Raw genomic sequence first — 143,012 nt, 5'->3', positions numbered from 1 at the left:
TAATCTTACCCGACAAGCAGAAAAGGTCAAAAGCTATGTATATATGACTATATAAGATGATGCTAAGCAAAGTGAACCCCAAGATAGGGACACAAGAGGTTTTATCTTTGTTGCTGTTGTTTTTAATGTATTTATAATGTACTATGTAATTTTTTTTTGTTTCTTTTGTATGTTCTTCCCCCATGGTATAACCCCTGTTTTCACTGTATTTGATTCCCGTGCCCTGAATCTTGTATATACATTTTTCTAATATGGGGAGGGGGAGGGAAATAACAAAATGCTGAAACAAGAATATAGGTTGACCCATTGTAACAATGAGATGTACAAGACACTATGTTGAAAACCAACTTTACAACTTCAGTGGGGGGAGGAGTTAGGGTGGTAGGGAGGGAAGGGATGGTAGTGTAAAAGCAAAGGAGGGGGTAACAATGCTCAATAGGAAATGTACTCATTACCTTACTTATATAACGGTAACCCCTCTGTATAGTATCTTTACAATTAAAAAATATATATTAAAAAAAATCTCCCGGGGAGAACCAATGGCCTTCAGGGTAACATGGAGGTGAGTCCTAACAGCCCCTGGAAACATCGCTGTCATCAATCCTTTCAGCTAAATCCTTGAAAGCCACTCTCCTCTAAAAGCTCAACATGCTTCTCTTTCCCCAGCTGAAAAAAAAAGCCTATAAAATGATATAGGAAGCTAATTACACATTACACTGCTGGAGTAGAGACAAAGCATAAAATTTCACCTTGTTGACAAATTGCAAGATGGCGTATTGTTAGGTATCTCTCCCAGGATGCATTGTGGTTCATTAGTTTGTGTGTGAGCCAGAACCAGGGCTTGAACTCAGAGCTTCACACTCATGTCACTCAAGGCTAGTGGTTTATCACTTGAGCCACAGCTCTACTTCCCAGCTTTTAGCTAGTTGTAGGTAAGAGTCTCGCAGACTTTTCTGCTCAGGGCTGGCTTTGAATCATGATCCTCAGATCTCATCTTCCTGAGTAGCTAAGATCATAGGCATGTGATTCACTGTTTTATGGGCCGTGAAACATTCAGGTTTGATTTTATTTTTAGTGAATTTTTCCAGATAATACTCATGAAAATTAACACATTGTCAAGTGTGTCGGTGTGGAATGCCTGGATGCCTGGCTTGGCCTACCTTCCATGAGCTAGCTATGGCTATAATACTCTACTTGTAAATGTTTTAAATGTTGAAATTTAAAAAATGTACCCTTCATGTCAAAAAGATAGATAATAACTACTTTCTTCCTTGCTGATATTGAAAACTTAAAATAAAATATGCAGCCTAGCATTTGTGGCTCACTCCTGTAATCCTAGCTACTCAGGAGGCTGAGATCTGAGGATCACAAGGTTCAAAGCTAGCTAAGGCAAGAATGTTGTGAGACTCTTATCTCCAATTAACCACTAAAAAGCTAGGAATGGAGCTATGACTCAAGTAGCAGAGCATCATCCTTGAGTGAAAAAGCTAAGGAACACCATCAGCCCCAATACTGGTGCACACACTTGTGCACACATACACACACACACACACTCACCCTTGACCTTGGACAGAGTCCAGTTAAATCCTGAGCTTATTGAATGCAAGCTCTATGATTTCCATCTAAGGCTACTCAGAGCATGGACCAGCAGATTCTCCTCACTTGTAAATAATATTGCAAATCCCTAAAATTCTTCTCATCCCTTGATTCACTAGTCTAATTCTTTGGAATTTATTCTGCAGAAATTATGCAAGAGGAAGAGAAAACCAAAGGTATGCATTCTCATGGAGAAAATCAGAGCTAATCCACCCACCACCACCACCAAGAAAAAGGAAGACCATTCAAATAAATTCTTTTCCCTCCCTCCCTCCCTCCCTCCCTCCCTCCCTTCCTTCTTTCCTTCCTTCCTTCCTTCCTTCCTTCCTTCCTTCCTTCCTTCCTTCCTTCCTTCCTTCCTTCCTTCCTTCTTCCTTTCTTTCCTCTTTTTTTGTGCTGGTGCTGGAGCCCACCTGAGCCACAACTCCACTTCTGGTTCTGTGTGTGTGTGTGTGTGTGTGTGTGTGTGTGTGTCTAATTGGAAAAAAAGAGTCTCATGGACTTTTCTGCCCAGGCTGACTTTGAACTGTGATCTTCAGATCTCAGTTTCCTGAGTAGCTAGGATTACAGGCTTGACCACCAGTGCCCAGCCTGGTTAAAAATAAATCCTGATGTAACAGCAGCATGAAATACATTAAATGCGATGATTTGGAAATGTATGCCATAAATAGTAAACTAATAGGATGTCACAGATAAAAGCAGAGGGCTCAATGGTGGATGTCCCCAGAGTTACTCTTCTGTACAATATGCAACATATGGGCAAAGACTGACAAGGAACTTAAAATGAAAATAGTTGGCATGGGTGGAAGAGTGGGTGTGTTTTTTTCATTTACTGTTGTCTTTATACTGTTTTACAATAAATAAAACTCACCAGAATGATATATGAAGCTATTATATGGAATAGAAAAGACATTCAGCCCTCCTGGTCCCCCAATATCTCAGAATTCATTGAATGATATTGCCAAGCTGAGTCCTGTTGTAATTATGACATAGGACTGTATGTGTGTGTTCCTGGGGTTTTGGAGTACTTGGAATGATTTTAGTCCTTGCACATAGCTTCCAAGCTTAGTTGGCTGCAGAGATACATAAGAGTCATTAAGATAGGCCAGGCATTAGAGGCTCATACCTGTAATCTTAGCTACTAAGGAAGGAGATCTGAGTACTGCAGTTCAAAGCCAACCTAGGCAGAAAAGTTCACAAGACTCAAAAACAACCACAAAAACAGAAGTGGAAAGTGCTCAATTGGTAAGAGTATGGCAGGAAGTTAGCCTTGAACAATAAAGCTCAGAGAACATCCAGGTCCTGAGTTCAAGCCCCAGGACAAGCACAAAAGCAGAAGGAGAAGGATGTTAAGAGTGATTGGTTGCGGGGCACTGGTGTAATCCTAGCTCTTCAGCAGGCTGAGATCTGAGGATCATGTGATTTGAACCCAGCCTGAGCAGGAAAGTCCCCGAGACTCTTAGTTCCAGCTAACCAACAAAAAGCCAGAAGTGAAGCTGTGGCTCAAGTGGTAGAATGCCAGCCTTGATCAAAAAAGCTGAGTAACAGAGCCTAAGTTCCTGTACAGGCACACACAGAAAAAGCAGAACACTGCTCTGTTCTGACTATCCTGGTGGCAGAAAAAGGATAATAAATAGGCAAAAGAAAGCACAGTACTTGAAAGAGACTTTCATTGTGAACAGAAAGAGGCTTTTTTTATTATTATTATCAGAAATGACAGGGCACTCCTAAAGAGAGAAAGTGGATCGTGGGACTGTTCTGGAAATCCAACTGCCTGAACAAGATCAGTATGGCGAGAGGCACAAAGTGGACGGCTTGGATAAAGACTAGCTGCCCCGAATCAGATTTACTCCTGTCCTTTGCTGGGCCATGGGCAGGAAAAGCTGTAGGAGTGAACTCTTGGTGCTGCCCACAGTGCTACCTAAATGGACAGGCCCTCAGGGTCCATAGAAGGGTTGTCATTAATCATAAATTCAGGATACTCTTTACATTTGAAAGGTCTCAGATTCAAGGTGGGCTGGTCCCTTTCTCATGTATATCTAGCTATCTACTCTTGTCTTCTCACAGGTTCCATAATTCTGAGAGGAAAATAAGGAGCCAATGGCTAACAGCCTTCCGTTTTCCTATTCATAAAGCGAGATGGCTGGATTCGAACTTTGACACCCCTCAAGGAGCCTGCCAGAGCCCATGGTCTGTGAATGTAAATGTTGTCTGAATCTCCTAAATATAATTTCTTACAGATATATCCCTTCCTAGGCCAGAGGGGACATAGTGCCAAGCCACACCATGCTGAGAACTTCTAGCTGTCTTGCATTTCTGTAGCCCCCTTGAAAATTTATAAAACATATACCCAAGCTGGGCACTGGCGGCTCCAACTTGTAATCCTAGCTACTCAGGAGGCTTAAATCTGAGGATCATGGTTCAAAGCCAACCCCAGACAGGAAAGTCCATTGAGACCCTTGTCTCCAATTAACTACCAGAGAACCGGAAGTGGAGCTGTGGCTCAAAGTGAAAGAGTGCTACCCTTGAGCAGAAAAGCTTAGAGTCAGCACCAAGCCCTCAGTTCAAGCCTCGTGACCATCAGAATAATTTTTTTAATCCAAATACATTTTCAGCCATTGCCATTCCAACCACTGGAAGGAACTGTTAGTCTTATTCCAGTGGAAAACAAAAGATAATGCCAGTTAAATGGGACAAAGTTCAAATCCAGACTTTCAACTCCAAAGTGAACCTTCCATTTATTATAATCAAGTCTCAGGAATTAGGGCAACCCAGGAAAATTTCTGGAGAGGCCAAACTATGACTTGGGAGACTTGCAATCATGTTCAAAAAAGGAGAGGTTGAGCCCTAGTTACTTAGGAGGCTGAGTTCTGAGGATTGTGGTTTGAAGCCAGGCTAAGCAGGAATGTCTATGAAACTCTAATCTCCAATTAACTACCAAAAAAGCCAGAAGTGGAGCTGCAGCTCAAGTGGTAGAGCATTAGCCTTGAGCACAAAAGCTCAGGGATAGTAACCAGGCCCTGACTTCAAGCCTCAGAAGTGGTACAAGAAAGATAGAAAGAAAAAGAGAGAAAGAGAGAGAGAGAAAGAAAGAAAGAAAGAAAGAAAGAAAGAAAGAAAGAAAGAAAGAAAGAAAGAAAGAAAGAAAGAAAGAAAGAAAAAGAAAGAAAGAAAGAAAGAAAGAAATCAGGAAGGAAGGAAGGAAGGAAAGAAGGAAAGGAAGGAAAGAAGAAAGAAAGGAAGGAAGAAAGAAAGAAAGAAAGAAGGAAAGAAGGAAAGGAAGGAAAGAAGAAAGAAAGAAAGAAAGAAAAGAAAGGAAGGAAGGAAAGAAAGGAAGGAAGGAAAGAAAAGAAAAGAGTAGGGACACTGAGCCAAGGAGAGCCCAGAGACCAAGGTAGGCTGTCAGGGTGGGGCCCAGGCATCTTCAATACCAAGCTAACCTCAAGTCTGGGTTCCTAAGGGTTCCAGACTTTTGAAAACCCAAGACAGAGTCCACATTGAGTGGCTGATGAGTTCACAGTGGCCTCCTGTGGATGGAAAAATTGAACGGGCTTTTTTAAAGCTTCAGACTTTTCTTTTTTCACATTTAATTGAGCAGCCCTATTCTCTTCCGTCAGCTGCCTCATTGTCCCTTTGTTCGAAAGAGGAAATTAAAGTCGAGAAAAAGAGAGTAGCTCTGGTCTGGGTCTGCCAATGTGTTTCCCATTAGTCCTTAGAAAGGTCATTAAAAAGCACTTTCAGCTCCCGTAGGGCCATTTACATTTGAAGCAAAGTTAATTTTACTTCCCTGTCTGGTAAGGTCTTCATTTCTATCTCTGTCTGAGTTATACCTTTATATTTGGGGCTAGTCCCTTATTTGTTGTTACCCAGAAGGTTTTGATGAACTCACAATAAACATTGACAGGTAAAGATATCTAGGGCAGAATGCAAAGGGAAAATAACATGCTGACAGCATGTACTACTGAACCACATTAGGTGCTTCCACTGTCCCGTGGGAAGGGGGCTAGCCTTCTGGGGATACAAAGCCTTTTCATAGAATAATTCAAGGTTCAGCTGAGCACCAGCAGCCAAGGAGGCTGAGGTCTGAGAATCACGGTTCAAATCCAGCCCAGGCAGGAAAGTCCATGCGACTCATCTCCAATGCACCAGCAAAAAAAAAACCTCAGAGCAGAGATACAGCTCAAAAGGTAGAGTGCCAGCCTTAAGGGGGAAAGCCAAGCAAGAAAGTAAGACCTGATTTCTAGCCCAGTACACACACACACACACACACACACACACACACACACACACACACACACACACACACACACACACAGAGGAAAATAATTTAAGCTTCCAGAATGGTGGGCTCCCAATCTTACTGATCTCCTTGCTCTAAAGATTTCCAGGAGCCTGTGGCTATAGCAATGTCTACCTGGGTGGACAGCCTTTTATTTGATCAGGCAAAACAGCTTTGGGCTCCTTAGTCACAACTCCTCCCCTTGGACTTGGTTCTGTCAGTGTGTTTTCAAAATTGTCCATGAAAGAGTTTTGTTTTCTTCACAAAAGAGCATTCACAGCTGGAACAACAGAATACTGCTGACAGCTCTTTAAAGATTGATTTTTTTCCCCCTTATCTCTGCTGAAACTATATATATATATATATATATATATATAAAGCTAGGAATTGAAGATTCCACTAGCCTAGAGGATCTTCAGGAAGATTCTAAAGCCACCTTTGAAAGACAAAATTATTATTTTTTAAAAATCTGGTGAAGGCAATCAAGAGATGAGAAGGGCAGACATTACTATTTTATTTTGTACTTTGGTATTGTTTGAATTGTAATAGAAGAAAAGTGTTAAGTTATAAATACATTTTTAATCTCCTTTCTCCTTTTGAGAAGATTGGATCCATTTTTTTCCCTATATGTATGTAATGGTCCTGAGGCTTGAACTCAGGGACTAGACCTTGTCCCTGAGTTTTGTTGTTGTTCTTTTTGTTGTTTTTGTTGTTGTTTTGCTCAAGGCTAGAGCTCCACCACTTGAGCCACAGCTCTACTTCTGGCTTTTTACTAGTAAAGGGCAATAAATGCTCAATAAATGCTAATAAATGCGCAAGCCCTGAATTCTAGCTCAAGTACCAGCACACACACACAGACACACACACACACACACACACACACACTTTCTTCCCATTATATAATGGCATTTTATCTCCTCGGTTGTTGCTTTTATAACTAAGATTATTTTTCTCTCATTGCAGAAGTTTTTTTTCCTCCTACCAGTCTCCAGCCCTGGCATTCTCAGGGGAGAGATCAGTGTGGTCCACAGACTCCATTCCTGGATTTGGAGGCTAATAGCTCTGATCTCCAAGGCATAGGGCAGGAGAAGAGAATGCAGGTGACACTAACTCTGCAAAAGAAACAAAGCCTTCTGAGATCAAGTCCAACCCCACAGAGCTGGTGTACAGAAGAAACAATCACACAGCTGAGACACTGAGTCAGAGCCTGGCCCCCAAATTATTGTCATGAAGCTCATTGGACCTGATCAAATCCTCTTCCCGCATAGGTAACACTTCCAAGACAGTAGTCAACTCAGAATCCATCCTACCACTCCAATTTCTGACATGAACAAAGAATTCATCTCTGTATAAAAAAAGATGTCTAAGTAAAGAGCATTCCCCAAAGTGACTCAGGCTTAGCCTCTAAACTCCCCAGAGATGAAACTATCCCTTGTATGTGGGGAGCATGTCAACATTCTAGAGTTACTTTCATGGATTTAATCTCAGTCCTATTAAGAAGACCCAAATCCTCTTAGCTAGGCTTCCAAGAACCTCTGTGATTGATAGCTTTCTATATGAGTTACTTAGAAATTGTCCAGATGACCAGGTACTGATGGATCACACCTGCAATCCTAGCTACTCAGGAGGCTGAGATCGAGGGTCATGGTTCAAAGTCAGCTGGGACAAGAAAGTTCAAGAGACTTATCTCCAACTGACCACCAAAAAGCCAAAAGTGGAGCTGTAATTCAAGTGGTAAAGAACCAGCCTTGAGATAAAAAGTAGAGGGACTTAGGTCCTGAGTTCAAGTCCCAGTACTCACACACACACACACACACACACACACACACACACACACACACAAAATCAAAATAAAGTAGCTACACATAGGAATCAGTCATAGTTACATCTCCGGTCTGACAAGGAATAGGAGCTGTATTTAACAACAAAGAGGAAAGTATTTCTATTCCTCACCTTGATGACTGCAGCGGTCACACAACTGTTAATCCTCCCCACTACTTCTTTTTTGTTATTATTATTATTATTAATAATATTATTGTTATGGCAACTACTATTACCCTCATCATTATCATCATTGTTGTTATTATTATTATTTGTCAGTCATGGGGCTTGAACTCAGGGCTTGGGTGCTGTCCCTGAGCTCTTTTTTGCCCAAGGCCAGCACTCTACCACTTTGAGCCGCAGCACCCCTTCTGATTTTCTGGTAGTTAATTGGAGATAAGAGTCTCACAGACTTTTCTGCTTGGGCTGGCTTCGAACCACAATTTTCAGAGCTCAGCCTTCTGAGTAGCTAGGATTACAGGTGTGAGCCACTAGCTCCTGGCCCCACTCCTCTACTGCTTGCCATGGATGCTATGTTTTACAAAAATGCTTTCCCCTTACTTCTGGTTGTCAGAGACTGACATGATTCAGGCAGCAGCTTGGGAGGACATAACTAAAAAGGGAGCTACTCAGAATGAAAGAAGATACTCTTGAACCTTTTGTCTCTGAAGCATCATGCCCTTGTTGTAAAGTAGAGTGTAGAAAAAGGCCCCACACTCTATGGTCACTAGTAGCTGCTGTTTCCAGAGCTAAAAGCCTGGTAACTTTCTTTCTTGAAGACCCTCAGGTCCAGAGCTAGAAGTGAGGATATGGTTTTGGCTAAGCTATTACTGAGCCTTCATTCTCTTGTAACGGCTGCCCTACTTAAAACTTTAGACCTTTAAGGCAGCCTTAGCCAGATTGTGTGCACAAGTCAGCCAGTGCTCCTCTGGGGCACAGTTAATGGCCTTGATGGCACAAGGGAGGAAGGGAAGGAAGGAAGGAGACTGCTTGTTATTTACCTATTATAACTTACAGCAAGTACAGGACAAACCCAGGATCTCTCAGACCAGGCTTATCCAACTGCAGTAAAATTAGAATATTATGCTTGAGAATTTTTTTTTTTACTGTTTTGGTATGTTAATAAATATTTACTCCCACTAGATCTAATAGATTAAATAAAATAATCCTAAATCATCATAAATCCCCCCAGCAAATGCTACTGCATCTTACTCCAAGAACTAGCACAAGGCCAGGTTAGTTTGGGTGTTATAGAGAGTGAATTTATAATTGTTCTTTAGATTAAGCAGAAGACCTTCTGAGTAAGGGAATATGGCAGAGACTACTGGTATTAAAACTGGGTTTTTAGGCCCCAAGCCCCAAATCTAAAAGTCCCACCTTAGGACTAGCCACTCAGTTCCATATGCCAAATATGAGCAAGACATAAGACAGAGAAAGATTTATTACAAGGTTGCCATGGGAAGACAACACCTCAGTATTCATCAGCCATTTTCAGAGGTATAGACATTGGCTTCAGGTTAAATAGGGAGCTCTCTGGGCAGGATATGAGAAAGGTATGCACAGTTAAAACAGTCCCCAGTCAAAGGCATGGCCAGGTTGAGCATTAGCTCAGTCTTTGGAGGAGTTCCACACAAACTGTCACGGTTTCTCCTTGAGGGGAAGAATACTTTTATCTTTTGCCACAGATGAAGAGATGCCTTAGTCTGTCTGACGCACAGTTTGCTGTTTGTCACAAGATGATTACCTTTCCTGAAGGCTGAGGTGATTGTAAAGTACCCACAGTCTGTTATGGGGCCCAATGTTGCCATACCAAACTTAGCAAAAGAGGCTATATCCTGATAGCATTTAAAAGGCCAGCCAAATATCCTGCTTATACAGCCAGAAAGAGAGTGTAGCAAGAGTGTTTGCATTAATCATGGCAGCCTTCATGCAAATGAAGGACTGTTTTTATATCACTCACAAGACAATGTCGTTCGCGCAAATGAAGGACTGTGTTCACATCAACCATAGAATAGTGTCCTTCATGCAAATGAAAGATTATGTATACCAGTGAGTTACAGGCCTTCTCCTGAGCACCAAGGACAGTGCTTCCCCACTGACCTGGGTGAAAATGATTATAGGATCATCTAGAGTTCACACAAGCTTGTGATGGCAAAAAGTCTAGAGCAAGCGGAAACAGTAGTGACTGGAACAGTGTCTTCTGGAACTAGAACTGTGCTTTTGCTGCAAACAACTGTAGTTGCTATGTTGCTTCTTCAAGGTGTCCATTGAGTGTTTAAATCAGCCAGACTGGCATGAGGGTAACATAGCCGGTTAGTTTACTGAGAGTCCTTCATTCACAGCAGCTTGAGTACCAGGGAGAGATCTAACACCTGTCAATTAATGTGTCAAATTGCCCAACTCCCAACATCTTGGCTTATTTAAAGGAAAAAGAACATTTAAAAGAGGTGCTTACAGCCAGGCACTGGTGACTCCCACCTGTAATCCTAGCTACTCAGGAGGCTGAGATCTAAGGACTGCAATTCCAAGCCTGCCCAAGAAAAGAAAGCCCATAAAACCCAATTAACCAGCAAAAAGCTAGTCATGGGGCTGTGGTTTAAGTGGTAGAGTGCCAGCCTTGAACAAAAAAAACTTCAGGAACAGCACCCAGGCCTTGAATTCAAACCCCAGACCTGGCATACACATACTAAAAAAGAAACCAAACTTCTCATCCCCACAGCCCTGACCCATATTATCTTGCTTTGCCATATTAATTCTTACCTTGTCCATCCTCCATAGCTTACCTAGGAATTCAGTTTTCGTACTGGGTCTCCCCTCTCCCAGGAATGTAAACTTGACAATGCAGGGGGTTGGTGTCCCACATCTGAGTGCCTGAAATAATATAGTGTTCAATGCCTCACTGCTTAGTAAGTGCCCTCTACAAATAAAATATAAATCTGGGTGCCTATGGCTCACAACTCTTTCTAGCTACCCAGGAGGCTAAGGTCTGAGGATCCCAGTTCAAAGCCAGCCTGCGCAGGAAAGTTCATAAGACTTTAATTAATCAGCAGAAAACTGGGAGGTGGAGCTGTGGCTCAAAAGTGGTAGAGCACTAACTTTGAGTGAACATGCTCAGGCCTCGAGTTATAATTTTCTTTAGATTAAGCAGAAGACCTTCTGGGTAAAGGGATATGGCAGAGAATAGTGGTATTGAAACTGGGTTTTTAGGCCCCAAGCCCCAAATCTAGGAGTCCCACATTAGGTCAGCTTATAAATCTCTAATGATCTTTTCACCCATTCCAAATTCAGAAAGGAGAGAAGTCTTTGATCTTTGTCAGATATAAAGGGCTTTGACCCCTGGGCCTTGGCAGGGCATTTATACTGGCCCCATAACCTTGGCTGTCTAATGGTTCATAGAGATTAGAAAGTAAATGGCAGGTGTTTTGTGAAGGTTCTTCAAGTGTTAACTTGGTATAAAAACCATGGTCTCACAAACTTGGTAGAGCAAAAATTAGCAAGACCTTATCTCAAAGAACAAGTTGGGCATAGTGCTTCACATCTCTAATCTCAACTACAAGAGGACAGAGGTAAGAAGATTGAGGTCTGAAGCCAGAAAAGGCAACACATGAGACTTTGTCTGAAAAAAAATCCAATCTAATGGAAAAGGGACTGAGGGTATGGCTCAAGTGGTAGAGCACTTACATAGCAAAATGTGAGGCTCTGAGTTCAAATCTCATTCCTGCCTCCTTCCCAAAACACATAATCCACTTTCCACTTCAGAAAAAATCGAGAGTCCCTACCTAGCAAGTCAACAGATTCCAAGTTCGGCTGGAATGATACAAAATGAGATGGACACATCTTCTTTGTGCCAAAAGCAAGAAAGTCTTCACAGACAACATGATGTAAGTATACAGAAGGTAGCCTCAAGGAGATCCTATTGGACACTGGTGTGGGGGGGGAGGGAGGCGGGGTGTGGAGGGGACGGGACACAACTGGTCATCAAAAACAAGGACTCAAGCAGAGTTAGAATCAACTACTGCCTGGCAACAGTAGCTCACGCCTGTAATTCTAGCTGTTCAGGAGGCTTAGATCTGTGATCACAGTTCAAAGACAGTCTGGGTAGAAAGTTCATTAAAGTTCCAAGTATCCACCCAAAAGCCACAAGTGGAGGTATGGCTCAAGCTGTAGAGCACCAGCCTTGAGAACAAGAGCTAAGGAGCATGAAGCCCTGAGTTCAAGCCCCAGGATAGGCACAGCATACCCCCAAACAAGTGTGAACTCCTGGTTCTTTATTTCTTCCTCCCAAGTTGCATGTTCCCTTAATTATCCTTCACTTTGCTAGAATTTCCACGTGCAGCAAGAGAGATCATTTTCTTTGTAATTTATAACTTTTCCCCCCACAGGAGAGGAAAAAGGCTAACTAAAATTTACTCTTAGAAGCCAGACACTGGTAGCTCATGCCTACAATCCTAGCTACTCAAGAGACTGAGATCTGAGGATCTCAGTTCGAAACCAGCCCAGCAGGAAAGTCAATGAGACTCCTATCTCCAGTTACCCACTAGAAAACCAGAAGTGGAGCTATGGCTCAAATTGGTAGAGCGCTAGCCTTGAGTGAAAAAGAGCTGAGGGGCAGCGGTCCAGCCCCGAGTTCAAGCCCCACAACCAACAAAATAAACTAAAATAAAAATTGCTCTTAGAAGATAAAGTTCAGAGGTCAGAAGAGAGCAAGGGAAAAGGACAATGTATTCTTTGGTGCTAGTTTCCATAAGCTTGAAAGAAAAAAAAAAGCAGATTCTGGAGTCTTGTAAACAGAATCTGTTTCCTTCTGTTTTCTGTCTGGAGCATGGCATTTGTCCTAACTACATTTACAAGACTCATTTGTTAATTGTTGAGAAGCAGTTGACCCATAACGAAATGGAAGATGATCATTTGTATATTTTCAAATTAGCATTAACGTTCCCAGAACAAGTTTGAGTCTTTACAGTACAGAACAGACTATGCTTTATAGAGTGAATTCAGGGGAAGTTAAGAATGCTAATACACTGGATTTGTTCCATCATCTTGAACCTGAAATGTAACACTATTTTCAGCATTGCATTGGAGGGTGGGGGAAGAAGTCATCAAATCATTAGAAAATATGGACATAACTGGCTTATTACTACATTTTACCCAGGAAATTATAATATACCATCCAGTCTGTCCATCTGTCTGTCTGTCTGTTTGTCTGTCATCTATATATCATCTATCTATCTTGTCCATTTCCCTCTAGGCTGAGGAAAGCAGCCTAAACAAATTGCTGCCTGTCCAAAGTGTTCACTTAATGGGGGGTTAGAACCAAGAAAAACCATATCTATTGAATTCCAAAGCCCTAACCATCACCTACATGCCTGCACTTACAATAGTCGGATGAGTCAGGGGCCCGATCCCATTTCAGGCTCCCAAACACCAGATCTCTAGAGTCTCTTCAGCTGGAGTAAATACCTCACCCCTCCCACATGGGCCGCATGATCCCCACGTGTCCCTGAGTAGTGCCCCATTTCCAACCTTCAACCAGGCTACCATCACCTCCCTCTGGCCAATCAGTTCAGCTAAGATATTTGAAAGTCCTCCAAGTTGACATGTCCTCTGACAACTATCTCTCACCAATGCAAGAGCCTACCTCAGTGCTTATACCAACAGTACCCATAGGGACTTAATCAAATATCACCCGTACCGTGTGTGTGTGTGTGTGTGTGTGTGTGTGTGTGTGTGTGTGTGTGTGTGTGTGTGTGTGTGTGTGTGTGTGTGTATACCAGTCATGGGACTTGAACTCAGACCCTGGGTTTTGTCCCTGAGCTTTTTAGCTCAAGACTAGTGCTCTATTGCTTGAGCCACAGCTCCACTTCTGTTTTTTAGTTTGTTTGTTTTATGGTTTTTTGTGGCTAATTGGACTTTCCTACCAGGGCTGGCTTTGAACCATGATCCTCAGATCTCAGCTTCCTGAGTAGCTAAGATTACGGGTATGAGACACTGGTGCCTGGCTCCTATTGGGGGGAGGGGTCTGATCTTCATATTTTCCTCATTACTAGACCAAGGTAGATACATATCTCTGAAACCCCAGTGCTTAGCATCCTTCCTGGTCCTTATGGGTAAATATTCAGAGCACTTGTTGAGAAATCAATGAATGTAATATTCGCTGATGAATAAATAAATGTTCTGATTCACCCTTCAAAATACTTTCCCCACACAGCCAAATGATGCACATAATTATATTCAATATTAGAATAGGATATTTTTCTTCTTGGCTTTAAGAATGCATGTTTTATTAAAGGGAAAAGGTTCTGAGGGAAGCAGAGCCCGAAGGCTCTTCTGCTAGTTTAGACCTCAGTGTAAATGATGTCCTTAGGGGACATATCTGAAGATATTAGGAGAAATGATCACTAGAGATGCCCAACCAGAGTGGGAGGAAGAAGATGGAGAGGTAAGTCAAAAGACCAGAGAGGCTTTTTGTTTTACCTCTTCTGCTATAGCTTTTCCACGGAGCAGCTCAGGTTGCCATAGCAACAGCAGCAGCAATTTGTGGTCCCTCTTTCCAGCATCCTACTTACTGGCGAGGAAAAGCTATAAGTCTCAGGCTCCTATCCTAGCAGGTCATTCTGCTCTTGAGAAAAAAAGCCAGGCTGAGCCTCCAAGAGCCAACAGCAGAGATGAACCAACCAACAGGGTGGCAAAGGAAAGGATTTCAGGCTGCTAGAGAAGGGTGGGAGGGACACCACTTCCAGGGGGTGAAGGCTAACGCGTGGGCTGGAGTGACACGGGAATAAAGAGGAAGCTGCCACCATTGGCAAATAATCACAGCTGGGGCAGAGTGCTTAGAGCTGATTACCTAGAGATCCTCCAGCTTAATTGATTTTTATACAACCTCCTGACTGCAAAATTGGGAGGCTGGAACCATAAAGGCAATTTTCAAAGGACAGCTGCTTGCTCAAGTGGACACCCCACCCCGAATTGTTTATCAGGGTTTCTAATGACTTATTCTTCTCAACTGAGCCAGAAAATAGCTTTCTAAACAAGCAATGGGAAGGATGCCAGATGTGTGTGACTAGATGATGTGAGAGAGTGCCGCGTCAGTGTGTAATTATTACTCTTCCTAATCACATCAGCAGTTTTATTGTGAGAGGTGTCCAATTCTACAGCAAGAGTATGATCTAGATAGGAAGAAGTCACCATCAGCTTTGTAGGTTTTGTTTTCTATCCATTTTTAAGTCTTGGGCATAACTCAAATCAATAGTAATTGTCTTGCAAGGAAGGTTTAAAGAAAGAAGAGAAATTGGGGGTAAATGTCGATAAGTTATTGATAAAGCTATTAATCCATTTCATTGCTGAAGACATAAATTGTGAATTCAAGCCAGGTACACCAAGTGGCTCATATCTGTCATCCTAACTACTCACAAGGCTGAGATTTGAGACTAGTGATTGGAAGCCAGCTTGGGCAGACAAATCTGTGAGACTCTTTTATCCAGCAAAAGGGTGAAAGTGAAGGTGTGGCTCAAGTAGTAGAAAACTGGCCTTAAAAAAAAAAGGCTAAGCATAATGTGGCCTGAGTTCAAGCTCCAGTATCAGCACAAAACACAAAGCAAACAAGCAAGAAAGAAAGCTGGGCACTGGTGGCTCACACCTGTAATCGTAGCTCATCTCAGGAGGCTGAGATCTGAGGGCAATGGTTCAAAACTGAGCAAGAAAGTCCACAGGACTCTCATCTCCAATGAATCACCAAAAAGCCAGATGTGTAGCTATGGTTCAAGTGGTAGAACACTAGTTTTGAGCAAAAAAGCTCAGGGACAGTGCCTAGCCCCTGAGATCAAGGCCCCGGACTGGCACAAAAAAGGAAGGAAGAGAGGGAGGGAGGAAAGAAGGAAGGAAGGAAAGAAGAAAGGAAGGAAGGGAGGGAGGGAGGGAGGGAGGGAGAGAGAGAGGGAGGGAGGGAAAGAGAGAAAAAGAAAGAAATATATCTTTATATAGAACTCTCTCTCTCTCTCTCTCTCTCTCTCTCTCTCTCTCTCTCTCTATATATATATATATATATATATATATATATATAGATCAGTGCTCAGAGCTCATCAAGGTTTTCTTTTAGGAAGGATTAATTTTTTTAATAGCACCAAAAGGAAACTTATACAAACAATTTATAGAGTCGACCACGGTTCATTAAAGAACAAAAGAACAGAAACATGTAATTTCATGGTGACTCCCACCAAACACAGCCTCTCTGGTTTCCAGCAATATGCCAAATCAATGACTTAGCAACCCTGCTGTTGGCATTTACCCTGTGTCTTCCTCACATCTGCTGCTGCTCCAAGGATGATACATTTAATAAATATGTTTATAAGCCGTAATTTGCTTCTGGCACTATTTTTTGCTTCTTTTTTACACCAAACTTTCATTCATGGGGAGGAAACATGCCTCGGTGTTAAATGACCTTTCTTACAAAGCTCTTAGGACATTTAACCGAGCCCAAGAGTGACCCACGGCATTGAAATTAAGTCTAAGGTTAGTATTGGACTGAAAGTCAGAAATGAACCATCAAACTAAGGCAATGTGAGAGCCACCTCTAAGAATTCCTGTGAGGCTTCTAGGAAAGCCCAAAGCAGAAAATCAGACGCTCATACTCATCTCTTGACCACCGTATGACAAAATGTAGTATTGCATAGCATTGCTATATGTATTAACACGGAAAATCAAATAGAGTTCATTTTATTTTGGTGGATGAATATTTTATGTGGGAAAACCCCCCAACAACCAGGCAGATGGAAAGGCCAAATAATTACCAAACAATCAAAGGCTTGTTTGATGAATATATTACAACAAAAAAATCCATTCTCTAAAATTAAGTGGATCTTCTTTGTATAAAAATGCTCATCACCATGCACCAGTGGCTCTTAGCTGTAATTCTAGCTACTCAGGAGGCTAAGATCTGAGAATCATGGTTCAAATCCAGCCCAGACAGGAAAGTCTGTGAAATTCTTTTTTAAAATATTTTATTATAAAGATGCTGCCGTGAAACTTTCATCTGCAAAAGGCCAGAAGTGGAGCTGTGGCTCAAGTGGTAGAGCATTATTAGCCTTATACAGAAAAGCTCAGAGATAGCATCCTAAATCCTGAGTTCAAGCCCCAGTACTGGGACTACAAAATAAATTTTAAAATCATTTATTTCATCTTCATCTCACTTTATTAAATTGCTGTGTATATACTTTATGTATGGACTTACATATGCTTTATAATATTGATAACATACAAATAAAATAGTATGTGTTTTATCATTTATTGACAAACCCATACAGATTGGAAAAGCATGCTGGTAAGTTTGATCTCTAATAAGGTATGCAACTAAAATAACTGGGATACTGTTGCTTTAAATAAGTAAAAATATTAGCTGGTTAAATAAAATTATACAAGGTCCTTACATTTGCAAAAATTCCCACTGCAAATGGTTCTTTAATAGTTATAAGTGAAGTAAGCCAAGCCCAAAGAAACATAGGTCCCATGATTTCCCTTATTTGCAATATCTAGTATATGTATGAGTCAAGCAGAAAAGGTCAGATAAGATGATGTTAGGAAAATGAACCCTAAGATACATATTTTAAATGTTTTTTTTTCTTTCATGCATTTGTTTCTAACGCCATTATAAGATTATTTCTTTGTTGCTTTGTATGTCCCTCCCCCACAGTATAAACCCTGCTTTCACTGTATTTGATGTTGGTATAATTTATGGAGGGGAAGGGGAAAAACAAGTCGTTTAAATAAGGATACAGGTGGACCTGTTGCAACAATGAGAAGTACAAGTTGTCATGTCGAAAACGAACTTTACAACTTGGTGGGGGGGATTGGGTGGGGGGGAGGGAGGATGGGAAGGGATGGGAAGGGTAAACAAAGGAGGAGGCTACAATGCTTGATAAGAAATGTACTCACTATCTTGCCCATGTAATTGTAACCCCTCTGTACAGTATTTTCACAATAAAAAAATAGTTATTTCAGGGCTGGGAAGGTGGCTAAGTGGTAGAGCTCTTGCCTTGCATGCTCGAGGCCCTGGGTTCGATTCCTCAGTACCACATTAACAAAAATAAGAAAAAGAAGTAGTTTTGCTGGGTGCTGGTGGCTCACATCTGTAATCCTAGCTACTCAGGAGGCTGAGATCTGAGGATTGTTGTTCAAAGCCAGTCTGGGCAGGAAAGTTCATGAGACTCTTATCTCCAGTTAACCACCAGAAAACCAGAAGTGGTGCTGTGGCTCAAGTGGTAGAGCGCTAGCCTTGAGCTGAAGAGCTGAGGGACAGGGCCCAGGCCCAGAGATCAGGCCCCACGACCAGACCCTCCCCCCCCAAAAAAAGTTATTTCAGCATTATCCTAATGGCAAAATCCTTTGTTAAAGTTTTTCTAGGACTGGTCTAATCCCAGGATGACTCATCCACAAAGGCCACAGCCCAGTTGGGGCAAAAGTATTCCTATGTAAGAGGGGATACATTTGACTGCTTTCTATTGCCAAGGGAAATTGATGAAAGTCAGCTTGGAATTATTGATGTTGAATTTACATAAAAAAGTGAAGCTGTGGCTTGAGTGGTAGAGTACTAGCCTTGAGCAAAAAAGAAAAAGAAAAAAAGCTCAGGGACAATGCCCAGGTCCTCAGATTTCCACCTCCTGAGTAGTTAGGATTACAAGCATAAGCCACCAGGGCCACCATATACATCCCCATTTCTAAACACCATGATCCACCAAAGGGAGCCAGGAGAAGCAGCTACAGCCAAGGCTGAGACACGGGAAGTCTGGCATTCATTTAGAACATCTTGTACCAGAAAACAAGGAAGTACTCCAAGAAGAATGAAATCATCTCAAAATAACACAGAAGCCAACTTGAAGGGCTTCCACTAGTCAAATCTGGGATAATTTGAACCTCAAAGTAATAATGAGAGGGCTGGGAATGTGGTTTACTAGTAAAGTGCTTGCCTAGCATGCATGAAGCCCTGGGTTCAATTCCTCAGTACCACATACACAGAAAACGCTGGAAGTGGCACTGTGACTCAAGTGGTAGAGCACTTGCCTTGAGCAAAAGAAGCTCAAGGACAGTGCCCAGGCCATGAGTTCAAGCCCCAGGACTAACAAAAATAAAAAATTAATAATCATAGTAATGCAACCCATGAATAAAAAAGGAAACTATTTTGGAAAGCAGGATAGGTAGATAGTTCTAATGTACCATCTTACAAATACATTTAATTACAAAGAGAAAGCACCAATCACAGTGTAGAATACCTGCCTAGCAAGTACAAAGCTTTTGCAGAGAGAGAGAGAGGAGGAGAGAGAGAGAGAGAGAGAGAGAGAGAGAGAGAGAGAGAGAGAGAATGAGAATCTCCAAAAGTAGAGTGCCCCAGTGGAGGAGTCCAGCAGGCACTACCTTAATCAAGTCATCTGCCAATAGGGAAGTCCTAGAATGACTCAGCATTAGGTACCATTGGATTAGATGCAATCAAAACACGTATCTTCTCTTCCAGTGCTCATAACAAAAATGCCTAGCCCCAAACTAATCATGAAGAATTATAAGCTAGGTGCCAGTGGCTCACATCTGTAAATCCTAGCTACTCAGCAGGCTGAGATCTGAGGATCACAGTTCAGGAAAGTCTATGAGACTCTTATCCCTAATTACCCACCAGAAAACCAGAAGTGGAGCTATAGCTCAAAGTAGTAGAGGGCTAGCTTTGAGCAAAAGAGCTCAAGGACAGGGCTCAGGCCTTGAGTTCCAGTCCCAAACTGAAGAAAAAAAAGAAAGGAAAGAAAGAAAAGAAAGGAAGGAAGGAAGGAAGGAAGGAAGGAAGGAAGGAAGGAAGGAAGGAAGGAAGGAAGGAAGGAAGGAAGGAAGGGAAAGAAAGAGAGGGAAGGAGGGAGGGAGGGAAGGAGGGAGGGAGGGAGGGAGGGAGGAAGGAAGGAAGGAAGGAAGGAAGGAAGGAAGGAAGGAAGGAAAGAAAGAAAGAAAGAGAAAGAAAGAAAGAAAAGAAAGGGAAGGAGGGAGGGAAGGAGGGAGGAAGGAAGGGAAAGAGAGAGGAAGGAAGGAAGGAGGGAAAGAGAAAGAGAGAGAGAAAGAAAGAAGGAATGAAGAAAGAGAAGGAGAGAGAGAAAAGAAAAGGAGGGATGGGGGGAAAAAGGAAGAAAGGAAGGAAGGAAGGCGGTAGGAAGGAAGGAAAGAAAGAGGAGGCATATTGAATACAAATAAACTGAAAGGTATTCTTTAACCCAATTCTCTTGTAACGATTACTGCCTCCAAAAGATTGTGCAATCTCAGGATGGACCGTGGAACAGATCCAGATGGTAGGATACTGAAGAAACTTGACAGTGAACACCACGTTCGAGTGGAGTCTTTATTACTCTCAAGGGTGCTGCAGACGTGTATGGAGACCCTAAGATGGATGGTGCCTGGGGATGAACAGATCTCAATGCCAGTATCCTGGCATTGAGTATCCTGGATGAGTGTATATTATGTTTCCCACACGTGCATGAGAAATTTTAGGAGATGTGGTGTGAGCCACATTCCAATAACTTGCTCAAAATAATCATGAAAAAAAGGGAGCTCTGTGTACCAGACTTGCAACTGGCTTTGGACTGGGAGATTTCCTTTAAACAAAGGATGCTTCTTCAAGTTTTGATTGTTTGCCATTTTTAATAGTTTCTGAGTTAGTCTTCCAGTGATTTGAAAGGAGTAAATTTAAGGAAAAAAGATACACACTGCCAGAAAGCTGGTGGGCAATTTGAAGCCAGCTAGGGCTGCAAAGCCTGTGAGACTCTTATCTCCAATTAGTTTCCAGAAAAAGAGAGAAAAAGCCAGAAGTAAACTCAACTAGTAGAGTGCCATTCTTCCGTGAAAAAGCTAACAGACAGCAATGGCAGGCCCCGAGTTCAACACCAGTGCCAGCACACACACACACACACACACACACACACACACACACACACACACACACACGTGCGTAAGTTGCTCTTTTTTTCATTTTGATAATTTTTTTTTTTTTGCATGATCAGATGCACATAAGCATGAGGCCTTTATGATACTCTCCTAAAAGTATCCTCCTTTGGTCTCACTGTGTGTGAACGTCTAGAGTCCTGTATAATTTATCATGTCCCCTTGTATTTTTAAATATAAATTCTTATTTCCACCTTTCTTATGTAGAAGTCAAGGAGAGCACTCTGTTCTGAACCACCGTTTCTCCTGTTCTGGAGAGCACTCCACATTAGCACATGGGCACCTTGTATCTTTGTCTTTATTTTTTTTTATAGTAATAGCTCCTCAAGCCTTTACTTTTGTAGGTTATTATATGTGTGTGTGTGTGGGGGGGGGGTACAAGGAAGGGAGGCCAGGGGAGTCCTGGTCCTTGAACTTACGGCCTAGGTGCTGTCCTTGAGCGTTTCTGCTCAAGGCTAGCACTCTACCAGTAGGCCCAAACCTCTACTTCCAGCTTTTTACTGGTTCGTCGGAGATCAGAGTTTCAAGGATTTGACTGCGTGGATGGCCTTGACTCTCAGTTCTTAAATCTACATGGCTACGATTAGAGGCATGAGCCTCAGAGCCTTTCCCAAACTTAATGTTGACAAAAATGTTGCCACTGGACTTCAAACACTCAAAACATAAAAAGTGTTGGAACAAAAAACACATTCCTGTCCAGATCTTTTGGCTCATACCTTATTCCCAGCACCTAGTAAATGCTCAACAAATGCGTGCTTGAAAAGAATAAAGGATCAATAATACGGCTACTGCATTCATATTAAAATATGTCACCTGCCCAATACTGGTGGTTCACATCTGTAATCCTAGCTACTCAAGAGGCTAAGGTCTAAAGATCGTGGTTCAAAGTCAGCCAGGGCAGAAGAGTCCATGAGAATCCTATCTCCAATTAATCACCAAAAAAAAAAAAAAAAAAGCCAGAAGTGGGAGTGTGGTTCATAGGGTAGAGCACTAGCCTTGAGAAGAAAAAGCCAATCTGGAGCACCAAGGCCCTGATATCAAGCCCCAGGACCAGCACCCACACACAAAAAGATGCAAAAGTTCTTTTAGGAGATGCCCTATCTCTAGGTAGAGTTATCAGAAGATGGTTTACTAAAAATACCAGGAGGACACCTGCATTCAAAGCTGTGGTGGGAGCGTTAGGTAAGAGTAGGTAGAACACATCACTGGTGAATTCATGGAAAACTGTGAGGATGGAAGCTCTTCAGGAAAGCTGCTTGGCCTGAAAATAATTGAGTTCTTTCCTGTTCTCACAAATATATCTGCATGCTGTTAGGTTAGACTAATAAAGTCCTTCTAAACTACCCGTGGACACATATACAATTTTTTTTTTTGTGCCAATCCTGGGGCTTGAACTCAGGATCTGAGACTGTCCCTGAGCTTTGTTTTTTTTTGCCTGAGGTCAGCTCTCTACCACTTGAGCCACAGCGCCACTTCCAGCTTTTTCTGAGTAGTTTGTTGGAGATAAGAGTCTCATGGAGCTGGGCACCTGTGGCTCACGCCTGTAATCCTAGCTACTCAGGAGGCTGAGATCTGAGGATCACAGTTCAAAGCCAGTCTGGGCAAAAAAGTCTGTAAAACTCTTATCTCCAATTAACCATGAGAAAACCAGAAGTGGTGCTGTGGCTCAAGTGGTAGAGCACTCATCTTGAGATGAAGAGCTGAAGGACAGCATCCAGGCCCAGAGTTCAAGCCTCATGACTGACAAAAAAAAAAAAAAAGTCTCATGGACTTTGCAGCTCAGGCTGACTTGAAGTCATGACCTTCAGATCTCAGCCTCTTGAGGTGTGAGCCACCAGCGCCAGCTTATTTTGTTTTTAATTTTGATTCAAAATTAAAGACATTAGCTGGACTTAAAGATTGGTAATTAAGAATGTCAAAGCCATCCCCATTTGAGGAGCAGAATATGGAAAAGAAATGATGTGGGCTGGGAAGGTGGCTCAGTGGTAGAGCGCTTGCCTTGCGTGCATGAGGCCCTGGGTTCAATTCCTCAGCACCACATAAGCAAAAAGAAAAAAGCCGGAAGTGGTGCTGTGGCTCAAGTGGTAGAGTGCTAGCCTTGAGCTGAAAAGCTGAGGGACAGTGCCCAGGCCCAGAGTTCAAGCCCTTCAACCGGACCAAAAAAAAAGAAAAAGAAAAAGAAAAGAAATGATGTGAAAAGAACAAAAAGAGGGTAGAATACCATGGCCTCACATGACAGAACAGAGGAGCAGGGTGAACATTCTTCCCCAAGCTCCACGACTCCAAATGCTATTGCATTGAGGATTCAATTCCCAGCAAATGAATTGGGGAACATATCCATTCAGGCCATAATATGTTCCAATTTCCATCCATGACCTTAGCATTATACATATTACATATAAATATATAATATATGCAATATAGTAAATACATACATATAATATATAATAATTAAATCTGTTATATTAATATGCTTTGTTAATATATGTTACTATAGCAATATATTATATGAATATATCATATATAGTATATATACAGATATGAGCATGTATATATATTTCTAAGAGAAAGAGTAAGCTCTGGTATCTTTTCTCATATGGGCACTAATCTCGTTTGTTACTTCACCATCTCATATTTAAGTACTACCATATTGGTGCTGGGGTCTCCATATATGAATTGAGGGGTAAGGACACAAGCATTCAGTCTGTAACACTTGTATATATGCAGAAGGGTTTACATCATGTGCCTTTTACATTTGAAAATAAATCAGTGCCCAGACCCTGAGTGCAAGCCCCAAAACTGGTACCAAAAACAAGTGACTTGGTGTAATCCCAGCTACTCAAGAGGCTGAGATCTGAGGATAGCAGTTCAAAGCCAGCCCAGGCAGGAAAGTCTGTGAGCCTTTGATCTCCAATCAACTACTAGAAAACGAAGTGGTGCTGTGGCTGTGGTAGAGCTCTAGACTTGAACACAAGAGCTCAGGGGCAGTATCCGAGCCCTGAGTTCAAGCCCCACAACCAACAGCAACAAAATAAAGGGACTTGGAAGGCAGCTATATAGAAATTGGATTTGAAAGCTTTAGAATAGAGAGATTGGGTAAGGAAAATACCAGAGACAAAAGTTGAAAGATAGAAAGGAAGCAAGAAAACACAGACTCAAGAAACCTGCACGTTAGGGCAATTTTGGTCCCACTAGTGCTCCAGTTTTCGCCTAGAATAAAGAAGAAGGACACAGGGAAGAAAGCTAGGTTTCCTGTCTGCTGGTTTCTTTTTTTTTTTTTTTTCTGTCTGCTGGTTTCTTGTTTGTGACTTCACTTCTCTGTCAAATCTCTGAGCATCTGAAAAATTAAAGCTGCTACTCCATGACAGGCTGTTTAACAAATACTTTAAAAAGAAAAAAAAAACCTCAAGAATTGTTTCAAATTGTTCCTGGTGCAACTAACATCCTGCTACTATTTCTGTGTGGGTTCCATCTTTTAATGTGTTCCCCTTTCAAAAGACATCAGAGAGACGTCTCGGAAATTCCTCTGCCAGGCTTCACTTGATGAATTCTTTTTCTTTTTCTTTTTTTCCCCTCTCTGCTCAGAGATCTAGAGAAATCTGGCAAGGCCAATTCACCATACTCCAGTGCTGTGACCCACATTGGTTTTGCTGCATTTAATTGACAGGGAGCTGGGTAGCCTCCGGCTGACTATCCATCTAAGGTTCTGGGGTGAGGGCACCTCTTTTAGATGAGGGATGTTTTTGCCTGCAGTAAAACATTGACATCAGCTGTTGCTTTCTTCTAAGTTGATAGAACTGGTCTGAGATCCAGGTTTTTTGTTGTTGTTGTTGTTAGATTTCAAACAATTCTCCCAATGGTATTATCTCTGTGTCTTAATATAGTCAGTTAAATGTGTAGATTTCTTCTCCAGATAAACTTGGCAGTCTCTGTCTCCCTTCTGATAACTAACTGGAAGCAAAGTAGATTTCCCTCCATGCTTTAGCCCCAACGTAGCAGTCAAGAAATCCTCAATTCAAAGATTCATTTCCAAGTCTCCTTAGTCCATGTTTTTTCCCCTCCTAGTTCTAGGGCTTGAACTCAGTGCTTCGAATTCTTCTTCAGCTCATTTGCTCATGACTGAGACGCTACTACTTGAGCCATGCCTCCAAGTCCAGCATTTTGCTGGTTAATTTGAGATAGACTCTCAAATTTTTCCACCCAAGCTGACCTTGAACCACAGTCCTCCAGGTCTCAGCCTCCTGAGTAGCTAAGATTACAAGCATGAACCACTGACATCCCTGGCTTATTTTCATCATGTGCCATTGTATTTGTACAACTTTACTGTAGTACTATTATAGTCTGGGCATTTATAATATTGCAGGCTCAGGACACTTATTAGACCATTTAAGCCACACATGAGTACCCAGTAAAATAAGTAACATTATTATCCAATTTTATGACTATTCAAGAAAGAGAGCCTACTAAATGGAGCAATTAAACCCCATGTTTGTCTTACTCGACATAGGCATAACAGTATTACATCAGTAATCTCTGAGACATAGAGCCACTGAATCTGAATCTCAATCATTTTAACTATTGCGATCTCATTGGATCTATTCTTTCTCAGAAGTTAATCATCGATATTACTGTATTTTATCCTTCAGATGAAGAACTCTCAGCCCTAAGAATCGGAATGAATAGCCTGAAGTAGAGTTGTCAGGAGGAAGAAGGGAAGACAGGAAGAGGAGGGGACACAGGACTTCCAGTTAAATTTAAACTTCACATAATGAATCATAGTTGGGATATGCTTATACCAAAACAATTATTTGGTGGTTATCCATTTCAGATTAGTTATTCAATTTTGGATAAGTAACAAATGTTTTTTTAGTAATTCTGTCTTCCAATAAACTCATGTGTGTGTGTGTGTGTGTGTGTGTGTGTGTGTATGTGTGTGTGTGCGTGTGTGCACACGCACGTATGTGTGTGCCAGGTTTGGGATTTGAACTTAGTGCCTACAGGTAGTCCCTTAGTTCTTTTTCTCAAAGGGAGCACTCTACCACTTGAGTCACAGTTCTACTTTTAGCTTTTGGTGGTTAATTGGCGATAAGAGTCTCATGGACTTTCCTGCCTGGGCTGGCTTCAAACTGTAGTCCTCAGCCTCTTGAGTAGAGTTAGCTAGGATTACAGGCATGAGCCATCAGTGTCTCACTTATAATAGACTCAAAGGATCTGACTCTCCTAGAGCAGTCATATATTCATGGAAATTAATATTTGTTCTTTTTGTTTGTTTTGCTTTGGTTTGGTTATTTTTTTTCTTTCTTGTTTTGTTGTTGGCTCCTACTGTGAGCCTCAGATCTTGGCCTCCTAAGCAGCTAGGATTATGTAAAGGCATGAGCAACTAGCACTTGGCTAAATTTATTTTTACTATGATTATTGTACTATAGGTACGTTAACCTTATCAACCATGCATGTTTGTGTCATAGACCTCAACAAAATCCTCAGTTGAGATCCTCCTCTGGGTCTTACCCAAGGCCAAGGTACTGTAGACTGAGGGTCCTGCTGGTCACTGTGTCATGGGCCCACTAAATGGGTGCCTATGAAATGCTGCAGTGACAGGATCAAGTCACAGGGGTTGGGGAGCTGTGGGAGGGTCATGCTCTGCATGCAGTCTCTGAGGGGCTGGTGGGGCCTGAGGGCTGGGCCCAGAGCACAGGACATTCAGGGTCTTCCTGTTCATGCTGCCTCCCACCTTCTTCCCAGCCTAGAGTCAGGATGGACATTTTTTCCTTTATTTGTCCTTGAGATTTCAATAGATATCATTTTATATGATCAGAGGCATTATGTGTTTGGGTTCCTATATGGGTTTTTGGGGGGAGGAGGTGTTTTGTTTTTTGGTTTTTTTTGGCTGGTCCTGGGGCTTGAACTCAGGGCCTGGGTACTGTCTCTGATGTCCTAAGTTCTTTTGTTCATGGCTAGCACTCTGCTTGAGCACAACTCCACTTCTGGCTTTATTTATTTATTTATTTATTGTAGGTCATGGGGCTTGAACTCTGGGCCTGGGTGTTGTCTGAGCTCTTCAGCTCAAGGCAAGCACTCTACCACATGAGCCACAGTACCACTTCGGTTTTCTGGTGGTTAATTGGAGGTAAGAGTCTTAGCCTGCCTGGGCTGGCTTGGAACCGTGATCCTCAGATCTCAGCCTCCTGAGTAGTCAGGATTACATGTATGAGCCACCAGCACCCAGCTACTTATTTTTTAAAACGATTAACTGGAGATAAGAGTTTCATGGACTTTTCTTCCTAGGCTGGCTTTGAATCATGTTCCTCAGATATCAGTTTCTTGAGTGGCCAGAATTCTAGGCATGAGCCCAGAATCCAGCTTGATCTGGAACTTTCATCTTCAGAATTTATTCCCTGTCCCTCAGGGTCTGGACTTGTCTTAAACAAAAGCCAGAGTGATTACCACACATCTATACATTGGAACCACACCCCCTTCCCTGGGGTACACAGCATCGGGGCTTCTGGCTACAGGGTTGAAGAAGAGGCAGAGGAAATACAGGGAAGATGGGGAAAAATAAATATATTAACATATTCTCCTGCCACCACATAATGTGAGTCATGCTTTGCAAACCAAATGTTTAGATATTATGGTTTCTGCATTTCACACACTGCTGTCTACAACTGTACAATTATAATTATTATAATCATCCTACACATTGGGACCAGACCACTCTCCCAAAGGCAAGCTTATTCGATTACTTTGTCGCTCAACTCCTGCTGTCTCCAGAGAACTAGCTTAGCCTTCTTGGCTTTACCCTTGAGAATGTCCACAATGGCCATGCTGTCTCCAACTCCATCTTCCACCACAATCCCAACCCCACCCTACCTACCATGCCTTCCTGGCTCCTCAGTGACTCTTCCAAAATTGCATCACTGTTGAATTCATAGCCCACCATTCCTCTTCAGCTCCCTCAGCCCACTCCTCCTCCAGCCACCCTACTGCTGTCCTTTCCATTTGCTGAGAAAGTTTCCCTTGGAAACTAGAAAGACAGCCTACATACTGGGAGAAGCTCTTTACCAGCAATATATTAGACAGAAGCTTAATATCCAAAATTTACAAGGAGCTCAAGAAATGAACCCCTCCCAGACCTAATAAACCAAATCACTGAATGGGCAAAGGAGCTAAAGAGAGACTTTTCAGAAAAAGAGTAAGAATGGCAAAGAAACACATAAGGAAATGCTCATTATCCCTGGCCATAAGGAAATGCAAATCAAAACAACCCCAAGATTCCATCTCACCCCAGTTAGATTGGCCAACATTGTGGATTTGAACAACAACAAATGTTGGTGGGAATGTAGGGGAAAAGGAACCCTACTGCACTGCTGGTGGGAATGTAAACGAATACAACTCTGGACAACTGTCTGGAGGTTCCTCAAAAAACTAAACATGGCTCTTACTTTCGACCCAGCTATACCATTCCTGGGCATCTACCTTGAACACCATGAGCCAGTATACAATAAAGACACTTGCACATCCATGTTCATTGCTGCACTATTCACAATAGCCAAGTTGTGGAAACAGTCCAGATGCTCTACAATAGATGACTGGATCCCAAATAATGTGGTACCTATGAACAATGGAATTTTATACAGCCATTAGAAAGAATAAAATAATGTCATTTGCAGGGAAATAGATGGCTCTAGAACAAATCATGTTAAGTGATGTAAGCTAAGCTCAGAGAGACAAATGGCACATGTTTTCTCTCATATGCAGAAGCCAGATCTAAATACACCAGGATAAATTATAGAGGACTCTTGGCATTTACACACACTGATGCCAAAGGAGAATACAATGTCTATGTGCTCTGATCACACAAAATAATAGTTATCAAAATGAACTCTAGAAAATGGAAACAGGAGGGTTTTCTTGCTGTTTTTCTTTTCTTTTCTTTTTCTTCTGTTTGTTCATTTATCTGTCTTTGGGGAGGGCAAGGAGGAGCCCAGAAATGGAGGGGCAAAGGATGAACAAATGCAGTAGTGGTACTCACAGGACACCACTATGCTGAAAATGAACTATACAACTAGTGGGTGAGGATGGGAGGGAAAACTGGGAGAGAATGAGGGAAGGGGTGACATGGTCCAGAAGGAAATGTACTCTTTACCTAACTTCTATAGCTTATGTAACTATTAGCCCTTTGTACATCAGCTTTATAATAATAATAATAAAATTAAGAATTTTTCTCTTGGACACATGAAAAATCAAAACCACATTACTGACTGAGCACAGGTTCACTCCTGTGCTCAAGTTTCATGGTGTGGTATTAGAGTTGTACCACCTGGGAGATAAAGTAAGAAAGTAGTTTATTAAGTATAGTTTGTCTGGTAGAAAAATAAAAGAGCCATTGAGATATAAAAGGCTGAAGTCTGATGTAATGATGGACATCTTTAACTTGAGCATTCAGGAGGCTGCAGCAGGAGGGTACCATCAGCACCCAGCTTAAAGCTCCTTCCCTTCCCTTCCCTTCCCTTCCCTTCCCCTCCTGAGCCCAGGCAGGAAAGTGCATGAGACTCTTACCTCCAATTAACCAGCAAAACAAAAAGGCAGACGTACAGTTGTAGCTCAAGTGGTAGAACACCAGCCTTGAATGAAAAAGGTCTGGGACAACACCTAGGTCCTGAGTTCAAGCCCCAGTATACACACACACACACACACACAAAGAGTGACTCAGGAATACAATGGAAGGGTACAGAAGAGTTTGGGAGAGGACTTACTAGTGGTGTCATCAGAGACCTGGACAATGTTAACTGGATTTCTTGTTCCTCTAGGATCTTGTCCATTCTTATTCTATGTTGGTTAGAATTTGGAAACGCCCCCTCCCACCCTAAGAGCCCCACTCACGGGCCCATCTGTCAGGTTACTTTGACTCTACAGGGAGATCACTGTACATCCACCACTACTAGAGGGAGACAGAGAGCAAGCACCAAACAGCAAGTGCTACTGAAAATACTATCACTGCCCAGAACTGCTAGAGGCCAACTGTTCCTCACAGTCTCAAGCCTGCAAAGCAAATCTGAACTTCTGGCTCATTCCTCTAGCTTGTTCCTGTAAGTCCTTCTTTGGTGAGATCAATTTACTCATCTACAAGAGTCAATCAAGCCCTAGGGGCTCACACCTATGATCCTAGCTACTCAGGATCTGAGGATCTCTGTTTGAAGCCAGCCCAGGCAGAAAAATCTGTGAGACTCATCTCCAATTAATCACCAAAAAATCCAGAAGAGGAGCAATGGCTCAAGCGATAGAGTGCTAGCCTTGAGCAAAAAAGCTCAGGTATAGAGCCCAGGCCCTGAGTTCACCTGTGGGATCCTTTACTGGGAGAGCCAAACCTTGACTACTATCCCAAAAATAGAATGGAAAAGTCAGAGGACTCCCAAGTATGGTAGAGATTTAATTTAGATAGAGCATACAGAAGAAGAATCAGAACCAACAGCAAGCAGACAGAGCTAGATGTGACCCAGAAGCTAAATGAGAGAAAATGATTCTCCACCACATCAGATCATTAACGTCACCACCCCTTAGCATCTCTTCCCACACATGCACATTACTTCTAGGCCACTGCCCATGAAATCCTAGAACCTGATTCTCAGACCAGTGCATGAGAGTAATGGTGGCTATGGGGAGACCAAGGAAAACTTGGGTGTGGCGTTCGGGTATTGTGTCTGTTGGTGAAGACCCTGTCCTCAATGTCTTTTCTTCACATTGCCTCCGTGTGTGTGTGTGTGTGTGTGTGTGTGTGTGTGTGTGTGTGTGTGTATGTATGCACACTGGAACTGAGACTTGAACTCAGAGACTAGGTGCTCTCTCTGAGCTTTTTTGCTCAATACTAGTGGTCTACCTCTTGAGCCACATCTCCACTTTGGGCTTTTTGCTGGTTAATTGAAGATGAGTCTCTTAGATTTATCTGTTTGTGGCTGGCTTTGAAATGAGTTCCTCAGATCTCCCTCTTGAGTAGCTAGGATTATAGGCGTGAACCACTAGTACTTGACTCACATTGCCTTCTTGGTATGGGTCACTGGGTGGATCTGGCATGTCCATGTGATCTGTCTTGAGGTGTCACTGTATTTGGGGCAGTTTGTCTTCCACTTCCTTCTCAACTCATTCAGTCCATTCTCCTGCTCCTTTCCATGGAGCTGGTATGCTTAGGTTCAGGATGATAACACACAGTATCTGTCATTATGTTCCAAATTCCATGTCCAGCCCTTTAGATAAATCAGCTACTCTTTGCTCTCTGCAGGACTTTTTTCCCTGTGGGACTAGGGATTGAACCCAGGGTCTTGCACAGGTGAGTGAGTAAGTTCTCCCGTTTCAATGATCAATCTGAAGTTTAGGGGACCTTAGGTCATTAGCCTTAGGGCTCTGGCATCTGATCTTCAGTTTCAGCTCTGGCGCTGTAAGACCTCTCTAACTTCCGGCACCAAGGCAGGCATAGTGAGATTCATTCATCCACTTGACAAGTATTAATTGAGCAATGGAGACCATCTGAATTAGTCTAAGCATTAGGAAAACAAACAAGGTGGCTATTTGTAAGAAGTTAACATTGAGGAGGCTAAAAAAAAAAAAAGACAAGAAACAGGCAACCCAGCGCATGAAAAGACACAGCGGGTAGAGTTCATGTAATGATTTCAATACAAGCAGCTATGCTAGCTAGAGAAGAACTGGGCACAGGTATGGCTGAGCTGTGGGGTGAATCTGGAGTGGACTGGTGAGTACAGATGCACCTTCATATGAACTGAAACCTGCAGGAGGAGAAGAAAGCCACCATGTGCAGATGTGGAAAAGAATTCCAGGCGGGAACCAAGGCCTGCTCCAGAAACAAAAACAAGAGGCTAGGCCAGGTATCAGTGGCTCACACCTGTCATCCTAGCTATTCAGGAGGCTGAGATATGAACATCACGATTCAAAGCTCAGCCCAGGTAGGAAAGTCTGTGAGACTTCTCTCCAATGAACCAGCAAAAAGCCAGATGTAGAGCTGTGACTCAAGTGGTTAGAATGCTATTCTTGAAAAAAAAAGAGCTCAAGGACTTTGCCCAGGCTCTGAATTCAAGCCCCAGTAACAGCACAAAAAGAAAAAGAAGAAAAAAAGAAAAGGAGGCTTTCATGGCTGGGACCCCAGGCTAAGAAGGAGCTTGTGCTGGGAAGTTTTACTTGGAGTGCAATACTGAGCCAGAGGTGCCCTCTTCTCCAGCCAAGCCACAGCACTCAGCAATGTGTTCAAGGCTGGTGTTAATGGCCACCGAGTAAGAGGTCTGCTGTAAAAAGGAGTGAACAAAGTGCAGAAAGCGCACTCTGGATTGAATGGAGATCCTGATATTGAGCTGGAAACTCAGAGTTTTTTTGCCTTTGGTTTTCTCTGAGCACTGTGAGATCTGGTTGAGACTCTCTAGAGACACTACAGAACTGAGAAGGGCAGATCAAAGCCTTTTGTCATTAGGTCATCGCTGTGTGTGTGTGTGTGTGTGTGTGTGTGTGTGTGCATGTGGATGCAGGTGCATGCATGCATGCACATGCTCGTGCACATATTTGTGCATGCATGAAGCACAACAGCTTTCTCGCTTGGCTGAATGTATGCACGATCCTCTTCAGCGCATGAAGGACAAACCATGTGAGCGCACTCAGGAGGGGGCCGTATCCCTGTGGATTATAGTCTTTGTTTCTTAGTGACAGATTCCAAGAAGTCACACTTGCTGCTTCAAGGGATCCAGGTAGGAGCCTGAAAGAACTTGGCAAAGAATCCCACCAGGCTTTCCCACGCCTCTGGACCGTAGCTTACCTGTGTCTACCCAACATGGTGAGGCCACCCAGGCCTCACTCCACACCACTATAGGTCAGGCCTTCGGATGGAAATGCATTCCTCAGTTCCTCCATAGGAAGCAAGACCATGCTAAAGAGCCAGCTGGCACATTTGTATCTCATCAAGAGTGTTACCAGATGATCCAGAAGGTGCTTCTATCCGTCTAGGTGTTACGCAGAGAGCCCTTCCAGGAGGTCAAAGAGGTGACATTTTGTCCTCAAGGTACAAAGCGTGACTTGGGGTAATTGTTCACCCCTTGTCCCCACTCTTCTCCCATACCACTGTGAGACATAGGTGTGGGGACAGACAGATGGCATAGCTTCAAAAGCAGACCTGTTTCTGTGTGTGTGTGTGTGTGTGTGTGTGTGTGTGTGTGTGTGTGTGTGTGTGTGTGTGTGTGTGCTGGTACTCGAACTCGAACTCAGGGACCTGAACTCTCCCTTGACTTTTTCTTTTGCTCAAGGCTGGTGCTCTACCACTTGAGCCACACCTCCACGTCTGGCTTTTTGCTGATGCATTGGAAATAAGAATCTCTCTGATGTGCCTGCCCAGGCTGGCTTGGAATCGCAATTCTCAGATCTCGGCCTCCTGAGTAGCCAGGATTATAGGTGAGAACCACTAGCGCCTAGCCCTGACCTGCTTTTGAATTTTAGGGTGACCCCAGTGGGGCTACTCAACCTCTACGGGCCTCAGTGAGTCAGACTCGTGCTGAGAAATGACAATGTACGAAGCCCCAGACCTTCCCCCTTCTATAGTTGGCATGAACTGGGCACCATCTCTCCTTCCCAGACTACTACTCCACCAGCACAAGCCCATGCCCTTGCCTTTCTGAGGGTGCTGGCCAGCACAGGAGACAGACACAGAGTAGGATGATGCTAACACCCAATAAGCACAATTTCATGTCTTTGGATGACATGGGTGATGCATCAAGCAAGCCCCAGAGTGAAGAGTTCTTCATTCAAGGATGATCTCATGCCATATTAGCACCCAAATACAGGGAGTACAAATGGGCTGAGCACAAGGCCACCATGCCGCCTTCCCTGTTTCCTGTCCTTGTTGCTCCTTCTAATGGAGAGGCTAAGCTAGGCTCCAGTGGCTCATGCCTGTAATCCTAGCTACTCAAGAGGCTGAGATCTGAGGGTCGTGATTCAAAGCCAGCTCAGGCAGGAAAGTCTGTGAGACGCTTAGTTCCAATTAACCACTACAAAACTGGAAGCGGTGCTGTGGCTCAAGTGGTAGAGCACCCAGCCTTGAGCAAAAAATGCTAAGGAAGAGTACCTGGGCCCTGTGTTCAAGCCTCAGTATTGACACACACACATACAAGAAGGAAGGAGGAGGAGGAAGAAGAAGAGGAGGAGGAGGGGGAAGAGGCTAACTAGGGAAAAACACATCAAGGCTGGAAGTGAGTGCATTAGCCACAGTGAACTTTAACTAACTTGTGGAGACAAATCGGAAATTCATTTGCTCAGAAAATGAAGTCTATTCTGACGGTTCTGTGGCCCGAGCACCATCACACTGCTGTTAATAAATGCGCGGAGGCAAGCTTCTCTGCAACAGGCCGCAACCCGAGTGTGCGCACACGCTGCTCTGCTCTTCCCTTTGCTCTCCTCGCTGGAAAGCGCTTATCACCTCTTCTGCACCTGGAAACAGCCTATTCATCTTTGAAGGCCAAGCTCCGACGTTATCAGTGTTAAAGCTTTCCAAAAGCTTCATCCAGCTGTCCAGCCATCCATCCACATCACAGTCAACCACGGCTGCTGCGTTCCGTTTTCGGAAGGAGGTTGGGCACAGTTTATCCACAGATTGCCTGACAGTTTCCTCTACTGCCACAGGAAGTCATCAGCAGGAAGACAAGAGCCCTGCCTTAGTTATATTTGCGTGTGTGTGCACACACATATGTGCATGCACGCTGCTCCTGGGGCTTGAACTCAGGGCCTAAGCACTGTCCCTGGGCTTTTTTGCTCAAGGCTAGCAATCTACCACTTGAGCCACAGCTCTACATCCAGCTTTTTTTTTTTAGTGGTTAATTGGAGATCAGAGTATCTCAGACTTTTTTCCTCCAGCTTGTTTCAAACCATGATCTTCAGATCAGCCTGAGTAGCTGGGATTACAGGTGAGAGCCACCAGCACCCGGACTACATTTATATTCTTATTTTTCTTTTTGGTAGTACTGGAGTTGGAACTCAGGGTATTGTGTTTGCTAGGCTGGCACTCTACCACTTGAGTTATGCCTCCAGCCCTGCTTTGGAGATGGAGTGTCATGAACTTTTCTGCCCAGGCTGGCTTTGAACCCCGATCCTCTAGATCTCAGCCTTCTGAGTAGCTAGGATTACAGGTATAAACCACACTCATGTTGCCTACTTTTGGGGCCACACACTGAATCTGGTGTACATGTATTCTCAGCAGTGATGGTGGAGTCGAATTCACCAACTTCTTGGAAGAACCACTGTTTTCCCCTCTATTAAAAAAAAAGTGTCAGAGAGCAGGGCACTGTGGCTCACGCCTGTAATCCTAGCTACTCAGGAGGCTGAGATCTGAGGATCACAGTTTGAAGCCAGCCTGGGCAGGAAAGTCCGTGAGATTCTTATTTCCGACTAATCACCAGATAATCAGATGTGGCGCTGTGGCTCAAAGTGGTAGAGCACTAGCCTTGAGTGAAAAAGCTCAGGGACAGTGTCCAGGCCTTGAGTTCAAGCACCATGATTGACCAAAAAAAAAAAGTGTCAAGGACATCCACAGAGAAAATCCATGTTCAGATTCAATGATACATCACATGTAAAATGTTATCTTATACACGACGTGTAACTAAGTCACTAGCTGTGGATTAAACTCACCTATTTAGTAAATCAAAATCTTTCTCAGTGCAACAAAACAGGCAGAGATCTTGATCTATGAAGTTTCTGTCTCAGGGGGAGACTAGAGCTAAGAGCTAATAAACAAGCAATTATTCCAGAAAATAGTAGAGATGAAGAATGAAGAAAATCAAAGTACTAAAGAAGGTTACTTAAGTAAGCGGAGTGGTGAGCAGGCTCTCAGAGGAGGCATTGTGTACACAAATATTCAACCCACATGACCGGCACTAACCTTGCAAAGATCTGAGCAAACAACATTCAAGCCTCTATAATATCAAGCGCAAAGGCCCTGAGGCCGATATAAGATGGAAGTAATCAAGAGGGGAAAAAAAAATGAGGTCTGTGTGACGGAAGGGTTTTGACTTAAAGGAAGAATGGAAGAGATGTGATGACAAAGATAGAGTAGACATCATGAGGAGACCTAATAGGCTATGGGAAAGAACCCACATTTTATTCAAAGTGCAAAGAGTTCAAAGCTAGCCTAGGCAGAAAAGTCTATTAGTCAGAACAAAGCTTGGAGAGAAATGTGGCTCAAAGGATAGAGTGCAACTAAACAAGTTAACTGAACATGAGTTCCTGAGTTCAAGGCCAGTATTGCCGAAGTAGGAAGAAAAACAAGAGCCATGTGTCTAATCTTGGCTGCTCAGGAAGCTGAGCTCTGGGGCCTACAGGAGAGCTGGGATGAGAAGACCAAGCTAGGCCGACACTGTATCGTTGCTGGCCCAGACAAGCCCCTCCCCTCTCAGGGGGTCAGTGGCATCTTAGTGGGCGCTCTGACCTCTAGCCCTCCCAGCAGTAAAAAACGCCTATTCCAATCCCAAACAGGTGGAATCAGAGGAGCACTAATGGAGAATCAAGACTCTGATTACTGCTCAGCAAGAATGAGATCACCCTTGCGACAGTGTCAGTGAGCAAAGAAAACCTCCCATCGCCACCCATCAGGGATGAGCAGCCTCCAGCCCTCTCCCTCTCCTCTTTGGATGTAGGAGTGGTGGACTTCTATCTCCTTCTGGCAAAAAGCAGGGAGAATGTCTGTGATATCCTATTATGCTCATCGTTTGATTGATTTAAAACAAAATAAGCTGATGAACTTCAATTTATATGATGCCATGATGGTAATTCAGGTTCAGTTCTCACTGATGTGTTAATGTAGCAGGCCAATGAACACAACACATCATGAAATCTCCTTTCCATACACTTGTGGAACAGTAAAAAATAGAAACAAAAAGCACAAGGCCCTCTCCTGGATCAAAGCTTGTGATTCATGTCTTTAAGACTGCAGTTCCACAGTAGGACCAGCTCCATGAAGAGCAATTGCAGCATGACAATGTGACTTACACGTGCTAAATGTAATGTAATTAAGACTGATGTCAATCATTGTAATGATAGATACTTAGTCATGAATTCAGCCCACCTGTGGCTGGGTAACCTGATCCGTTGTAATAGGATCTTCCAGACTTGGTCCAAAATTCTTTGGCAGTTAACGTTGTCATGTGATTATTAGTGAAAACATTGTTGTGTTTTGCTCTGGAAAATGTAGTGACAAATCAGGTGATTAAAAACAATATTATGTTGAGTGTCTGTTGCTCACAGCTGTAATCCTAGCCACTTAGGAAGCTGACATCTGAGGATCAAGGTTCAAAGCCAGCCTGGGTAGGAAAAGTCTGTGAGACTATCTCCAATGAACCACCAAAAAGCTGGAAGTGTTAGATCAGTAGCCTTGAGTGGAAAAGCTAAGCAAGAGCTCAAGGTCCTGAGTTCAAGCCCCAGTACCAGCATACACATGTGCATGCCTGTGTGCGCTCTCTCTCTCTCTCTCTCTCTCTCTCTCTCTCTCTCACACACACACACACACACACACACACAGCAGATCTGCTATGCTAGTAATAGTCCTCTGAGTCAGTTTGACTCCTGGGTCCCTCTCTGAGTTTGGTATCTGCCTTTCCAGGCTTCAGCCTTGCTATTGGTGTTGGAGGGTAGCTGGAGGCAGAAGGGGGCTGTTTACAGCATCCTAGTGGAACTCACCCCCATTCTGTCTAGTTATTGTTGAACAACAACAGCCAGAGCTACAAATTGTGAGCACCTAAATTTGGCCTAACTCAGAAACCCCACCCTGGGAAGCCTGGAAGCTCAGCCTGATCTCCGGCAAAGCTCTAAGTCTAGCGGGATGAGCAGGGCATGTATGTTTACCTTCTCTTCTCCATTTCCCTAGGTCAACCATCCTTTTCTCGTCTAGATTTCTCTAAATCCCTCCTCAGCTATAGCTAAATAAGGCCTGTCTTTAGACATAGAACCCTTGTATCCAAAGTATGGAGATGCTAAGGGCTTCATCAGATGATTTATCTCTGCTAACAACCAATAACAGTAAATTATAGAAGTGCACGTCCAATCTAAAAATGTTCATGTAGGGGCTGGAGGTTTAACTCAGCGGAAGAGCGCCTGCCTGGCGAGCGCAAAGCCCTGAGTTCGGTCCTCAGCTCTGGAAAAAAACAAAAAAAGCTATAAAAATGTTCGTGTCTCCAGGAGTCTAGGATGAGATTTGCAGGGATTCTAGCAAACAAGTAGGGAAATGTATTTGGCAAACAGGACCAGAGACGAGGATAGGATCCAGTCTATAATCACACGAAGCTTCCGCCCTTGCCAGACTCTCTGGATAATAGTGTCCTGGGTCTTGAATTGTAGGCCAAGGTTCAAATCAGGTCAGTGACAACTTTGAATGGAGAACAGTCTGCCACTTATGATCTCTGCTTGTGGATGGACAGAATGGAGGATGAGTCCTTCCCTTTGGTTCTCAGTATGCGAATACCATTCAATGAGCAGTAAGGAACCACAAGGAATTGGAAGATGGTTAGCACATGATAAAAACTTGGTACAAAGAATAGAAAGGACAGGATTCGACATGCATTGCCCAAAATTGGGGAAATCAAACCGATGAGCCCAAAATGATGACAATTTATTTGTACCAACTTGGTTTTCAGGCATGGCAAATGACTATTTTTTTTGCCACAGTTCATAGTGTATTGAATTAATAATTATAGTTTTGCTCTGGTGTTAAAGAATTGTATGTTCAATTATTGAGAATAAATTCCAACCTCTCTGTTTATCTGAAAGGGCCTCATGAAGTAAAAATCCAAACAATTTATAGATGTCGGAAGCTGAGAGGCAAGGCAGGTAGAAGAAAACAGGTACCGTGAGCAGCCCATACTTAGGACAGGCCCAAGAATCCTGTGGAGACATTCTACCATTGCCTCCTCACAGCCCAGAAAGGAAGCAGGGCCCTTTGGCACATTGCTAACTTCACTTTTGTGACATCTCTTCTTCTTCCAAGTTCAAGCTGCTACTTATTTTTAAATCTAGGGCATACATACAGAAGTCTTGGGGAGACAAGAAATGCTTCCCACACCATCTCCAATGCCCTAGCAAGACCTTGTGGCACTCCAGCCACCAGGCTGTCCTTCAGGTAGACTGACAGAAATCTTGGCCCAATCATGGCAAGGCACTGGCTTTGAGGTATGCTTCCTGACTAAACACTCAGCCACGATGGCTCGCCAATCTGACCACTGTGTGGTAGAATATAGAATTCCATGACTCCTGTCAGAGCCCCCCCAAAAACAGATACCTATATACTGACTACAGGATCCACGGTGGAGACCCCCGTGCCTGCCCGTTGCATGTTCCTGCAAGAATTCTTCCTTTCTCTATCATCTCCTCTCACATTTCAATACTGGACAACACAAAAATCAGACCTTCAAAAGATGGGTGCCTGTGGCATCACACCTATGATCCTATACTCCTATACAGGAGGCTGAGACATGAGCATCAGAGTTCAAAGGCAGATGGGTAGTTAAGTCCATAAAATTCATCTCCAGTTAATGCCCCCTCCAAAAAAAAAAAAAAAACCCAAAGTAGAGCTGTGGTTTAAATGGTAGTTAACCTGAACGCACAAGTATCCAGGTCCCGAGTTCAAGCCTCAGAATCGCCCCCCCACCCACACACACAATTAGTCCTTTACTTTTTCTGTATTTATTAGATGTGTTTAGGTAAGCAGCCAGTATCTTGCTAAAAAACGAAATTTCCCTTTCATTGTTAATCCTATCAGAGTGCATGCTATTCTCAGAAGAACCAGAAGGTGGCAGTCATCCCAAGGAATTGCCAGTTGCCAGCCTGCCTTTTTCCAGCAGCTGTTAAGGTCATGGAATAACCCATGCAGCACAGAAGGAAGGGCTCCAGTGCTTCAGTCAGACCAGCCTCTGCTTGACCCCAGCTCCCAAGTTCCTATGTGTCTCTTTCTGGGTTTAAGCAAGTCCACTGTTACAGCGTCTTCATATATAATAAGTTGCATAAAATGGGAGTTACTACTATAATTAGGTCTATGTTAGCTGCTAAAACCAATAGAGTTCTGCAAGAGAAACAAAAGTATAACCCTCTCCCTTTTCACACTTAATTGATGTTCAACCAACATTGGGGTGGGGAGAAGAGAGGAAGGAGCACTTTGGATACAATCCAGTGAAAGAGAATTAAAATATTATCTCTGTTGATGATGAAAAAGGTCTTTATTCTTCAGACAAGGGCTCTGAGCCAGATCTAAAAGGCTCTCCATATGGATACTTCATTTTCATTCTATAGTGAATTCATACTCATTTATTTTGCAAATATTTAACTCCATTATCATGTGCTAATAAGCTCGGTGCTCTGGAAGTCATCTCTTTAAAACATATTTTCTAACCCCACTGATATGCAAACACATTCTAATTCTAGTTCTCACTTGCCTTATTCAGACTGCTCTCTCTCCCTTTCCTCCCCCTCTTGTCCCCCCTTCTATTTATCTTATTTAAATAATGAACGTTTATCCCTCACAGTTCTTCACACTGAGAATGAAGACAAGATCAAGACGCAGGCAGATGTGTCAGGTGAGGATTCTCGGACTGGCTTATGGATAACTGTCTTCTTCAGGCAGAGAGAGCAAAAGGAGAGAAAGAGGAAGCTTTCTCTTCTCATGAGAGCACTTAACTGCATCTTGGGGGCTTCATGCTCATGGCCTAGTGACCTCCCATTTCCAAATGTCATTCCCTTGGGCCTTTGGGTTTCAATGCACGGATTGGAAGAGGATACACACTCAAGTTCCTGCTTTCAGGAAACTGACCTCCTTGTCACTGCATAGAAAACCCTCCCACCACCACACCTAACTCCCCACAACCAACCTGCTACACACAGACCCCCAGCAGGGCGTGGGCCCACACTCCTCCATTCCTAGCTGTGCTGTTCTCTCTGTCTAGACCATGCTTTGTCCTTGGTCACCTGGATTATTCTAATCCTTTGTGACTGAGCTCTCTGACATCTCCTCCATCTTGGTGGTTTTAACTCTGCCTTCAGTTTAAGTCCCAGCAACTTCATTTGCATGTTATATATACCCTTGCAGGAATACTTCCTTCTTTCTTGACCTGTTATTTTTTGTAATCTGCTAAATGGGTACATTTGCACTAAGGGTCATGTAAGACAAAAGCATCTCCTTTAAATCCTGGCCACAGAGCTACTACTTCTAAGTTACTATTCCTGGTTCTAGGAACATTCCAAAGTAATTTTTATGTATCACCTTTTAATACTCACAACATGATGCTTTTTGAAAAGTAGACTTAGAGCCCAGTAATACTTTTAGAATCCTTAAACTTCTAACAACCAAGTAGTCTTGAACCTAGATGCTCCCAAGAAAAGGCGTGGTATACATGCACAGGTCAGAGGCTTGTTCAAGCACCCTGACCAGCTACTCATCTACAGGCAACATGATTTGCTTCCAAGGGATAGCTGGGTTGTAATGTGAAGTCCAATCAGCTCTAAGCATCATAAAACAGGACTTGGGCCATTAAAAAAGGCAGAGTCCTCCAAGGTACCTGGCTTCACCCCCAATTCTGAGTGAGGGAATTGTTTAAGCAAAAAGGAGAGGGGAAGGACCGGGAGAGGAGAAAGGAAAGGGAGAGAAGGCTAAGAATTTGATTCAGGTGGTAGAACACTTACTTCCAAAAAAAAAGGGGGGGGGGCGGAATAATCTCGCTATCTACCTAATCCCCTCCACAGATAATTTTGTCCATACTGGAATGAAGCAGCTTTATTACAAAAATTCATGAAAATAGAAAATAATATTACATTTACAGGACACTGAAGACTTCCTAAATGTAACATTTAAAGTGATTTCTAAAACAAAATAGTGATCCTTACAAATATACTTAGTATTTTATTTTCAGAAAAATGTAGTTTACACCAAAACATTTCTCACTAGTTAGATCACAATTTTATACTCAATTAACTTATATCTAAATAGAGTTCTTTCCAACATGACTTAATTTTATTAAAGAGTAAAACACTTTATTTTCAGTAGAAAAAAATTTATATGTGAAAGTCAAAAAGTCTCAGAAAAAGTGGAATCAACCGCCATATCTTTTCTTGAGTTCCTCAACAGAATTATCCTTCAATCCTGATTTGTCTATGTGATTGAATAATACATGTGCAACTGAAAAAGAAAAAAAACTCCATTTTAATTTCATATTTTAAAAAACTAAGCAAATGTAAAATAAAAGGAGCAATAAGAGCAATAATTACAATGATTTATAAATTATAATGTATATTTGAAAATCCAATCTAAGAAAAAAGGTGTATAACACCCAATGTTCTTCTCAGAATGCTTTTCTCTAGAAGCATAAATTTCCCTAGGTCCTCAATGACATTAATAATGCAGACTAAACTAAACTCATTCTGTATTTTGCTAAAGATTTTGCTCTGTACATCAAGCATACTTTCATTTACTTAATATTTTTATTTCAATTAACTTTTTTTTTTGCCAGTCCTGGGGCTTGAACTCAGGGCCTGAGCACTCTATCTCTTGAGCCACAGTACCACTTCTGGCTTTTTTTTTTTTTTTTTTTTTGGGTCCAGTCGTAGGGCCTGAACTCTGGGCCTGGTCGCTGTCCCTCAGCTCTTCAGCTCAAGGCTAGCGCTTGAGCCACAACCACTTCCGGCTTTTTTCTTTTTGCTTATGTGGTGCTGAGGAATCGAACCCAGGGCCTCATGCATGCAAGGCAAGCACTCTACCACTGAGCCACCTTCCCAGCCCTTCTGGCTTTTTCTGTGTATGTGGTACTGAGGAATTGAACCCAGGACTTCATGCATGCCAGGCAAGCACTCTACCACTAAGCCACATTCCCAGTCCTTCAATTAACTAATTTTTAAACTTAGTTTTATTTTTAAACTTCATATTGCTACTGCCTCAGAATTTCTGGCACAGAGTATTCCCTGAATCTGAAATGCTCCTTCATCTAACTGATTTCCTGCAGTTGGAGAATGCAGCTGAAATCGAACACACTCAAGAAAAGTGCCTCTCGGAATGGATGAGACATCTTCCTATACATATGCACTTGTGACAGGGACTCTCTTAACATGCTCCGGGACAAAGAACTCAATCACTATACTACTTTTTGCATTTCCAACATGCCATCCCACGCCACAGAATTAGAATACGTGGGTTTAAGTCCTGCGTATGGCTTCCTAGCTATGTGACTATGGTCAAATTCCTTCACTTCTTTGTGCCTCAACTTACTCCTTTGTAAAAGGAGAACCATAATAGTACCCACACTTGATAATTCTGCCAGAATTAAACATAACTTTAATTGTTCTCAATCTAATTATACTTCTTTGATTAAACTGTAGTTAATTTATATTTAATTATATATTCTATGTATAGTAAATAATCAATAAATGTCTTTGGACATTCATTGACTAATAATATATAAGAAGAAATAGATTAGGAGATACTTTAAAACTTACTCTTTTTCTCAGGTTCTGACATAAACATCACTGCCATATCAAACCGTTTTAATTCAGAGAGCCTTTGTAAGATTTCAAAGATGAGTGATGGCTTTTCTTTCCTGGAATAAGGCAGATATAAAAACAAATTATGAGGTAAAAGTAGCTCATTTGGTTCTATTTACTAATACAGCTATTCCTAAAGTCTTCACTTTTCCCCTGGATACTCTCTATATTCTTTTTTTGGGCATTTTTAAAAAATTTTTTATTGCTATTATAAAGGTGATTTACAGAGGGGTTACAGTTACACAAGTCAGGTAACGAGTACATTTTGGGGGGGACAATGTTCCCCCTTCCCTCATTCTCTCCTAGGCTTTCCCTCTTGTCCCCATCCACAAACTGTATAGTTTATTTTCAACATAGTGTCCAGTGAGTACCACTGTTGCATTTGTTCACCCTTTGTCTTTCCACTGATGTGTCCCCCTTACCCCTCCAACTAATTGGCAGTTTTGTGAGGGCAGGACTTGTGCTTTTGAAGGCCCAACACAGCTGTACTCCATGGCCGAATGACTATTCTAGATACTCAAATTAAGCAATCCACCAAGTCAACTGGAGAGGTGAATAAGTCTTCCATGACAGCTTAGCAGTGCAACTAGTGCTGCCCTAACACTGGTCATCCACATCTTACTTTTCTCTACAGGAAAAAAAGAATCATCAAGAAGCTCCTTTTCTTCTTGCTTAAACTTTCCTCTTTTACTGTTTGTACTTGTCATCTCTTTAAAACTTCTACAACAGTAAAATTTACTAGAAAGCTAATTTTCTATGTATACCAGTATTAACATTTAAATCAAAAAACTCATTTTTCAAATACAAGAATAAAACAATTCAACTTACTCAATGTAAAAGTCATGTAGAATTTTAATGATTTGGTTGAATACATCTGGATCTAGATTTTTCTGAAACAACTTGGGATACAAGGATGGTTCAATTTGCTTTGGAAAAAGACAGAAAATTAAGTTGTGACACTATTCACATTTCACAAAACATACTAAGTACATTTTAGAAAAATATATTTCTTCCAATATAATGTTATAAAAGAATGTAACTTAAATGAATTGTAAGATCATCCCTCTGTTCTAGCTAGAAAGAAAACTCATGAACAGAAGAGACAGACACAGGAAACTTGAGAGAGCCCTCAATAACTGTTAACGAAGGATTTTAAAAAGTAGCATTACATGAGATGATACATTTGAATTGTTTACAATTATAAGGTAGCCCTACTATCATTAAGCCTGAAAAGGCTATGCTAGTCTATATGCTAAGTTTCATATGATTTGATTCTTTTTTTTTGGCGGGGGAGGGGGGGGGAGGGTCCAGTCATGGGCCTGAACTCTGGGTGTGGGCGCTGTCCCTCAGCAGTTCAGCTCAAGGCAAGTGCTCTACCACTTGAGCCACAGCGCCACTTCCAGCTTTTTTTTTCTGCTTATGTGGTGCTGAGGAATTGAACCCAGGGCCTCATGCATGCAAGGCAAACACTCTACTACTGAGCCACTTTCCCAGCCCTGATTTGTTTCTTTTTCTTTTGTTTTATTAAAAAAAAATTTTTTGTGTGAGAATACCATACAGAGGAGTTACAATTACATGGGAAAGATAATGAGTACATTTCTTATCAAGCATTGTTGCCTCCTCTTTGTTTCCCCTTCCCATCCCTTCCCATCTCCCCACCTCCCCGCACCCGATCCTCCCCCCCCACCCCATCAAAGTTGTAAAGTTCGAATCATTTAACTAGGGATACAGGTGGACCCATTGCAACGAGATATACAAGTCGTTATGTCAAAAAACAAACTTTACAACTTGTTTCTTCATTTTTTGGGGGGGAGGGCGGTCCAGTCATGGGGCCTGAACTCTGGGCCTGGGCGCTGTCCCTCAGCTCTTCAGCTCAAGGCTAGCCACAGCACCATGTCCCACTTTTTTCTTTTTGCTCATGTGGTGCTGAGGAATCGAACCCAGGGCCTCATGCATGCAAGGCAAGTGCTCTACCACTGAGCCACCTTCCCAGCAAGTAAAAGTTCATTCTCAAGAAAATAATTGCCTAAAGTATTGCAAGCATGTCTTGGCACACAGAAGATATCAATGTATTTTAGCTTCCTTTCCACATCTCAAAGCATGAAGGATTAAGCTTAAACTACAAAATATAGAATTAGATTGTAAATGACTATAGAATCTTGCTTTTAACACAAAAGCTACTTAGAAAACATCAAGGTTTCTGGTGGCAAAATTTTTAAAGCATGTTTCAAGCCAGGGAGAAAAGCATTTTCTATAATCAATCATATCATAAGAGCAAATACTAGTAAAACTATTATTATATAGTGGCCAAGAGAAACTGAAATTTTATTTCCAAAAGAGCTATTAGCTCCTTCTCTTTTACCTTTAAATACTGGTACAACATTTCTGGGGAGCTTTTCAGTTGTCTGAAGTCGGATTCCAGCTGGAATGAGTTAGCAGGAACTGGACGGAGAACAGCTGTAAGACACTGAGTGGGTGTTTGCTCCACCTTTATAGAAATCTTCTCACTGAAAGAATGACACACGTCCTGTTTCAAATTCACACGAGGCCTGAAATAGCTCAGAGACATCAACAAGTTAGAAACCACCATCAATGTCACAGTTCAATACAGAAAACAGCAGGAAAGATTGTACATTCTAGCTTTACTAATCGTATGTGATCTATTTGATCTATTTGTATTCTAAAGCTAATAAGTTCTTTTTACATTTTGGCTAAGGAATGACCATTGTCATTTGTTGCATGACTAGCATGGTCATGCTTTAGGCACATCAGCTCTACCTACTTCATGACAGAGTCACACTTGCAACTCAGCCTCTCAGAAACCTGAATTATCAGTTTCAAGATACTTCAGGAAGGAAGAAATGCTTCCTCTTTACAAAACCAAAATACAACTTGCTTTTGAGCATTTTATCATAGTCTATATCATACCATCTTAAACAAAACTACTACTAGAGTACAAAGTTTTGTTTTCTTTGTCAATCCTGGGGCTTGAACTCAGGTGTCTGGGCAGTGTCCCTGAGCTCTTTAGCTCAAGGATAGCACTCTACCAACTTCGAGCCACAGTACCACTTCTGGTTTTCTGGTGGTTAAATGGAGATAAAGAGTCTCAGAGACTTTCCTGCCAGGGCTGGCTTTGAATCATGATCCTCCTCTTGAGTAACTAGGATTACAGGTATAAGCCACCAGTGCTCAGCTTAGAGCAAAAAGGTTTAAAAAAAACTTTTTATAGGTTTGTTGAGTGGCACCTTAAGGCTATATATGATTACATATATCAATAACTAAAAACAAGCCTAATTAATCTGTTTCTTCTATTTTTCATCACTAAGGAAGCACACACAACTATTTTCTTTTTATTAAACACAATTTAAAGAGTGCTCAACAGTCTTCAGTATTAATGGACAGAATATAGAATGGATAGGGCTGGGAAGGTGGCTCAGTGGTAGAGCGCTTGCCTTGCATGCATGAGGCCCTGGGTTAGATTCCTCAGCACCACATAAGCAAAAAAGAAAAAAGCCGGAAGTGGCGCTGTGGCTCAAGTGGTAGAGCACTAGCCTTGAGCTTTAGAGCTGGGGGACAGCGCCCACACCCAGAGTTCAGGCCCCATGACCGGACCACCCCCCCAAAAAAAAAGAATATAGAATGGATAAAGACTACATTTTTTTTCTATGTTTGCTGGTCCTAGGCCCTTAACTCAGGATTTGGGTGCTGTCACTTAGTTTTTTTGCTCAAGACTGATGCTCTATCATATGAGCACATTTCTATTTCCAGCTTTTCTTCTGGTTAACTGGAGATGAGAGTCTCAAAGACTTTTTTGCTCAGGCTGGCTTCCAACCTCAATCCTTAGATCTCAGCTTTCTAAGTAGTTAGGATCATAGGCATGAGCCCCCAACACTTAATTTTAGAGTCCACATGTTTATGAAGCTTCCTTTAAAAAATTTAAATATTGCTTAATTATTAAATAGTAAACCATACTGAAGTTCTAAAAAAGAAAATGAACAAAACCATTTGATTAAGACACTTTTTATCATCTCTACATCATCTTGGAATTGTCTTAGAGTAGACAAATAGTGATTACTTAAGCAAAATCACTCTTACAGTAAGAATGCAGGAAAGAAAAACTAGAACCTGCAGATAAGCAGTTTAAAAAAATCACAGTGGGCCAGGTACCGGTGGCTCACGTCTATAATCCTAGCGACTGAGGAGGCTGAGATCTGAGAATCATGGTTCAAAGCCAGCCTGGGCAAGAAAGTCCGTGAGACTATTATCTCCAATTAACCACTCAGAAAACCAGAAGTGGCGCTATGGCTCAAGTGGTAGAGTGCTCGCCTTGAGCTGAAATGCTGAAGGACAGCACCCTAGCCCAGAGTTCAAGCCCCATGACTGACAAAAAAAAAAAAAAAAATCAGAGTGGCTAAAACCAACAAGCTGAGCACCAGTGGCTCAAACCTATAACCCTAGCTACTCAAGAGGCTGAGATCTGAGGATCACAATTCAAAGTCAGCCTGGACAGGAAATTCCATAAGACTCGTACCTGCAATTAACCAGCAAAAAGCCAGAACTAGAGCTGTGGCTCAAGTGGTAGAGCACTAGCCTTGAGCACAAAAGCTCAGGGACAGCATTCAGGCCCTGAGTTCAAGCCCCAGGATAAGCATAAAAATAAACTAAGAAAAATATAAATGGTAAGTACAGATCAGAATTCTTCTCAGTAGTATAAATTTATAGTGGAATGTTGTCATTCTGGATAATGATGAACTAATAGTGCTTCTACTCACTGTGGGGCTGACATATCGCTGATTTCTTCTATCTTCAGTACTTTGGCCCTTGGGGTGTCACTGGTGGGCAAGCAGTCCTCAGGGCTTGAGCTCTTCTTACCCACGGAGCCTGAGGCTGCTCCTGCATTCGTTACATGGACAGGATGACTATCCATACCTGTACTGCTCTCTTGCACATCAACAGTCTCGATCAAATTACCAGTTTCTTCAATAAGAACCTTCTTGAGTGGTCTCTAAAACAATTAAAATCAACAAATTAATGGTTTCCTATCTTAGGATCACAAGTTAAAAGACAGCCATAGTCTCACAACTAATATCCCAGTTGTAAGTAAATTCAATTTGGTGGCCAGATTAAGGAACAATACTGAGAATAGAAAGAACAAAAAGCCATGCACCTCTCCTAACCAGATCTAAGTGGAGTGAGAGGGATTTGCACACAGAAGTAACTACAAGGCACTACAAGCCAATGATAGTTTTACGAGGTAAAAGCACAGAATACAAGCCAGGTGCCAGGAGCTCACGCCTGTAGTCCTAGCTACTAAGGAGGTTGAGATCTGAGGATTGCCATTCAAAGCCAGCCCAAGCAGGATGTCTGTTAAGATTCTTATCTACAGTTAACTACCAAAAAAGCCAGAAGTGGAGCTGCGGTTCAAGTGGTAGTTTTGAGCATGAAAATTCAGGGACAGCACCCAGGCCTTGAATTTAAGTCCCAACACACACACACACACACACACACACACACACACACACACACACACACACACACACACACACACACACACACACACACACACACACAAGAAAGAAGGAAAGAAGCACAGGAAAGATAAAAGAAAAAAGCAGCAGAGCATGTCCAGACTGCACAGGAAGGATGTGGCCTAGCCTGTGGGCAGGCAGCAGCCTGGCAGGGTAGGCACAGGGGGATTGTGGTACAGAGAAAGCATGGAGGGCTTTACTTACAGCTGATCTAAGGTGAGGTGCTTTATCAATGGGTTTTACAACATTTTGCCTTTGTGTGGAATCGAGAAAGACATCATCCCAGTGTCCTTTTTCAATTAATTCCTCGAAAAAAAATTCTCAAGTTAATTATACAATCATTAATGTGTATATGTTTTGGAAACTAGGACATTTCAGAAAAAAAAAAATTCCTTACCTTTTTAAGTTTGGAAAGCTCAGTCACTGCTTGCTTATTTCCAGGTTCCAGAAGTAAAACCATTTCAAAATCTACCATGAGTTAAAAAAAAATAGTAAAAAGAATAGTAAAACACTTCATGAAGTTCAAGACCTGAAACCCCTAACTACTAGTAATCCTATTTTTATTTCAAAATTTTTACTCAGGGAGGGCACTGGTGACTCATGCTTGCAATCCTAGTTACTCAGGAGGCTGAGATCTGAGATCATTGTTTGAAGCCAGCCCGGGTAAGTGAACTCTGTGAGACTCTTATCTCCAATAAATTTCCAAAAAAGCTGGAGCTTTTGAGCTGTGGCTCAAGAGGTAGAGTGCTAGCCTTGAGTAAAAAAGCTCAGGGACAGCAACAAGGCCCACCACACACACACGAGTTTACTCAGGACACTGAGATCCAGGTGAGCAGTGCACACACACACACACACACACACACACACACACACAGTTTACTCAGGACACTGAGATCCAGGTGAGCAGTACAGGAACAGAAGAGGCACAAAAATCTTATACATGTTGCAACACAGATGGGCTTTGCAAAAAGCTGAGTGTTAGGCTAACTATATGTAAAAGGGCAAGTGACTGTTAAGATTCCACTTATATGGGGTATTTAAAATAGTTAAATTCATAGCCAAAGTAGCGGGGAAGTGTCAAATGTGCAGAGTTTTAAAATAGGATGCTAACAATGCTCTGGAGATGGACAGTGATGATGACTGATTGTCCAACACTAAACACTTCTAAACTCATACACTTATGCTTAAAATAGTATATATAACAACACATCTTTCCACAATTCAAAGTAAAACCACCACCAACAAACCCTCACTATGGCTAAAGTCAGGTTTAGAAAGAAAGATTCAAACGTGTATTTCACTAAAGAAGAAAGCCTAAAATCAATTGTGCTAAATATTAGATTAAAAAGTCAGAAAAAAGGTGAGCATAATCAAAGTACATTACACAAATAGATGACAATATCATAATGAAACTTTCTACACTGTACAGTTAACATGTGCCAATAAAAACTATAAACTATGGGGAGTTGGGGCTGGGAAGGTGGCTCAGAGGTAGAGCACTTGCCTTGCATGCCTGAGGCCCTGGGTTCCATTCCTCAGCACCACATAAGCAAAAAGGAAAAAGCCGGAAGTGGTGCTGTGGCTCAAGTGGTAGAGTGCTAGCTAGCCTTGAGCTGAAGAGCTGAGGGACAGCGCCCAGGCCCAGAGTTCAGGCCCCATGGCCAGACTCCCCCCCCCCAAAAAAAAACGTATGGGGGCATGGGGAAGGGACAGAAAAATAAAGGGCAGAAGTAAATGAAACAGAAATCAAACAGACCAGAACCTCACCAGTTCTCTGAAACGAGTGAAATGAAGCCCTAGGAGACAAGACAGAGACATCACTACAGCCCCCACGGTCCCCTGCTTCCTAGCTGCCAATTACTCCCTTGGTCTTTCATTCTTGCTTTCTTGCTTTTCCTTCTCATCTGCAATTCAGATTTTCCACTAATTTCTACTGGCAATGAGCCAAAGTTCAAAATGATCAGGTACACTATGGGAGTGCAGTCCTTCCAACCCATCCATGTTAGACTTTGGAAAGAAAGTTCTGTATCCCTGAACTGTGGGAGAGCTGCATACGTACATCTCTGCTTCCACATCTGGGCCACCAGAAGACACTATGACAAAGGGTTACCTTGTTTGGCCTCATTCAGCTTTCCCAAAAATGTTCTCGCAGTTCCTCTTCTGGCGAAAGCTTTAGAATATGAGCCATCTAACGTAATAGCTTGTGTGCAGTCTCTTTCAGCTTCTTCATATCTATGGAACACGGCAAAATTACTGACTGAAAAAAAACATAGCTGACAGAAAAACTCCAGACAAACTGAGCTGCTAATTTAAAACACATGTATATAACTCCAATTACAAACTCCCAAATCAGCAGTTCAGAGTGAAGAGTATTTTTTTTAACTTTTTCTTTCTCACTAAATCTTCAGACCATCTGCAGAGGAGGATGATGATGAGGTAAAGTCAGGAAAAGGTCTGCTGGAGGATGGGATTCATGATGGTAAAACGTGAGGAGAGCAGATGAGAGGACCTCACAGCAGCGCATGTCCCTGACCCTCCACGTCTAACAGTCTAATGTCACTTCCTAGCAAAACTTCACTAACACTCAGTGTATTCCCCATTTAAAGAAACATTACCCCCACAAAATTAAGAACTCCTTATGATCTGAGAGTCTATCAACTGATAGACTGATGGCATGAATACTACTCAGCTGTGCATAGAGCAATGAATTAAGACTGAATGAGTGCTGTTCTATGATAACAAAGAGCTAAGAACAGCCAAGCATACACTCAAGGGTTTTGATACAGTCCTTGCCTTGTATGGTTTGATTACCAGCACTGCTGAATGAATCCATGACTAAGTAACAAGAACAACATAAAACCTTTAGAGTCTTCCATTAATTATACAACACTAGCAAGCCATGTACAGTGGATCATGCCTTATCCTTTCCACTTAGAGAGATAGGATTATGGTTTAAGGCCAAGTTGAGCACTGCTCACCCTCCCCCCAAAAAGTCAAGCCCTATCTGAAGTAACATGAAGCAACTCTTTGTAGTCTATACTTATGCTGTCATCTATACAGGAGGCATAAGTAGGAGGATGGATGGTCCACGACTTAGGCAAAAAAATGTGAGACAGAATAACTAAAGTAAAAAGGGACAGAGGTGTGGCTCAAGTGCTAGAGAGCTCTCCCAATAAGCATAAGGCCTTGAGTTCAAACCCCAGTCAGTACCGCCCCCCAAAAAAGAACATTAATGAATTATTAATTTATTATGAGTGATAGCGATTTGACAGTTATGAGATATCCTTTACTTTAGGGATGAAATAACTTTGATTTGCTTTTTAACAGCTCAGGGAGAGGAAAGACAAGTAAAATTAGATGAAGGATATCTAGATCTAGTGTACTACATTCATCAAAGTTTGAAAACTTACATAAGAATATTTAAAAGGGAAAAAAAAAAGGAATCTCCTGTGGTTATACTCTTTCTGATGCCTTAATGAATGGCATCCTACCCACAAGAGAGACTTCATATGAACAAAATCAGAATTTCTAAGAACTTAAATTTCTTTAATTTCTGATTTCTTTAATTCACTTGCAGTAGGACAGAAGACTGTTCTACCAACACATTTTCCATGTGCCTCACTTTCATTCCTCACTTTTCAGGATAGTCACTCCTTTGCAGAGCATGGAGTCAGAGGCTTGCCTGACTCTGGCTGTCTCTGTGCTCTAGGGAACAGACCTATGGACCCCAGCTTTCTACTCCCACCCATGTTTCTAGATCTACACTACCACACTTAACCCCATTTCTCACCTCAGTACTATTTCTCTTCAGAGGACAATTAAGTCTCAGCTTTTTAAATCACTTATCCATGAACATACTGCCCCAGCTTGGCTCAGACTCTCTATAGTTCTGTATGCCCATATTCCATGTCCCTCATAGCATTATCTTGAGTATTTTAAAGAGTGTTGGTCTCCTTTTCTGTGTCTCCCTCCAAACTTAAACTTCTTAAAGAAATGTGTTTCTGTATTTTTCCAGCTCTGGGGCTTGAACTCAGGGCCTCCTGGTACTCAAGGCTAGTGCTCTACCACTTGAGCCACAGCACTACTTCCAGCTTTTTTTGAACAGTTTATTGGAAACAAGTCTCATGAACTTTTGTGCCCAGACTGGTTTTGAACCTTAGTCCTCAGATCCAGCCTAAGTAGCTAGGATTACAGGTGTGAGCCACTAGCACCCAGCTATAAAAAATGTTTTTGTCTACAGTATGGACTTTGTATGGGGATTATTTAAGCTAAGGCAATTTTCAGAGGATCCCACTGTTTCCTGCAGAACAGCACTTGGGTGCTGACTGACCATCTGTGACCTGTGACTTCCCAGATGATAAGGGAAGACACAATTAGTTGCTGATTTTAAATTGCATTTTCTAATCTTGCTGTTATTGCTGTATTTACTCAAAATGAATCAACTTAACTATTTGATTATTTTTCTTGGGGAGTAGAGGCAGAAAGACATTGTTCAACAAGAAATGTGCTCATTACCTGACTTATAGAATTGAAACCCCTCTGTACATCACCTTTATAATCACAATTAAGAGGGGGAAAAAATAAAAATGGGAAAACGACAAAAGGGGCAGTATCAAGATGCATTGTATTTATAAACTGATGTGAATGGTACTCCATTGTACAACTATCTAAAATAATAAATGATAATTAAAAAAATAACTATGCTGGGTGCTAGTGGCTCACACTTATAATGCTAGTTAGTCATGTGGCTGGTAACTGAGAATCACAGTTCAAAGCTAGCCTGAGCAAAAATGTCCATGAGATTATTATCTCCAATTAACTAATTAACTCCCCAAAAGTCAGAAATGAAGTTGTGTGTCTCATGTAGTAGAGCACTAGCCTTGAGCACAAAAGCTCAGGAACAGCGCCCAGGCCCTGAGTTCAAGCCCTAGGACTGGAGAGTGTGCACGCACGCACGCACACGTGTGCAACCACACACACACACACACACACACACACACACACACACAAATAATTATCTTAATTCAACGATTCATAAGACTATGGGTATGGAAACTAAATGGGTCAGCTTTAGACTATGAAAATAGAAAAATATTAAGAATTAATATTTCCTGAATACATACTATGCTTCAAGTACACATTCCCTTCTGCAGAGTATTTTTTCCCTCCCATTTAACTTTAATGCTCAAGAATAAATCAATTAAATTTTATTTTCTGGTTAATATGTCAATTTATAGTAAATTTTCATCTTGCAAAGCATTAAAAAAATAACCAATATTTACTTCTGAATCTTCAAATAGGCCATTGCTCTGTTAGCAGGAAGGAGAGCATTAGCACCATCTGCTGCTATCCCTCGGGTGTAGCATTCAATGGCTCTCTCATATTTCCCCTCCTTGAAAAAGGCATTTCCCTAGCATTTTGAAGACAAGTATGAAGAGTTAAAACATATACATTCAAATCTTAAGAAACATATCAAAGATAAATATATCAGTAATTACAGTATAAACAGATGTTTGGCTATGAGAGAGAAAAAGAGAGAGATGTTTGCATTATATGTTTGTTATTAAGTGGGTTTTCTGGTGTTCTTGAAACTAAATCTTGCTATGTAGACTAGGCTAATCTTACTAGACCCTCCTGCATTTACCTCCCAAGTGCTGAGATTCTATAAGCATGCACTACTACCACATACAGCCCACAGTATATTTTAATTGTTAAAAATCTAGTTAATAACATGGACTTTAGAATCTATAAGTTAGTTATTAAAGATATTCTTTTTCATTACTGGAAAGGTTTAAAATACATACTGTTATATTACTCTGCAACAATCATCATCATTCCATTATTTAAATATACAAAGTTTAAAGTTCAAAGCATATTTTTTTAGATGCCCAATGTTATGCTGTCTTTATGTTCATTAATAACTCATCAAAAGTGGACTGAAGTGTGGTTTGGGGGTAGAGCACTCAATTTTTGTGAAAGAATAAAAGTCCTCGAATAGTACAGCTCACTCTTCAGTAACATTAATATGCCTAAATATACAACAAATTATACTGTATAGAAATGTTATATTTATTCATAATCATTCACATAATATATCCCAAGTCCCTCCTTAAAATTTAATAGGAATCCTTTATAGGTCCATGAAATTAAATCTCTCCTCATGATTTATAAAGGAATTTTAACCAAAATTGGTTTCATATGAATTAATAAGTATATCATAAGAATGAATTATATTTCTATTGGTTATAACTATTTTAAATACTGCTATACTATTTTAAATCTACATAGTTTCCCCAAATTTGAATGCTTCTATTACTGTATATAATTATAATTTTTTTAAATTATAATTAATATATATTAAGTCATTAATTACTCAATGTTTGAATCAATAGACACCACAGGGTTTAATGTATTCAATTTCTAGTTCCCACTCAGAAATTTTATTATAACATCAGAGGAGACAAAAACTCAACTAATATACCAGAAACTAAGAGTAAGCACTCTGCAAAGCATGTTTATTTCAAGTCAGAATCCTTTTGGATTACCAGGTCTTTCTCTGAAATGGCCTGCTGCTTGTGCTGCTGTTCTTCAATTTGTTTTTTCTCTCCTTCAGTTGATTTGATCAGTGTAGCATCTTCCTTTGGATGTGAGTTTTCTTTGGCTGTTAAAGCCTAGGACATAAAATATTCAGCTAAAATAAAACAAGCAATGCAAGATACATACATATTTTTCTTCAACATGTGTATCACTCAAACATATTAGAATTTCTGCCACATTCAAAGAACTGGAATAGTCTTTCTACTGATTGAAGTAAAATGCTATACATGTAGGTGAATGATGTGCTTCTTGTTTCAATTAAAATAAGAAACATCCAGTACAGGCAGTTGTTCATTAATGTATTTAATAAATACCTGTTGAATTTCTGTACAGGCCAGGCATTATTCTAGAAGCCTTGAATAGTTTAATTAAGATCATATCACAAATCTCTCAATTTAATATTCAGTCATTAACATAGGACAATATAATTACCATGAAGATAATTACCAATAGTTTTTATGTGTGGTAAGTAATGGGAATAGTTAAAAGCAGATTAGCCAGGTGCCAATGGCTCACGCCTGCACTCCCAGCTATTCAGGAGGCTGAGATCTGAGAAGATCATAGTTCAAATCCAGCCAGGGCAAAAAAAGCCAGTGAGACTTTTATCTCCAATTAACTACAAAAAAAAATCAGCTAGGCCAGGAACTGGTGGCTCACACCTAGCTACTCGGGAGGCTGAGAACTGAGAATCACGGTTCTGGAAGTGGCGGTGTGGCTCAAATGGTAGAGTGCTAGCCTTGAGCTGAAGAGCTGAGGGACAATGCCCAGGCCCAGAGTTCAGGCCCCACAATAGACAAAAAAAATTACATTACATTAAATTAAAAAATCGGCTAGTCTTGAGCACAAAAAGCACCCAGGCCAGTCCTATGACCAGCACCAAAAAAAGGGAAGATTTTCTCCCAATCATAGTCCCTTTTTTTTTCTCTCAATGTCTTCAAGATGGCAAAACAATTACAGCTTATAAAAAGCGAAAGGAATATACAAATGTTCAACATCATTGGGCAACTAATTTTATATTACAGAATAGTATTATTCCTAGTAAGAAACAGATTACAAAGTAGGAGCAATTTTAACAGTACAGAATTAAAACATATGCAAATAGCACAAAACAAAAACAAAAAAGTCAAATAAATAATGAAAAAGTCATCCTTTATTTGAGAAAAGCAAAGAAGCAATAATTCTAAAGATCTCTGCCAACTCCTAAGTGATGATCATTTAAGTACTGCATTCCGCTAGCTTTCAAATCATTTGGTAAAACTGTCTTGTACAAAGAAAATTAAAAAGATTCTACATCAAGAAACCTATAATTCAGAATCTATACAAAAGCTTCATTTCATCAAATACAGGTCATATATGTACTTAAAGTAGCTGTAGTTTACCTGATTGATTTTCCTGAGTTCATTTGTAGCTTCAAAGTTATTTGGCTCCAACTCTAACACTTTTTCATAATCTAAGTATAAGAAAAGATAAAGAATTTTTTTTAAAGGCTAGCATTTTTAAAACCTGCAAAAAAGTAGTAATACATAATCAACTATTCTACAATAAAATGAAGGAATACCTAAGAAATACTAACATTAGAAACTGTACGTTATTTATTCTCACCCAGGACAGTCAAAATCCTACCAAAATTCTGTAATAAATATCTTCCATCAGCTCTAAGGGTATGTGCTATTATAGATGTTTATACCATTAAACCAAATGTATTTGAAGTTAGCTTTCTCCATATTTTATAATTTGTACTACATAAATCCACAACTCTTTTTCCAGCTTTTCAGTGGTCAATTGGAGATAAGTTTCACAGACTTTCTTGCCCAGTCTGACTTTGAACCATGATGCTCAGATCTTAGCTTCTTGAATAGCTCGGAGTACAGGCATGGGCCATTGGCCATAAATCCATTTTTATGTAGTAACAGAAGGCTTGTAATTTACAATAAATGAAAACATGCTAAGAACAGTATATAATTAGGCATGGTGGCATATGCTTGTATGTAATCCCAACTACTGGGAGGTAACAGTAGAATAACTGTTACCTGAGACCAGCCATTGGTAAAAACCATGAGACCCTGTATGAAAAATAATTAAAGCAAAAGCAAAAAAGGCTAACATGGCTCAAGTGTCAGAGCACCCACCAATGCAAGTGTAAGGCCTAGAGTCCATACCTCAATATGATCAAGTGAAAAGCTTCACATGTACATCTACCTTATTTTTTTTAATTTTTCTGAACTTCAAAAGGTTTTACAATGGGGTTACCATCTAACATGTCCACCGAAGTGTCCAGTGCTTCCTGATCAGTCACCTAGCCCATCATTCTCTCCCACCCAGTCTGCTCCTTCCCCAGTCTCATTTCACATTTCCACTTTATCACCTATGTACTTGGAGTATTCTTGCCCCACCTTTTGCTTCACAACACCCAAAAAGATGGCTGATGAAGCCATCTCTATATTACAGATGAGAGACTTAAAACTAGAGAATATGCCAGTCACAAGGTGTGATGGTACAGAATGGAATGAAAAGTCGAATCAAAGTCTGACTCACAGCAAATAATGCATTCTTCCCTAAAATAACATCTTAAACTGCAAAAAAATGAGCCTTGTTCAAACACTTTATAGGAAGCTCTCTGAAAGTAGTTTGTTGTACTTATTTAGTATTCTTTGTATACTATTAAACTACTAAAGAAATTTTTAGATACCAATGACCTGAAAAGTATTAATACCTTTTTTGGCATCTTCTAATTTTTGCAAAGCAAATCGAGCAGCACCTCGTCTGGCATAAGCTTTCGTATAACTTCTATTTAAAGCGATGGCCAAATTACAATCAGATTCTGCAACAGCAAATCTGTAATTAAAATGAATAAAAATCAATCAAAACTTTAAAATGTGTTTCTAAAATTCCTAAAAGTGGCATTTGATTCCAAATTAATAGCATGTTTATGACTTCCCTTTGTTTAAATAAGCCTACTAAACCCAGTCTCTCACTAGCTGCCAGTGGTTCAGACCTGTAATCCTAGCTAGTCAGGAGGCTGAGATCTGAGGATCACAGTTTGAACCCAGCCTGGACAGGAAAGTTGTGAGACTCTTATCTCCAATTAACTACCAAAAAAGCCAGAAGTGGAGCTGTGGTTCAAGTGGTAGAGTGTTAACCTAAAGCAAAAAGCTCAGAGACAGGGTCAATGCCCTGAGTTCAAGCCTCAGGACTAGCACAAAAAACAATAATAATAAAATAAAATAAAAGCAGTCTTTCGGGAACATTCCCTTTAATGCAACAAGAGGGCCCAGAACCATTGCCTTCTTTCAGAGTCATACTAGAGGTCCTCCTGAGTGCACTGCCAAAAGACAGAAATATAAGGTTAAAAAAAAGTAGAAGCAAAATTGACATTATTTTCAGATCATATGATGAGATCATCATAGAAAACTCAAAACAATATACCAACAGTGCTAAAAAATAATGAACGTTTTATCAAGGTGATTCCTTTCTTACAGACCAACAAAATCATCATTGATAGGACAGTCACATAAGACAGCATCTCAGAAAATTGTAAGACTATCTGCGAAGAACTTAAAGGACTTAAGTGAAGATAATTTCACATTCATTAATTATCTCCAAACTTATCTATAAGTCTAATGTTATTTTAATCAAAATCCCAATAGGATATTTGAAGGACTTTGAAGAGAAAGTGCTACAATGTATAATACTGAGCAAAAGTCCAAAAATACATTGGCCAGTCCTAAAGAATGAGGTAGAACATGCCCTATAGGATTATCAAGGCTTGCAACTCTAATACCACAGTAAGCAGGAATAGTATGGACTGGATGGGAAGTGTAAGGAACAGAAATGATCCATGCACACTCAATATACAACAACTGCAATGTGACAGGGTCCTGGGGAACACATAGCTATCCCAACAACAGGGATGCAAAAGTATGAATATGTATGTTGAACAACACGAAACTGGAACCCTACCTTCACTTATATAAAAAGATTCCAATGTGAAAAGTGAAACTTAACTTTTTTTTTGTCATTCATGGTGCCTGAACTCAGAGCCTGAGCTCTATCCCTGAGCTTTTTCACTCAAGGTTAATGCTCTACCACTTTGAGCCACAGCATCACTTCCAATTTTCTGGTGGTTAATTGGAGATAATAGTCTCATAGACTTTCCTGCCTGGGCTGGCTTTGAACCATGATCCTCAGATCTCAGTTGCCTGAGTAGCTAGGATTATAGGCCTGAGCCATCGGCACCCAGCAAGAATGATTTTTTTTTTTAAACAAACCAGGTTTAATTTTTAAGGGCTCATCTTCTAAAACTAAATAAAGAAATATATATATATATATATATATATATATATATATATATATATATATTTGCACACACACACACATATTTTTTTTTTTTTTGGTCGGTCATGGGGCCTGAATTCTGGGCCTGGGCACTGCCCCTCAGCTCTTCAGCTCAAAGCTAGCGCTCTACCACTTGAGCCACAGCACCACTTCCGGCTTTTTCTGCTTATGTGGTGCTGAGATATTGAGAATTTTTGTTCAGGAACATTTATTCTGTTTTATGGAAAGAAGTGTTACCTGATTCTAGAATTGACAACAGAGCCAATAAAAAAAAAAAAAAAAAAAACTGCAAAACAAAAAATAACCAAGTCTCTGTTCTTTATAGAACTTCAAGATAAAAGAAAAGAGAAGATACAAATTGGCAGTACGTAGTTTTCAGAGCTGTGTCAAAGTATCACTATCCAGAATAAAAGACTTTGTGTTTTTATTGTTCTGAAGGCAGAAAGGGTTTGCTTTTTTGGTTTTTGGTTTTTGAAACAAAGTCTCATTATCAAGGCTGCTCTTGAACTCTTAATCCTCCTGCCTCAGCCTCCCAAGTGCTGTCCAGATCAGAATAAAAATCAAGAGAAAACCAGTCTAACAGAAAAGTAGACAAAATGCAAATCAGGCTTTTCACAGAAAAAAAAAGTGTTGAATAAACATATAAAAGGATGCTTAATCTCATCCAGTTGAAAAAAATATGAAGACACAATGAACTACCATTTTACATCCATTAGATCAAAAACAATTACAAAGCCAAATTAAACCTGTGTTAATAAGGTTACTGAACAGGCGTTCTTAAACTATACAAAGTATACAACTACTTTTGTAAAAATAAGTCAGTCATGCTTTACCATCCAACAGTAAGAAATGTTCATAGCATCAATGTTTACAATAAAAACCAAGGTGGGCACCAGCAGTTTATATCTACAATCCTAGCTACTCAGAAGGCTGAGATCTGAGGACTATGATCAAAGCTTTTTGTAGTTTATCTTTCTGTTCATCATGGAATCTCCAAGGCCACACTTTTGCATGTGCTAATCAAACCTTCTTTGAGCCACACTCCAACCTACTATGACACACTTAAAACACTCAAAATTATTGAGGGATACACACAAATTAAATCTTTTTTATCAAGAGAAAAGAAAAATAACAATTCAAGATAGTAGTTAACAGAGTCAAATAGCAGTAATAACAAAATAATAGTAATACTCTAACTCTGAAGTTGGGAAGTGAATTTATTTCAAATTAATCTCTATAACTTACATATAAGGCACATATAATACAGATATCAAGGATTATATATGTAAATAATTCCCTAATTTTCAGTATATCATTTTTTTTCAGAGACCTCAAATGTTATTTAAATAAGACAAAATTCAGCAAGACAATTCATGGCTCCAAATCATTAAAACAATTATCTTCTTTCTTAATGTTTACTTTTAAAACATATGATAGGCCAGGTACTTGCATATGTTAAACATGTTAAAGAGTCGCCAGACGCTAGTGGCTCATGCCTGTAATCCTAGTTACTCAGGAGACTGAACTTTGAGGATAATGGTTTGAAGCCAGCTCAGGAAGGAAAGTCTGAGAGGCTCTTATGTCCAATTAGCTACCAGAAAACCAGCAAGTGGCACTGTGGATCAAAGTGGTAAAGCACTGTGTGAAAGAGCTTAGTGGGACAGCACCCAGGTCATGAGTTTTAGTCCCACAACCAAGAAAAAAGCAAAAACCAAAACCCAAAAAAAGTCACTATAACTTCAAAGTAAATACTGGACCATATCTTAAATTCATCATAATGAAAGAAGACAAGTGGTTTTTTCAAGAAACATAGGGAAATTCATTTCTAAAACCATACCAAATAATATTTTTTCTTCTATGGATTGACTAAAGAACTTCACTACCTGATTTTAAAGAAGACAGGCTAGGGCAACATGGTTTAAGCAAGAAAATATATTCAATGAGTTAAATAAAATTACTCAATAAAAGGGAGTAAGATATAGAATTTATAGAGCTGGGTGCTAGTGGCTCATATCAAGCTAGTCAGGAGGCTGAGATCTAAGGATCATGCGTTAAAGCCAGTCCAGGCACACTCTCTCCATTTAACCACACACACACACACACACACACACACACACACACACACACACACACACACACACACACACACACACACACACACACACACACACACACACACACACACACAAAAAAGTGAAGCTGTGGCTAGCCTTGTGTGCTACCCTTGAGCACAAAAAGCTCAGGGACAGTTCTTAGGTCCTAAATTCAAGCTCCAGAGCCAGCTCCAATTTTTTTTTTAAATACAATACATTTTAAGTCTCTTCCACACTTTTTACAAAAGAATTTTTGAAAACTGGTGTCCACATACACACAAGGCCATTCTCACACATTATAGAAAGTCCTTACTTTTTCAGCCTAAAGTATGCCGATGCTCTGTTTGTTGGCAGCATAGGATTATATGGGTCAGCATCCATGCCTTTGGTGTAACATTCAATTGCTTCATCATATTTCCCTTGTTTGAAGTACTTATTTCCCTGAAAGAAAACAGATGAGTTAAAGTGGTCTTTTTTGTTTTGTTTTTTGTTGTTGTTGTTTTTAAGTGCTACATAGTTACCATATAGGTACAACCCAAAAGCCCTGGCAGAAAAATGAATAAAATACCTAGTATTAGACTTTTATTGGCAATACCAACTCATAGAAATGTAACAAGAGAAAGGCAACTAGATGAATTCAATCTGAAGAGTCCCACCTTTTTGCAAAGCAAAATAACTTTTCTATAGAAATGAGCTTATCATCCAGAGAAATGCTGAGTACTCTAAAAGTAATCAAAGATGGTCTATGATAAATACATTTGCTGAGAATCACCCAGTAATTCAAGTTGCTTCAATCTACTACTAAAGCAACAGAAAAACTCCCGGGATAGCCCAGGCACTTGACATGACTAACAACTCATGCCACCAGTGAGAAGCCTCTCATTATTAATCTCATTTTATACCTGAGAAAACTGAAGCACAGGTAGCTAAAGAACTTGTCAGAGTTGAATGAGGTAGTTAATCTGGATCTAGAGTCCAGATTCCTAGTCACTGTGCTCTAACAAGAAAACAGCCAGTAACAGTTTCAAGTTTGAGTATCCTCTATTATGTAAGAAAAGTTTTAAAATTCACGCAATTTTCTATGTATTCTGCTTACCTTAAAGAAACTAAGTTAACCTAAAAATTACCTTTTCTTTCAGAGCAAGGGCCTTCTGTGAATCGACACGAATCCCATCTTCTTCTGATTCTGATTCCTGAGACATGGAATCATGAGTACTGTCTTCTTTATCCAGCTCATCAAGAATACTGTCCTAAAATATAAGCAAAAGAAATCTGCTCATAGCTGCATAACCAGTAAGAAAAAAATACTAGACTCAATAGAATTTATAGTGTTCAAGTCTGAGGACCAAAGGTCTGTAAAAGCAATCCAAATAACCTCTTAATGTTAAGATTATACACAGAGAAAAAAAGTGTTGTTATTTAGAAAACCAAGATGTAAACCTCTTAAACACTGAAATGGAACTCATAAAGTCAACAGATTTTAAAGATCACCACTAAGTCACAAACTAACAGTAATAAAAGTATTACCATTTGACATGAAATATAGCACTCTGTTGGCGGAGAAAGGGTTTTTGGAAGAAAACATACAAAAAATATTTTTCTTTTTCATTTTAAAGTAGAAACAACTCTAGAGCACAATTAACATCTGATTCTAACAACCCATGATGTAAGCAAGGATATTTTTATTCACTTGAAACTGGAACACTAGTTAGTTAACTTACTCAAAGTCATTCAGCAAGTAACTATAACTCAGCTGAGTCTCCCAAAGAAAAAGTTAATACATATTTACTTCATGATAACAGTTTCACAGATCCTATCAGGATTATTCAAAAGTATATTTTATCATCTATGATCAATGACTTCTAGTAAAATACTTATAATTTTTAACTTTCAATTGGTAGAATAGAAGCACATAATTATTGGGTAAAATGATATCTCAAAATATATAACAAAATGTAATGATCAAATCATGACAACTGGCATATGTTACCCTAGACATTAAAATTCACTAAAGCTAATATAGACACAAACGTTAATCATTATATAAATAAAATCCTGTTTGCAACTAGTATTACCTAATAAAAAACACATCTTTAATAAATTAAAAAACAAGCCAGGTGCTGGTGCCTTATGCTTATAATCCTAGCTACTCAAGAGGTTGAGATCTGAGGATCATGGTTCAAACCCAGCCCAGGCAGAAAAGTTTCATAGAGACTTTATCTCCAATTAAGTACCAGAAACCTGGAAGTGGAGCTGTGGCTCAAAGTAGAAGAGCACTAACCCTTGAACGAGAGAGCTCAGGGACAGTGCCCAGGCCTTGAGTTCAAGCCCCATGACCAACCAAAAAAAGAAAAGAAAAGAAAAAGAGAGTGAAAAAAAAAGAAAGCTAGAATAAGATGGGACAATTGGTTCCCTTTCACATGTTGATGAGACAAGTTTTTCCTTTATTCTTTTCTCTGGAAGAATGGTTCAAGTGGTAGAGTGCCAGCCTTGAGTAAAAAGTCAAGCAAGAAAGCCCAAGGCTCTGAGTTCAAGCCCTAGTTCCAGTACAAAAAATAAATTTCCTAGATAAACAACAAAATAGTACATTGTTAGATGAAAACAGGATCTTGTTTATATAATGATTAAACTCTAGGTCTAAATGAGCTTTATGGCATAGTGACTTAAGATATCATAGTATTATTTGGAGTGGTAGATGAGCCACTTACTGGAAAGATTACAGGAGAAAAAAAAACCTTGTATAGTTAAATATAAAGCCTGTGGGGCTGGGAAGGTAGCTCAGTGGTAGAGTGCTTGCCTCCCATACAGGAGACCCTGAGTTCGATTCCGCAGCACCACATAAGCAAAAAAAGCCAGAAGTGGCACTGTGGCTCAAGTGGTAGAGAACTAGCCTCGAGCTGAAGAGCTGAGGGACAGCGCCCAGGCCCAGAGTTCAGGCCCCATGACAGACCAAAAAAAAAAAAAAAAAGAGCCTTGTAATTAAATGTTTATTACACATTTACGCATGCGCGCGCACACACGCGCGCGCGCGCACACACACACGCACGCACACGCACGCGCACACACACACACACACACACACACACACACACACACACACACACACACACACACACACACACACACACACACACACACACACACACACACACACACACACACACACAGTCTGTAAGGGAAGATACAGAGCCAGGAGTGGGAGCACACATCTATAATTCCAGGGCTCATGAGGTAGAGATAGGAGGACTATGTGCTCAAACCCAGCTCCTGCTATGTCTTAAAAACAAAACCCAAACACAAAGCTCTGAGTTGAAACTCGAGGCAAAGAAAAGGAAAAAAGAGAGACAAGACACAGGACATAAGAACCCTAGTATTTTTCTTTAATTCATGACTATTAGCTAAATCCAAGAATTTCATTCCAGTATTAAGAAGCACATGACACTATTAGCTTACCACATCAAGTTTTGCCCATGCCTCATAGTCGTAAGATTTTATCCTGTTTTTTGTGTTTTCTTGTTTGGTTTTCTTGGAAGACTCTTTAGCTTTACTTTTCTTCTTTTTCCTAAAATTCCCATTTCGAATAGGAGGTAAATTCTAGGCAGAGAGAAAAAAAAGATTGAATACTGTGTTGTTGTTGTTTTTAAATAATTAACAATGTTAAGAACTGTTGCCAATTGAATTTGAAAGTGACTCAAAGAATCAATTTATCAGCTTCACCAGCAATGGGTGCTGGTGTCTCATGCCTGTGATCCTAGTTACTAAGAAGGCTGAAATTTGAAGATCTTGGCTCAAAGCAAGCTCAGGCAGAAAAGTCTGTGGAACTCTTATCTCTTATTAGTCAGCAAAAAGCAAAAGTGGAGCTGTGGCTCAAGTGGTTGAGTGCCAGCCTTGAGTTAAAAAGCTAAGGGACAGCCCCCAGCCCTCAAGTTCAAACCCAAGACCAACACCAAAAAAAAAAAAAAAAAAAAAAAAAAGTAATTATGCTTGAAAAGTTTCATTCCTTTATTTAGGTTGGATACTATCCATGCACAAAAAAAAAAATATCACCTGGAAATCTGAATTATCCTTTTAATTTACAATCCTAAATTCAAACTTCAAAAGCAACTTAAATCTTTAGTTAGAACAATGAACAAGCAGTATTTCAAAGGCAAACTGAAGTGTTCCCACATCACTACATACAATACTAAAAAAAGTTAATGAAAGTGAACTATGTAATTCATGAGTGGAGATGGGAGGAAGGGAGGGAATGGGAGAGAATGGGGGAACAGATGATGTATGTATACCTGATGTATGTAAAGCTAACCCCACTGTATATCACCTCTAAAACAACAAACTTAAAAGAACAAAAAAAACCAAAAACTTTAGCCATATTTAAATATCCTGACTTATGAAAAACATTTATGCCAATACTGTTATGTTATATATCCTTAAATACATAACACACATATGTATACACACATCCTTTGGTATTTTATAATGCTAAGACTTAAAATGTTTTACTATACTGAATGGAGTTACTACAAATTCTGCATATTTAAAAGATGTACAATTTCTAAAACTGTTAACAGTGAAGTAAAATCATTTCAATTTTAGTATTTTCACAAAACATTTTAAAAAGCTATGCTCTGGGCACAGCTATAATCCTAGCTACTCGTGAGGGTGAAATCTGAGGATCAATGCCAGCAAAGCACCAAAAAAAAAGTTGAAAGTGGAGCTATCAGTCATTTGGTAGAGAAAAACAGCAGCCGAGATAGTGGTGGGCCCTAAGTTCAATCCCCAGGACTGGCCTAAACAAATAAAAAATAAATAAAGTCAGGCTTTGTTGTAAAATAAGACAGTTTTGCTGTATCTAAATTAGGATTTCTCAATTTACCTCTTCAGGAACACCACTCTGCCTTCTTAATTCCATGTCCTTTTGTTTAATGTCTTTTTCCCAGTGTTCTAAATCCCTCATAAAGTCTTGTAATTCTTCTGCATTTTGTTTCACTTGTAGTTGTAATTCAATTGCTTTATTTGAAGTCATTATTGCCTTCAAAGTTTTGGTCAATCCTTGATAAGAAATAAATGAGATAACAGTTGTTCCTCAACTTACAATGGTGTGGCAGCCCCCTCAACCCCTTGCAAATTGAAGACAGTTAAATAAAAAATGAACTTTATGGGCTAGAGTTATGGCTCATGGAGTGGAGTATCTGCGTGGCAAGCACAAGACCCTTTGTTCACATCTTAGTACAAGACCCTATGTTCACATCTTAGTACTATCAAACAAACAAAAAACCAAAACACTTCTGCAGGCATGGTGGCAGCAGAAGTAGGATCGCCACTGAAGATCAGTCTGGAATACACAGCAGACCCTGTCTCAAAAACAAGCATTTAATACACCTGCCAATCACAGCCTAAAAAGACACTACATAGAATATAAATTGTTTCCTCTTGTGATACATGGTAGAAAAGACTTGCTGCTCATGGTCACTGCCCAGCATTATGAGACTTTTATACCACATAATATCCACCCAGAAAATGACCAAAATTCAAAGGAGTTTCCATTGAATGCATATTTCTTTCTCACCACCAGAAAGGAGATCATTAAGTCAGGGACAGACTGTCTACATTTGGTTTATTTTTCTGAAACTTACTTAACAACTTGTATCACTTTATAAAGGGCCAAAATATATGGACAGGAGACTATGTTGATGCTAAACAAAGTATCAATGTAATATTTTTAAATGAGTAATTTGCTAACTAACAAATCTGATCTCCTCAAAAGCCAGTATGAAAGGCAAGGTGTGGGGGGGATTACAGAAATTAGGTAGTAATGGCAGACTGGCTGCTTGTTTTCTAGTTTGTAAGTATATTCCAACTTCCTTTTTTCTTTCTTTTTTCTTTTTTGGTGCTGATATTGGGGCTTGAACAAAGAGCCTGTCTCTTGGCTTTTTTTTTTGCCCAAGACTGGCACTCTACCATTTGAGCCACAGCTCCATTTTCACCTCTTACGTGGTTACCTGGAGATAAGAGTCTCACAGACTTTCCTGCCTGACCTTCAAACTGCAATATTCAGATCTCAGCCTCCTAAGAGGCTAAGATGACAGGTGTGAGCCACTAGTACTCAGTCCAATTCCTTTCTTTACTCCTCTTTTTCTACCACATATTGAACTTGTACTTGACAGACACCATGGCAAAAATTTTATAGAGGCAAAAACAAAAAAGACAAGACCTCCTGTCTACTGTGATGAAAACAAGATTAAGTACTTAGTGATAGAGAACTATGTCAAATCAGATTTCTCAACCTTGGGACTATGGACATTTGAGCTGGAAGATTCCTCGTGTTAGCAACAGCCTTATTATCCTCTATAGGCTAATGGCTAGTACCATCCCTTTGCACTAGATGTTGTGATAAACCAAACTGTTCACAGGGCCAGATGGCCCATGAAAGGCAAAGTAGCCACATTGAGCCCTATAGATACTGACCACAAAGGAGAGGTATAAATCAGGTGGTAGGTGACAGGGTTAAGGAAGGAGCTCCCTGAAGTACTGAAATTTCAGCCAGGTTTTAACAAGGCCCAGACAAACTGGGTGTTAGTGGCTCATGCCTGGACTCCTAGCTAGTCAGGAGGCTGAGATCTGAGGATCACAAAGTTCAAAGCCAGTCTCAGCAGGAAACTTTGCTCAGCAGGAGACTCTCATCTCCATGTAACCACCAGAAAACAGGAAGTGGTACTGTGGCTCAAAGTGGTAGAGCATTATCCTGGAGCAAAAATTCAGGGACAGCACCCCACACCCAATTTCCAAAAAAAGAGGCCAAACAAATGACTTACAGAAGCAGAATGGGAAACTATGAGGGAGAAGAAAGAGGGAAGGTAGATATGGGACCAACTTTGAAATGTCAGGCCCTGAGTTCTGATCTATATTCTAATGTGAAGATCTTGAAAATGGTAAAATAAAAAAGATGTGATGCTTGACCAGATTGAAAATTCTAGGTGTAAAGAAAATTCTAGGTGTAGCCAGGCTCCGGTGGCTCACTCCTGTAATCCTAGCAACTCAGGAGGCTGAGATCTGAGGATCGAGGTTCAAAGCCAGCCTGGGCAGGAAAGTCTGTGAAACTCTTTTTTTGTCCGGTCGTGGGGCCTGAACTCTGGGCCTGGGCATTATCCCTCAGCTCTTCAGCTCAAGGCTAGCACTCTACCACTTCAGCCACAGCGTCACTTCTGGCTTTTTTCTTTTTGCTTATGTGGTGTTGAGGAATCGAACCCAGGGCCTCATGCATGCAAGGCAAGCGCTCTACCACTGAGCCACCTTCCCAGCCCTCTGTGAAACTCTTATCTCCAATAAACCACCAGAAAACCAGAACTGGCGCTGTAGCTCAAGTGGTAGAGAGCTAGCTTTGAGCTGAAGAGCTGAGGGACAGCACCCAGGCCCAGAGTTCGAGTCCCACGACTGACAAAGAAAAAAAAAAGAAAGACTCAAGTGATGTCCTAGATTTCTGTCTTGGGAGCCTGGTAAGATTGGTAATACTGGGCTGGGAAGGTAGCTCAGTGGTAGAGTGCTTGCCTTGTAGGCATAAGGCCCTGGGTTCCTTTCCTCAGCACCACATAACGAGAAAAAAGCCAGAAGTGGCACTGTGGCTCAAATGGTAGAGCTCTAACCTTGAGCTGAAGAGCTGAGGGACAGTGCTCAGGCTCAGAGTTCAAGGCCTACAACCAACAAAAAAAAAGGGGGGGGGGCTGGGAAGGTGGCTCAGTGGTAGAGCGCTTGCCTTGCATGCATGAGGCCCTGAGTTTGATTCCTCAGCACCACATAAGCAAAAAGAAAAAAGCTGGAAGTGGCTCTGTGGCTCAAGTGGTAGAGCGCTAGCCTTGAGCTGAAGAGCTGAGGGACAGGACCCAGGCCCAGAGTTCAGGCCCCAGGACCGGACCAAAAAAAAAAAAGATTGGTAATACCATTTTGATTCAGAAGATGCAACTTATAAAGGAAAAGAGGTTTCAGTTAGAGGGGTGACAAATAGAAAGCAGGATTAATTCAGTTGGCAGAATCTGAGTACTTAAGGAACACACCAGGGGGAGATACCTAGAAGGTAGCTCTAAAGGACTAAGGATAAATGAGTGTCACCAGCATAAAGATAGAAGCTAGAGTCATGATTTGAACATGCTTAGCCTCAATAATGACTGGGGGTTTGGAAGAGCCTGAAAAACATTAATATTTAAGGAACAGGAAAACAGGCCACCATCAGAAAACCTAGGCAGCAGCACATAAGAGCTAGGAGGAAACTAAAGAGTATGTTCAAGGAAGACCAGAGGCAATATGTTTTATCAAAACGGGACAGATTAGCAGTGCCAACATGAAGGGCATGGGTAGGTAAAGAAAACACATTGTAGCCAAGCACTGGCCTGTAATCCTAGTTACTCAGGAGGCTGAGATCTGAGGATTGTTTGAAGCCAGCCCAGGGGGGAATGTCTGTGAGACTCTTATCTCTCTCCAATTAACCACCAAAAAGCCAGAAGTGGGGTTGGCTCAAGTGGTACGGTACTAGGTTTAGAGGAAGGGGGGGGGGGGGGCGCTTGAGATAGCACCTAGGCCCTGAATTCAAACCCCAGGCCTGGCATAATTTTTTTTTTTTTTTAAAGCACACCGCATTTAGCTGTATAAAGATGATTCAAACCTGGTGCCAGCGGCATTCGCCTGTAATCCTAGCTCCTCGAGGAGCTGAGAACTGAGGATCTGGGTCCCAAGCCAGCCCGGGGTAGACCAATCCGACACTCGTATCTCCAGTTAACCAAGATTATTATTCACTGCTGCCTGGCCGCTGGTGGCTCAGACCTAACATCTTAGGTACTCAGGAGGCTCAGATCCGGAGGGTCGGGGTTCAAAGCCAACCCGGTGGGCATTCAGCTCGATTTCATCCCCCCCCCCCCCCGCCCCACCCCACGAGAAAAATCAGCAGAGACCTAGGATGGACTCGTGTGCCTCGATCCGTGGTCAGACTAGCTCATCAAGAGGAGTGGAGGTTCCAACCCCAGGTCTCCCCCCCCACACACACACACCGGCTACCAGACACACGGGGTGCTCGGGGGAGGGGGCAACATCAGGGTCACATCCGGAGACCTAGGAGAACTTGGGGCCCGCGGAGGCGCAGAGGGGGGCGGGCCCCTCGCGGTGCTGGGGGGGGTGGGACGGAGGCTCCGCCGTCACGACCCCCCTCCTCAGGGGGTGGGGGACGCCCCCTCCTCACCCCCCCCACCTACCCCTCCCCACATCCCCACCTCAGGCCAGGCCCAAGGTCTCGGCCCGGGGGCGCGCGCCGACTCCTCCCCAGGGATGCGCTCCAGGGACGCCGCTACCCAGGACACCGAGCCTGCGCAGTCCGCCCCAGTCCTCTCCGCCTCACCCTGACCCTCGGTGCGACCTCCCCCCTCCTCTTCCCGCTAGGAGACCCCCCCTCCCCCAAAAATGGGCCCCTGCAGCGGGTGACAACGGCAGCGTCCACCCACCTGCCCCGGGCCGGCGCTGTCTTCCCCGCTCAGCGCCTCAGAGCCGCGGCGACTCACGCCGGCCCTTCCCACAAGGCCCTGCGCGCCGCGCGCCCCGCCCCCGGGAGCCTGACCGGAGCATGCGCAGAAGGTCAGGCTGGGGGAGGCCTGCTGCTCTGGTTGGCTACAGCTGGAGGGGGCGGGGCTGAGAGTGTCAAAAGCGAAATCGGAGGCTGGGTCGGCTTCAGTGTCACTCAGCCGAACACCCCCCCCCCCCCCCCAAACTGAAGTCACCCCGAGCTAGTAGGAGCCGCCCGGCAATAAACCTGGGGGTATTTGCTTGAATTCTCAGCACTTTTGTCCTTACTACTTGTATTGCTTTTGTCTTGATAAATGATCATTGTATCAGAAGGACGCTGTTTCTCTATGATCTGGACCATGTTGTGGGCTGTCTTTTTTTCCCCTCTGTAACTACTTGTCTGTCTGCCTTCCCTGCAGCGTATGTATCTCTGAATCTAATGTGTGTCAGTATTAAGATCTGATGTGTGTGTGTATACCTGGGCTTGAACTCAGGGCTCTTCGCTCTCATTTGTTGTCCCCCCCCCCCCAAGCTGGCTGTCTTTTTACCACTTGAGCCATACTTCTACACTTCCCGTCCAGCATTTTGCTAGTTAATTCGATATACGAACCTCAAAGACATTTCTACCCAGGCTAGCTTCGAACCCCATCCTTCAGATTCCAGCCTCCTGAGTAGCTAAAATTATAGGCATGGACCACCAGTGTCTAGCTCCAAGGACTTATTTTGGCTTATCTAAAAGAAAAAATGAATATGAAGCTTTTAACACTTTAGGCTTCCACTTTCTTTGTGAGCAACACGTTCATTACCCTAACAACTGTAAAATAAATCGAATATAACTTTACAGTCCACAAACACAAACAGCCAAATTTCAAATTAGATCAATTTTATAATCTCAAATATTATCCCCAACACTGAGATCAATGATTCCCAAGCTTGAATGAAGTTTGGGGTCAGGGAGGGTGATAGATGTAAGTATGTACATAATTACAAACAAGCCGATTTGTGAATCGTGTCTTAGATGTTCTGATTTAATTAGTCTGAAGTGCAGCCTCAGTATCAATTTTTTTAATTTTTACTTTTTAGTATTTATTTTTTAATGATAGGCTGGAAACCACCAACCCAGGAGCTGGTCCATGAAAAGTCACCTCAAGAGTGCTCTGTCACAAAGTCATGTCATTACTTCCTCTACCCCAAATGAATTTTAAGGTCCTAGTAATCAAATCCTTAAGTGCATCACCAAAATATTTATTAATGAAATATTTTTGTTAGTGTTATGGGGAAATCAAACTGCTTTTAAGAGATCCTAATGTAGTTTAAAATTAATAATAGATGAGTTTAAAACAATATTGATTTATTGATGGTCTTATAATTGTCTATAATTGATGGCATATAATTGGTCTATAATTGTTTTTATTAATATTAGCAGAGCTGACTGATATGAGCTAAAACAGGGTCAATTGTTCATAGACCTAGAGAGAGTAAAATCTCCCCACTCTCTTTCCTCTATTTTTCTCCCCTCCCCATATATTATCAGAAGATAACAGTGAATATAGGACCAAAGAGCAAAAAAGAGTTAAATAAATGTTTTAACAGCCACTTCTATCTAATCCGGGGGCTCTGATTTTCCCTGTTAAGACAATCTTCTTCCTTGTGAGCTGAAATGCAGCCATCTTCTCTGCTAGAGACCTCTACACATCTATGGGCAAGTGTCATAAAATAGGCTTCAATAAAGTGAGTACATCATGCCTTTCTTAGATGTCTGTTTTATTCACTTCTTAATTTTTACCAAAAATAAACTCCAATTCTCTCCTTTGAACTCATTGTTAATATCTGTATAGTGATTTTCAAGGACACAGTCTTTTTGTGGTTTATATGCTGACATTGTAATCATTAGAGGGAACAAATATGAGTATCTGTTGCAAGAGTAAATTGATACAATGAATCATTGTGAAAGCTGTTGATTTCATGTCTAAACAACCATGGAGTTCTTTCCCTGCAGTTAAGTATAAAATGTTCTGGCAGTTAATAGGAATCTCAGCAAAGTTAGTAAGTATCTTTAGGATGAAAATTTACTTCCTTTTACACAGATACTGTGTTCTAGTACAGATACTATAACAGAGATATGTGACAGAAAGCCCAAGGTAAAAGCTTAAACATGAAAAAGTATTTCTATCCTGTGTATGTCTAAACATAAACAATCCAGAACAATCCTAATATGAGGCTCTGGGGACTACTACTGTTTGACCATCTCCAGCAATGATTTCATTCATGGTACAATATAGACACTCAAGCTCCAGCAGCAATTGTGTCTGAAATTAAGTCAGCAAGGAAGAGAAAGAGAGGAAACAATGGTACTTCAGGTCCCTTTAGAATGCTTTATTTTGAGGTTAGAGAATGTTAGCCAATGATTGAAAGCATTAGGTACCAAATTCAAGTCCTGGTCTCAGACCAAAAAAAATATTTTTCCATCTTATTTACCATTGGCTTGGATTTAGGCACATGATCATTCATCATGACAAAGGAAGTTGGGGCTTTTTATTCTTGGCAGTCATGTACCTATCTAAAAACAGAATACAATGAATTAAGGAAGGAAATGAGGAGAGTAAATATCAAGGAGCAACAGCAGCCTCTGTCTTAGGCCTTAAATACTCTCGAGTTCTAGAGGGATGGTTAGTTTGATTGATTGATTGGGACAAGTCTCATTATGTAGCCCACACTGGTCTCAAACTCTCAATCCTCCTCCTTCCACCACAAGAGTGTGGGAATTGCAGGCCTATGGCACCATGCCCAGTGTAAGCATTAAGTATTCTTTTAAAACAAACTAAAAGCCCAATATATTGGCAAAGCCTAAAATTCCAGCACTCCTGAGGCTGAGGATTGTGAGTTTGAAACCAGCTGGGGATACATAGCAAGGCCCTGCCCCCCACCACACACACACACAAAAAAACACATAATAACCCAGATGCTGGTGGCTCACACCTGTAATCATAGCTATTCAAGGAGGCTGAGACCTGAGGATCTCAGTTCAAAGCAAGCTCAGGCAGACAAATCTGAAAAATTCTTATCTCCAGTTAATCAGCAAAAAGCCAAAAGTGGAACTGTGGCTCACATAGTAGAGCCCCAGTTTGATTTTTTTTAAGTGAGTTCTGGGAGCCCTTGGTTCGTTGTAATCCTAGTTAATTAGGAGGATCTGAGGATTATGGTTTGAAGCCAGTCCTGGCAGAAAGTCTGTGAGACCCTTATTTCCAATTAGTGACAGAAAAAGCTGGAAGTGGAGCTTTGGCTCATGGTAGAATACCAGCCTTGAGGAAAAGGAGCTCAGGGAGGGCACCTAGGCCCTGAGTTCAAGCCTCAAGTCCAGCAAAAATAAATAAATAAAAAAGACAATCAAGAATACGAAGTCCTGAGTTCTAGCTCTAGTACCAACACACAGACACACAGAAACAGACACAGGCACACACACACACACACACACACACACACACACACAACCCCACACATACAGCACAATACATGAACAGCTAGATATCAAAATCCAAGCTCAGGACTGGGAAGGTGGCTCAGTGGTAGAGTGCTTGCCTTGCATGCACGAGGCCCTGGGTTCCATTCCTCAGCACCACATAAGCAAAAAAAAAAAAAAGAAGCCGGAAGTGGCGCTGTGGCTCAAGTGGTAGAGCACTAGCCTTGAGCTGAAGAGTTAGGGACAGTGCCCAGACCCAGAGTTCAGGCCCCACGACAGGACCAAAAATAAATAAATAAATAAATAAATAAAATAAAATAAATCCAAGCTCACTACAGCAAGCAAGAAAAGGGTAGAATTTTGTAAATCTGATTTTATTACTTACTAAGAACATAACTTGATCTGAGTGAGTCTCAGATATCTAAATCAAATTTAAATAAAGGTAATCATACCAACTACATGAGAAATGGTAAGAATATATCAAATATCCTGCAAAGCTGAAGCCATAGTGACTCTCCTCTCCTATATCTAGCTCTATCTTCCACTTGTCCACCAGAAGGCTTCAGAAGAGTTCTGTCAGAAGCACAAGTCCTGGGCATCATTAGATAATGGTTAAGTCTGCTCACAGGGAAAGTGAATTGCTTCCTTCTACAAAATGAAATCTATAAGCTAGTGGCTCAGGCCTGTAATCCGGGCTACTCAAGAGGCTGAGATATAAGGGTCACATTTTGAAGCCAACCTGGGGAAGAAAAGTCCATAAGACTCTTACCTCCAATGAACCACCAAAAATGGAAATGGAAGTGTGGCTCTGTAGTAGAATGCTAGCCTTGAGCAAATAAGCTAAGGGACAGCACCCAGTCCCTGAGTTCAAACCCCAGTATCAGAAAAATAAAAATAAATAAATCTACATAGTATGTGAGACAAATAAAGATGATGAAAGCAGCTATCATAGTATCTACATTGATTATCCCACAGTGGTATTATTGTCCCCATCTTCCTGATGAGGATGCTGATCTGAATCAGTAATTTTCCCTATCAGTCAGCCACCCTTGCTAGACCCTTGGGGAATCTGACCTCAGAGTCTGAACCTTGATCCTTATATCCAAGTGATACTCTGTGGTTTTGTTGTTGTTTTTGGTGCCAGTCCAAGGGCTTGAACTCAGGGCCTAGGCACCGTCCCTGAGCTTTTGTGCTCAAAGCTAGCACTCTACCACTTGGGTTATAGTTCTACTTCCAGATTTGGGGTGGTTCATTGGAGATAAGAGTTTTGTGGACTTTCCTGCCTGGGCTGGATTCAAACTGTGATCCTCAGATCTCAGCCTCTTGAGTAGCTAGGATTTCAGGCATTGAGCCCCCTGTGTCCAGCGGGCCTCCTATCTATCCTACTGGATTGGGAATACCTCTGAGAAAGAGCAGGACAAGGCCCTACTTCATTCCTCTGTACTCTTTTTTTTTCTAATTAAATATTTTAATTTTTATTATAAAGGTGATATTCTGAGAGGTTACAGTTATATAAGTCAGGACAATTCCACCCCTTCCTTCGCTCTCTCCCAGTTTTCCCTCCTATCCCTGCTCACAGGTTGTATAGTTCATTTTTTTTCAGGTCCTGGGGCTTGAATTCAGGGCCTAGGCACTGTCCTTGAGCTTCTTTTGCTCAAAGCTAGGGCTCTACCCCTGGAGCCACAGTGCCACTTCCAGCTTTTTCTGTTTATGTGGTACTGAGGAATTGAACCCAGGGCTTCATGCATGCTAGGCAAGCACTCTACCACTAAGCCACATGCCCAGCCTGTATAGTTCATTTTCAATGTAGTGCCTAGTGAGTGTGAGTACCACTGCTGCATTTGTGCACCCTTTGTCCCTTCATTTCTCCTCCCAAAGACAGATCAACAAAAGAGAAAAACAAACAAAAATAACCCTCTTGGTCCCATTTCCTGCAGTTCATCTTGATAAGTATTATACTATATGACCAGAGGTACCCTCCTCTGTACTCTGCAACTTGCCCATTCTCACACTGCGCTTGGCAGCTTGCGAGCATGGTGGCCCAAATGGTCTGTGCATAGGTGAGAAGTCAGTTTCCTTTCACCATCGTCTCCTCCCTCTGTTTGGTCAACCTGTGCTAGGCACAATAGCTGCACCCAGGGGCTCTTTCTGCTCCTCATGGGTGTGACTAAGGAGACTGTTTCACAGGATGGGGGCCACCCAATCTCTATTCGTTTCCCCATAAATCTCCACTGCTCTTTCCAGGCCTCACGGTGACAGGCATACACAGAATTCTCTCCCTGTCTCTGTAGAGAAATTTGGTGACTCATTTGGGGACCTTACCCAGATACTACAAAATCTCCAAGCCATTCTGAAAAAGCTTCCAACCCTACTCCAGGGCCAAGGCAGAGACACCACCTGTCAGAAAGAAGAGACACATTTGCAGGGTTTTCAGGTAACTTTAATTGGAAACATGACCTCCATGATGCAAGCCTGGCTCTGTGGGGGAGCCCCTGGCCTCCGAATGCAGCACGGAGGGTGAGTTAGGGATCTCTGACCTCCCTAGCATTATTCAAACTATGAATCTGAATAAGCCTTCATATAACTGTGGATGACATCAAACTAGAAATTCCTTTCTCCTCAATACCAAATCTTCCTCATATAAGATTTTTTTTCTCCAAATACAAACAAAACTATTTGGAATCAAAACACAAATTTGTGAGTGTACCAAACGTCTCTCTCTCTCTCTCTCTCTCTCTCTCTCTCTATATATATATATATATATATATATATACACACACACACACACACACACACACACACACACACATATACACACACACACACACACACACACACACACACACACATATATATGTATATATATACACATATGTGTGTGTGTGTGTATGGCACATATATAAGCAGATAGTGAGTTGGTTATAAAAGCACTCAAGCTTAGCTGGGTGCCAGGCATTCATGGGCACCCATCTCTATAATCATAGCTACTCAGAAGGCTGAGATCTGAGGACTAGATCACAGTTTGAAGCCAGCCTAGGGGAACACATTCATGAGATTTCATCTCCAATTAGCCAGCAAAAAAAACCCCAAAAACCAGAAGTTGAAGTATGGCTCAAGTATGATGGTAGAGCATCAGCCTTGAGTGAAAAAGCTGAGTGAGCATGTGAGGGCCTGAGATCAAGCCCCAGGACCAGCACACACACACACACACACACACACACACACACACACACACACACACACACACACACACTCAAGCTTGGAGGAAGCCATAGGCCCCAGCCCATTCAGTATTCAAGCCTTTACCCTGCTCGGCCCATGTCAGATTTTCCCAGCCTCTATGCTGAGAAGATTCAAATTCTAGAAAAGACCAGCCCAACAGAGGACTGAATTGCATGCCCCTTCTACCTAAGCTGTATCCAATCACAGCCATTATAGTCATCTGGAATTTTGATCAGTCGATCTTCACCTTCACAGTAATATTATCGTCAGGTTTACCCTCTCGCCCATCCAAAAAGAGAAAAGGAGGCAACCCCTGCCCTTCCGATCAAAGACGAGGCCAGCGGTGCACATGTGGCACCACCTTCTCCCTCCAGCAGTCCGTTTCTTAGGCTATCTTCCTTAAAATAAAGAGTTGACCACTTCTCTACATTTTCCTAATTGGTATCTTTCCCTTCTGGACTAGGGGGGGTCCCTTTTTGTAGATTTAGAATGTGGGGTTCTTGGGATCCTCTCTCCCCTCTTGGGTCCAAAGCAAGCAGCACTTCAGTTTCGAATGAGCCCTCTTGTCCTCTTCCGGCTTGAAGTTCTATTGGGTAGAAGACACTACATAGGCTGTGGCGATGTACTTCCTGCCATTCCCGTAGGTGGTCTTGTCCCAGGTGTAGGTCTGGATGGCCAAGGGGTATCCACCTAGGCTTAACTGGCACCTGTGGAGGAAGATCCTAAGTCAGAGGCTCCCACTGTCTTGCCCCTCCTCTGTCTGCACCAAGGGAAGGCTCCAGGCAGATTCTGAGAAGGTCCAGCCTCCAAGATGAAAGCTCCCGCAGAATCAGAGATAGCCTTCACCATCCACACCTGATCCACCATCCCCTTAAAGAACAGAGCTTCTCACACAGGGAAGTGGCGCTGTAGCTCAAGTGGTAGAGCACTAGCCTTGAGCTGAAGAGCTGAAGGACAGCGCTCAGGTCCAGAGTTCAAGCCCCACAACTGACAAAAAAAAAAGAACTTCTCACACAGGAGGCTGAGATGGGAGGATCACAGTTAGAAGCTGGCCCAGGCAGGAAAAGTCCATGAAACTCTTATCTCCAATTAACTATTAGCCAGCCTAAAGTAGAACTGTGGCTCCAGTGGTAGAGTGCCAGCCTTGAGCGGGAAAAAGCTAAGCAAAGCACACAGATCCTGAGGTCAAACCCCAGGACTGGCACCAAAAATTAAAAAAAAATTTAACAAGAACAGAATTGCTCATCTTTTCTAGAGTAATAATCCAAACTCCTAGATCCTAGAGCAGAAGTCCTCAGGAAGTCTATGTTTGCTTCCTGTTTCAAAAGTCAAAGGGTCAAAAGTTCCCAAGTGATGGAGAGCAGAAGAACCAGTTGTTACCTCCTGTTCTCTCTGAGGCTCTAGGTTTTGTCCCACCACACACAGAGCCAAATTGAGAGGATGAGAGCCCCAGGACAACTCCATCTTTAACATCCTTATATATTAAGTTACCACATAAAACTTCAGTTAGAGTGGGTGCTGGTGGCTCATGCCTGGAATCCTAGCTACTCAGGAAGCCAAGATCTGAGAAGCACAATTCAAGACCAGGTTGGAAACTCTGAGAGACTCTTATCTCCAATTAGCCAGAAAAAAGTAGGAAGTAGAGAGTGGAGTGCAAGCCTTAAAAAAAAAGAAGGCAGATGGGGCTGGGAAGGTGGCTCAGTGGTAGGGTGCTTGCCTTGCATGCCTGAGCCCTGGGTTCGATTCCTCAGCACCACAGAAGCAAAAAGAAAAAAGCTGGAAGTGGCGCTGTGGCTCAAGTGGTAGAGTGCTAGCCTTGAGCTGAAGAGCTGAGGGACAGCGCCCAGGCCCAGAGTTTAGGCCCCGTGACCGGACCCCCCAAAAAAACAAAAAAACAAACTTCATTTGGGGGCTAAGACAATGGAAGATGATTCTACTGCTAGGATGAAATTTAGTGATCACTAAATGAATCCTAATAACCTCATTATCCAAGAGATCAAACTGAGGCCCAAACCTAGTAAGTTATCCAAGCCTTCTCAGCCATGGTGTGAAGACTCTAGTCCTCCCGATCTTACCCCAGCCAAAGAGTGTGAGGCCCAGCCACTGCCCCAGTACCCTGGCTGGATCAGTACTTACGTTTTGCCTGGTCTAGCGATGAAGCACAGGGAGTAGAGGGCAAACTCGAACTCGGGGCTGCTGCCGATGAAAGCCGAGCCCACTTCCTTGTAGTAGCCATCCCAATTGAACTGCATTGCCAACACATCAGGATAGGAATCCCACTACAGAGGGAAAAGTAGCAGAGGGAGACTGCTCAGGCCACTGACAAAGAGGTCGCAGTCAGGGGCCGTATGAGCTGCCCAGGGTCATAGGGATGTGACCATTTCCTGCGGCCTTCGCACATGGAAGAGAAAGTTTATTGTCCTCAAATAGTATCTCGATGCAGGGTGCCAGAGAATTCTTATAAAATAGAGAAAGCTAGGTACTGGTGGCTCACACCTGTGTTCCTAGCTACTCAGAAGGCTGAGATCTGGGGGTCAACATCCGAAGCCAGCAGGACAGAAAAGTCAGTGAGACTCTTGTTGCCAATTAACCACTAGGAAACTGGAAGTGGTGCTATGATTCAAAGTAGAGCACTAGTCTTGAGCAAAAGAGCTCAAGGACAGTGCCCAGGGCCCGAGTTCAAATCCCAGAACCAAGACACACACACACACACACACACACACACACACACACACGTGCGCGCGCGCGCGCGCGTGTGTGTGTGTGTGTGTGTATTTGTATATATGTATGGAGTTTAGCTCTTACAAGTCAGCTGAAACTTCATCTACATCTTCTTTCTTTCTCATTCCTTCTCTCTTTCCTTCTCTCTTTCTTCCTTTCCTTCCTTCCTTCCTTCCTTCTTTCCTTCCTTCCTTCCTTCCTCCCTCCCTCCCTCCCTCCCTCCCTCCCATACTTCCTTTTTTGTGCCAGTCCTGGGGTTTGAACTCAGGGCCTGAATGCTGTCTCTGAGCTTTTTTTGCGCAAGGCTAGTGATCTATCACTTGAGCAGCAGCTCAAATTCTGGATGTTTGGTGGATAACTGGAGATAAGAGCCCTGTGGACTTTCCTGCCTCAACTGGCTTCAAAACACAAATCCTCAGATCTGAGCCTCTGCTAGGATTACAGCTGGGTGTGAGGCACCAACACTCAGCTTCCTCCAGCTACATCCTAAGAGCAGTGGTGTAGAAGGTGCCTGCAACTCTCTGGCTTTCCACTCTGAGAATCCTCTTCTGCCCTTGGCCTGCTGTCTGGGCATGAACCCTTTGTCTCCTGTCCCCTGCACTTTCTAAAGTTCACTGCTTGGAAGATATTCCATCTCCTGGCTGATTAAACCACCTCCAGCAAATGAGGTCACCAGATTCCCAGTTTCCATTGGGCTGCTGTTACACACCAGGGTGAGAAGCAAGGACAACCATTCAGAGTAGAGTGACTGTGGGAAGTGAGGCACCACAAGGCTTGCTTTCTAGCCCAGGGACTCACCGGCCCATCATAGATGTGGCTGTAGTAGTCAACCAAACCCTCCTTCTCCTGCAGGTAGAAGCGGATCCAATTATGGAAGCCAGTGACTTTGCCCTTTTTGACTTCACCTATAATGAAATAAAAAGGAAAAAAAGAAAAGAGCAAGGTGATTGACACTTCCTTCCCTGCCCTGTCATCTTTCTACTACCCTAACCCCAGGAGTTCTCTCTGTCTCTCTCTGTCTCTCTGTCTCTTTGTCTCTGTCTCTGTCTCTGTCTCTCTCTCTCTCCCCTCAGTTTCTAGACTGTCCATGGGATTAGCCACGTGTCTGCCTAGAACCCTTCATATTCTCAATCTTTCCTTTCAGCTCAGGTCCAAGGAACAATCCTTCCTCCTGGCTGATGCTAAGGACCTCACCACCATATTTTCTTCTCCATGATTTCTCCAGGAACAAGCCAGGATTGGTGGGAGCCTGTGGGACAGGTCTCTTTGAAAAGAAGCAGAAAATGGCTCCGAGACAGATCAATGATGCCCCAAACACTCACTCATCCTAGATGTAAGCCCCTGGGAAACTCCGTATCTGGTCTCTTTTCCCCCTCTGAGATACTCTAAGAGACGCCATAGTGATGGCTGGTCACATCCCACCCTTCTAGCCCAGGGGGGGTGAATAAGACCTGTGGCCAGCTGGCTGGGTTCATGACTCATCAATGCTCAGAGCAAAGCCAAACCTCGTCACCCCTCCCATTCTTTCTTTCCAAGCAGAATGATCCCACCTGAAAAGACATGTTCGAAGCCACTGGAGTCTCCCTCTTCACTGCCTCTGGAATACAGTCCAAACCACATGTGCTTCAAGTCTTCAACAAACTCTTGTTCAGAGCTGTAGCGATCTGTGGAGAAGAGCATAAAGGATTCTGGGAAAGGGTTCTGGGACAGGGCCTGGAAAACAGGGAAGTGCTACCTGTACCAGTACAACTAGAGAAACAGAAGTCCAATCAACAAGTCTGATCCGCTGTCTACTCCACATTGGGTGCCAGGGCCAGGTTTGAAGGCTGCAGAGTGGGCAGGGAAAAATAAGGGCAGGATTTCTGTCTCTACAATTAGACTTCAGGAAAAGAGACAATATCAACAGGGAACCACAAAATGAATAACATCATTTCATTTCATCTAAATGCGAAGAGCTGGATGCCTGTAACCTATGCCGGTCATCCTAGCTGCTCAGGAGGTTGAGATCTGAGGATCGTGGTTCAATACTAGTCCAGGTAGGAAAGTTCTTGAGACTCCTAACTCCAATTAAACGTCAAAAAGCTTGAGGTAGAACTCTAGTTCAAGTGATAGAGTGCCAGCCTTGAGAAAAAAAATCCAAGTGAAAATGCAAGGCCAAAGAGTTCACAAGAAAAAAATAAGTGGGAAGAAGACAATAGAACAAAGTTAAGTCATAATGACTGCAAATGGAGATCGAAGTTCAGTTAATATGTGTTTTTGTTTGTTTTGGTCAGTTGTGGGGCTTGAACTCGGAGCCTGGCCTCTTTGTCCTCAAGGTGAGTATGCTACCACTTGAGCCATAGCATCACTTCCATTTTTTGAGTGAAATTAAAGAGAAGAGTCTCTCTGGGACTTTTCTGCCCAGGCTGGCTTTGAACCTCGGTCCTCAGATCTTAGCCCTCTGGAGTAGCTAGGATTACAGGTGTGAGCTGCCAGTGCCCAGCCTGAGTTGCTATGTTTTGAATGTGTCTCCCCACTACCAAAGCCTAGTTGAGTTAGGAACTTAATACACTACATATCAGAACTAAAAGGTGGACCCTTTAAGAAGTAGTTAGGCTGTAAGACTCTGCTGCCATGAATAAATGAATGAATGAAGGCTATTTTGTGAGTATGGGTCCCTTATCAAGAGGGTGATCTCCATTTAAGGGATGTGCTCAGCACCCTTTTACCTTTCTCTTTCTCTCCCTCTGCACTTCTGCCTTCCAGTGTGGAAGGACAGGGCATGAAGGCTCTCACCAGATGCTCTCAATTTTTTTTCTTTTTTCTTTTCTTTCGTCCTGGGGCTTGAACTCAGGACCTCATGATCATACTTGGCCTTTTCTGCTCAAGGCTGGCATTCTACCACTGGAGTCGCACCTCTACTTCCAGCTTTTGGTAGTTAATTTTAGTAGAGGTCTCAAGGATTTTCCTTCCCAGGCTAGTTTTGAACTGGAACCCTCAGATCTCAGCCCCCTGAGTAGCTAGGATTACAGGCATGAGTCATCAGTGCCCTGCCAGATGTTAACTCTCAACCTTAAACTTCCCATTCTCTAGAACTACAAACCAATATGTTTGTGTATGTGATAAATTGTTCCCTTTACTTTCTGTTATAGCAGCATAGAACAAACTAAGACACACACTCTTCGCAAAAGGAAGATCAGAAAGGAATGTTCCAAAGGATAGCACTAATCACAGATTTCAAGGATAATGAGCTCTCTCCAAGAGATCTGGGGGCTGAATGCTTCTATGTCTGAAGCATAGAGAGTGGGGAAAAGTGCTTGGTAGGATATCTGAAGGTAGTGGGCTGCAGGTCCTGCATGCCATGGCGAGAAGTGGTAGTTTGTGGCGGCACATGCTTACAACCCCGGCATTTGGGAAACTGAGGCAGGAGAACTGAGAATCAAGACCATTCTGTGCTTTCTAGTGAGACTTTGTGTCAAAATGTAAAAGAAGGGCTGGGAATTTGGCTTAGTGGAAGAGTGCTTGCCTAGCATGCATGGGGTCCTGGATTCAATTCCTCAGTACTACATAAGCAAAAAAAAAAAATAGTAATAAAATTGTTTTAATGTAAAAGAACAAAGAAAAAAGGAGGAGGGATACAAAGAGACGATACAGGAGGAGAAAAGAAGATGAAGAAAGGAGAGGAAGGGAGAAAAGGAGTTAAAAAAGGAGGAGGAAAAAGAAGAAGGGATGGAGGCGAGAAGGGGGAAGAGGAAGAAGAGGTGGAGGAGAAGGTTAAGGAGCAGGAGGAAGGGTGAGAAAGAGGGAAAAGGAGAGTGAAAAGGATGAGGAAGAAGAGACAGAAGAGAAGAAGATGAAAAGGGAGAAGGAAGGAAGAGAAAGAAAAAGAAAGAGGAGAATGAAAAGGAGGAAGAGAAGAGAAAGGAGAAGGAGAAGAGGAGGAGAAAGAGAAAAAGGAGGAAGGATAGTGGAGGAGAGAAGGAGGAAAAGCAGGAGGAGGAGAATGAGAAGGTAGAGGAAGAAGAGATGGAAGAGAAGAAGATGAAGAAGGAGGAGAAAGAGAAAAAGAAGGAGAATGAGAAGGAAGAGGGGAAAGAAAACAGAGGAGGAGGAGAAAGGACAAGGAGGAGGAGGAGGAGGAGGAGGAGGAGGAGGAGGAGGAGGAGGAGGAGGAGGAGGAACAAGAGGAAATTATTTGGCAGCTTGGTAGCTGAGGAAGATCCAGGATACATTTTCAAGGTGGGAGGGGCTAACTGGTGAAGGAGATGGTATAGAGAACATGAAGTCACATCTGACTCTGGCTTTTGGCCTGAGAAATGGAATGGGTTGCGGTGATGTGTATGAGATGGGAAGACACAGGGAGGAGCAGGGCTGGGGGGAGACGTGAGAACTGGGTGTTCTCTTTACACTAAGTTTTATGTAGGTACAGATTAGAGAGCCACGTGATGTTCAAAAGGCCTTCGGGGCCCACGGGAAGGGTCAAGGCCCAGGCTTTCAATCATGAAGCCGTCCAATTCTGACCGTTCACTTCCCAGAACTGTGTGGGGAGGATCCAAAAGAGATACCAGGAATACTCTTCTCCTTTCAAGGATTAAAACACAGTTGGAAAACAAGATGGAATCAACATGCTATAACAGAATGAGTTCTCAAGGTAAATAGTTACCCTAACTAGCATTTAAATAGTTGCCAGGATTTCTACCGGGTCCTTTACAAATATTAATTCCAACCCCCCCCCCCCCGGCTCCAGTTTATTTCACAGATAAGAATCAAAGGAGAAAAACAACTTGATCAGGGTTTTAGTGCAATTTCTGTAATTTAACAAAACACCCGAGACCAAATCATTTATAAAGAATAGAAGTTAGTCAGGCTCATAATACTAGAGTTTGGGAAATTGAGGTGCAGGTATGTGGTGAGGGTCTTCTAATGGTGACATGGTATCTCCCAGCAAGACAGAGCAAGCATGTCAGAGAGCTTGTTTTTATAACCAAGCTACTCCTTCGACCATCCATTCATCTAGGAATGGATTCATCTCTCAAGGGAGCTCACCTCCAAATCTCAATCTCACATTCAATGTTAGGGCTCAAATTTCCAGCACATTAAATGTGGATAAATCCATCCAAGCCACACCACCATGATTGCACCATGAGTAAATCACAGAACCGTGTATCAAATCAAGTCTCGTTGACCCGTGGTTAATTTGGGCCATACCACAATCTCTCAAGAGGTACCAAAGCCAACAGAAGCTGAGCCATTGAAACTTTTCTAAGTGTGAGAAGACATGAGCTAGAACTTTGGAGGACAAGTGGGATCTGGACAGGGAAAGAGGGGAGAAGGCGAGCAACCTGGCCTGGAGAGCCCCTTTGTGACCTAGTTCAGGTCTAGCCTGGCTGGGCTTCAGTTTCTCTCACTAAACGTGAAGGGCTTCAGTTCCTTCCATTCATGTATTAGCATAGAGCAGACACCAGGGGGCGCTGTAGGATTGCATCACTACATAGGCTCCTCGGACCACTGGTTTCACCTAAAACAATCAGTGTTACCATCTCAGCCTAGGCAGTTGATGAAAGGCATTATTAGTTCCACGGATCCCACCATCAGTTGATGGGAGACCGGGACAGACCCACCCCTGAGACAAAGCCCAGCTGCCCCAGAGTTCAGGAAAGGAATCTGGAGGAAGGACAACTAACAACCAGAGCCCTGAGCCAAGGAATCTCAAAGCCAAGACCTTTTTTGGTCTGATTGGAATGGCTCTGTATCTTGAGACATTCCAGCCAGAGCTCTTCTGGGTAGAAGCATCTTCTGAACCTTTGTTGGATTTTCTCATGCTATTGCTTTGCAAACACGTGCAACTGGCCACGCCCTTTCATTGCAGGAGAGAGACAGAGACAGAGAGAGAGAGAGAGAGAGAGAGAGAGAGAGAGAGAGAGAGAGGTGGCAGGGATCTGCCTGAACTGTAGTAACTCTGGACAGAGGAGTGACTGAAAGGTGCCCTGGGGTGGGACAGGGGACAGATGCAAAGGATCCTGAGATGGACACAGATGGTAGAGGACCCACAGATGGCTAACAACCAAAAGATGAAATTATTTCCAAGCCAGTAGACAGAGAACCCTCAGATCCTGATGGGGTTCCTGATTTCTCTACGCCTTGTCTGTGATCCTTCTCAGATGTCTCTGCGTGGTCCCTACCACCCCCTCACCCACTCTTCCAGCCACCCTACTAGCAGGGCCTGACTCTCCCATAGCCCATGCACTATGTCCCCATGGCCTCCCAGGGCCTGGGGTCAGCTTACTCACTCTGGTGATGGAGGAAGCCGTAGAGTTCTTTCATGACGGCCGTCTTCATGACCTCTCTGAGGAAGACAGCCTGCTCCTCCAGCTGCTGGGCGCTGAAGTGTTCTCCATGGCCAGTGGCTCTCTGGTAGTTGTTGAGCAAGTTGATGAATGCCGCATAGGTGGGCTTGGAGAACAGCTGTTCATTGACATAGGTGAAGAGCCTGGGGCAGATGGATGGAGACTCACTGAGAATCCTCCACAAGTAGCAGAAAGCCCTTCCAGAAACTTCTGTACAGGTTAGGTGCTTCCCAAGAGGGGTGGATTCAGAAGCAGAGAGGACTCCGAGTGCTTTTTTTTTTATTTTGGTTCTAGAAGTGGGGCTTGAACTCCGGTCAGTGAGTGCTTGCTCAAGGCTGATACTCTACCACTTGAGTTACATCTCCATTTTCAGCCTTTTGCTAGTTCATTGGCGATAAGACTCTTGGGGATTTTTTTCTGCCCAAGATGGCTTTGAACTTTGATCCTCAGATCTCAATCTCATGAATAACTAGGATTACAGGTATGAGCCACCATACCCAGTTGCTCCTAAAAGTCACACATGAGGTCCCTCTTGGAAGATCAATATTATCTCTGCCACAGAATCCCCTCCCAACTAAGGTCACCAACAGCCCTTCGAGGTGCCTTCACCTCTGGCCACCCCTTTATCCTGCCTGGCCTGAGATGCAAATAGCTAAGGTATCAAAGGAAGCAAGGAGGCACAAAGGAGAACTCACGGCTCTGGGCAGTGATCCACTTGGTCTCCTGTCTCGGCTGGGGTGATGCGGTTTTGGCTATTGAGGATGATGTCTTCCTTCCGGGCCTTGTTGGTGTCTACCTTGTAGATCTTCTCAGAGATGCTCCGAAGCTCTTCTTTGGTAATGGTGTCACTACTGTAGGAGAAACCCTCTGGGACAAATTGGGGAGTGGGGGAAAGGTGGTCAGAGCCAGAAGGAATGCGGTGGGATGGGCAATCGCGTCTACCCCCTTGTGAGCTCTTTCTGGAAGCCAGATCAGAAAGAGGGACTTGGTAGTTGAAGGACAGGGGCTCAACGGATGCTGAACATCAGCACAGGTAATTCCATGATGGCCACAGAAAGTCCACCCTCATCCCTTCCCTCGAAGGAGTGCAGTCTAGGTTTCAGAATGCCCTGGAGGGCACGTTCAGGCAGAGTGGCAAGCCAGCTCCCAGCTTCTCAACCGTGTGGGGTGGAGGCCCTGGCTACCACCTTTTACAGAGTCTCAGCCCAGGCTGTGGCTGCTGACCAGCAAGGCACCACATCTGGAGAACCACTTCTCTAGAAAATCCCTCACATCTCTGGGCATCTCCATAGGGGATGGACTGACCGTGGTCACCACACAAGCTCTCAAAGTCTTCGCAGCAGTTCCCAAATTCCTGGCAGCGGTCATTGCAGTGGCAAGGGTGGTGTTTGTCAAAGGCTTCTCGGCAGCGGCCCTGGCAGGAGTTGGGTGCTAAGTACAGGTCTGCCAAGAACAAAGGGGAGGTGTGAGACCAGGTCCCTGTGACCACCAGGGGGCGCGCCAGACTTCCACAGGCCCTGCTTGCCACAGACCCTGCTTGCATCCCTGGGCCCAGCTCCCTGCCCTTCCTACTAGAGGTCTCCAGGGAAGGGAAACAAACAAATCCCATTCCTGCACACCCTGCAGTCAGGAAGTTCCTTCTGAGGTCTGACTTTACTTTCTGGTCTGTTGTTTTCATAATCTTCCCACTCTAAAAATAAAGTTCTTCCACTTCCCTCCCCAGGCCTCAGGCGCTCTTTCCTGTTCACTGGCCTCCCCTTAGCTGCTTGAGCCCCAGTCTCTAGCCTGGGCCTGCTGCTGCTGAAGATAAAGTGACCCTCCCATCTCCCCCCACCCCCATCTGGGGAGCAGGCTCACAGCTGGCAGGGGCTTCTTCCAGCTCCAGGTGTATATCGGGTTCTGTGGGGTCCTCTTCAGCTGTAAGTAGAGAAACAAAGTCACCAATCATCTCCAAGACTTCTCTTCCCATTTTCTCCTAGTCCTCTGCTCCCCAACTTCAGGAACAAGAAATTAACAGATACAGGGTACAGAGGACAAGTTCTAGATGCTAAAGAATAAAAACTGGACATGTAAGCTATTTCTGATGGATTTCAAATTACTGAGATTTTATTTTTCAAAATATGAAAATAATTCTCCCCCCCCCCGCCCCAGCCCCCGCAGTGGATCATTTGGATACCCAGGGGAAGCTGGGCATGGTAGCTTACACCCCTAACCCTAATTGTTCAGGAAGCTTAGGTGGGAAGGATTGTAGCTGGAGGCCAGCTCAGGAAAAAAGCTTGCAAGACCCCATCTCAATCAATAAAAAGCTGAATGTGGTGGTGTGCATCCAACCACATGGAAAGTATAAATAGGAGGATTGTAGTCCAGGCCTACCCAAGCCAAAACAAAGGCCCTATTCAAAAAATAACTGAAACCCAAGAGCCAGAAGTATGGCTCAGGTGTCAGAGAAGCTACTTAGTAAGCACAAGACCCCTGAGTTCTGACCCCAGTACTGCCACAAAAAGGGGTAATGGTGATGCTTTCTGAAAGCTCTGGTTGTCTATGACAGTAGTCTTGATGTTCTCCAAACAACAAAGCCCTGACCTAAGACCATCTATTATAACTCCTGTAACTTCTCAGTCAGGGGGAAATTCCTAGGCCTTACCAAATAAGAACTGTATCCTGGCTGGGTGCCAGTAGCTCATACCTAATCCTAGCTACTCAAGAAGCTGTGATCTTGAGGATACTAGTTTGAAGCCAGCCAGGGCTGGAAAGTCCATGAGACACTTACCTTCAATTGACCACCAAAAACCCTGGAAGTGGAGATGTGGGTCGAATGGTAGAGCACTAACCTTGAGCAAAAAAGCTCAAGGACAGTGCTCTGGTCCTGAGTTCAAGCCCCCCAAAAAAGGATCGGCACAAAAAAGAAAGAGGAAGGAAGGAAGGAAGGATAAAAGCAAAAGAATTGGTAATGTTATTCATGTTAACCTATTGCTTATTGTTTTGTTCTTTTGTGGAATTAAGTACTTAAAATTTCAAGGTATTGCTCATCTTGATCATTTAACATAAATCTTGCAACTGAGGGATATCGATCACATTTAAATTGGGGACCTCTAGCCAGATGCTGGTGGCTCACAGTTGTCATCCTAACTACTCAGGAGGCTGAGATCTGAGGATCTGGGTTTGAAGCCAACCCAGGCAGGAAAGTCTCCAATTGACAACCAAAAAGCCAGAAGGAGAGCTGTTCCATTCAAGGACAATGTACAGGCCCTGAGTTTAATTAAGTTCAATATCAACACAAAAACTGGTGACTTCCTAGAAAGTTTGAGATGAGTAGTAGCCAGATCCTGAACCACTGCCTCTGTCTTTGAAGGCTCTCCTGTCCAGAAGGTCTGCACTGAGTCCCCAGGTCCCCTCTGGACAGCAAGACACTCCTTGGGTAGACTTGACTCATAGGTGGCCAGGCCTGCTTGGCCTCTGGACTCTCCACCCTCCAAGAAGCCTCACCAGTACACAGATGTTCATAGTCCTCACAGCAGTCCCCGTGGTGGGGACAGCGGCGGTCACACTGGCAGGCAGCATCCCGGTCAAACTTCTCATGACAGCGAGAGGCGCAGGACTCCATGTTTCCTAGAAGTTGGGGAAAGTCCAAAACTGAGCTCTCTGGTGATTCTGGACACTCCTCACAGTGCCCCCTACAGGAAGGTTTATAGATGGGCAGGTAAGGTCATAGGCTCTAGTTTAGCCTCCATTACCACCACTACCTCTACCCTCACTATTCCCAAACTCACAGCCCTGACCAAGGTCTCAGCTTCAATTGCCTGCTGGATGAAGTCAGAGACGTGAACAAGCAAAGCAGCAGGATAAGACAGGAAGAGAAGCCAAGGGCTGATGGCTCACACCTGTCTGAGAGCTGAGCAGCTTGCTTCATAAGCCAGCCTAGGCATAAAAGTCTGTGAGACTCTTATCTCCAATAAAGCACCAGAAAACTGAAGTGGTGCTGTGGCTCAAGTGGTAGAGCACCAGCCTTAAGCAACAAAACTCAGGGTCAGCACCTAGGACCCGAAGCCGTAGGACTAGCATGCATGTGTATGTGAGCCTACACCACATACACAAACTTCAGGTCAGCCAAAGAAAGATGTGTGTGGGCTGGGTGTGGGTCACTGGTGGCCACACCACAGATCTGTGGCTGTTCTTCCAATGACTCCACCTGCCCTCTCTTCTACCCCTAACCCCGCCCCACCTCCTTCATGGTCACAGCTTTCTCTCCCTTCCTGCCTCTGGAACGCATTCAGATGAGTTTACGCTTGCTGGGATGAGGTGGGTATGGGTAAGAATTGGGCTTAGGGATGAGATTCTGTTATGTAACCACAGACCACATCCCTCGATCCAGACACATGATGTGCAGAAGCAAGCTTGGGGTCACAAGGAACATAAAACAATCAAGTTTAAAAGGCACAGTGCAAACCCACTACTATTGTGGAAGAAAATAAACAAACAGGCCTCACCAAGAGCTCCCACAGCAAAGGCAGTGTGGGGCAGGAGCCAAGAGGCTGTTTCCTCCCACTCTGGCCTTGAGGGGTAATAACAGAGCTTTTGTTTCCATTTGAGGTTCCTGAGGTTTCCCTATGGAGAATGCAGGATTTGGGGATCTGGCAGAGGTTTGCACAGAATGTCAAGGTCAGAATCAAGGACATTGTGAGCATCTGCATCAGACCAAGAAGGAAACAGACACCCAAAATGCACCAGGTGTGGAGGAAGGTTTTAGACAAAGAGCTACGGCAAAGGACTTGGGCTAGGAGTAAATTGGTTGATGAAATGACAATTTTGCATGAGTATTTGAGTAGGTCTAAGGTTAGGTAGAAGATGGCAGAAGAAGAGAGATAATGTTAGTTTTGTCTTTGGCTAACTATGGAATTTGGCTCTGGTTGTGCGGGACACAGGTCTGTATGTCCACTTAGGCCTGGCCAGAGTTGAAGGCAAATTTTAGGGAGGAGGGGTTACTAACTGGCTTGGATTTGGGGGCTTGGATTTATACCAGGTCTTGCTAGGGATGGCAGAGCACTGAGGAAAACCCAAGACCCTGGCAAAGAATATTTGGGGCTGGAAGTCTAGTTCTACTGTTTTCTATCTATGTGGTTGTGGCAATTATTTTGGAGGGTGATACTAGGTCTTAAACTCAGTTTGAACTCTCACTTTCTTTTGTTTGCTCTGCTTGTTTGTCCAGCTTTCTTACTCAGCTGGCACTCTTCCACTTGATCCACATCCCCAGCCTAGCTTTTGGCTGGTTATTTTCAGAGACAGCATCTCTTAAGCTCTTCTTCCTGGGCTTGGCTTCAAACCTGGATCTTCCACCTCTCCGCCTCCTGAATAGCTAGAATGACAGGTGGGAGCCATGAGCACCCAGTTTTGAATCAATTTTCTTTGAGTAAGAGAGATATCAGGTCAAGGTTAACTTGGGTCCTGAGGCAACTTCACATGATCTACGCCAACTCCAAGAGGAAAGGGCGATGGTCCAGTGGACTGTCCCCACAGGCTACCACGCCAGAGGCCACGGTGCCCTTCAAGCTCACAGGAACTCCTTGTGAATCTTAAACTACCTCCCTTGGCACCTGAATGCAAAGGTCTGAAGGGAAACCATCCAGCCAGAGAGGGAGCCTGGTCAGCTGCCCATTCTGCCCGCTTGGCAGCACACTGTATCCACAGGGAGAGAATGTGGGCGAGTCGGCACCCTGCTCTTAACGGGCCAGACCAGAAGGAATTCACCCTCCTCCAGCACTGGCACCCACTAAGTAGGACAACAAGTAAATAGTTGGCTGCGAAGCCCAGGAGGGCACCCCCCACTGGCCCAAGTAGACTGGACACGCTTTGTCATCCCTGCTCCAGAGCTTTGTCCCCCAGTGAGCGCCCCATGCCCAGGATCCTCACATTTCTCAGTGGCCTTGAGGCATGAGGGTGGTAGGCAGGAGTGGGAAGTCTTTTTTCCTCACAGGCGCCTTGCTGTGTTTTGCTGGGGACACTCAGATGACCAGTCATCCTGGCTACTCACTCCCGTGCCCCACCTCACACTTCCTGTGAACAGAGAGGCTTTGTTGAAGTCCTGCTTAGGAGCCAGGGCCTAGATCACTGCTCCCTCCAGCAATTTTCTGTCCCTTGTCACACTGTCTCATCTCTTGGACATGCTTTCTGCTGTCCCTTCCTTCCTTTCTTCCTCCCTCCCTCTCCCCCCCCATCTCTGTTTCCATGGAGACCTCATCAGCCAAGAAGCTTCATCCCCAGGACCAGCTTTCAACCTCTGTTGACTTGAAACAGCCTAGGCAGCAGCCTAGAGGACCAGGGAGTAGCCATGACACTCCTCTGTCGGTTTTACATTCTATCTGCTGGGCTAGGACAGACACTATAAGAGTCATTCCTCTTGCCTTCCATGGCCTCACCTCTCCACTCTCTCTACCTTTCAGGCTCACAGCCAGGTCTGATGCCTGCCTACACCCCTAACATCCTCAGGGACGTCCCCAGGAATCAGATGTCTCCTCTCCAAAGAAGATGGGGAGAGTTGAATCCCACCAGCCTCCCCTCCACTACCTCCTACTCTACTTCCGACAACCAACCATCCTGAGTCTTAGGTCTCACACCCTCTCTGTCTCTCTATTGCTTCCTTTCCATTCTCAGGGCACCAGAGAGGTGCTGGGCAGGGGTACAGGGAAGATCTAGGAACAAGGTTTTCCTACAAGGATTTTCCATTTAGGAATTCCATTAGGGATCTCCTTATCAACAGCCTGATTGGAAATGATCCCCAAGAGATCCCATTCCCACCCCCCCCAAATACTGATGATCACAATCCTAACTGAAATCCCAATGTCCTGAGATCTCACTCTTCTACTCTTTTCCTGTGTGATTTTTTTTTCTCCTGGTTCTGTGGCTTGAATTCAAGGCCTGGGCACTGTCCCTGAGCTTTTGTTCTCAAGGCTAGCACTCTAACACTTAAGCCACAGCTCCACTTCCAGCTTTTTGTTGGCTAACTGTACATAAGAGTCTCATGGAGGGGCTGGGAAGATGGCTCAGTGGTAGAGCGCGTGCCTTGCATGCCTGAGGCCCTGGGTTCGATTCCTCAGCACCACATAAGCAAAAAAGAAAAAAGCCGGAAGTGGCGCTGTGGCTCAAGTGGTAGAGCGCTAGCCTTGAGCTGAAGAGCTGAGGGACAGCGCCCAGGCCCAGAGTTCAGGCTCCACAACCGGACCCAAAAAAAAAAAAGAGTCTCATGGACTTTTCTGTCCTGGCTGGCTTCGAATTACTATTCTCAGATCTCAGTCTTCTGAGTAGCTAAGATTACAGGTGTGAGCAACAGCACCCAGCTATCCCCAGTGATCTTGTTTGATCTTTGCAACAGTCTCAGACAGGACCATCCTGGCAGGGTAAAATAACAACAAACTCTGGAGGCAGAGGAAGACTCGGCCCACACCCTTCAGCTTGGGCCCTCTCCTTTGGCACTCCTCCCTTCCCACCCACTAACTACCGATCAGTACTTCAGCATCAGCGTTTTGTACAGTTACAAAACAGGAAGGTATTCCTTTCCTCTGCCCCGGCTATCCCTTACATCCTTGAAATTGTAGGCCAAGCCCTCTCCCCCCCACCCCCACCATTTTATACCAGTACTGGGGGTTGAACTCAAGGCCTGGCCACTGTCCCTTAGCATCTAAACTCCAGGCTGGAGCTCTACCACTTGTGCCACAGTTCCATTTCTGCCTTTTTTTTTTTAAGTTAAAAGAGTTTCAAGAACTTTCCTGCCTAAGTTGACTTCAAACTGCAATCCTCAAGTCTCAGCCTCTGAGTAGCTAGGATTCCAGGCGTGAGCTATGGGTGCCTGTCTACTCTTTAGTACCCTTAACATTGGGATAAAGACCCTTTCCTTTGGCTGCTCTTACAGCCCCAGATGAGACATGGCCCACCACCTGATCCTGGATTCCTCTTTCCCTCCTGTGTTTGCCTATCTCTCAAGATTTCATGTAGACCCAGGTCACACACCCCAGACAACCTCATCTATCTTCAGCAGCAGAGAGGAGAGTGTCCAAGAATAACTGGACCAGTCCATCCCAGAAGGCCCCAGACCCACTTCACACACACAATGGCCCAAGAAAACAATACTTTGTGGGGTTAAGAAGTTGGGACCAGTGGTATTTGGAGTTAACCCTCCAAGATGGAAAGGGCTTCCATGAAACTAGTCCATCATCCCTACAACTCCTCCACCCCACACAGCCTACTCCTACAGGGACAGCACCTGTAGCCCATGCCTAAAGCTTCCCATTACTAGAGGACAGAGTTCACTCTCCCTCATCTCTCTGCCTTCATCTTCTGCCAAATGGCCTAGTCCTCTGTTCTTTAGGCAAGACCTCTCCCCACCTTACTCCTATGCCAACCAGAGAGAAACTCACCAGCCCATGCCAGGCCGCAGAGCATGATCAATGTGAAGGGCACTCCAACCCTCATGGTGGCCAGTTGGAGGATATTGACTTTCCGACTTTCACTAGAGTCAAGTATCTCAGCTCTCAACCGTGTTTTATTCCAGCGGCTGATCCTTTTAAAGACATCAGGACTTGTGGATCTGGTGTATCCAGATCCTTTCAGGAAGAAGAAAGGGGAGGGAGGGACCCCAGATGGATAGGAGGTAGAATGGAGGCGGGCCCCAACAGCTGTTTGAAGCTTGAGAGCAGGTGACTAAGCAGGCAGGTAGTGCCAGATGTGCAGAACCGGTAATGCTAGTCATTTATAGCTAAGAAAAAAAAATAGGCCATGCCAGCAGATGTAGCAAGATGAACCTAGTCTGGCAGGTTCCTGCTTATCTTTTTTTTTTTTTTTTTTGGTCAGTCCTGGAGCTTGAACTCAGGCCCTGGGCACTGTCCTTGAGCTTCTTTGGCTCAAGGCTAGCACTCTACCACTTGAGCCACAGCACCATTTCCAGCTTTTGTCTGTTTATGTGGTACAGAGGAATCAAACTCAGGGCTTCATGTATGCTAGGCAAGTGCTCTACCCATAAGCCACATTCCCAGCCCAGCATCTGCTTATCTTTGAGTGATCTTCTCTAACCAGCCACCTACCTGTTGTCACAGATCTAACCTGACAAGCAACAGAAAGTCTACGTTTAGAGTCACTGGGATTAAATGAAGAGTGGCCAAATCAGCTCACTCCTCACCTGATGGGAAAACCCTGTACACATCTCCAGTGGCTTTCCCTGCCTCCACTGAAAGCCCGTGGGACTGAAGAAGGTTGGGGTACACCGCACCAGAGCTGCTAATCTCCCCTTCACAGGTCTCATTTTCAACCCATAGGAGGTTCCACCCACAGACATGCGGATGTAGGCAAAAATGGATGATAAGACAACAGGAGAAAAATCCACGAGGCTAGTGGGGCATCTGTGGCCCATGTCTGTAATTCTAGCAACTCAGGACACTGAGATCTGAGAATCCAGTTTGCAGCCAACCTAGGCAGACACACCTGAGACTCTTATCTCCAATTAACCACCAAAAAGCTGGAAGTAGAGCTGTAGCTCAGGTGGAAGAGCACGAACCTTGAACAAAAATGTGAAAAGACAGTGCCCAGGCCTTGAGTTCTAGCCTTAGTACTGGCACAAAAGAAAAATCCATGAATATATAATTATATATCCAGGCAAAGATGCTTCCTGGGTAAACTTAGAGGGCCATACATTCATATGTGTGTGGAGATAAAGCAGCATATGGGCCTGAAGCCAGCCTCTCTGCATCGTTGGCCTGGACAAATATCATATTCCTCCGTCTATTCTCCTCCACCTAGGGCTCTGGAGCCTTGTCAGCTGTTTCCAGGGAGCCCAAGTGGGGACCAATCAGTAAGTGGAAGCCCCAGAAAGCTAAGTCCTTAGAGACCTGGCATGGGGAAAGGCTGGAGAAATTCTTCTTGGGACTGGTTGAGATTGGGGTGTTGACAGAGGGGAGCTAAGTCCAGCAGCATTATGGCTGTTGAAAAGTAGGCCTCACTTGTGGCTGGGCTATGAGTGGCGGTCGGGGCTATCAGGAGCAGGAGGCTGAGGGAGAAGCTGGCCCAGGGGATGACTAAGGGGAACACGTGCCCAGCCCAGCCCAGCCCACCACTCTCGTGGGATGAAACCAAGGCCGAGTCTTTGCAGCAAAGGATCCCTCATCTCCTGACACCTGAAGAGGCTGGATCTCTAGTGTCTGTCCCAGTGTGACTTGGGAGGGGTATCGCTGACCCCTAGGGCCAGTACAACCCATGTGTGTTAGAAATGGCCCTTGGTGTGACTTCTTTCCCCCTATTAGTATGAACGCTGCATTCTACATTTGTGTTTCCAGGCAGTGTGTGTGTGTGTGTGTGTGTGTGTGTCTCACGGGCCTTTTTGCCCAGGCTGGCTTCAAACCATGATCCTCACATCTCAGCCTCCTGAGTAGCTAGAGCTTCAGGTGTGAACTGCCCATGTCTGGCTCTAGATTTTCTTTTAAAGCTTGTAGGCAGCTATGACATTCGGCATCACCCTCTCTGCCCAGCCTGCCTGGATGCATTCATCAGACCCACCAGCTAGGCCTGCTCACCACAGCATCTGGTTGTGCTGACCATACCATGCTGTTTCCTTCCCTCCCTCCCTCCTTCCCCGCTCACTCATTGCCCGTCAGTTGCCTAGAGTTCAGTTCTCTCTCTTTTATTTATTCATTTGTTTATCTTGCTGGTCCTGGGGCTTGAACTCAGAGCCTTTGTTCTCTCAGCCTCTTCACTCAAGGCTGACACCCTGCCAGCTTCTCACCCCAGGTGTGTTTGCATAGCCAGGCTGTCTTGGACTCACAAAGCTGATGACAGGACACAAGAGTGAGCGGCAGGAGCAGTTCCTGACCCACCTGTGAAAATCGACACTCTGCCTAAATTATCATAATTATTCTTTCTCACTCACTCATTCATTCATTCCTTTACCTGACAAATGGAAGCCAGATACTGTCTAGCCATGATGGTCACAGGGGTGAGTAGCTCACAGCTGAAGGGAACGGGAGACAGGGAATGAAGAAAAGTCCATTTAAAGTTCTGATGGGGAACCAGAGAACATAATGCTGGCTCTGAAGTCAGACTGCTGGTCCCACTCCAACTCTGCCACGCACCAGACACTCAACTCTGACAAGTCACCTGACCCACCATGCTTCAGTTTCCCCTATTGATGTAATAGTACTGAGCAAGGCTGTCATGTCTGGTGCTGGTGGCTCACGCCTGTAATCTTAGCTACTCAGGAGGCTAAAAGTCTCTTATCTCCAATTAGCCAGCACAAAGTTGGAAACACAAGTGTGGCTCAAGTGGTAGAGCTCCAGTCTTAAGCAGAAAAAGCTAAAAGATAATGCCCAGGCCCTGAGTATAAGGACAAAATAAATTAAGGCTATTGTGAGGACAGAGTAATCCTCATAAAGCTATTATCTCATGGGTAGGTGATTAGTTAGGTGACTAATAAAGCAGACCCTGAGCACTCTCCCAAGGGCCAAGAGCAGGGCTGGCATTATAGCAAGGCCCTTTTGGTGTTCAGATCCCCAAACCAGGGTCCACTCTGGCTGGTCTCCACATACATAAACAATTGTAACCCTCCCATACCTTCCAGAGCACAGAGCTCAGCCTGTTTCCTGCTTGGGAACACCCCCACCCCCAACACACACACACACACACACACACATACACACACACACACACCATGAAGGCCACTGGCTCCAGGAAGGCCCCCAGGCATGGGAGAGGATGCTCAGGAGTTGTTGAGTCAGACTTGGCTTCTGAGCACATCCAAGCTTCATCATGAGTGGGAGGAATGGCAGCTGCCCATCCCAGTCACTTCACCCTCAGGGCTTTGGCAGAGCCACAGCTCAGGCCTCGAAGAATCCAAGATCTATGGGAAGGATGCTTGAACAGGCTGTAGCAACTGGAGGGGTCTGTGACTCACTTCGTGCCCATGGTCCTGGCACACACACAAGACACACTTTGTGAATGGTGTTACTATTTTGTAGCAGTAATAAGGTGATAACCTCTCAGAAACTCCTTCCAGGACAAAGATTAAGCTAATGGTTAACTAGGCCATACCTTCAACTTGAAACTGTTTTCTCTGTTTACCCCGTTGGTGGTGGGTCTTGAACTTGGGGCCTGGGCTCTGTCTCTGAGCTCTTTTTCTCAAGGCTAGCACTCTACCACTTTGAGCCGCTTCTGGTTGTCTGGTGATTAATTGGAGATAAGAGTCCTAACTGGGCTGGCTTTGAACTGTGATCCTCAGATCTCAGCCTCCTGTGTAGCTAGGATAACAGGTGTGAGCCACCAACTCCTGGCTTGCGACTGTTTGAACTATGCATATCTTCCTCACCTTTTCCCCTAATGCTCCCCAATTAACCAGAAGCCACTGTATATCCCTCCGAAGATGACTGAGATGTACTGAAGTGCTGTCTTCCCATGGCCGCCATGTAATAAATCTCCTCTCTCTGCCCTTCACTGCTGTCTCTTTATTTGGCAAATGAGGGTAAGTGACTGGCCCTCACTTGGGACTGCTAGATTGTAAGCCTGGTAGGGAAGTCTGAAAATCCAGTTTTACCATGTGATCAGGTGGTCTTTCTTGGGAGTCTGAGACAATGGCAAAGGCTGCTGTTGTCTGGTTGGTGTGGTCTTGACCAAAACACCAACAGACAATAAATAGCCTTAGAAGAGACACAAGCTCCCGTGACTCCGTGACTCATCCCCAACTGGTGGCCTCGTCACCATGGCTCAGCTCTGGATGCTTCTGTGCCCTTGAGCCTCCATCCCTGCCCACAAGCAAGAGAACTGAGTTCAGCACCCCAGTCACTGACTCACCTTGACCTTCACCCCAGGTGACAGGTCTCCTTTGCCAGAGGCAGATACTGCAGTTTTACTTGCTTGTCAGTAATAAGTAGTGGCAGGCTGGGTGGGCCAAGCCTGAGCTATGAGTCCAAAAGGCGCTAGTGGCTCACACCTATAATCTTAGCTACTCAGGAAGCTGAGATCCGAGGATCACGGTTCAAAGCCAGCCCAGGCAGGAAAGACTAGGAGACTCTAATCTCCAATAAACCATTAAAAAAAAGCCAGAAGTGGAACTGTGGATCAAAGTGTTAGAGCACTAGCCTTGAGCAAAAAAAAAAAAAAAATGAAACTCAGGGACAGCAGCCTAGGCCCTGAGTTCAACAGGTCCAACACACACACACACACACACACACACACACACACACACACACACACACACACAACTGAGTCCTAACTGTTGGGCCTGCATAGCAAGTATGGACCGCTGCCAATTTCTTCCATATGCCAAGGGGCCTACTGCTTCAGAGCCCACTTAGGGCCATCTTGGAGGCTATGATGTCTTTTCCTCTCTAGCTCAAGTGTTGCCAGGCTTCAGGGTAAGAAAATCAAAGAAGTCAGGGCCCTGCATGGGCCCACAGTCAGGTTCCTAAGGGGTAAATACTGATCCAGGCAGGGAAGAGGCCTGAACACCACCACCACCACCCACCAACCACCCCCCCACCCCCGCAGCATGCTGGGAAATCCTGGAAGGTAGTTAGGCCTCTGCAGGAATCAGCTATCCTTGACAGCCTCCCCCTGGGCTCTTCCCTAGCCTTCCTCCAGGGGTCTCCATTCAGTGCAAACTCCACCCAATAGGATCAAAGGGTGCAGATCAGATACTGGGGTGAGCAGGAAGCAGATAGAAGGTACTATAATTGCATCTGCATTATGGATGGTTCTTCAGTGGCCCCCTCCTCTCCCTCCCCACCCCTGCAGAGAGAAAGGCACCTGGCTGGTCAGCAGACAAGCCATCTCAGATTTCTGCCTGGCTGGGTCTCCCAACTGCAGTGGTTGGGGGCTGCTCTGGCAGCAACCTGCTCCTTTACACCCCCAGGCCAGAGTGCAGGGTCTTGGCCTTGTCTGTCACCACCCACCTCGACATGCAGTGAATTTATGGAAACAGGACAGCTCCTCAGGGACCACCACTCCCTGCCAAACAACCCTGTCCATACCCAACTACTTATCTCAGAGGTGTGGGAAAAAGATCAGGGCTCCCCATCTCCCCCATCACACACATCCCATCCCGTGGCACACATGCCACACATAGGCCAGTTCTTTCAGTACCACAAGGCGCCTGGCCACCGCCGGAGAGCAAAGCCACGAGGAACAGAAGCTGGAGAAAACCCGGTATGGAGAGTCATCTATTGAACACTTTCTCCCAGCCTGCTCCGCTCTCCCACCAGAGTCAGGGCCTGGCTGCCCCCTATTCCTTGGCTTTAGGCCCCTGCTAGATTCCACTCCTCAGCCACCAGATCATCACAGGGGACGGCTGTCTCCACGCTGCCCGCTCCAGGGCCTTGTGTTGTCTCTGCGGAGAGCCCTGCCCAGCTGTGGCTGGTCTCTGGGCCTCTTGGCCCCCACCCACAGCCTGCCCTGGCTTTCCGGGTGGGAAGTGCCTGCTGTCAGCTCCACCCCCTTCATGGCTCCAGCTCCCGAGACAGGCGCGAGAGTTCCCGCTGGTTGTCGATGACCTTCAACTGCTGGACATAAGCCCAGGTGCTGGCTGGACTCCGGGTGCTCAGGGACTGCTCCGAGCCTGGAGGGGAGAGGAGGAGACAGTTAGGGAGGTCCCCAGGCTACTTCATGCAAGAGCTGAACCTCACCCTTCCCACTCCAAGCTCTCCTGTCATACCACCCACCCTGTACTTCTAGTCCCAGACCAACAACTCATAGATTACAGAAACAGAAGAGTACTATGGCTAAGAGCAGAGTCTGGGGACAAATATGACCCCAAGATTTAGTTTTCAAACTTGCATTAAACTAAAAAACACACTAACTAATATAAGCCAGGCACCAACGGCTCATACTTATAATCTTGGCTACTCAGGAGGCTGAGATCTGGAGGATCATGAGTTGAGGCCAGTGCGGGCAGTAAAGTCTATGAGACTCCCATCTCCACAATGACCAACAAGAAGACACAGGGGTGGCTCAAGTGATAAAATGCCTGTCTAGCAAGTACGCCAAGTGAATGTGAGGCCTTGAGTTCAAGCCCCAGTAGCAAGGAAACAACAACAACAAATATCAACAACATACTAAAACCTAAGCCAGGTGTGGTGAAAACTGCCTGTAATCTCTCCAGAGACAGGCAGAAATATACCTAGTTCAAGGCCTGGGTTATTTATGTTTCTCTAAAACTGAAAAATAATTTGTAGCAATATATATATGTAAACACATATGTATATACATATATATACATATGTATATGTATATATATATGTATATACATATATGTATCTGTATGTGTACACATGTGTATATATATATATATGTATATACATATATTTTATGAAGGTTTTCAAAGGGAAAGGATGGATATAAGTCTCTTTTCTGAGGGGTATCATTCCTGGGGCATGACCTTAGGGCCTGGGAGCTGTCCCTGAGTTTTTCTGCTCAAGTCTAACTCTCTACCACTTGAGCCACAGCTCCACTTCTGGCTCTTTTGGTGTTTTATTGGAGTCTCTTAGACTTTCCTGTCAGGCTGGCTTTGTGTGCCATGATCCTCAGATCTCAGCCTTCCAAGTAGCTAGGATTACAGGTGTGAGCCACCAGAGGCTGATGTGATGAGTCTTATTTTTAAAAACAAATTGCCAGGCATGATGGTACAGAACTGTAATCCCAGCAGTCAGAAGACTAAGGCAGGAGGGTTGTGAGTTTGAGGCCAGCCTGGGTGATAGAGTAGAATAAATGGATAAAATAAAAATACAAAATAGAAAGTGAATAACTATGAATTCAGGTTAGTGGTTTCTGGGGACAGTGGGGAGGGGGAGAGGAAAGGGACAGAAGGAGACACATCATGGCAATGTTCTCTTGCTTACACTGAATCTGGAGGTGTTCCTTATAGTACCTGAATACAGACCAAGGGCCAGTGATGGAACTGTGATAAGAACCATGGACTGTGAGTTTCACAAAACTAAAGCCCAATCAAAGCAACAAAAGTAGTCAGACAACCATGGCTCATGCCTGTAATCTTAGCTACTCAGGAAGCTGAGGTCTAAGGATTGTAGCCTGAAGCCAGTTGGAAAGTCCATGATGACACTCTTACCTCCAATTAACCACAAACAAGCCAGAAGTACAGCTGTGGCTCAAGTAGAGTGCCACCCTTGAGCAAAAAAGTTCAGCTACAGAGCCTAGGCCCTAGTTTCAAACCCCAGGACCAGCCCCTGCCCTCAAAAGGAGTAAGCTAGGTGCCAATGCCTCAAGTCTATAATCCTAGCTATTCAGGAAGTTGAGACTTGAGGATCATGGTTCAAATCCTGCTCAGGCAGGAAAGTCTGGGAGATTCCATTTCTAATATAACCAACAAAATGCCAAGCTGGAGGTACAATTCAAGTGTAGAGTACTAACTGAGCAAGTCAACCAAGAAAGTTCAAACTCTAGTACTGGAGGGGGAAAAAAAGCTACTCAGTTTCCAGCTCTACTACTAAGTAATCGTGTGGCCTTTTGCAAGTAGCTTCAAGGCTACAGGCCTTTCCTCCTCTTTAAGTTGAGCTGACAGCATCTCCTGCCTGGCAGAGGTGCAGAAAGAGAGCCAACTCATGCACATAGGGCCTGGCTTCACCCCAGCACCTGGCCAGCACCTGGCCAGCACCAGGAAATGCTGGCCATGTACCTAGTGATTGACAGCTGTGATTGACAGTTGCCACAGATCCCACCCCTGCCAACCACTCACACGTGGAAATCCTGGATGCTTGGCTGTCCTCATGGAGGTGGGAAACTCGGTTTCTGAGGGGTGAGAGAGGCACTGGGTGGGGGGAAAGAGGAAGAGTCAGGGAGGCGGGGCCATGCCTGGGGGTCCCAAGGGGACACAGGTTGGGGGCACAGGGAGTGGGGGAAGTGGAGGGAGGCAGGACCTCTCTCACCAGTGTTGTGGCTTCGGCAATGGTGCAGCATCCGTACAGCTCTGGCCATCATACGCTGTGGACAACACAGAACATGAGGCCTGGCCTGGGAACAGAAGCCGGGCCTGCCTGTGGGGTGGCTGCAGGTCCAAGTTTCCTTTGATCCCCATGCTACTAGAAACTAGGGGGCTGTAAGAGATGGGGTTACAGTTGCTTCACCCAAGCACACCCGGAAGTCCATCAGGAACCAGGCAGTGGATGAAGACAAAGTTCGGGAAGGGCTGCAAGAGGCTGGTGCTTGCTGAATGGAGAAACATTTGAGAGTCACCCCAATGGGAGTTGCTCCAATAGCTCCCATAGAGAACTTCCAATGTGGGGTGGAGAGGGGTACTGCAGAGGCTACCTAACAGTTCCTATTAATAATTCTATTACTCTTCGTATGTGTGTGTGTGTGTGTGTGTATGCCCACACATGCGTGCGCATGCCCACACACATCAGTCTTGAGGCTTGAACTCAGGGCATGGGCACAGTCCCTAAACTTTTGTGCTCAAGGCTAGTGCTCTACTATTTTAGCCACAGCTCCACTTCCACTTGTTTAATTGGAGGTAAGAGTCTCTGGGGCTTTCCTGGAGGAGCTGGTTTCCAACTGTGTCTGTAGTGCTCAGCCTCCCCAGTAGCTAGGATTACAGGCCTAAAGCCACTGGCACCCAGATCTGTTCTTTTTTTTTAAATATATATTTTAAATTATCTTGAAGTAGTTGTACAGAAGAATTTCATTGAACCTGTCAGTGTGTGAGCACAATGCATCTTGATCATCACCCCTTTCATGATTCTCACCCATCTCTTCTTCTATTACTTGTAACAGCCTAGGCCACCCCCCCCCCCAGCCCTCTCCTGCCTGACCCACACTGTCAGGGGAACCCCCAATCCCTCACCTTACCATTTTTTCAAAGTTGATGAGGTTCTCTACTAGTGTGTGGTTTCCCTCGTGGATGAAGGTCATATCTGCCAAGAGGGGATGGGGTTTAGGGATCCCCCAACTCCTTCCCCTCCCGCAGCCCAGCCGAGGCAAAAAAAAAAAAATCCAACAACAGAGTACCAAGACCTGTCCCAGCCTGCCACAGTCTCTGCCACCCCAGCCCTTGTGGCAGGTAGCCGTTTCCTGGTATCTCTTCAGCCTCAGAGAACAGGCCCCCAGTCTTCATGTCCAACCTCTCTTCTAAGCCACAAACCTTTTTATAATTTTTTCTATGTTAGTCCTGGGGCTTCAAAGCAGGGCCTTGCACTCTTTCTTGGCTTTTTTGCTCACAGTTGGTACTCAACCACTAGAGCCATCCATCCACTTTCTGCTTTTTTTTTTTTTGCTGGTTGATTGGAAATATAAATCTCATGGATTTGTCTACTGGGGCTTCAAACCATGATCCTTAGATCTCAGCCTCCTGAGTAGCTATGATCACAGGCATGAGCCACCAGTGCCCAGCCCACCTACAACCTTCTAACTGAACTGTGCTTCCAGGGTCAGAGTGCTTGAGGTAAAATCATTAGATGGCCAGTGGGAGGCAGGGGTAGGGGGCGTGTCCTCCTACCTTTGAGAAGGAGGGGCATGAAGGGGATGACAGGAGGGGAGAGCTTGGTGAGGGCCAATCGGTACACTCGGTGGTTCCAAGAGGGGTCCTGAGGAGAAAGAAGCCACACTGAGGAGGAGCCAAACAGCAAGAGGCTCTGAGCCCAACCTCTTCCAAGCCTCAGATCTCACCAGAGGAGGCTCTAAGCTGGTGGCTTCCTGAGCAACCACAGCCCTCAAGAAAGCCAGGTGCTGGTGGCTCAGACCTGTAATCCTAACTACCCAGGAGGCTTTGGAGAACTAAGGATTAGGGTTCAAAGCTAGTCTGGGCAAGAAAGTCTGTGAGGCTCTAATCTCCAGTTAACTAGCAAAAAAGCAACAACAACAAAAAATAAAAACAGAGGTAGAGCTGTGAATCAAGTGGGAGAGTGCTAGCCTTGAACAAAAAGGCTCAGGGACAGAATGGGGGACTGGCAGGCAGAGAAGGAAGGAAGGAAGGAAGGAAGGAAGGAAGGAAGGAAGGAAGGAAGGAAGGAAGGAAGGAAGGAAGGAAGGAAGGACAGAAAGAAAAAGAAAGACAGACAGACAGACAGAAAGAAAGAAAGAGAGAGAGAGAGAGAAAAAGGGGGCTGGGAAGGTGGCTCAGTGGTAGAGCGCTTGCCTTGCATGCATGAGGCCCTGGGTTTGATTCCTCAGCACCACATAAGGGGAAAAGAAAGGAAGATAGGGAGGAAGAAAGGAAGGAAAGCAGGCAGGCAGGCTTCATGAGTATTAATCCTAGGGCCCTGAGGCTTCTGGAAACCTCTGTCTCTTCTTTCTCTCTGGTGGGGAAATTTCTCTGAACCTCTTGAGCTTCACAAAGCAAACTGTTTTCTCAAGAGCTCTCAGGACTGTGCTGATTGCAATACCTCTGCTCCATTCTCTCCCAAACACTTCAAAACCCTCAAACATTCTTGGGGGTGGAGATGTCAACTCATGCCTCGTCTTTCTTTCTGTCCTTGTTTGTTTGTTTGTTTTAAGCTGGTGCTAGGGATTGAACTCAGGACCTGGGTGCTCATCCTTAGCTCTTTGTACTCAAGGCTAGCACTCTACCACTCAAGCCACAGCTCCATTTTTGGCTTTTTTTTTGATAGTTCATTGGAGAAGGCTTTTCTGCCCAGGGTTGGCTTTGATCTTCAGACCTCAGCCTCCTGAATGGCTAGGATTACAGGCATGAGCCAGCTCCCAGCTTCTTGCCTCATCTTTGCTCTAGTCTTGTTCACAAGCCTGTGGAAGGTTCTGGAGGGAGCTCCTGAACACTTTTGGCATACTATGAGTGCTTTGTGCCAGGCAGCTAGCCCAGTCACAGGGCAGGATGGCTGGAGTCTAGAGTCCATCACACCCAGGGACAGCTTTATACTCAGTCTTCCCAAAGACTCTGCTATCCAGAACAAAGTGTCATACCACCATCCCGCACACCTTATCCCTCAGCCAGCTCCCCAAACTCACAGGCCTTCCGGAAAGCCAAGAGTCAGGTTGCTTTTCATTTTGTTTCCGGTTATTGTTTTCTGTTGTGTTTTTGTATCAGGGGGCTTGAACTCAAGGCCTCACACTCTCACTTGGCTTTTTTTTTTTTTTCTTTTCTTTTTTTTTTTGGGGTCCGGTAGTGGGGCCTGAACTCTGGGTCTGGGCGCTGTCCCTCAGCTCTTCAGCTCAAGGCTAGCACTCTACCACTTGAGCCACAGCGCCATTTCCGGCTTTTTTCTTTTTGCTTATGTGGTGCTGAGGAATCGAACCCAGGGCCTCATGCATGCAAGGCAAGCACTCTACCACTGAGCCACCTTCCTAGCCCTCACTCAGCTTTTTCACTCAAGGCTGGTACTCTACCACTTGAGCCATACCTCCACTGCCAGCTTTTTGCTGGCTAACTAGAGATAAAAGTCTCATGGATTTCTCTGCCCGGGCTGGCTTTGAACAGTGATCCTCAGATCTCAGCCTTCTGAGTAGTTAGGATTACAGGCATGAGCCACCAGCTCCCAACAAGAGCAGGCTTCTAGAAGGAAGCATGGATGACCAGGCACACTCACCAGCAGCCTCTCCAGGGCCGAGTACAGCTTCCGGACTTTGTGGGGCAGCCGCTGTGAACACGAGGAGAGGGGGGTGAGCTGCCCCCCGTGGGGACAGGAGCCTCACCCAAGCCCTCACCCAGACGCAGGAGGCCTGACCTCAGAACTGGATCCTCCAGCAATACCTACCTCCCAGGTATGGGCTAGACGGCTGATGGCCGAGTTGCTAAGGCCAAACATGACAGCAAAGAAGGAGTTGAGGTTCTTCTGCTCCTTGAGGCTGGGTGAAAACCCAGAGAACCTTCAGGGGAAGTGGCCGTGTACCCAGCACCCACTGGCCCCTGCTGCCTCTGTAAGGTGAGCTGGGGTGGAGGAGGGGACCCAAGCACAAAAGGAGATGGGGGATCTGGCAATGCAGAGTTGAGACCAGACAGCCTGGGGCCTGTGCTGCACTCTCCATCCCCATCTCCACGGGCACTCACTGGGCTGCCAGCTTGATGAACTTCCGGAGCAGCTGGGCCCGTGGACCGGGCACGGGGCAGAGACACAGCTCCGTGGCTACCCAGTACTGCAACTCATTGAAGCGACGCATGAAGCGCTCCAGGTTGGCCGTAGTGACGTCTCTCAGGTGCTGGGGGCCTAGCACGTAGTGGATCAGCTCTACCTGGACAGAGGGCAGAGGGCAGAACGGGTGTGCCCAGGAGGCCTGGCATCGCCTGCGCGCCTCCCGGCAGCTCTGCTGTCCATACCTGGTGGATGCTATTAAATAGGTTCCAGTCGTGGTCGGTCAGCTGGCCCGCCAGGTCCTTGGCGCTCATCACTTCCAGCACTTCCGCAGAGCCCACCGTGGGCCCAAGCTGCTCAGGGTGTGGGGTCTGCAGGTGGGAGAATGCTCAGGAGGGGTTGGGGTGCCTGAGAAACCAGGGGGAAAGCAACAGGGAAGGGAGACCAAGAGGGGTGCTTTGGCAGGTGTGTGTCTGTGTGTCTGTGTGTACATGGAGTACAGATGCCCGTAAGGGCTGGAACAAAGAGGCTCCCCAAAGGGGCATTTCCCCACTCCCTCTTTGTAGGACTGCTTGGGGGGGGGGGAGTCCTGTCTGATAGACAGCCCTAACTAGGGTAGGTCCTCTTTCTCCTGGGGAGCATCCCATCCTCAGCAGGCCCATCCCCTACTCCTTCCTCTTCCTGGCAGGACCAGCAACAGCCACAGCCAGGTTCCTCTTTCTGCTCTCCATGGCCTCCCCCAGAAGCCACCCTGGCCGCCCAGAGCTCATCCTGGCACTCCGCCTGGCCCCTACCAGCTCATGTATATCCTGTGGGTTTACAACAAAGAGCCGCTCGTTGAGCCCCAGGGATGTGGCCACACCGCGCGCCTCTGGCTTCAGGCCAATGGCATCTGCAAAGAGAGAAGAGGTTGTGCTGGGTCGGAGCAGGGAGGGAGGCCAGCTGGAGTCCAGGGCGGAGGACTGGTCTGGGAGGTTCCCTCCACTCACAGCTGGAACAGCTGTGCGGTGGTTCTAAGTGCACAGGTGCAAGTGGCCACAACTCCCACTGCCCCGGAGGGGAGATAAAAGGGATTCTTAATGAGATAGGCTGACCTTGGGTGACCTTCAACTTCCCTGAGCCTCAGTTTCCTTCTTCCTAAAATGGAGACAACAAGACTTGCCTGATTACTCCACAAGTCAAGTGAGTTCACTTAAGGCCATGTGGCTGTAAGTATGTGATGCTTCTAAAATAATAAAAAATATTAATGATAATGATAAAATTGTTTAAAACCTTTGAAGCTTGGTATAGATGGTTCATGCCTATAAACCTACCTACTCAGGAAGCTAAGATCTGAGGATTGTGGTTTGAAGTCAGCCTGAAAAGGGAAGTCCATGAGACTCTTATCTCCAATTAACCAGCAAAAACCCAGAAGTGGAGGCTGTGGCTTAAGTGGTAGAGTGCCAGCCCTGAGCAGAAAAGCTCAGGTACAGCATCCAGGCCCTGAGTTCAAAACAAAACAAAACAAAAAAAACTTGTCCAAATCTTGGTGATGATTTTTAGTCATGTTTGAGTGCCCAATCTCTAGACCAATGGCTTTCAAAATAAAGTATTCAAGACCATCCATGTATCCAGAAGAAAAAAAAAAGAAATTAGCAACTACTTATAGTTGATGTTCTCAAATATTTTGCCTTTTCAGTTTGTTAGCTTTATAACATGTTATTAGGAGGGTAATAAATGTATAATTTGTAGGCAAAATACACATTCATGAGGGAATCTATAGTAAAACATAATACTGGCATGGTTGTCTGTCAGTGGTCTAGAAATGAAGGATGTAAAAAAAAAAAAAGGCCAGTCATGTAGTCAGGTCTCAAGAACAATGAACTTGGGTCTGCTGCAATCCACCAGGTGGCCACCAGTGGGCAGTGCTTCCCAGAGCAGAGCACACCAGGGACTCGGCCTTTGCTCCCTTTCCTGAAGGGAAAAGGCTTTCCACATATGTACCCCTTGTCTGTTTTCCCTAACTTTCTCCAATTCCTGAATGCCTTAGGCTGCAACTTTTACAGACAACAGTGGGTTGTGATGTCATAAGCACTCTGAAAGAGGTCTTGATAATAATCCTTTTGCAACTGTATTTCAGGTTCTGGCTTAAGACCTCTGTTCTGTGCTTGGCACACATTAATCTAGTAAGCATGGTGGTCCTTCGTGATAAATACAATGCTGACAATCATATATAGGATGAGGACAGGGAGACCCAGAGGGGCTAAGTAACTCACCCAGGATTACACAGCAAAGTCATGGTTGGGCTGGGTGTGTGTGTGTGTGTGTGTGTGTGTGTGTGTGTGTGTGTGTGTGTGTGTGTGTGTGTGTGTGTGTGTGTGTGCGCGCGTGCGCGTGCCAGTACTGGGGCTTGAACTCAGGGCCTCATGCTCTTACTTGGCTTTTTTGCTCAAGGCTGCCTCTACTTCTGGCTTTTTGCTGGTTAATTGAAGATACGAGTCTCACAGACTTTTCTGCTCAGGGTGGTTTTGAACCATGATCATCAGATCTCAGCCTCTTGAGTAAATAGGATTACAGGTGTGAGCCACCAGTGCCTGGCTCTTACCCCTATTTTCCAAGAGTGAAATGGAGCGCACAGAGAGATTAAGTGTCCTGCCCAGGAACACACAGCAAGTGAACTAGAGGGCTGGTGTCAAATGCAGGCCGCAGACCCTGGCATTCAGGAGCTTAAACACCACGCGGATAGCAGTATGCATAGACATAATAAACCTCACACCAGTGCTAGTAATAGAGGAAATTAGGACCTTTGTTCAGGATCTGGGCCTGAAGTCCATCCAGAGACACAACGTACCGCCTGCAGAATTGACCTTCACCAGCACCTGGCCTTTGGTCCAGCCATCCTCCCGGGCCAGGGCGGCCATCACCTCCCTCACCGAGGCTGTCACAGGCAGCTGCAGGGTCAGCACGGAGTGGTCAGGCCGGCAGATCTCATAGGGCACTGCAGAGGAAATGGGACTGAGCTGTGCCCCCTTTCCTACACCCCAGAGGTGTGGAAGCACGGGCCTGGAGCCTCGGCAAGGCACTCAGGTAATAGGCCTGCCTGATGGCCTGGAGCAGAGACTCCACAGAGAACAGTATACCTCCCTCATCGCAGGCCCCCTGAGATCAAAGTCACCATGGCAGAGTGAGCGAGGCAGAGACAGAGAGGAACCGAGGCCAAGCCATGCCTGGCTGGCCCTGGCCATTCACCTTTGTCCCCAGCTCGGATGGCACCGTGGTTGCTGGGGAGGGAATCATCCTGGCTGGGAAGCCACGCAGACGGGGACCGGGCCTGGAAGGGAGAGAGTATGAGGCACCAAGAAGCCAGGGTAGGGCAGGCCAGACTGGGAGGGGACAGCAGGGGTCTGTCACACTGCCACGTCACCTGCTTAATCGAAGGGAGGTAAGTCACTGGGCCAAGAAGCTAGGAAGGATGGGTGCCAGTGGCTCATGCTTCTAATCCTAGCTACTTAGGAGGCTGAGATCTGAGGATTGCAGTTCAAGGCCGGCCTGCACAGGAAAGGCTACCCAAAAAGCCAGAAGTGGAGCTGTGGCTCAAGTGGTAGAGCACTAACTAGCCTTGAGCAAATGAAGCTCAGGGACAGCACCTAGGCCCTGAGTTCAAGCCCTAGGACTTGCACTGGAAAAGAAAAGAAATGAGGAGATGGATAGGCAAGTCTATACCCTCCCTCTGTGGGCTCATCGCTCTGTACCTACGAGGTGCTTAGCTGTTCTAAGATGAAAACACCTTCTCCTCCATGCCCTCCTCAGCTACTCGTGCTGTAAACCAGACATTGTTCTAAGTATCTAAAATACAGAAGTGTCATTATTATTCTCCTTTAGTGGATGAGACAAATGTGGATTCCCAAGGCCACCCAGAAGCTGTGTGGCAGGGCTTCTTCCTGTCCACCAACATGACTGTGTCAGCTGGGCCTGCATCTGGCACACAGTGGGCTCCATGCAGGACAGAACTTCTGCTCCTGGCCTGTCCTAACACGGTCCTGTTCCCACCCAAATTCCTTGCTTGCTCTAGTACTGACTTCCCCCGCTCCAGCTCTGGGTGTGGTAGGTCTCCAGGCCCAGCCCGCACTCTCCTGCACCCCCTAGATTCCCAGGGAGAGGTGCTTCAGAGTCCTCCACAGGCCTTGTGGCCCACCTGTGTAGAGTATGCTTCAAATGCCACCCGGGAGCTGATGGCTCACATCTGTCATCCTAGCTACTCAGAAGGCTGAGATCTGAGGATCAGAGTCCAAAGTCGGCCCTGGCAGGAAAGCCCAAGAGACTCTTAGCTCTAAGTAATCACCAAAAAGCCAGAAGTGGCGCCATGGCTCAAGTGGTAGAGCACAAAAGCTCAGGAATAGACAGCCCCCAGGCCCTGAGTTCGAGACCAGCCCACACACACACACACACACACACACACACACACACACTCTGCTACCACTGTTAGGTATAGTGACACATGCCTGTGATCTCAGCCCTTGGGAGGTCAAGATAGGAGGATCAACAGAGAAAGGCCAGCCTGGCCTACACAGAGAGGACTTATTTCAAACAAATGTTAACTTTCTGGACTCTCCCTGGCTTGATGTGCCTCTCCTTACCCCAGACTATTTCTCTCTGCCTGTTACCTTGGGTGGGGGCCCCTTGGGGGCCCCTCCTGCCCCTGGCCAGTGGCATCGCTCCTCACTGAGATGGCCAGCACTTTCCCCCAACCTCTCACTTAGGTATGGCCACCTCTCCTTCTCCAGTGTTCAAAGCAGAGTCAAAGGAGCTGGGAGATAAAGCGGAGCTCTTCAGCTGACCTATCTGAATCTCAAATCTGAGCCTGTCAACCCTTCGGTCAAACCCTTCCACAGGTTGTGGTGATCTTAGGACAAAGGCCATGTTCTTCTCCATGGGCTGGCCTCCTTGGCCTCTCTAATACCCCCTTTTGCCCCTTCCTTCTCCAGGGCTGTCTTCCGGGTGCTTTTTATCCTCAACCCTCAGATTCTGCAAGTCTCAGCTCTAAGACATTCTTCCCTAAATCCACATGCCCAGTAAACATTTCCCTCCTCTCTTTCAGACCTGGTCTGACCTTAAACACTGTGGAAGGGCTGGGTGCCCAGTGGTTTGTGCCTTGTAATCTTAACTACTCAGGAGGCTGAGATCTGAGGATCATGATTTGAAGCCAGCCTAGGCAAGAAACTCTATGAGATTTTTTTTTTTTTTTTTTGTCAATCATGGGGCTTGAATTCTGGGCCTGGGGGCTGTCCCTCAGCAATTCAGCTCAAGGCTAGCGCTCTACCACCTGAGCCACAGCGCCACTTCTGGCTTTTTGGTGGTTAGTTAGCAATAAGAGTCTCATGGACTTCACTGCCTGGGCTGGCTTTGAACCATGATCCTCAGATCTCAGCCTCCTGAGTAGCTAGGATTACAGGCATGAGCCACCAGCGCCCAGCTTCTATGAGATTCTTTTTTTTTGTGGGGGGGTGTCCAGTCATGGGGCCTGAACTCTGGGCCTGGGCGCTGTCCCTCAGCTCTTCAGCTCAAGGCTAGCACTCTACCACTTGAGCCACAGCGCCACTTCCGGCTTTTTTCTTTTTGCTTATGTGGTGCTGAGGAATCGAACCCAGGCCTGAGGCATGCAAGACAAGCGCTCTACCACTGAGTCACCTTCCCAGCCCCTGCTATGAGATTCTTATCTCCAATTAACCACCAACAAAAAATATCTGGAAGTAGGAATGAGAAGGATCAAGTCAATGATCCTAAGAAAGCAAGGTCTATGCATTGTAATAAGTGCAAAGGCCCTGAGGTCAGGCCAAAAGAAGCAGCTCATGGAAGCCTCCAGCAAACAGGAGGGTGAGATGAGACATGCTTCTGGACACGTATTTGGGTTTTATTCTCAACACGCACCACCATCAGCCAAATCTACCTTGCTTTCCAGTCCTTTCTCTCTCTGTTCTTCAACCGAATTTCAGCTCCAGGTACCTTTTGACCTCCCTACCCTCACTCAGCTCCAGCCAGGAAGGGTGCTGGCCACATGGACTTCCTAGGGAGGGGCTTCATCTTCCTCTGGGCTACCCCTGAATTGATCACCAGGAAGCTGCAGGGCTCAGGGTGACCTCAGACAGGGGACCTCATCTCCCAGATCTAATGGTGTGTTACCTCCCAAGGAAGGAAAGGCCCTTGGGGAAGTGGGTAAGGTTGCTGCGTTAGGCCTCAGTGGCCGAAACCATCCATCACAGCCCCTTGGATATTCTGTGCCTTGCTTTATAGGGCTTCTCCTGTGGGCTTGGGCTGGAGGAGCAGAGGGAAGAAGGCAAGCCTGGAGGCACAGGGAGTTCACAGGGCAGGGCAGCCACCTTGATCTGAGGAGATGCATTCCCGCAGCCATTTTCCAACCTGCAAGCGAGAAGAGAGGTTGGTGAGAGGGCCTCTGGGCACCCGGCAGGCAAACAGCCAGGCGGAGGGAACAGCAGTCCCAGCCTGGCCCCAGCCCATCCTCCCCAGCCACTCCAAGAGAAGCAAGAGCCAGTGGCTCACACCTGCAATCCTTACTACTACTCAGGAGGCTGAGATCTGAGGATCATGGTTCAAGGCCACAGCAGACAGAAAAGTCCACAAGACTCATTTACAGTTAACCAGCAAAAAGGCAAAAGTGAGCCAGGTGCTGGTGGCTCACGTCTGTAATCCTAGCTACTCAGGAGGCTGAGATCTACGGATCATGGTTCAAAGCCAGTCCGGGCAGGAAAGTCCGTGAGACTCTTATCTCCAATTAACTACCAGAAAACTGGAAGTGGCACTGTGACTCAAGTGGTAGAGCGCTGGCCTTGAGCTAAAGAGCACAGGGACAGTGCACAGGCCCAGAGTTCGAGACCCATGACCGCCCCCCACCACCAAAAAAAAAAGGCAAAAGTGTAGCTGTAGCTCAAGTGTAGCTGGCTCAATACCAGCCTGGAGTTAAAAAGCTAAGTTTAGGACATTGCCCAGGCCTTGAATTCAAGCCTTAGTACCAGCACGCATGCACACACACATACACACACACACACACACACACACACACACACACAAGCAGGATTTGGGGGGAGGATGAGATGAGGACCTGGGCCCTGTATGTGATTTCTCAACCATGGGAGAGATGAACCCAATGGTCTGGATGACCTCTTGACCCCTGACCCCCAGTTTCTCCATAGGACGTCTGGGAAGGCAAGACAAAGTCCAGGCAATGCACAAGACCTGGCACTGAAGGCAGTGGTGATTTACATGGGATGAGCAAATGGACTAATGTGGGGCACAGGAGGTCAGAATGCACACTCAGGATCCTGACAGGGACAGCCAATTGTAATAAGTGCTGTCACTTAGATTTCTTTCCTCCCTCCCTCCCACTTTCCCTCCCTCTCTCCTTCGTTCCTTCCTTCTTTCCTTCCTTCCTTCCTTCCTTCCTTCCTTCCTTCCTTCCTTCCTTCCTTCCTTCCTTCCTTCCTTCTTTCCTTCCTTCCTCCCTCCCTCCCTCCATCCCTCCCTCCCTCCTTCCCTCCCTTTCTTTTTTTGCTCCAATACTGGGGCTTCAGCTCAGATTCTGGGCACTGTCCCCTTCGCTTCACCCCCTCACCCCGCCCCCTCAAGGTTGGCCCTCTACCACTTAAACCACACCTCCATGTCTGGCTCTTTGTTTTGGTGCTTAACTGAGGCTAAGAGTCTCACAGACTTTCCTGTCCAGCTGGTTTGGAACCGCAATCCTCCTAGCTCAGCCTCCGAGTAGCTAGGATTGTAGACGTGAGCCACCAGCTCTCGCCTCTCAAATTTCTAATGCCAGGTTACTTGACCAGAGCGCATGCTCACTCGGCCCTACCAGGTGTGAAGAGGACTTCCACCAAAGCATTGTCACCTGTGGTGTCGTCGTCTCTCTGGCCACTGCTCCTTCTGTAGGTTGCTAAGTCGGGGATCCATCTTCACCAGGTCTGAGAGTTTCTGGAAACAGCAAAGAACCCCTAAGACTCTTTACTGTGTGTTGTTGCATCCTCTCTGGGCAGCCCCTGGCAGCTCTGCCCCCATCCCCACTACCTGGAGGAAGCTGGCAACCACAGGGTCCTTGTGGAGCATGGGGCTGTACAACGCCACCCACTGGCTGACCAGGCGCAGGATCTGCTGCCTCTTGTTACAGATGTAGGTGCTGCGCTCCTGCTCGCTGCCCCCGGCAGGCTCTGCGGGCTCCGCGTGGAAGGTGGGCACTGACTGGTCAAGGGATCCATGACGTATAACCAGGGCCCCACCCAGCCATCACACCTGGGCAGAGAAGGATCAGGGGACACAGAGCCCACCCACCGGCCGGGACTGACACCAGAGAAGGCTCATGACAGTCATACTAACATGTCATCCCTGACCCCCATGCACAGGGCCCTGGGGCTGGAAGGATATTGGTGCAGCAGGGCAGCGCACAGCTGGGCACTAGGCATGAAGACGCTATGGGTCAGGAGGAAGTCACTGAGGAATGTCTCTGTTGTGCAAAGTGGGGGATGTGAGAGGGCTTCAGAATATAGAGCAGACGTGTGTGCCCAGCTGGAGTGTCCTGTCCTCATGTCTACTATAGGAAAGGCACCGGCAGCATCCAGCACCTGAGACAGTGCTCCTCACCCAAGCCCAAAGTGCAGGTAAGAACACTCGCTGTCAGCTGCCTACCTGTACCCACCCAGCACCCAATGAGGTCAGCACATCTGGCCTCTCCCAAGGCACTGACCACCCAATGAGTCAGAGAACAGGCAGGGTGTCTCTTGCCCCTACCTGTTGGGTCATGAGCATTGGAATCTGCCCGCATAGCCTCCAATAGGAGCTCTAGGATCTTCTCTGGGGTGCCAGACATCACTGTGTACCTAGCAGAAATGGCAAATCCATTGCATGTAGACTGATCTTCTTCCCCACATTGGGGACACATCAGTAATCAATCATATCACTTCCTGATTTTCTCCTCTTTGTTCCCATTCCCACACCAGGACAGACATCAATAATCCATTATATCACTTCCCAATTTGTCAACCTCATTCCATCTTGGTGTGGACAGGTGGGGAGCTGACCCAAGAAGTGCATCCTCTTTCTTTGATGCCTCCTACCCTCTGGAGACCAGAGGCTAGGGGCCATGACATAGAAAAGGGCCAAAGATTGTGAAGTCCAAGTAGAAGTGTTACCGGTTCTTCCCTGGGGTTGGAGGGCGAGAAGAGCCAGTCCCTTGAGAGGCTCTCTCCAGCACCAGCACCACTTTGCCATGTTCTTCCAGCCTCATGGTCTTTGCTTCTACATCCTGGGGAATAAGTAGCATGGAGGCTTGATACGACCAGAACTCTTACTTAGACTGTATCTCCTCCTCCTCCCTTCTAGACTCAGAGCACATGATCTTCCCAAGAACATTTGGCCCTTGTTCTGCTACATATGCCCTAGCCAGAGCCTCATTTTTTTTTTTGGGGGGGGGGAGACTTTTTGTGGGACTGAACTCAGGACCTGGGTGCTGTCCCTGTACATCTTTGCTTCAAGTTAGCACTCTACCACTTGAGCCATAGTTCTACTCTGGCCTCTCTCTCTCTCTCTCTCTCTCTCTCTCTCTCTCTCTCTCTCTCTCTCTCTCTCTCTCTCTCTCTCTTAATTGGCAATAAAAGTCTCACAGGCTTTCCTGCCCAGACTGGCAGTGAACTGTGACCCTTAGATCTCAGCCTCCTAAGTAGCTAGGATTAGAGGTGTAAGCCACCAGCACCCAGCTCAAGCCTCCTTTTGCACCTAACCTCTCACCTCTGAACCCCCACCAGTCCCCATGGGAGCCCACACCAGTCCTGAGGTCTCGCGGAACCCTCAGCATGCTACAGGACCTCATCTCTTTACACACCACTAGGCCCGCAGTCCCTGCTCCTACACATCTCAGTTTCTTGTCGGCTCTCTCTGGTGCTTGCTCTTGGTCCCCACCCCACCCCACTTCTCAGGGCCAAATCCCATGCCCTCCCTTTCCCCCCTCACCCCCCTCCCAACAATGGCACCTTGATGATGCGGTTAAAATCCTGCTTGTCCACACGCAGGAAATGACAGTTATCTTCTCGAAGGATGATGGTGGCTGCCCGGGGAGCATCATTCACCAGAGCCAACTGTCCAAAGTCATCTCCCTCATGCAGTGTGGTCACCAGCCCCTGCATCCAAAATGGTCATGGCCCTGTCCCCACTACCCGCGCCCGCCCCCCCCAGCCCTTTCCAGGAGAGCCCAGACAGGATCAGCAGCCAGGGACTGGCTAAAGCACGAGGACATAAACCTGGTGGGGAGGAGGGGGTGGGCTGGAAGGAGGACTCACCTTACCATGGGTCACCACATTGACAGACCCCTTCCAGATAATGTACCATGAGGTGCCCTTGTCCCCCTGGCTAAACACTGAAAGAAGCACAGATCAGACAAGGTCCTTACTGTCATCCACCTCACCGCCATGGTCCCTGCCTGGTCCAGGACCCTCTGCCCAGCCTGACTTACACACGGTGCCTGCTTTGCTGTGCGGTTCAAAAAGCAGAACAGCTGCTAATTCCCGCTTCACCTGTGGATGAGAAGGGATGGGCGAGAGGGTGTCAGTGGCAGCAAGCTCTAGTCAAGAAGGTCCAGGTTGGGCAGATTCAAAGAGCACTAGGGAACAGAGATGTGGCTGAGCCAGGCATGCCTGGGATATGGCAGAGACTTTGCTAGAGAAGGAAATGAGTTGGGAGCCGATGGCCCACACCTGCAATCCCAGCTTCTCAGAAGGCTGAAATCTGAGGATCACAGCTCAGAGTGAACTCAGGCAGGAAAAGTCCACGAGACTCTTATCCAATTAGTCAGCAAGAAACTGGAAGTAGAGCTGTGTCTCAAGTGGTAGAGTGCCAGTTATGAGCAAACAAAACAAAACAAAAAAAAGCGACAGGGCTTAGGCCCTGAGTTCAAATTCAAGCCTCAGATGAGGGGAAGACAGCCCGGCAAGGAGTCCCTAGGATAGAACTGGAAGAGGAGGTCCTGGGGAACAGGACAGGCCTGGCTAGCAGAGTGGGCAAAGCGCACTGACCGAGTTGGAGAGGTGAGCCACGGCCTTGATGTGTAACAGTTCCTCAAAGATAAGGTCCAGCTCCTCATCGGTGCGTTGACCTGGGCTGCAGGTACAGCGACACATGGGCTGTGGTGTGGGGCCAGCAGAGCAGCCAGTGCCAACCACCCATCCACCCACCCGCCTCGGGCCTGGAGCCCATGAATGCTGTCGATCGTTATCAATACTGGGCTAACCTTTGTGGCGTGAGCCCTGATGCCAGATACCTTTCACGCATGGTTTCCCTCTGCCCTCACACCAGTCTTATGACGCGAGCACTATTATTCTGGCTAGAAGGGGAAGCTGCCATGGAAAGGCCCAAGGTCACTCAGTGAGTCGCTAGCTGCTCAGGCTGGAATTTGAACCCCAATCTACCTGCCTTCTCCACAACCCAACTGCACGGACCCATCACAAGGCCAGACTACCACACCAGAACTCAGGGCTTCTGTTTCCTGGTGTCTCCCTTCCTCTTAGACATGGGATCTGAACTTCACAAGGGACCTGGGTTCAGGGATGCAGTAAGTGACTCACGGCTTTCGAAGTGCCACCGTGAGCAGGGCATCGGGTCCCCGCTGGGACAGTAGGGCCATTGCCTCTACCAACTCCTCCTCCAGTTCATGGGCTCCTGCAGGCTCTGGCTCTGGCCCAGGAAACCGATAAAACTGGGCCTCTCGGTCCTGGAAGGTCCAGTCGTGTTTCACTGGGGGGATGGAGGCCCAGGTGTGATGGAAGAGAGGAAATTGAAGCCATGTAGGTAATATGGTCCTCATTGTGATGCTTACTGCCTCCCCAGCCCACCCCCAGCCCACCCCCAGCCCCTGTGAGGCCTACTTCCCTGGTCTGCCCTGGCCCTGGTATCCCACTGGGGCTCAGGCTCACCATGGCATAAGGCACCTTCATCCAGCAGCACCTGGCAGATGCCCACAGCTTGGCTCCGTGAATGGACACCAAGCCCCAGTGCCAAGATCCCGTCCACTAACTCCCGGCCAGAGCAGCACTGCCTGTAGGAAGTGGGAAGAGGAGAAAGGGGAGTAGGATCAACACCATCAGAAAGGCAAAAGTCAGGGCTGGGAAGGTGGCTCAGTGGTAGAGCGCTTGCCTTGCATGCATGAGGCCCTGGGTTCCATTCCCCAGCACCACATAAGCAAAAAGAAAAAAAGCCAGAAGTGGTGCTGTGGCTCAAGTGGTAGAGTACTAGCCTTGAGCTGAAGAGCTGAGGGACAGCGCCCAGGCCCAGAGTTCAGGCTCCACAACCGAACCCCCTCAAAAAAAGAAAAAAGAAAAAAGAAAGGCAAAAGTCAGGGAAATGGATGGACCTAGAGCAAATCAAGTCATGTGAGGTAAGCCAAACTCAGAGAGACAAACAGCACCATATTTTCTCTCATATGCAGAAGCCAGATCTAAAATATACTGGGCACAATGAATTATACAGGACTCTAGGCATTCATACACAGTGAGACCAAAGGAAGATACTCTTAGGAGAGGAACACAAAGGCACAATGCCTATGTGCCTCTGGTCATATAAAATAATATTTATCAAAATGAACTCTAGGAAATGGAAACAAGAAGCTTTTTCTTTGTCGCTGTTTTTGGTTTTATTTTCTTTTTGTCTTGTTTGTTTGTTTCTCTGTCTTGGAGTGTAAGGGGAGCACAGAAATTGAGGGACAAAGAGTGAACAAATGCAGCAGTGGAACTCACTGGACACTATGCAGGAAATGAACTATACAACTTGTGGGTAGGGATGGAAGGGAAAACCTGGGAGAGAGTAAAGCAAGGGGTGACAGTGTCCAAAAAGAAATGTACCTTTTATCTGACTTATGTAACTGTAAGCCCTCAGTACATCACCTTTATAATGATAGAAAATTTGAAAAGAAAGAAAGAAGGAAGGGGAAAGGAAGGAAGGGAGGGAGTGAGGGAGGAAGGGAGGGAGAAAGGAAGGAAGGAGGGAAGGAAGGAAGGAAGGAAGGAAGAAAGGAAGGAAGGAAGCAAGGAAGCAAGGAAGGGTGGGTCAGATCCAAGCCCAGATCAGGTCTAGGCACAGATGCTTAAAATGGCAAAGAGAAAACCATGGGTGTAGGCCAGGTGGCTCACTCCTGTAATCCTAGTTACTCCCAGAGACTGAGATCTGAGGATTACAGTTCAAAGCCAGCACATACAGGAAAGTCCATGAGACTCCGATTAATCAGCACAAAGCTGGAAATGTGGCTCAAGTGGTAGAGTACTAGTCTTGAGCAAAATTTTAAAAAGCCAAGCAAGAGTATAAGGCTCTGAGTTCAAGTCCCAATATCAGCAAGCAAGCATGGAAGTACGCATGCACACACTCACAAATACACACACACACACACACATACACAAATTAATAATGGGGGTGATCAGAGGCAGGCAGGCCCCCTTCCACTCACCGATAGAGCCGCAGGTGGTACTTCCGGTCACGGATGAGTGTTGGAAAGGTGACTAGCAGATGCCGGTACAGGTGTTTCCCAGCCCTGAGCACCCTCTCTGTGGAGGCCTTAAAAGGAGGATGGACATGGCTGGCTCAGACCCTGGAACCTTCATCCTGCCGCCCCCTTCCCCGCTCCACCCCTGTTCTGTACCTGCTCCAGGCTCACACTGAAGTCCAGGGACTCCTCGCTGCTCGTGAGCGGTGTCTAGGCAGCAGAGAGTGCACAGGTCAGTGCCAGTGCTTCAAATATAGCTGTGGAAACGCTCCCTGTCCCACTCACCCTCAGCTTTGCTTACTCCATTCCTGGCCCCACACACATCTGACAAATAGAGACTTGCTATCTACGCTGTGTGGCAGGTACCCCCTCTTCTCTACCCCTCTTCAGCAGGTCCTGTTCTTCCTTCCATGCCCACCCACGCTGTCCCTATAGGTGACAGCCCAGGGGTGTGCAGGCAGCCAGGGAAACGCCCCCATGTCAGGGAAGGAATGACAACATAGGAAGGAGGATGAGGATGAAGGATAAGAAGACCCAGCTAGGTTCTGGAGGCTCAGGCCTGTAATCCTAGCTACTGCGGTGACTGAGATCTGGTGATCACAGTTCAAAGCCAGCCTCAGAACCGGAGAGACTCTTATCTCCAATTAGCCACCAAAACAAACAAACAAACAAAAACAAAGTAGAGCTGTGGCTTAAGTGTTAGACACCAGCCTTGAGTGACAAAGCTAAAGGATAGTGGTCAGGCCCTGAGTTCAAGCTCCAGTGCTGCACACACACACATACACACACACACACACACACACACACACATATGAAGACCAAAGGGCTGGGACACCCACTCATAGGCAGAGACCACAGGCCAAGGCCCCAGGCCTAGCTTCTCCACCATACCATAGAACTATGTGGGTCTTGTGCCCCCCATTGGGCCTTTGTTCAGCCTGGTAGTTAATAGCACAAATTCCAGAGTCAGATTCCTATATTCAGATCTTTGCTCCTCTGTTTCCTAGTGGCCTGACCCTAACAAGTGATTTAGTCTGTCCCAATGTCAGTTTCCTCATGTAGATGACCTGTAAAGCTCTAACAATGCTTCTGGAAGGGGCATGTGAATCAATACGTACTGAATATTTAAACCATTGCCCGGCATATGGCTGTGTATACACGCCACTATTATTATTCATCAGGGAAGCACAGGGTGGGGCTACTTGCTGGAAACTTCTTTCTTCTGCAAGATGCTGCAAGTCCATAAACTTGGAAGCATGAGTAAGGCCTTGATAGCCTACAGGACAGACTCAGGAAGACAGAGTTTATTATAGCAACAACTCAGTTGCACGGGGTGGGGGGGTGGGGGCTGGGATCCAGCAACCAGGGATCCATGAAAGCCCACACTGCCTTCCTTTTTAACAGCCACCTGAGAATAATGGAATTTTTTGACAGTTCCTGAGAATGGCCGCTCCTCAACAAGCCCTAGTAAAGGCAGAGCACCTGCCTTTGTGAAACATGTTCACTAACTTGCTTTTAAAAAAAAAAAGTTTGACATTGATCAAGAAACATTGCACTCATAATTTGACTTATACAATTGTAACTCACGTGTACAACCACTTAATAATAATATTTAAGCTGGGGGAGGGGTTGGGTTAGGAGGGATGGGGGAAAATGGTGAAGGGAGACAGATATCAGTCAAGATGCCTTGTATTCATAAACTGCTCTGTTGAATGGCAACTCCTTTGTACAACTACCTAAAGATAATAAAGACATAATCAAAACAATCAAATGTGGGAGCTGGTGGCTTACACTTGTCAACCTGGCTACTCATGTGGCTGAGATCTGAGGATCTCAGTTCCAAGCTAGCCCCAGGCAGACAAACCCATGAGACGCATATCTCCAATTAACCAACAGAAGCCAGAAGTGGAGCTGTGACTCAAATGGTAGAGCACCAGTCTCGAGTGGAAAAGCCAAGCAAGAGTGTGAAGCCCTGAGTTCCAGCCCCAGTACCAGCACATGCACAAGCACATGTGCACACATACACACACACACACACATACACGAGTCAGGTGTGAAATAAGCCAAGCAGGTGTCATCTGGTCTCTGTGACACAGGTAGAAACAAGAGTCTTGAGATGAAGGGTCCTGGGTAAGTCAGCCCTTGGGAATGCCAGCCAGCGATCAGTAACCTCAAATTCCTTCCCACAGTTGTGGCATTCTCAGCCTTACTCCGCCGTACCTGCCTGTTTCTTCTAGCTTCCCTTCCTCTCTCCTTTCCCGATTTCCTCCATGCACTCAGAGCCTTGCGACGGGACTTGGTTGCAGAGCTGGAACCTGAGTCTCCTCCCCTGGCAGGCCCCTAATGATAGGCATCACGCCACCATGCCAAAGCAGAAATTTGAGGTCTGGTGTGCATGGGCTCCCAGCCCAGGGCTGGGCGGAAGTCAGTAGGTGTCCCAAGGGTATCCCTGCCCGGGTCATGGGGCCCAATCCAGTGCCAGATACAGAGCCCTGGGGACTTGAGGACAGGAAATGAGAAGGAGGAGGAGTCAGGAAGGGAGGAAGGGCAGGAATGCTACCCAGCCAGCCCCCCTGTGTCGGAACAAACAGTGCCTGAGTGCTAATGAGTTCTTGTTGCTCATGTCAAAATGCCCAGGTCACCCCAGTCCCTGCCCTGAGCTCTTAGCTGGTGCTCACAACCCCAAGCTTCCAGCTCCAGCTCCCTTCCTGGTATTATTGTGACCTAGGAGGGGAGGTCATGTGGCCAAGACTGGGCATTTCCTGTCCCATCCCAAGGGATGGGCATGAGAGGGTCGGAGAAGGGGGCTTGTGGATGCTACCTAAAGTCATCCTATTTTTCCAAGGAAAGCAGAAGCCCGTATTGCTGAAGTAATTGGCCAGAGTCCCAGGACGACTTAGAAATGGAAGATTCTTCTCCCTGACTGCTACCCATGCTGAGCCTGTGTAAGTGTTTGTATCTTATTTCACAGCTAGAAAGAAAGGAGGTTACATAACTGCCATGACCACTGGTAAACAGCATTCACACTCATGCCTGTCTGGCTCCAAAGCTCACAATCTTGGCTACCCAAAATGCCCATAGCATCTACCCTCAAGGATCCCCCCGGCCCCCACACAGAGTGTCCTAGACCGGAAGACAACACAAGTGTTCTGCCTTCAGGAATGTTCCATGAGTGAAGTCAGCTGGACTACCAGAGGCTAATAGAATTAGGCTTGGTCCATCTGGGCCCCAACAATGTTTGCATCCATTCGGGCCTCTGGGAATGGGCTAGAGGGAGACTAGTGTTTAGCCTCAATGGGCTCCAAAAGCCTGAGTTTGAATTCTGATTCTCCTATTACAACCTGGTTGTGCAACGTTAAGAGGACGATTTAAGCTTCAGTTTCCTCATCTGTAAAAGGGAGGTAAAGGAAAATACTAGTGCCTAGCCCACAGGGTTATTGTAAGGATCAGATGGGTTAATAAAGCTGGGTGCTTGTAGCTCACACCTGTTATCCTAGTTACTCAGGAGGCTGAGATCTGAGGATCCTGGTTTGAAACCAGCCCAGACAGACAAATCTGGAAGACTCTTGCCTCCAACTAACTAGCAAAAAGCTGGAAGTAGAAGTGGGAGAGCACTAGCCTTGGGCAAAAGAGCTAAAGGATAGCACCCTGGCCTGAGTTCAAGCCTCAGAACTAGTGTGTGCACACATGCATGCACACACACACACACACACACACACACACCTACTGGTGGCTCATACCTATAAATTTCGCTACACAGGAGGCTGAGATCTGATGATCATGGTGCAAAGCCAGCCTGGGCAGGAAAGTCTGTGAGACTCTTATCTCCATTTAACCACCAGAAACCCAGTAGTGCAGTTGTGGCTCACAGGAGTAAAGCATTAGCCTTAAGCATAAAGCAACTCAGGGACAGTGCCCCAACCCTGAGCTCAAGTCCCACAACTGACAAAAAATAAAAAGAGTTAATAATAGAAAGCATATACCTCAGTGTCTATCTTGTAGTATGTGATTCCTAAATGTTAAATAACTACAAATTTTATTATTTTATGATGGGTACTAACCACCCCCAACACATGCAAATATATGTTGTTGCATAGCTCATCTAATAACCCTGAGGTCATGTGGAGGTTCTCAGCTGGTATGGGCCAAGGTGGCTTATTTCCAGACAAGGAAGATTCCGGGTGGAAGAGGAGGTGCTATGGGTGGCCAGCCCCACCTTGCCAACCTGTCAGCGAATGTCATAGCCAGGCTAGAGGGACAGGCATAGAGCCAGATGGTATGGGGACCTGTCAGACCAGTTCCCTTGGTCATGGCTAAAGTCCCAAGCGAGGCTGTGTGTGGTGGACAGGGAAAGATGCATGGGGTTTCATAGGCTTGACCTGGGGGTCAGCTACAGAGGACACAGTGAAGCCATGTACCCATGGCTCACACTGGTAATCCTAGTTACTCAGGGGGTTGAAATGTGAGGATGACAGTTCAAAGCTAGCCCAGGCAGAAAAGTTGGTAGATGCTTATCTGCAATGACCCACCAAAAAGCAAGACATGGGGCTGTGGCTCAAAGCGATAGAGCACTAGCTTTGAGCACAAAAACTCAGAGACAGCTCTCAGGCCTTGATTTCAAGCCCCAGGGTCGGTACAAACAAACTGAAGAAACCTCACAAAAACTTGAACTTCACAGCCAGATTTATCTTCCTGGGATGGGGCAAAGCCTAGCTTTGTCACTTGCAGCTCTGCAACTCTCACTGAACCTCCATTTTCACAGCTATAACATGGAGAAGAAAACATTAGGGCCTATTCCATCCCACTGTTGAGAGCTATTGTTCTATAGGCTAGAGGGAAGCGCTCATAATAAACAGTATGTGGAATTAGGCAGTCTTTCGGTCTTAGCTACTGCCATTATTTCGACAGACTGGATGAACTCATGTCTTTGGTTTTAGAGAACAGGGCCACCCTTCTCCAGAAATGGTCACCTGATGAATAGCGTGCTAGGCTCCTGAGCATGTGCAGCCCACCAGAGATCACTTTGATCCTTCCTCCACCCCTAAACAACCATCAAACAAGAACTCCTCTCTCCCTCATAGTTTCTACAGATGCCTTTATCCCATCCGAAGGCTACATTGGCCCCAATTGTATCTGCACCCAACCTTAAGCCTTCTTCTTGTACTGTTTTCATTTTTCTCTTGTCTTTGTTTGATTTTCATTTCTCTTATCCTGGTCTAGGAGAGAATGCTTCAGGTGTGGGAGTCTAGAAGATTGATAGAATACTACTGAGTTTTCTAAGAGGTAGGTGTGGAGTAAAAACAAAACAAAAACCACCCCAGCTCTGTGCTCCTGGACTCTGAGTTCACCCCCTTTTAGGGTGCACATTCCCTCTTGAGAGCACTTTATGGACAAAAAGGCATCAAATGGTCAAAAGTGAGCCAGGAACTAGTGGCTCATGCCTGTCATCAAGAGGCTGAGATCTGAAGACTGCAGTTCAAAGCCAGCCCAGGCAAGAAAGTCTGTGAGACTCTTCTCTCCAATTAACCACCAGAAAACCAGAAGGCTAGAGTGCTAGCCTTGAGCTGAAGTAAGTTCTGAGACAGTGTCCAGGCCCTGAGTTCAAGCCCCACAAGTGACAAAAACAAAAAACAAAAAAAAAGAGGTAAAAGGTGAAGGCTCACAGACATCCACAATCCATCCTTAAAACCTAAGAGAGATGGATTGAAATAACCCCACTCCTGTGCCCCCAGCTTGCCTCTAGCCCTCCACCCCCAACACACACACACACACACACACACACACACACACACACACACACACACACACACACACACACACACACCATAATCCTTTGCTTCCCCAACACCTGGAAGGGGAGGAGCCTTCCTTCTATGCCTTTGACCTCCTTCACTCTCCAGCAACTCTTACCCCCACCCTTCCGGCCTCCTACTCCAAACTGGCCCTTCAATTCTGAGCTCAGGGGAGTCCGGAGACAGCCAGGCGGCCTCCTCCACCTCCCCACTCCAGACTTTGGGTCCCTGGAGATCCTCCAGTGACCTCATTGTCCTGGTACCTGACCTTCTCCCTCCCTCCAGCTACCTTGCCTCCCCAAGCTGGGAAGAGGACAGGAAATGCACAAGTAATTATAGCCTAAGAGGGAAGATGGGAGGGAGGGTTCCAGCCCATTGGCTCCCAGCAGTGGCAACAGCCATGACCCTTGCTCCCCTGTTGGGGAGCAAGATCAGACCCCAGAGGATCTGGTCAGGATGACTGTAGGGAAGAGGGGGACTGCAGAGAGGTGTGATACACATCTGGAATCCTCACTGAGTTCCTACCACAAACATCTTCCTCTTGAGGGTCTCTGTTTCCCCCACCCAGCCTCCTATTTCAGTACATCGAAAAGGCGATTGGACAAGATGAGGAAGAGGAAGGAGATGGCGGTGGTTTTCCTATTCAAAGTGACTTGCCTGGCTAGGTGCTGGCTGCTGTAGCTCATGTCTATAATCCCAACTACTCAAGGAAGCTGAGCTCTACGGATCATGGTTCAAAGCCAGTCCTGGCAGGAAAGTCTATGAGACCAGCAAAAAGCCAGACATAGAGCTGTGGCTCAAGTGGTAAAGCTCTAGCCTGGAGCAAAAAAAATAAATAAAGGACAGCACACAGGCCCTGAGTTCAAGCCTCAATACTGGTATGTGTGCATATGTGCACGAGCGCGCGCGCGCACACACACACACACACACACACACACACACACAGTGACTTGCTCCTTGAACATTGAATTCTCAAGTTTGTCACCTGCTTGCTCCTGCCTCCACTTCTGTGCCCTCATCTTCCCCCCCCACAAATGCACTCAGGGGGGGCACAGAGCACACCTCGCTGACTCTCAGGGAAAGCAGCTCTTAAGCCTGCTGAGTGGGATGTAAGAGGCTCCCCGGTGACTGGGATAAAAGTCCCCTTCCCTCCCTGGCTCCCCATTCTTGCTGCCCCCATCTCCATTCATCAGCTCCAAACTTATCAGAATCCTCCCAAGTCCCCCACCCTACAAGTCAGGAAACAAGCAGTGTCCAAGATTCACAAGCAGATTCGGCCCTGTTCAATTGTTCACTAAAAGCAAATGTTGCCACGGTGACGTGTCAAGATCAGTAACTAAGCTTTACTTCCCTCTCCACTTGACCTGACCCTCCCTCACCCATCTTCTACCCCAACCCAGAGAGAACACACAATGCCTTACCTCAATGCCTAGCACACAGAGGCAATGAGCCAGCAGTCCCTGGTGGCTCACCCCTGTAATCCTAGCCTACTCAGGAAGCTGAGATCTGAGGACCAGGGTTCAAAGCCAGCTTGGCTTTGAGATTCTTGAGAGAATCTTATCTCCAATTAACTATCAAATAGCCAAAAGTGGAGCTGTGGCTCAAAGTGGTAGAGCATTAGCGCCCATGTCCTGAGTTCAAGTCCCCGGGATGGACACAATAACCCTTCCTTCTTTCCCCAATACTGGAATAGGAGCACTACACACACACACACACACACACACACACACACACACACACACACACACACACACAGCTACTATGTGAAACACCCACAGGTATCTGAGGCCAGGTTTTCACACCCTCTACCCACCCCAGCAATACCCCTCACTGTTCCCAGAGCAAGTTGGCCCACCAGCATCCCAGACTTCCTTTCCAGCCCTATACCTGGCCTAGCATGGGGATGTGGGTGTGGGTACTCACCCAGCGAAGGCCCTGGATACGGCTGGGTCGCCGGTGCTGGAGCAGCAGCTGATAGGAACAGCTCCTGGGCCGGTGCATTCTTTTCAGCACCATTTCCAGCAGTGACCCCTCCGGGACAACGTCAGGGAGACTCCCCACCTGCAGTGCTCCCAGTGCTGGACTGTCCTCCACAGCCAGGCCCACCTGCCAGCGACTCTCACCTGGCCAGCCCACCTGTGATATGGAGAGGAGGAAGGTGGACAGCCATAGAGAGGGGATTGGGCAAGAGCAGGATCTCAACGCAGCTGTCCTGGGCAGATAAGACTTCCTTAGACTCCTTGGGGCTGGTCAGGCGGAGGTGCTACAAACCCTTCCAGCAGCCCGGGGAGGAGGGACAGGAAGACCTTTGCTGGAGTGCAGCCCGCAGGCCTGGTACAATTAGGGGGGTGGGGGGGGGTCTCCAGCTGGCTTCCAGAGAAGAAGACCAGGCCTCTTCCTCAGACTTCTCTAGAATTCTGCCTCTCTCCATTGTTCAAAGTCCCTGGCAAGGATTTGCACCCCCCCTCCCATCAACATGAAACTGTGGGCTCACTGGATGCCCCAGAAATTCAGCTTTGGCTCCAACCTCCCTCCCCTCCTCCCTCCCCTACACCCACCCAAACTCCCCACCGGGTCAGCTTCTTCTCTCTCGCTTGCTCCTCCCTGACCAACCCTCCCAACCATACCCACCTTCATGGTTCTTCGTGTAAGCTTCACCTCCGTTGGAGCCTGGAGGGGTGTCGCCTAAATCCGGAGTGGGGTGGGGGGGCGGGCAGTGAACAGAACCAGTTCTGAATTCCAGAAAGCAAGATGCAGGGGCCACCCCGTGTTGAATGAGTCGAGGGCTGGGGGGTGTGGGGGACACCCCCCCACACACACTCCCCAGTGACTAGGAGCCCCCGAGCCGGGACGAAAGAGCCAGCTGGCACCGGGCGCCCAAGCGAGGCTGCAGCTGGCACTGGGCCGGGCGGGAGCTGTCACACCCCCTGGCCCAGCCCGCCCCGCGCCCCTCCCCGGACCAGCCGAGGGGGCGGGGAGGAAGCGCCCGGAATTACCGAAGGGGAGGGTGGAAGGAAGGGCGGGCACGGGCAGAGGAGCCCGAGAAACCCTAGTGCATGGGAGCGGCCCTAGGGGTGAACGCAGCCGCTGGGGTGCCAGGAGTTAGGGGCGAAGAGGGGCCAAGCTGGCCGCCACGTGGCCGGGAGGAGAAATGCAAACAAGGAAATCAGAGGAAAGGGGGGAAGGGGTGAGTCATTGTGGGGGCCGCACCCGGGAGGGAAATCCGGGCTGGGGCCACTTCCCGGCCAGGGGACGTCCAGCCTCCTGTTTGAGTTCAGGGTCTCTCCAGCAGCCCGAGGGAGGGACTGGGCAGCTTTCCCGCGGGGAATCCCGCTGCCGATCTTCCCCACTGTTGCCTTCCCAGATGCACGCACAGGGCACCTGAGGGGAAATTGAGGCAGGAGTGGAGGAACTGACGGACTGAGAGGTAAAGGGATAGGATGGATGGGTGGGTGGATCAATGGATGGAATGGATGGACAAACAGAACCGTGGAGGGGGGTTGGGGATTTAGGCCAGTGGAAGAGTACTTGCCTGGGAAGTTCAAGGCCCTGAGTTTGGTCCTTCAGCTCTGAAGAAAAAAAAAAAAAAAGGATGGATGGATGGATAGTGAAACAGGTGGGTGAATGGATGAATGGATAGATAGATAGATGCACAGATGGTTTTGGTGGATGGGTAGATGGATGGATGGGTGAAGGGATGGACAAGTGGGGGATGGATGGATGGATGGATGGATGGATGGATGGATGGATGGATGGATGGATGGATAGATAGATGGACAAGTGGGTGGGTGGGTGGGAAGATGGATGAATGGATGAAGGAATGGACAAGTGGGTGGATGGATGGATGGATAGATGGATAAGTGGGTAGGTGGGTGGATGGATGGATGGATGGATGGATGGATGGATGGATGGATGGATGGATGATGAAGGCCCTTGTGGCCCTTGGAGAACAGACACAGTTCTAAGGGCCCTGGTCCTTACCACCAAGAATCAGTGAAGCAGAAGCCTGGACTCCAGCATTCTGCTCTCAGGCCCAGTACCTAGGGGGTCCCACCACTCTCTGGGCCTCAGACTCCATCACAGTTGGCTCAGTGAAGCCGTCTTCTCCCCTTTTATCCTTCCAAGAGTTCAGAGACTGTGACCCATGGACAGCGACTTTCATGGTATCCCATAATTGCTCAGAATGATAATGAGGGTTTAAAATAGAAGGCACAAGGCTTCTCCAGTGTTCTAGGATTCGGTTATTTTTTTTCTCGCCTTCTCTTCTATTTTCCTACTGTCATTTGATCCTGCCTGGTCAGGGAAGCAAATATCTCACTAATGAGCATTGTCTCTCAGATTTTTTACTCAAGGCTGGTGATTCATTGGAGATAAGAGCCTTAGGAACTGTCCTGCCTGGGATAGCCTTAAACCTCAATCCTCATTTCTTAGCCTCTTGAGTAGCTAAGTCTACAGACATGAACCACCAGTGCCTGGCAAGAATCTGTACTTTGAATGAACATCCAGGTCATTTACTGGGTCCACATTTGGAGTAACACTAGTGGAATATTCAGTGGCACTCCAGAGAAGGAGGGGAGCCTGACAATGAATCTAGCCCAAGTTCCTAAAATTTAGAAGAATAGCTAGGCTACTGATAGGGGGGGAAAAATAAAGATAAGCTGGGAGTCTCAGGTATGCTTGCAGAAAAGCTGAAGGGTGGGTAGGGTGGAGTAGTAAAGTTTTCAGTTTGCAGGGGACAGTGACCTGACCTAGAAAGTCTCTTGGGAGAATTTCCTGGGAAGGGCTGTGGGATGGGAAGTGTCCCTTACTTCCTATTTCTGTTGCCTTTTCTTGGAGAAAAACAGGTGGGAAAAACACTGGCAAAGTGACAAAGGGTATTTCCTTACCTGGGGACCTTTTAGGAGAGCCACAAAGGCTAACCCTGTGTCTAGCAATTTTGCTACGTGTTTTCCATGTTTTCATCCTCACCATAATCCTATGAAATAGGCACTCATTGCACATTGGGAAACTGAGGCTCAGAAATGTTAAAGTAAGTGATAAGAGTTTGGGCTGCTTGACTCCAGGTTGTCTGGCTGTACTTAACCTCAGGCTGCACTGCAATTGATTTTAGAAAGAGGAGACCCCACTGCCTACCTCCTAATAAAGGACGCTAAGACAAGGAAAGCAGGATACCAGTGGTTCACACCAGTGATCCTAGACACTCAGGAGGCTGGTATCTGAGGATTGCAGTTTGAAGTCATCTTGGGCAGCAAAGTCCATGAGATTTTTTTTTTATCTCCAATAACCAGCCCCCCAAAAAGCTACAAGTGAACTATAGCTCAAGTGGTAGAGCACCAGTCTTGAGCAGAAAAAGCTAAAGGAACTCAGTACCCAGGCCCTGAGTTCAAGCCCCAGTACTGACACAAAAAGGAAGGGAGGGAGAGCACTTGCCTAAGGTGTGTAAGGCCTCAGTGCCACCAAAAAGAAAAAGAAAAGAGAAGGAAAGAAAGAAATGTGAACTTTGTCTTATGAGGGGTAAAAAAGGAAGGGAGGAAGGAGGAAGGGAGGCCAAGAGGCAGTGAACCTGTATAGCAGGTCCCTCCTTCTCTCACATCCAATCAGGCACCAAGTCTAGTTGGTTCAGCCAATGGCATATCTCTTGTGTCCCTCTGTTCCTCCCACCCCCACTACAAGTACTATAGCCCAGGGGTGATCTCCAGCACTTGCTGTGCTCAGCATGATTGTGTTGGTATTGCTCATTCATCCTTGAAGTCTTTGTTGTTGTTCTTTGTTTGTTTGTTTGTTTGTGCCAGTACTGGGGGCCTGGGCACTGTCCCTTAGCTTTTCCCCTCAAGGCTAGCACTCTGTCACTTAAACCACAGCTCCACTTCTGGCTTTTTGCTGGCTCATTGGAGATAAGAGCCTCATGGACTTTGCTGCCAGGCTGGCTTTGAACCTGGAGATCTCAGCCTTCTGAATAGCTAGGGATTATAGGCATGAACCAACAGTGGCTTATCGTTATCCATTAGCCTTCCAAGGACTGTTATTTGCAAGTGAGGAAACTGATGCACAGAGAGGTGAAGTCAAGTAGCTGCCTGAGCTCACCAGGCTAGCACAGTGGTAAGATTTAGGCTCAGGCAGAGCACATAGGCCTAAGCACTGCCTTATATAACAACATGCTCTCCTTCACTCTTATCTCGATGGCTGCTCTTAGCATGGCCTTCTTCCCATGTGATGTCACTGGCATCTTTAAAGACTCTCAGCTTCATCTCAAGCTATTAACTGTAGGTGGCAGGCACTCTGCTGGAAATCTTGGGCAGTCGACGCTGTCCCAAAACTGCAGGAACACAGAGCCTATTGGAATTTTCTCTCTAACACACTAATTATCTCCCCAACACACTAATCTGCCTGGGTCTCCCTACCCAATCCAGAGAATGGCATAAAGCAGATGCTTGGGTGGAGATGATATACAGGAGAAATATAGAAATGAGCTGGGCCTGCTATGAGCCTATTTCCTGCAGGGAGCAGGAAAGCGTGGGAGTGAAAAGGGCTGATTTTCCAGGTCTTTTCTTTATTGTACTGGGGCTTGAACTCAGAGTCTCGAGCTCTACGTTGGCTTTTTCACTCAACGCTGGTGCTCTATCATTTGAGCCACACCTCTACTTCCAGCTTCTGCTAGCTAATTGAAGATAAGAGTCTCACAGACATTTCTGCTCAGGCTGGCTTTGAACTATTATCATCCTATCTCAGTCTCCTGAGTAGCTAGGATTATAGGCATGAAACACCAGTGCCCAGTGCGTTTTTTGTTTGTTTTTGGTTGTACAAAGGTTTGAACTCAAGAGCTGAACTTGCTAGGAATTCACTCTGCCACTTACTTAAGCCTAGCCCCCAGCCCCTTTTAGCTTTTATTTACATGTGTACTTATTATTTACTTATATTGGATAAGGTCTCACATTTTGAATATACTTTTATTGTTATTAAGGTGTTGTTTACAGGGCTTATCATTTCATAAGCCAGGTAATGTGTACATTATTATTTTTTTGGACAATGTCACCTCATGGTTCACTTTTCTCTAGCTTCTCCTTCCCATCCCTGCCCACAAATTAAATAGTTCATTTTCCACATAGTGTATACTGAATAGTATGATTGCATTTGTTCACCTTTCCTCCCTCTCTTTCTGTGCCTCCCTTCCCCCCCTAAAAAAATCACCCCAAAACAAAAATAAAAAACATGTTAAGGTCTCACATTTTGCCTTCCACTCAGATCCTTTCATGTGTATAACACCTTTCCCTACCCCACCCCCCCTTTTTTTGAGACAATCTCTATTTGTAGCCCAGCCTAGCCTCAAACTTGAGACCCTCCTGCCTTAAGCCCCCCCCCCCAAGTACTAGGATTACGGGTGTATACCAGTTCATTTACAAGGTGTTCCTCTCAAAACACAGCCATGTCATTTGACGTTGGAGGAAGTTTGTAACTAATAGGCCTCTCACAGGACAGCAGAAAAGAGCCTGCATGGAGACAGACCCTGAAATAAGGTAGTAAGACTTCACACCTTGGCCATGGCTGATCTAGAATGGGGCAAGATTGCAATGAGAACCCAGCTCCCCTCATCTGCATTTTACCTCCTGGATCTATGAAGTCAGAGTCTCTCTGCCTTGCCCTTCCATGGCCCTTCTCCCAATGGCAGTTCCAGTTCAGTTCCCTGTCTCCTCCCCTGCCCATTCCTGGGGTGGGGGCAGAAGCAGGGAGCTGGAATGTTGCTAGGCACCAAGCCAAGCCTTCCTAGCACTAACAGGTCCCATCCAGTCACTCGTGAGCCATTTATGACATTGATGGGGGGGGGGGGGGAGGTAGAGGCAAGCTAGGCTCTTGCTTTCTCCACATAGGGGCAGTCTGGGCTTAATAGGACTGAAGATCAGCAAGGAGCTTGCTTGGACAAGAGTTAGAAACATTAGCTGGGTACTAGTGACTCATACTTCTAATCCTAGCTCTAGCTATTCAGGAGGCTGAGATCTGAGACTCGTGGTTCAAAGTCAGCCCTGGCAGGAAAATCCACGAGACTCTATTTCCAACTAACCAGCAAGTGGAGCTGTGGCTCAAGTGGTAGAGCATTAGCCTTGAACAATAAAGTTCAGAGACAGTGCCCAGGCCCTGAGTTCAAGCCTCAGTACTAGCACCAAAAGAAAAGAAAAAAGAAAACAGTAGGGACTTTCCTGAAGGCACATTCTTTTGGCAGGTGCTCGGGGTTCTCATGCATGACAGGGGCAAGGAGTTAATCACTGAACAGATCTGTTGTGGTGAGGGTGCTGTTCAGAGTGTAGGGCGAGGGCAGGAGAAGACAAGGCAGCAGAACAGACAGGGCCAGATGTGGGGGTGCCCAAGAGGGAGAGAGCATGTCTCCCATCTAGCAAAATTAGGGTCACATGAATGTGTAGAAATTAGTCACTGCTTTCTCCAAAACCTCCCCTGACCCGACAGCTTCTCCTTCTCAAGGAGAGTGTGTATATGTCTGTCTGAATGTCTCTCTATCTCTCTGACTGTTTGTACCAAATACCCAGAAGATTCTGCCTCTGACCTTAAATGCTCAGTGCTCTGAAATGGCCACTCTGTTCCAGTTATGACCACTTTCCTCAGACTTTCCCCTCAGTCCTATACCTCATACCTTTACTCAACTTACACACCCTTCCTCCTCCTCGTCCTCCCTTCCTTGTTCCCAATCCCAAACACTAGACTCAACTCCATGGCTCTGTGTATGTGTGTCTGTGTGTGTATGTGTGTACATATGCACACATACGTACACACACACACATACCAGTTCTGGAGATTGAACTAAAGACCTGGGTGTTGTCTCTTAGTTTTTTCATTCAAGTCTGTTGCTCTATCATTTGAATCTCAGCTCCACTTTGGGCTTCTTGGAGATAAGAGTCTCATGGATCTTCCTCCCCAGGGCAAACTTCTAAACTCAATCCTCAGATCTCAGCTTCCTGAGTAGCTAAGATTACAAGTGTGAGCCACAGGCACCATGGCTTTTGTTGGAACCTCAAACCCTCTGACCTCCCAGATATCTGACTGTTTGACATTTGTCAAGTGTGGCCGCTGGAGCCTCAGGGAAAGGTCCTGGCAGAGTCCTGGCTCCCAGCTCATGAGACTCCCAGTTCTGCCTTGCATGCTCAGTGGGTTGCTCAAGTTGTATCTAGAGCACTGGCTGGGATGAGATTTGGGGATATGTGGGTAACCAGGTAATCAAGCCAGGAAGAAGAGCCCCTTCCCAGCATCAGAGCAGACCCCAACCCCGCCCCTAAATGTCACTCCGGAAGTGCTGGGGCCAGAGAGGAAGCTGCACAGTCCAAAGACTTCCTGGCACCAAATGCACTGCCCATTTCCTCTTTTGGAAAGAACCTGATCCAAGAAAAGGATACAAAGACTGGGAACCAGGAATAAAACGAAAGGGGGTGGGCTGGTCCAGAGAAGAAAGCAAAGATGGGAAATGAATTCTGGAATGTCTACTAGGAAAAACCAGTACATTCTTGCCTCTCATCTTTACCTGGGTTGGACAGGCAATGCGAGCTACTCAGACATCCCACCCCAGGGACACAGGAAGTCCTTCCTACTCCTCAGTCTCAGGCTCTTCCCCAAGGCCCTTCGGCTCCATTAGAAGTAAAGAATCTAGGCCCCACGTTCTACATAAAAACTTCAAGGATAAGCCAGGTACTGGTGGCTTACACCTGTAATCCTGGCTACTTTGGAGGCTGAGATCTGAAGATGGCGGTTCAAAGCCAGCCGAGGCAAATAAATCCATGACACTCTTATCTCTACCTAACCAGCAAAGAAAAAAAAGCTAAAGGTAAAGCTCTGGCTCAAGTAGTAGAGCACCAGCTTTGAGTGGAAAAGCTAAGGGACAGTGCCCAGGCCCTGAGTTCAAGCCCCAGTACCCACACATAAACAAAACAAACAACAACAAATGCAAGGTCACCCAGAAGCCCAATCGGATCATCTCTGACTGCTGTGGTTTTTGCCTCAGCCTGGCTTCTTCAGGCCTTTGTGGAGGCTCCCTGCTGGGCATGGGAGCCAGGCAGAACAGCAGCAGCAGCAGCAGCAGCTACCCGGCTCCTCTTTCTGCAGAAGACCTAGCTTACTCCTAGCTGGACCTTCCTTCCCTGCTTCATGCCGGGCATTCACACACTGAGATTTCTGCTCCCAGATTACTCTGTGAAGCCTCCTTGGGGCAGAAGGTGAGAGACCAGCAGGCTCTGCTTGGCTCAAGACTGTACATCTTACATGGCTAATGCCTTCTACAGAATTAACAGGATCAGTAAATGCTCCCTCTCCTGCCATAGATTCTTTCTTGCCTCCCCCCTGCTCCCTTCATCCCGAGGTGTGTGTGTGTGTGTGTGTGTGTGTGTGTGTGTGTGTGTGTGTGTGTGTGTGTGTGTGTGCCAGTACTGAGAATTGAACTCAGGGCCTTTCTCACTTTCTTGGCTTTTTTGCTCAAAGCTGGCACTCTATCACTTGAGCCATACCTCCACTTCCTTCCATAACTTTCTTCCTATGCCATTCCAGTCAACAGATGCCTGGCTCTACCTTTTACCCACTGTCCCAGCCCATGGCAGATTCTATTCCTTCCTCTTCTGTGAAGAACCACCAGATGTGGTCACTCTGTCCTTCCTTGGGTACCATTTTTGGGTCCCTGCTCTGGGATCCTGCTCTAGAAAAAGCACAAGTGGATGGCTTATTTCTAGTCCTTCTTTACCCAGTGTCCTGGTTACTGGATTCCAGCAGGATCTACGTGCATTGAAGAAGTCTCAAGTGACTTATTTATTCAATCAACTCCATCTCCAAATTCCTATCTAACCCTTCAGCAGGCTCTGCCCTCTGGGAAATCAATGCCCTCCCTCCTTCTCTCCCCCAACATAGCTATAGCCTGGCTTTTTCCCCTCTTCCTTGAAGGCTCCAAGGGCTCACCCAAGTGAATCAGGCCCCATTTGGCCCTATGCTGAGGTGAGCTGTGAATGCCCCTTGCATTCCTGATCTATCAACAACTCCCCACCCTCCATCACCCCCAAAATTGGCAAGAGCTAGATGCTGGCAGCTTACACCTATAATCCTTGCTATTCAGGAACCTGAAATCTGAGAACTGTGGTTCGAAGCCAGCCATGGCAGGAAAGTTCATGAGACTTTTAGCTCCAAAAATTGCCAAGAAGTTGGAAGTGGAGCTCAAGTGGTAAAGTGCTAACCTTGAGCAAAAGAAGCTCAGGAACAGCACTCAGGCCCTGAGTGTAAGCCCCAGGACCTGCACCAAAAGAAAAAGGAAAGAAACACTTGCAATTGGAAGCTCAATCCAGGAGGTGGTCTCCAAAGAACAATCAGGCCTGTGATGTCCTTCTAGGTAGGCATAGAGGCCTAGGAGACAGCATCCCCTCCCTCCGATGCTTCTTAGCCTTTATCCAAAGGTCTGTTGCTTGCACTCGGCATCTTCTTACTAGCCATCTTGTCCTATGAGGGGAGCAGGACGGGGGTTTCCTCTTGGCTTTCAGGGGCTAGGCAGAGGAAATTGGGGCTCAGCAAGAAGGCAGTCTGCAAGCAGTTCCACTTTAGCTCTGAGAAGTGACCAGATCTCCTTCTATGTGTAGAAGGCAACCCCAACCCTAAGGAACAGCATTTTGAGGCTATGCTACCTCTACAGGGTCCTGATGCTCCAACCTAGGCCAGCCCTGAATGCTTTGGGGTCTTACAGGCTTGGCTTCAAGAGGAAGGTGGAACTGTAGGGAGGGAAGGAGAAACGGGAAAGAAAGAATGAGCCTCCATCTCAGGCACAGCCTTAGGCTGTCATATTCAGAGTCCCCAGCTTTGAATTGTACACGATCTGAGGTAGATTTGGGCAACTAGGTAAGAAAGGTCTAGAAAAAGAGTCTTATAGAACTTGTCATCTAAATTTAGGCACCAAGATGAGCACAGCTAAGGCCAAAGGCACAAAGTTGGGGAAGGCTGCCCCCTAGCGCCAAGATCAGAGAATTTTTTTCTTCCTCCCTTCCTCCTTTCCTCCCTTCCTCCTCCTTCCTTCCTTCCTTCCTTCCTTCCTTCCTTCCTTCCTTCCTTCCTTCCTTCCTTCCTTCCTTCCTTCCTTCCTTCCATTTGTTTCTTTTCTTTTTGTGCCAGCCCCAGGGCTTGACCTCAGGCTCTGGGCTCTGTCCCTAGGCTTTTGTTCTCATGGCAAGCACTCTACCACTTGAGCCACAGCTCCACTTCTTCTTCTTCTTCTTTTTTTTTTTTTTATAAAGGTTGATTATAGATGAGTCTCTTTTATCTGTATGCCCAGACTGGCTTTGAACCACAATCTTCATATCTCAGCCTCCTGAGTAGCTAGGATAATAGGCATGAGCCACAAGCATTCAGCAGTCAGAGACTTCTTTATTGACATCTAGACATTCTTTATTGTAGTTCTTCCTAGACACCTGACATCTCAGGCCTAGGAAGACAGAAGTAAAGGAGGCAGGTAGCTGGGGGACTAGCCACTATGGTCTTCTCTAGAGTAGAGGGAGGTGTGACAGGATATACCAGACAAGTCAGGACAAAAGATAACACCCCTGCCCTCCTGGAAGCTTCATTCTGATTAGAACAACAAGAGTATATCAAGAAGGTAGGTGTTCGATTATTTGGACTTTGCCAGAAAACCATGCAGACATCCAGGTACAGAGAACAAAGAAGGGTTTATTGACAGGAAAGTGGCCTGCAAGACCCCTTCTCACAAGGGAGAAGTGAGAAGAAGCACCAGCTATTTTCTGAGGTGACCTATATAACCTAGAGGTTTAGAAGTGTCTAGAAAAGGCTAGGAGGCAGAGACCCTGGTGTGGACCTGAAGTCCACATGGCGGAGTAGGATTTATGGCTGCTGTCCAAATAGTAGATAAGGCACCCTGCAGCTGCCCAGAGCTGAAGGTCACTCTAAAGGGCTCTTGTTGCCTTATATGGTGGTAGCTGTCCCAGATAAGTATCATCCCAAGGTAAAGGGGGTTGGAGGTAGATTATTTACTGCCTTTATTAAATGGGCCTAGTGTTGCTTAAGAAAGGAGCATGCTAAGCTGTACAGAGGGGAAGAAGTGTACTAAACTATGGGAAGGGAGCTCACTTTGATAACAGTAGATTTGTGAGTCAATCTCAGCATGGTAACAGTTATGTAGGAATCCTACTTTTTATTCATTTGTTTGTTTTGTGTTAACAATAGGGCTTGAACTCAGGGCCTGGGCACTGATGCTTAGCTTAATGCTCAAGGCTGGCACTCTACCACTTAAACCATATCTCCAATTTGGGTTTTTTGGTGGTTAACTGGAGAAAGCCTCACCGAATTTCCTGGCCAGATTGACTTCAAATGGCTATCCTCAGATCTCAACCTTCTGAGTAGCTACGATTACAGGCTTGAGCCACTGATACCTGATAGGATCCTACTAAGAGACTAAGGACAAAGATTGCTTCTTCATCTGAGTTGAGATGTGAATGATAAGGGACCCAATCTTAGGGGATTCCAAGAGCTTTCCAGACACAGACTGCAAAGACTCAAGGCCAGGAACAAACATGGCACCTAAAGATGTCAGAGGGCCCAAAGCAAAGTGGGCAAGATAAGACTGGTTACAGTTAGCGAGAAAGACTATCAGTTTACCTGAAAAGCTATAGACAGTTCTGTAGGGATTGAATAGGGGTACACCATGTTCTGGGGGTATCCAGACCAAGCTAGACACTGGTGATTCACACTTGTAATTCTAGCTACTCAGGAGGCTGCTATCTAAGGATCAAGCCAGCCCAAGCAGAAAAGTCTTTAAGACTAATTATTTTATTAGTATTTAGGACTAATTATCTTTAAGACAGATGCTAATTAACCAGCAAAAAAAATAAATCAAACAAAAAACCCAAAAAACATAGCTGGAAGTGAGCTGTGGCTCAAATGTTGTACTACCATCCTTGAGCAGAAGAGTTAGGGGGCCAATGTCCAAGCCCTGAGTTCTGCCCTAGTATCAGCATTCAAAAATAAAAAGATCAGGTTAGCCAGGTACAGTGGCTCAAGACTGTAATCCTAATTACATGGGAGGCTGATGTTGGGAGATCATGGTTCAAAGCCAGCCTGAGTACAATCCATAGCGATGAACATGGTGATGCAAGCCATAGGGGAAGTACAATGGCTGAATGAAATGGTGACTGCTTGTCAACCCTATTGTCACAGAGAATTGTCACAAGAAGGCGAATCAAAGCCAGACCAGCCTGGGCACAAATATAACCAACACAGAAAGGAGCTGGAGCTGTGGCTCAAGTAGTAAAGCACTTGCCTAGCAGAAACGAGGCCCAGGCCAGCTCCCAGATGGTGAAGGGACCAGAGAGGAAGGAATGAGCAGAGGAAGACCACTTAGGAGTTAAGTGGTGACGATGGGGATTGGTCAAGGATGGTACTAGGAATGGGGAGAGGGGACAGGGCAGGTCCAATTCGATTTGGAAAAGAACTATATGAGTGGGGAAAAGGTAAAGAAAAGGGAAGACTTGGGAATAACAAACTCCTCCTAGGTTTGGATTGGGAATCACAATAAAGGAAGACATGGCACAGAGGACATTCGAAGTCTTTCTGGTTAGGAGTAAGGCGAGAAGTCTTGACATGCCCAACATCTCGGCTGGAAGACAGCTCGGGGGGTGGAGCTTTGACCTAGAACCACAGGAGGAAAAGGAAGCCCAGAATGTGCCTTTTGGGGGAGTAAGGGTAAGGAAGGAATTTCTTAGGAGAATGGATATCTGCAGGCAGGAGTTCTGACCTGGTGGCACCTAATTCAAAAATGACTTTAGCCAGGTGCCAGTGACTGGTGCTTGTAATCCTAGCCACTCAGGAGCCTGAGATCTGAGGATCATGGTTCAAAACCAGCCCAGGCAGGTAAGTCTGTGAGAATTGTAGCTCTCATGAACCACCAGCCGAAAGTGGAGATGTGGCTCAAGAGACAGAGCACTAGCCTTGAGCAGAAAATCTCAGGGATAGTGTCCAGGCCCTTAGTTCAGCGCTCTCCAGTCTCAGTACAAACAAAGAAAAAGACATCTTAGGACTAATTTCCCCCCTACAAGTTTCTTTTCCCATCACATCTAACCTGAATCCTACAATCAATTAATCTTCCTAAGACACAGCTTATCTCGTGCTACTCCTGCTCAGTTATGACAATGAACAGTTTTGACAGCCACATTAATAATTTGTGAAATTACTCTGCGGAGTGTTTTCTCCAAGTGTCTCTCAATCATTATGACGAGCTGATGAGGGATTGTTCCCTGTAGACCAGAGAGTTTCAAGCTGTGTTGGCTAATATGATAGCCACTGAGTCACATGCAGCTATTTAAATTAAAATTACGTAAAGTTAAATATATATACATTAAAATGCAGTTTCATGCTCAGGGCATAGCAAAGATCCAATAGTCACATGGAATAATGGCTAGCACCGTGACAAGCATAAATATAACAACTTCCCTTGTGGTATAAAGTTCTATTGGGTAGCTCAGAGTTAGGCATCCTGCTCAGGGTTGGTCACCAAATAAATAGTGAAGTTGGCCTTTGATCCCAGTAAGGAGCCATTCCGTAGCCCTTTACTGTTTCTGTAATTATTTTAAAACAAAACAAAACATTAGCTGGGCATTGGTGGCTCATGCCTGTAATCCTATCTACTCAGGAGGCTGAGATCTGAGAATAGTAGTTCAAAGTCAGC

The 143,012-nt window shown here is 45.3% G+C and overlaps 3 protein-coding genes across 6 annotated transcripts; all 3 read right to left on the bottom strand.

Annotated features, from left to right (window-relative positions):
- Positions 1 to 41,554: 41,554 nt before the first annotated feature.
- On the bottom strand, positions 41,555 to 71,311 carry Rpap3 (RNA polymerase II associated protein 3). 3 transcript variants are annotated; one of them, XM_042677702.1, is made up of 17 exons: positions 71,234 to 71,311; positions 66,625 to 66,800; positions 65,205 to 65,345; positions 62,879 to 63,001; positions 62,065 to 62,192; positions 58,037 to 58,158; positions 56,703 to 56,773; positions 55,272 to 55,397; positions 54,009 to 54,136; positions 50,837 to 50,958; positions 49,124 to 49,194; positions 48,931 to 49,032; positions 47,971 to 48,203; positions 45,561 to 45,756; positions 44,027 to 44,124; positions 43,154 to 43,254; positions 41,555 to 41,843 (listed from the first exon to the last, which is right to left on the bottom strand). In XM_042677702.1, exons 2-17 carry the CDS (start codon positions 66,772 to 66,774, stop codon positions 41,758 to 41,760), a joined length of 1,998 nt encoding a protein of 665 aa, XP_042533636.1. In that variant the 5' UTR covers positions 66,775 to 66,800; positions 71,234 to 71,311; the 3' UTR covers positions 41,555 to 41,757. The 3 variants fall into 3 exon arrangements, with proteins under 3 accessions (XP_042533636.1, XP_042533637.1, XP_042533638.1); XM_042677703.1 differs by having other exon boundaries at positions 45,561 to 45,747; XM_042677704.1 differs by having other exon boundaries at positions 45,561 to 45,705.
- Positions 71,312 to 78,005: 6,694 nt separating this feature from the next.
- On the bottom strand, positions 78,006 to 95,762 carry Endou (endonuclease, poly(U) specific). The gene is made up of 10 exons (XM_042677700.1): positions 95,429 to 95,762; positions 90,507 to 90,629; positions 88,878 to 88,937; positions 88,326 to 88,463; positions 87,716 to 87,887; positions 86,964 to 87,163; positions 82,245 to 82,358; positions 81,493 to 81,599; positions 80,110 to 80,252; positions 78,006 to 78,680 (listed from the first exon to the last, which is right to left on the bottom strand). Exons 1-10 carry the CDS (start codon positions 95,481 to 95,483, stop codon positions 78,560 to 78,562), a joined length of 1,233 nt encoding a protein of 410 aa, XP_042533634.1. The 5' UTR covers positions 95,484 to 95,762; the 3' UTR covers positions 78,006 to 78,559.
- Positions 95,763 to 101,179: 5,417 nt separating this feature from the next.
- Rapgef3 (Rap guanine nucleotide exchange factor 3) lies at positions 101,180 to 130,183 on the bottom strand. 2 transcript variants are annotated; one of them, XM_042677570.1, is made up of 28 exons: positions 129,947 to 130,183; positions 129,239 to 129,451; positions 121,680 to 121,733; positions 121,488 to 121,594; positions 119,965 to 120,086; positions 119,617 to 119,785; positions 119,068 to 119,152; positions 118,509 to 118,569; positions 118,336 to 118,412; positions 118,030 to 118,176; positions 117,193 to 117,305; positions 116,792 to 116,880; positions 116,429 to 116,507; positions 116,075 to 116,234; positions 115,899 to 115,981; positions 114,373 to 114,412; positions 111,245 to 111,326; positions 110,847 to 110,993; positions 108,811 to 108,908; positions 108,262 to 108,387; positions 107,995 to 108,176; positions 107,702 to 107,792; positions 107,534 to 107,584; positions 105,490 to 105,577; positions 104,844 to 104,908; positions 103,925 to 103,979; positions 103,735 to 103,806; positions 101,180 to 101,601 (listed from the first exon to the last, which is right to left on the bottom strand). In XM_042677570.1, exons 1-28 carry the CDS (start codon positions 129,950 to 129,952, stop codon positions 101,483 to 101,485), a joined length of 2,781 nt encoding a protein of 926 aa, XP_042533504.1. In that variant the 5' UTR covers positions 129,953 to 130,183; the 3' UTR covers positions 101,180 to 101,482. The 2 variants fall into 2 exon arrangements, with proteins under 2 accessions (XP_042533504.1, XP_042533505.1); XM_042677571.1 differs by lacking the exons at positions 121,488 to 121,594; positions 121,680 to 121,733; positions 129,239 to 129,451; positions 129,947 to 130,183 and having other exon boundaries at positions 119,617 to 119,762; positions 119,965 to 120,080.
- Between the last annotated feature and the right edge of the window lie 12,829 nt (positions 130,184 to 143,012).

Source organism: Dipodomys spectabilis, unplaced genomic scaffold (assembly GCF_019054845.1).
Source record: "Dipodomys spectabilis isolate Male_0828 unplaced genomic scaffold, ASM1905484v1 ptg000039l, whole genome shotgun sequence".
Classification (NCBI taxonomy): domain Eukaryota; kingdom Metazoa; phylum Chordata; class Mammalia; order Rodentia; family Heteromyidae; genus Dipodomys; species Dipodomys spectabilis.
This window is presented reverse-complemented; position numbering and strand designations above follow the sequence as displayed.

Bases quoted from the DNA above. Each gene is read 5' to 3' on its own strand.
- Rpap3 (XM_042677702.1), bottom strand. From the start codon at position 66,774: ATGACTTCAAATAAAGCAATTGAATTACAACTACAAGTGAAACAAAAT. The intron at 48,204-48,930 runs GTAAGTAAAGCC...TAATTGTTTTAG, and splicing joins CACCTCACCTTAGATCAGCT to AGACCACTCAAGAAGGTTCT. The intron at 44,125-45,560 runs GTAAAAGAGAAG...CTTTTTCCAAAG, and splicing joins TGTTGTACCAGTATTTAAAG to CAAATTGAACCATCCTTGTA.
- Endou (XM_042677700.1), bottom strand. From the start codon at position 95,483: ATGAGGGTTGGAGTGCCCTTCACATTGATCATGCTCTGCGGCCTGGCA. The intron at 88,938-90,506 runs GTGAGGCTTCTT...CTCTACTTACAG, and splicing joins CTATGAACATCTGTGTACTG to CTGAAGAGGACCCCACAGAA. The intron at 88,464-88,877 runs GTGAGCCTGCTC...TGTTCTTGGCAG, and splicing joins GGAAGAAGCCCCTGCCAGCT to ACCTGTACTTAGCACCCAAC.
- Rapgef3 (XM_042677570.1), bottom strand. The intron at 108,388-108,810 runs GTAGGGGCCAGG...TCCCACCTGCAG, and splicing joins CACAGGATATACATGAGCTG to ACCCCACACCCTGAGCAGCT. The intron at 101,602-103,734 runs GTGAGTGGTTGG...TCTCCCCTCCAG, and splicing joins AGCATCCAGGATTTCCACGT to GCTCGGAGCAGTCCCTGAGC.